Source organism: Phacochoerus africanus, chromosome 1, assembly GCF_016906955.1.
Source record: "Phacochoerus africanus isolate WHEZ1 chromosome 1, ROS_Pafr_v1, whole genome shotgun sequence".
NCBI classification, from domain to species: domain Eukaryota; kingdom Metazoa; phylum Chordata; class Mammalia; order Artiodactyla; family Suidae; genus Phacochoerus; species Phacochoerus africanus.
Window position 1 is genome coordinate 150,633,689 of NC_062544.1, and position 143,029 is coordinate 150,776,717.

Here is a 143,029-nt window from a genome sequence, read left to right on the forward strand (position 1 = left end):
GGCAGCTCTTCTTATGGTGGTTGGTATTTACTCTAAAGTAAGTACCTGATTAGAAGCTGATTCTATCCCTAATTTCCCCATCATGCTCACCCTCTCTGGGTCTCTGAGGTTGGGTTCCTCCAACTGCTAATCAGTGATGGGACTTCTATGGCGAAAGCTACCTCCTGAGGGAACTCAGTGGCCATCCCAACTTCCTCTTAGGCAGCAGAGTCTGTGGTCCATGCAACACTTCCTGTTGAAAAGTGTGTCCTCAGTACATGTGATGAGTCCTCAGATACACAGTACCCTACTCACCTTCTTCTCATGGGATCCTAACTGGTCCATGCTTTGGAGTAGATATAAAGCCATTCTTTCTTTGTGTGATATAAATCTTGAAATTCCCCCTGACCTCACTTGTCGCTGTCCTTTGTCCCCACTGTCTGTTCAGAAGAACATGTGACACCCAAAGGGACTAGAAGCCCTGAATCTCAGGGTTAGAGGCGGATAAATGATACTTAGGTGAAACCCTCTTTTGGTGCTTGAACTTCCTCTACTCCACCCTATTCTTACTTACCTCCTATAATGGGAAACTCACTAGACAAAAAGGGGTCATTTTATCACCTACTTGGTCACCAGTTAGCTGCCTGAGTTGCTAGAAAAACCATTGCTCAACTCTGGCAAAAAAAAAGCTTCTATCATGGGTTAAGTCATCTGTGAATCTCAGTTCCAAAGAACAATCCTGTTTTCTTATCCATCCCCCTCCACAACTCTGAACCTCATGGCCACAAAAAAATGGAGATGTGACATTTTTCTCTAGACTAACAAAACTCTGTTAATGTGTCTCTTTATTTACCCACTCACTAGACATTCCTGTAAGGAATCTACTTCAGATGCCCACAGAGCATGCCTTTCAATTGTAAGCACAATTAGCTAGTTTCCAGAAGGAGGAGGAGGGGCATTTATGGGCAGAGATAAATCATATCCTTGGCCAAAACCCCTCTTCTATTTTCCAACAGGGAACCCAAAGCAATTTCAGAACAACTCCGGGGGTAACATTGTTTTCCTTGTGCAGCTTCAGAAACAGAGGCACAGGAAGCGAAGTTCACCCAACAAATCAAGGGCAAAGGCGTGCACTAAATCCCAGGAATCTAAGACCTCCCGGCGCAGTAATTGATCCTCTAAGATAAATGTTTGTCTTGCTAACCAGGGAAATTTATTGTGGTCTTTACAGCAGGATTCTTGAGGCTTAAAATTATAAACAGGGAAACAGGGCCTGGTCATAAGTTGAGTGATTAATTGGCAGAGAAAATGTTCAAGGAGGGAAAGGGTCAATGGGGTGAAGAAAAATCAAACCTCTTTTAGGAAGTTTCCCTGCTCTCTTACATAGTTTTAATTCTTCATGCTCGGTCTCTTCATTAAACACTTTTGAAGTGGGTTTTTATTTTGTTTCTTGGTTTTTGCTTTTTGGTTATTTTTCTGGCAAGGTTATTTGAGTATGTCTGCCACTTAGATTATTTCTGAGGTTGAATTGAACTTAACCTTTGCCCAGTGAAGCAGAACAGATTCCTGCTTATCTGAAGTAAGTGGGACTGAGAGACCAAGGGACAATCAAGACCGTAATCAGAAAAGGCTGAGATAGAGCACGCTCTGTTTCTTTGCTGAGGAAGGGTCACAGTGAGGACCAGTGTCCAGGTCATGGGACACAGGTGCTGTGACGGCTTGGGGGGAGCCACCCGAGGATGGGGCCGACTCACACAGCAGCTCCTCAGAGGCAGCAGGTCCCCAATGCAAGAAGAGCCTGGCCTTTGTATTGAGACCTTGTTTACCCTTCCAGCTCCACCCTGTGCTTGCTGTGCAGCTTCAGCAAGTTGGGGAACCTCTCTGAGTCTCAGTTTCCTCAGTCAGCTCTGGCTAAGTGGTAAGGGCTGTGTCTGTTGCGTTGATGAGTATGTTCTTAGTGCCTAGTACATAATAGGTGCTTGGTATGTGTCTGCTAAAGCAATGAGTGGAAAAGGGTCACTGTGAAGATGAAATGAAAGATCGTAAAGAAAAGCCTGGGACATTAAAGATGCTCTTTCAACAGTGGCTCTTATGGTCTAGACTCCGGTCAGTGTTAGGGCAGGGAAGGAGTCTGGTGCTACATCGTAGAGCCCAGCATCTTGAGCGTAAGGAAGCCAAGGTCTGTCTTTTCCTTTACTTAATGTACACTGGTGGGGGCCCTCCGAGCAGTGAGGCACTGTACTGGGGCCATTTCCAGCCAGATGAAATCTCTATGCTATGAAGCTTACATTCTACTGGGAAGAGACAGTAAACCTGTAGACAGGTATAAATATGAATAATTTCACATGCCAACAAAGAGCTATGAGAGTAAGAGAGCAGGTAACCTGACAGAGAGGGTCTGACAGTGGTGGTAGGGGATGACCACCTAGGTAGGGCCTCTTGGAGGAGGTGAGAGAGGAGCAGAGACCTACATGACCAGAAGGAGAGAGTCAGACTAGACTTAGAAGCAAGACTGCTCTGGATCATGGCTTCTTCCTTGGTTTATTTTGGTGTTTGTTTTCAAAGGTCTTTTTTCGAAGGGAGGGAACAAGGCTTCTATTTTGACAAATTTTAAACTTATAGAAAAGTTCAAAGATAGTCAAGGAACTCTCATCTTCTAGATTCACCAATTGTTAAAGTTTTGCCTTCTTGTCTCTATTAACATGGAACATACATGTTGCACACATAGCCCTATACTTTCCCACACACATGTTTTTGGAACCATTTGAGAATTCATGATGCAAATATACTGCTGCATCGCCCTATATTTCAGCGTGCATTTTGTAAAATATTTCCTAAACCAGAGTCTGTATTTAAATTCTGTCAATCGTTCCCGGAATAACCTTTTAAAGTGATACACACTTCCAGGTCCAGGATCTCCCACTGCATTAGTCCTTACATCTCTTTAGTCTCCTTTAGTCCGGAACATTTCCTTAGCCATTCTTTGTCTTTCTTGACCTTGACATTTTCTGAGCATGCAGGCCGGATACTCCTTGTACTGTTCCTCTATTTGGATTCCTAATGCTTCCTGAGGAGCAAGTTCAGGGGGGCTTCTGTGGCCGGAATGCCCTGGGAGGGATACTGTGCCCTCCTCAGCATGTCACAGCAGGAGGCATGGGGTACTGGGCTGTCCCAGGGTGGGTGATGCCAACTCTGGCTACTGGGTGAAGGTGATCTCTGCCACTTTCTCCACTATCAAGGTACTACTGCCCCTTTGTAATGAATAAATCATTTGTGGGGAGGTACTTTTAGAGTGTAAGTTGTTCTGTTCCTCAAACTTTCACCCATGGGTTTTAGCCTTCATGGGTGATTTTCTTACTCCATCTTTCCTTCTATGTTTATTAGCTGGCATCCTGCTGCAAGGAAGAGTTTTCCCTTCTCTCTCATTTATTTATACAAAACTTATACAGCACTACAAACTCATTGCTTTTATTTCATTCAGCAGGTTATAATCCATGACTGCAAGGTTCCTCCAACATGGCCAGTGAGAAATCCTTTAGCTCAGCCCCCATCTTTTTGATGTGTCCCCATCTTTCTTCAAGCCCACTTCCTTGCTTTCTGGCACAAAAAGTCTGAGGCTCACCTTGCACTTTGCTTGCATCAGCCCTGGAATCAGCCTTTGCTTCAACAAACCTGGCTCCTTTTGGTGTTAAGACATTTAGAGCCCAAGCTCTGGGTGCTGGGTGGGCTCAGCGTGTAGCTGTTTTTAGGCTCTCAGGGGAGGGAGCCAGAGAGCTTCTCAGACATGACTGGCAGGAGGCACGGTGATACTGTTAAAGTGTGGATTCTGATCCTGTTGATTGGATTTACCAGCTGGTGTCAGAGATTTTGCTTTTCTAACAAGCTTCCAAGTAATGCTGATGCTGCTGAGCCACGAGCCACACCTTGGGCACCAAGGATGTAGGACGACGGTTGTCAAGCTTAGGCTTTTCAGAATCTGGAGTTTGTTACAATACATACTCTTGGGCTCTGCTCTTAAAGCTTCTGACTCAGGAAGTTTAGGTGGGGACTGAGAACATCCATTTCTAACAGGTTCCCAGGGATGCTATTATTTCTGAGCTGGAACCACATTTGTGAGAACTGCTGATTCAGGACGCTTGTTCTCAAATGTGGCTATATAGGAATTCCTGGGGAATTTTTTGTTTGTTTTAAAAATACTGATTCTTGGAGTTCCCGTCGTGGTGCAGTGGAAATGAATCCGACTAGGAACCATGAGGTTGCGTGTTTGATCACTGGCCTTGCTCAGTGGGTTAAGGATCTGGTGTTGCCGTGAGCTGTGGTGTAGGTTGCAGACGCGGCTCAGATCCCGTGTTGCTGTGGCTCTGGCGTAGGCTGGTGGCTACAGCTCTGATTCGACCCCTAGCCTGGGAATCTCCATATGCCATGGGCATAGCCCTAAAAAGACAACAAATAAAAAAAAATAAAAAAATAAAAATACTGATCCTTAAGGTCCCAGAGATGATGACTTAATTGGTATATGATGTGGCCCCAGCATTGAGAAGGCTATGAGTTATATAAGTGTTTCTACTGCTCAGCACAAGTTGAGAAGATGATTCTAAGTTGAGGAGGTAGGAGTGAAAACAAGGGTCTTTAAGAAGGAATGAGCTTGACGTTTTCTTTCTTTTTTTTTTTTTTTTGCTTTTTTGCTTCTTAGGGCCATACCTGCAGCATATGGAGGTTCCATGGCTAGGGGTTAAATCAGAGCTACAGCTGCTGGCCTATGCCACAGCCACAGCAACGTCAGATCCAAGCTGTGTCTGCCACCTACACCACAGCTCACGGCGATGCTGGATCCTTAACCCACTGAGCGAGGCCAGGGATCAAACCCACAACCTCATGGTTCCTAGTTGGATTCGTTTCTGCTGAGCCACGATGGGAACTCCAAGCTTAACATTTTTAAGGGTCAGTGTGAAGGCCAGCAGGAAGTGGGGTCAGAGAAGTGGGCAGGAATGGGACCGGGAGGGGATGAGCTGGGTGAGGCGTATGCCAGTCACTCTAGTGAGTTGGGAAGCCAACGGAGGCTTCAGGCGAGGATGCCTTAACCTTTATCCTCACCTGATAGTCCCAAGGCCAGCTCTCCATTGCAGGTCCAGGGGCTCTCTACCCAAATGAGTTTGGGTAGAGACATAAAGGATGAATGAGCTTCACAGCCTTCTCTTAGTGCATCTACATTTTAACGATTGCCCATGGATTTTGTTTGGATTTACTTTCCAAAGCTTTGAAATCTCTGAGAAGTAAGTTTAAGAATAGTAATAAAGTATTATTATATCATGGGAGAAAAACTTGGCAGGAAGGGGATATCTCTAATTGCTGATAAAGACATCCTGGAGAGAGCTGCTTCAAGAAAACACAATGTATGTTGCATAATGTGAATGCACTTAGCATCACTGAACTGTACACTTAAAAGCGGTTAAGATGGTACATTTTATATTATGCTTTTTATAAATAAAAAAGATAATATTCATCATATAATGAAAGGTAATCTACAAAGGCCTGAATTCTTCAATTTAATTGTTTGCTGTTCAGGAACGTGACCATGAATAATTCACTATCACATGGAAAATTCTATCATATTGCTACGAATAGTAAAGAATTTAAGCCAAGATTAAAAAAGAACAGAAAATGTGTAAAACCATGAACTTGGGATATGGATAAAGTTGGGGACCACCACTCACTTTAACAAAAGGACTTTTTTTTATGTGAAGGATTCTGCATCAGGCTCACCTAAGTAACTGTGTCCCTATAAGGCACTGAAAACATGATTCACTTGGTGTGCAGCATGACAGAAAATAACTAGTCTGGAGAGAGAGGCAGACTAGGGGCCTTTCATGATGTCACTTCCCACAATGTGATAATAACCCTGCATTTCTGCTTATCTGCTCTCTCCCCTAGGCCATAGCACAATATGAGTGTGCCTGGATCAGACAGGATTCCTGTGACACAATCCACATTCTATTTTGATTCTGGCAGTTGGTAACCTTTCTTCTAGGAAATGGAACAACGGAAAAACAACAACAACAACAACCAAACAAACCTGTTGGTGATATTCTGTTGTCCTGAGCATGTGAGGGCAGCAAGGCTCAGGGCAAATTGAGCAGAGCCAGGTGTAGCCCCTGGGTCATTTTTAGCAACACTCCCAGGCCTGATATTTGATGGCAGCCTGCAACCAGCTCTGTCAACCTGCCATGAAGATGACCTGTCCTTTCCCTCGGTTATTTGAGCCCTGGGTTTTTCCTGGGAAAGAGCTGTCAGTGATGTCATTATCTCATGATGCTGTTGGCTGACCTTGCTCACAGAGCTGGTTCCACTCATTTCTCTCATACCCTAGTGTTGAACTGAAGAACACACGGCTGAGAACCAAGGGGGGAGAGGGTCAGGACTCTGCAAAGGGGAGGCTTCCTTGCCCCTCATCTGATTTCCAAATCCTTATCATGATTAGCTTTTATCTGACCCCGTTTCTAGCAGTCCTCAGCCTGAAAAAGCCTTAAAGGAAAAACAATGCAAGAAGAGATCAATGAGATTATTATTTTTTTAATGTTGTAGTAGACTCAGCCAGGCAGAAACTACGAACTCATATAGAACAGCTTTGATCCTTCTTATAAGACAGAGAGATATTTATAAGTGGTCTTTTGTACTGTGGACCAACCACAGAGGCCTGAAAGGCGGACCGGAGACAGGAAACACATTACGTAGTCTAATTCCGCTGGTCTAATTAAGGAAAATAGGCCCTGAGCTAGCTCCTGCATGGACGTCACTGGACGCTCAGCCCTCCTCATAAGATGGGTCCTGCTACCATCCTTATTGCAGGGAGGAGGGAACTGAGTCAGAGGCCAGATCTGCTGATCACCCAGTAAGTAGTGTTTGTGGGAAATGAGCATGTTTCTGTACTCTTCACCCAGGACACCCAATGGCTGCCTTTCTGATACTACAACCAAGAGTGTTTCAGGAACTCCACACTTAGGCTTTTTCAATCAGTAACAGAATGATCCTAGACCTTCCCTAACACACATTGTTGAAGCTGAAAGGACACCGCACAGATGAATGCTCTGAGGCTGCCAGCAGGTAAGAGAATCTGCTCATCAGAGTGGTGGCGTCTGTCCTCAAACTCTGAGGGTTGACTACACGCACACACAGGACCACTTAGTGCGGACAAAATCATCTTGTCTGGGATATGGCCTTGTCGACAACCTCATTTTAATTCAACAAGATGTGGGCACAAAGGGCAATTTACCCTTCAATCGGCTCCCTGGGGCCTAAACAGCACGCTGTTTTCTTTCCTTCTTTGCTCCTGGCAGCAACAGATACTATTGGGTTGGAGCTCCACAAATTGTTTGGATATAAGGAAAAAGACAATACAGACTTTGCTGGTCAACATGAATAGATGCCGACTGCAAACCAAGGAAGGACAAACTGGGAAAGCAAGGAGCACAGCGCCACCTGCTGCTGAGAGGGGGGATGGCGGTAGAGATGCACCCAGTGGGAAGCTGGGCTGGAAGCACCAACCCCTCGGGTCAAATCCTCCCTGCATTTCCCTTCAGGGAAGGAACTGAAGCCAGAAAGGGTGAGATGCTGATTTCCAACTCTCTTCCCTCCACCTGAGGGGAGGACACAGGAACTGGCAGCCACCTGGCCCTCAGGAGGAAGAGGAGAGGAAACACAAGGAAAAGCAGGTGCAGAACTGGTTCCTGCTTAGAGGGTGAGACGCCCATCATGCCAGGAGATCACTCATAGGAACTGTACAGGCTGGCTATTTGTGCAATGGCTGCTCCACCATCCCAGCCAGACTGCAGGGCTTTCAGGCCGAGGTGGCACTGAATGAAGATGCAAGGGGCATCAAGATGAGGGGGAACCACCCCATAAACTCAGTTTGAATACAAAAAAAAAAAAAAGGCAAAGAAAAGTGAAGCGAAACGTCAGTGTGGGATCAGAAGGAAGGGACCGTGCAGACTGCATGTCATGGGACAGGGACTGTGTGGCCCCTGAACCAGGAGAACCGCTCCTGCCTCAGAACCTCTGCAAGGCTTCCGGGGGCCTGGACTAACGCTCCCTCCTGCTGCTCAGATGTTGCCCAAACATCACCTACTGGGACAAGGCTGAGCCTTGCTGCATGCTCCCTATCCCCTCACCTTCCATGTCCCTCCTGGCACCCACACTGTGTATTTGGTCCTCCGCTAACGGATCCTGGCACTGACAAAGACATTTGAAAATAAATTTTAATTGATTGAGTTAAATTATTTCACATTCATGGCCCTCCTGAACTCCCTGAGGAGAAAAAAGCGTGGGGACAAACTGAACTGGCCTCCCAACAGAGCCTCCACTTCTGTGCCTTCTGAACCTGGGGTCCTCAATGTGTCAGGCTCTGTCCTAGGCTTCTTTTGCTTTTTTCTTTTTAGGGCCACAGGTGTGGCTTATGGAAGTTTCCAGGCTAGGGGTCAAATTGGAGCTGTACCTCCTGGCCTACCCCATAGCAACACCAGCCACATCTGTGACCTATACCACAACTCGCAGCAATACCAGAACCTTAACCCACAGAACAAAGCCAGGGATTCAAACCAGCATCCTCATGGATACTAGCTGGGTTCATTTTCACTGGACCACAATGGGAACTCCTGTCCTATCATCCTCACAGGCTGATGGTAGGGGGTAAGTGATTTGCCCAAATGGTACGGGGCGCAGCTGGGATTTGAAGCCAGGTTAATCAGACTTGACCATGTTTCCAGACTCTATGGTCACTTTTTTCCAACCCACCAAGGGCAACTCTGAGAGTCCTGTCAACACCCAGAGCCCACATCCCCAGAGCACTGTAGGTGGGTGGTTGGTCACCAAGAAAAAATATTCCTCTGTAGTAATCAGAATTGGAATCGGTGGTGGGCATGCTACTTCCACATCCAGGAAAGAAGAAAGAAACCAAGAAAATCAGAGTCTACATGCTTTTAGTAGTGAAATTGTGCAATGGATCTAAAAGGAATTTAAAACACTTGGCCTTGGTTTCCTCATTTCTTGGTGTTAGTGTTCCATGTAAATTGATAACTAGTTAGGCATCTACTATTGGCATATACTGCTACTCTCAGGTGTGGTAATGGACAAAAACGTGTCCAGGTGTAGGCAGGACATCACAAGTATCTGGAAAACAATGTTCAAAGTCCACCTTTTTGCCCTGAATGGAGAAAGAAGTTGATATATATATATACATATCTCAACAACAATGGAGATAGACCTTAAGGGTAGTAGCTAAGTGAAATAAGCAGGACCAAGACACGAACTGCATGTATCACTTATATGTGGAATCTTAAAAAAAAAAAAAATTAAAGGAAAAAAAGGAGAAAGTCACACCCGTAGAAAAAAGTGGTTTCTGGGGGCTGGAGGGTGGGAGGAAGAGGTTGGTAAAAGGGTATAGGCTTCCAGGTATGAGATGAATAGCTCGGAGGATTTAATGTAAGACATGGTGACTAAGTTGACAACATTGTATTACATAATTGAAACCTGCTAATAGAGTGGAACTTAAAGCTCTGTAGCCCACCCCACCTGACACGATTACGAGATGGATCCTGACCAGGTGGCAAGAATCCTTTCACAATCTATACTTATATCAAATCAACACAATACCCGCTTTAAATATCTTAGTTTTGTTAATTATGCCTCAGTAAAGCTGAAAAATAAAAGTACCATTTACCCCTTCTACCCAGAGTGCTGTCGCTGGCTTTCTTATTGTTTTAACTAGTTATTCAGCATTTACTGAGGACACCCTCTGCCGGACCCTGTGACTGGGTCCCTGCTCAGAAGCAGCCACCTGTCGGGTGGCATGTCTCCCCCTCACAGCACATAGGTATCCTGCCCTCCTCAGAGCTTCAAGGACCCCAATACCTACTCTCAGCCAGGTACCCTCTGGCGTTGCAGGTCTCCCGACTCAGCCCCCCAGAGGATCCAGCTCCCATCAGGCACCACCACAGAACAAATCTTAGCTCCCTCCAGGCTGACCCCCCTTGTACTCAAGGGTCCCCTATTAGACTACAGAGTGATGGCTTTAGATCCTATCTCTGCTATGAGGTGTGTTCCAAAAATCTATTGGTCATCATCAAGTACCAAAGGGGTTTATTTTTCTATAAGTCAGAGATGGCAGGCTAGCTGTGCACGATCAAATCCTTAGTCTCCAGTTCCCTTTAGAGAAACACTCCTCTCCACACTCAGACCTTAGTTCCACGATAGGCATGTGGCTGGGGCCCAGCCAGTCAGAGCCCTGCATTCTCCGGGCCGTGCATCAGCATGTGAACCAGTAGAGATCACTGAAGCTGGCAGGAAAGGTAGGCTATAAGCTGGGATCCGCGTCTGTGTAGGGCTTGCCTGAGAATGAAATCCACATAGTTCAGCAGAGCCAAGGGACACAAACATCAAACCTGCCAGGATGACCTCTAAAATTCCAGTGACTTTCCCTGTCCAGGGCAGGTGAGCACGGCTCACAGTGGGCAATGGCTCATACAAGGAATCTTCCTCCCCTCTGTGAGTAGTCTAAAATTAACACAGGTTAGGTATTACAGTATCTCTTGCTTATTTCAATTCACTTTATTCACCTTTTTTTTTTTTTTTTTTTTACAAAAAGTGAAGATTTGTGGCAACCTTGTATTAAGTTTATTGGTGTCATTTTTTTTCCAACAGCATGTGGTCACTTTACGTCTCTATGTCATATTTTGGTAATTCCTGCAATATTTCAAACTTTTTCACTGTTACAACAAATATAACAGTGGTGATCTTTGATCAGTGATCTGATGCTACTGCTGCAAAAAAAATTTAGACTTGCCGAAGGCTCAGAGAATGGTTAGCATCTTTTAGCAAATTTTTAAAAATTAAAGCATATATTTTTGTTTTTTAGACATAATGCTATTGCACACCTAATAGACTACAGTATAGTGCAAACATAACTTTTATATGCCCTGGGAAAACAAAAGCTTAGTGACTGGCCTTACTGTGACACTTGCTTTAATGCCATGGTTTGGACCCAAACCAGCAGTTTCTCTGTGGTCTGCCTGTATATGTAGGAAAAGGTGTGAAAACAGCCTAGTTTGGGCAGATCTTCAAAAATCACTAAAATGTGTGAGAATTGTCCATTTGAAGCTAACGCTTTTAGTCTAACTTGGGACACTCAAGTTACGTGGATTTCTATTTGGGCACATTTCATCTCAGGCTACTCTCAGATGGTACCACATTTTCTGTCCATCTTTCTTTGTGGGGGAAGCAATGAAAATTTGTAACAATCTCTCAGGAAACTGCCAACACAGGAATCCAGGTACGGCACCTGCTTGAGAGACTTCCAAAAGAAATCTGGGCAGAAGGCTCCCCTTGAGTTATGTGACACCATGTCACAGAAGCCACCAGTCACCATATCCAGTGACAACAGGCCATCCAGCTGGCTGGAGTTCAGTATGCTATGCAGCCTGGGAAGTCCAGGGCCTGGCTCCTGGGGGCCCTCTGACTGCATAACCCCTCAGAGGGTAGCACCTTGCAGACCTAGAAAGGAAGCCTTGATGGGGGGCTATGGCAGGACACTGTCTGAGCAGCCCCTGGGGTGGACCAAGTCCCAGCTCCAACCCTCCAGGAAGGGAGCATGAGCTACCCAAAGCCCTCCATCTGGTAACAGGCAAGTGGTCATTCTGCGGTGAAAGCTCTTACAGCCTGTTCCATATATCTTAGCAGCCAGGAGTAAGTGGATGTTTGTATGGGGTGGCTTTATAAGCACACAGTGGCAATGGTGTCAGACTGGAAGGTTCATAGCTTTTAGGAATGTATATAAACAGCTAAACAAAAAGTTTTGGTATAATCTATCGATTCAAGGAGAAAAAAGAGAAAGATGACCAAGAATGAAGTAGAAAAAGTATCCTGGAATTAAGCACAGTATCAGATGCCTTAAAAATAAACCTAATATGGAGCGAACAGGAGTGTGGCAGTGGTGCCATGGCTATGGTGACATCAGGAGCCAGGGCTGCACTGCATGCCCACCCACATGCTCACAGAGGGGCTACCTCAGACCCGCAGGTTAGCAGTGAAAGCTCATGGAGTTTCAGCTTCTTGAAACATCCTGCAGGAGAGCTGCTGCAGGGACTAAATAGGAATAGGCTTGGCCTGGTGCATTCTGCTCAACAATGTATATCAGCAGCAGCATCACTTAGACAAGTGTTCTACTCAGAAGGGTGATTAAAGGATCAGCCACTTGCTACCATCAGAACCATGGTCCCATTCTTTCAATGGCAACCCAGTTACATCCTGGGGCTACTAAAGTGTAAAGACAAAGTATGGGTGTGGTGGAGGTGCCACTCAGGCAAAATAAAGCCTCTATCACCTTGCTCACACCTGTTCTTCCCTTCTCCATTAACTTGAAGGAACAAGCACAATAAATAATGAAAATGAAACCTTTTTACATGACGTCCACAGAAAGCATTCTTCTTGCACATGGCTTAGAATACTGTGCTTGCATTAACATGGTGCTACGTGATGGATTAAGAAACACATGGTCAGAATGTTTACAGATAAGACATCCACGTATCAAATTTTCTTTTTCAAAATGGCACAGCCTACTTAGTGGAAGATGTCTGGTTCTAAGCCTCGTCTTAAAGTTTTAGACTGCAACACATACATATACTTTCCCCTTTGCCTTCCAAGCATTAAGTGCAGACTGGAGCTAGAAATAAACAGCTATGCTTTTAGCCATTTTTGTTTTCTTATGCTACTATGATATGTTGTTTGAGACCTCTTGCCATTAAAGGCCTGTGATCTAAGAGTGAAAAACCATTTCTTGCAGTTATAAAATATGTGCAACACTGGTAGATAAGACCAAGGCCGAACCACCCAGGTAAATAACCACTGAAGGCGAGGCAGAAGGAACAGAAACCAGGCTTCTTCATCTTCCACAAAGCTAGCATTTCCAATGAGATGTCATTACCAGCAGAGCTGCCCACCCAGTTCGTTCTGATCTGGGTGCTCTTCTCTGTGCTCCACCGGCACCCCATACACACACAATACCATCACCACTGACCTCACCGTTCTGCAATTACTGATCTAAACAACCCCTCTCTAGACTTGAGGGAGGGAAGAATGTAGACTAAACCATAGTTCCCAGGACCCAATTCGGGGCCGCAAACAGCAGATGCCTCATAGGAGTGTACAAATAAAGTGAGTGGAAGACATGTGCTTACTTGAAAGAATTCACAAGACAGGACATTGCATTAAAAATCAAAAAAGGAAATGTCAAATTTAATTTAAAGGAAAAAAAAAAAAACCTCCCAAAAATCGTCTGAAAAACAATGGAGCAAATCAACTCCTGAAAAAATTCTGCATCTTGGTGATCACATTTATTGGATGAGTTAGAGAAAAATAAAAATGCTGTTTAGCTCAAGAATTTCTGAGTTATCTGCAAATCAATTTATTTCAGGAGTGGAAGAATTCTTGGTTATTTCTTAATATCAAAATGTACGCAGGTTTCTCTTTTGGGTGTCTTCTACATTTAAAGAGGCAACACACAACATCTCCCATTTCCACACAGGATAAATTCTTTGTTTCAGCCAACTCTCAACGGTGGGGCAACTAGCACAACGCCATCTCCCCGGACAAAGAGCATTGGAATATTCCGTTTTGTTGACTGAAAGAGGAAAAAAAACAACAACACATTTATACAAATTTGTAGTAGTATTATTTAGTTTTTCAGAGAGAAATTTGAAAACAATGAACACAGATTGATAACACAAGTTGATTAAAAAACCTGATCACTCACCTCGGCAGCACAAAGAACCATCCATTAACTTCATTTTCCTGGAACATGACTGGGGCAGAGACTATAGCTGGCCCTCTTCCTGGCACAAAGCTAGACTACGTTTCTCATGCTCCCGGCCAACCAGATGGTACCATGCACTCGGTTTTAAGCAGTGGGAAGTGATGACCGACCCAGAAACTTCCTTCGAATGCTCTCTTAGGTCTCCCCCTACTATGGACCAGCTTAGAACCCTGGGAATGGCAGAGCACCTGGAACAAAGCTTCTGCAACAACCTAAAACCTCACTGAGGACTGTCAAGTTGGGCAGAGATAAAACCCTGCTGTACTGAGCCTTCCCATGTTGCTTCTATGTGCTACTGTGCTCACGTGTGCAATGGACACCTTTCATGTTAGCCTAGGAGACAAGCCTTAGACAGTAAGGAAACAGATATGGAAGGTCTAAATCTTCTTATGCCCTGGTCAAACCGTTGCCTATAATGACTTGGAAAGTAGCCCAAAGACATCCCAAACCTACAGATTCTGGTGGAAGAGGTTGGGAAAAGCCAAATGTTAGTTTTGCTGCTGTGAACCAGATGCACTTGACATGGAATTGTAAGGAAGACAGGGGCTCAGGCGAGAACTAGCTGGTTTTCGAGCAGAGACGAGAAGAAGAATTCACAGGGTCAGAAAAGCCAACTGCTTTTAGACCTCAAACTGTGGATGATAAGGAAGAAAAAAAGCTTTGAGGAACAAAGCAGTTCTGCAAAACTTCTCAGGTTAAACAAGCTCAGCGCTGAAGGGAAGATCAGATTAAGGGTGTTGCCTTTCCACCCAAATTTACTTTAGCAAATGACCCAAGGCAGTCAACAGTAATTTGGGGGAGAGGAATAGAGGTGAGGAACTAAAGAAATAAAGGCGCCTAATGTTCTGTCTAGAAAAGGACTTTGAGGTTATTGGCCCAAAAAGAAGTGACTGGAAGGTCAGAAACATATAATGTCCTAAGCTTTCCTTTTTTTGTCTTTTGTTTAGGGCCACACCTGAGGCATATGGAGGTTCCCAGCCTAGGGGTCTAATTGGACCTGTAGCTGCTGGCCTACTCCACAGCCACTGCCACGCCAGATCTGAGCTGCGACTGCTACCTACACCACAGCTCAGGGTAACGCCAGATCCTTAACCCACTGAGTGAGGCCAGGGATCAAACCAGCAACCTCATGGTTCCTAGTCGGATTCATTTCCACTGCGCCATGACGGGAACTCCCATATGATGGATTTTAAAGAAATTGTACTGCCAAAAAAACCACAGCCCGGCTAAAAAAGCCTTTGACAATGTGAGTCTTCCAGCACAATCGAGATGTTTCTGTGAACATTCTATAGCCCCCAGATTTAATGAATAAAATACAGGTCACCGAATTAAATTTGAATTCTAGATACACGGAAAAGAATTTTTGTTTTTTAGTATAAGTGTGTCCCAATATCACCCAGGACAAGGGATTTTTCTCTACCAGGACAGGGACCACTCACACCTACCCAGGGAATTCATCACTGCAAAGGACCAGTAACTACTCCATGTTCCCATCTTTCCTTTTCTGAAAGGGGGTTTTCATAGTGGATATCATGTCTCTGCTCCTCTACAGTGTTGATGGTGATGGGGGGGTTAATGACAAGTAATTCATCCTTTCCTGCTTACAGAAGCTGTACAAGTGACCACATGTAGACCTGATAGAGAACTGTCTCTGTGCCAGGCAGAAGATATGAGTAATAGCTGTTTTCATAACTTCTTTAAAATGTAGAAACCATGTTCTATGAGCTTATTGGGTACTGGAACTAACAAAAAAAGACAACCCCTCACACAAGTTTAAGTAATACATACAAATTCAGGATGTCAGCCAGGAATGTATCCAATTCCTCACAGATAATACTATCCCAGGACAGCAATTCTCAAACTTTAACCTGCAAAGATCACCTGTTTAACAGCTTGAAGGCTGTCCCCGGCTCCATGCTCACAGATCCTCACTCAATAGGTCAGGGTGTGGCCCATGAACCTGCATTTCTAACACACTCCAGGGTGCTGCCCAAAGTCCTGGTTCAAGGAACACACTTGAGCATCACTCTCAGAGAAATAAATACCATGTCTGCCTTCGGGTTCCCTTCAAGCTGCAAAAGGCAATCTGAGCCTTAGCACAGCAAGTTCAGCGAAAGAGACAGTGTTAATCAAACCAACTGATATATTTTACTCAAATCCCTCACTCAGTGGTCACATTTCTGAACTAAAATGTTCCAACCTTACCTCCATATGGAAACCACTACATCCAAAATGGTTCTCTGTTAATTCAACTGTAGTTTCAATTCAACAACCCCAATGACCCCTGCTTCCTGATATCACCCCCTGGCATGATCCCCACCCTGTGAGTGTAGGTGAAGGCGGTGCCTGGCTTCTAGCAAAGAGACCACCACAAAGTTCTTGGGACATCACTCTCACAATTAGGTTATGTAAGGCAGTTACTTTCACTGTGCTAGGTCTGACGATGCAAGCCACCTGGCAGATGAGGCCCATGCAGCAAGAACTAGGCTCTCAGTCCAAATAACCTGGAGGACATGAATCCTGCCAAAAACCATGTAAGTCAACTGGGAGGTAGATCTTCCCCTAGCTGAGCCTTCAGGTGAGACCTCAACCCTTGTGCAGTCTTGTTAGAGACCTTGAAGCGGAGCACCCAGCTGAGCCTGGACACCTGACCACAGAAACTGTGAGCTAATAAATGTGTGTGCTTGTAAGCTACTAGGTTTTCAGCTGACTTGTTTTTATATAAAATTGAGATACATGTTCTAAATAACTGAGAATCATAACAAAAACATGGAATTGACCTCATTTTGAAGATGAAGAACCAGGAGTTTAGTTTTGGAGGTACTGAGTTTGACAAAACAATCAATGTGGATATATTTTCAATAAGAATACTGGAAATGGCAGAGTGAAGCTCAGAAAAGAAATTGGACACATAGAGGAGTTCCCGCTGTGGCGCAACGGAATCGGTGGCGTCTTGGGAGCACTGAGATGCAGGTTCAATTCCAGGCCCGACATAGCAGGTTAAGGATCTGGTGTTGCTGCAGCTGCAACATAAGTCACGACTATGGCTCAGATCTGATCCCTGGCCTGGGAGCTCCATATGCTGAGGGGCAGCCAAAAAATGGGAAGAAAAAAAAAAGAAACTGAAGACATAGATTTATCCTTAATCATAACAGCCATCAATCATCACTTAGCATCAGCTTAACAAACACCAAATTCAGTGCATCCTATTATAATTCAGGAGGAAAGCACAATTATTTAATTGCATTTTATAGAGGAGGTCCCTGAGGAACTTGTCCAAGGTCACTAACTAATCAGCTGCCAGGATTTGAACTGTTAACCCAGACCTCAAGCTTTTAGCTGTACTGATTATTATTACAGATTGATGGCTCATAACAAACAGTAGTTACTAAGTCACATCTGAGAAGAAAAAAAAAACATAAAAAAAGAAAAAAAAAATCTCATGTTCAGAATGAGGAAAAAAAAAATAGCCAAGTAGTCAAGAGTGGCTGAAAAGAGGAGAAAAGCCAGGACAAAGCAGAGCTACAAAAGTGAACAAAGGCTACATCTGAACACTTAATATGTGTCTGTTGCCATCTGAAGGCTTTTCAAGCAACTTTTCAATGAATCCTCAAGCACTGTATAAAGACGGTCTTATTACCAGCCCCATCTCACAGACATGGAAACTTAGTCACAGACAAGGTGGGTAACTGGTATAACTATACAGCTGGTAGACAATGGGGTCAAGCTGTGAATCCAGGCAGTCCTGCCACCTGAATTTACATTTTAGACCACAATGCCCTAGGAGGGTCAGACTAACTTCCCAATACAGCAAAGAATGAACAAATGTGGTTTTCTTTTTTTATACTGAATAATAACATGTTCCAGTATTTGAAAGATCTGCATAATTCAGTGAACTAGTATTTTCTAAATGACCAGTGCTTGATCTTATAAAATCATGCATGTGTAAAAGACCCATTCCAAGTGCAAGGTGGACCAATTATATGTAAAAAGAGTATGAAAACTTCACTTATACAGTCTCAGATTCCACACTACACCTTACCTTTAAGAAACTACCACTCACTTAGTTTGGCTGTAGCATCAAAGGCAGGTATCTACACAAAATACTCCTCCCTTTTCCAACTATCTATCTGTGTGGGGTTAGCATTTCTTCAGTCATAACATATCACAACAGATTAAATGCAGAAAAAAAGATCTGAGTTCCCAGATGTCAACTATTTCTTTTCTTTTTTGGTCTTTCTGCCTTTTCTAGGGCCGCTCCTGCAGCATATGGAGGTTCCCAGGCTAGAGGTCTAATCGGAGCTATAGCTGCTGGCCTATGCCACAGCCATAGCAACACGGGATCTGAGCCACATCTGTGACCTACACCACAGCTCATGGCAATGCCAGATCCTTAACCCACTGAGCAAGGGCAGGGATCGGACCCACAAACTCACGGTTCCTAGTCAGATTCATTAACCACTGCGTCATGACGGGAACTTCCCAGATGTCAACTATTAAGCCAAGCATTAAAGAGATTTGCAAATGTAAAACAAAAACACTTCTCCCTAAATATCTTGTTTTAAAAAAGTTATCACTCATAAAAATGTTACTTATGTCAACAATATTTTTAAGGAGTTCATTAATATTTTTTAAATTTCTCAGTTTTAGTTTTTAGTAAGTATTGATAGGTCAAATCCACATCAAACAAAACCACACTGTCCAGTACTACCATTATGTACCAGGAAAGGTGTCTTACACAGCACATCTCACCAAATCCTGGCAACCCCATGAGAGAAACCATAGTACTCCTGCTTACCAATGAGCAAGTGAAGTCTGCAAAGGTACCCTCCCACCGCCCAATGTACCCCAAATAGAAAGTGACTGAGCCAGCACAGGAAACCAGATCTGTTGGACCCCAAAACCTTTGCTCTTAATGACTATACTCTACTGAGTCCATGAATAGGCATCAAAACACAACAGCTTAACGGGTGTTAAGCTTTTGGCTTCTGAGAACAATTGACATTTAAAAAGCCATGAATAGAAGTGCATGACTTACTTTATATATCTCTTCATATGTTTCTTCATCAATTTCTATAGTTGTCACAGTTTCTTCCACATCTCCCAATATCATATTTAAGTGCTGATCATAAGCCTGAAGTGGGACAGCAAGGGACGAAAAATTTAATAAGCAAATTAGGAGATAATGAACAGGGCCTACAATATACAAATGGCTCAATTACGAGTAACACATAGTACTTAAAGCACAAACTTAAAATGCATATAATCCTGCTGTGCTATAATACAATGTTTCTTTGAAGATCATTTCCAATGATAACTGATTTGATGCAAATATAAAACTATTTATGGTCAAAAATGAATTCACTCAAAATATCTTGAAGTTACTTTTAAAGTGTCCACCCTATTTGTTATCTAAGGCAGTCACATAAATATGTCATGGAATTTCATTTTGAAAAAAGCTAGTTCATCACTTTTCAGTACATTTCTTCCAATTCCACCTATAACAGAGTGACAAGAAATATACCACAAAGGAAATAAAATTCTCTGTTTAACTGCTGAGATGATGGCACTGAAATCTCCGAAAGGCACAAGACACTGTCATTCAACCCTCCCTGCCCTAAACACTGCAAAGGAAAGTAAGCAATACTGCAGCCTCGCCAGAACTAGCTGTTTGGCGCATGTGGGCTTGATCAACAAGTACTGCAACTCAGACATTCAGAACTCAAAAGTATAGCATGATCCCATTCATTTTTTAGAGAGGGTGTATACAGTGTAAATATATACATATAGACACATATTCATGTATCTGTTCTGTGTAAATATACAGAAAAGATCTGAAAGACTATAGACCCAAGAGAAGAAATAGGATTTCACCTTTTACTCTACGTATTCCTGTGTAAAATTTTTCACAAGAAAACGCAAATTTATATACATGTCAGTAATTTAAAGAACATTTAAATAAGAATGGAGGACAAATAAATCTTATTTACAAATAAACAGAAAGGAAAAAATGAAAGAAATGAAAATGTTCTCTAGTAGACGTATTTCCATTAAGAGAAAAATATGTTAAACATATGAATAAAGTACAGTTCTATTTGGTGTTTAGAAATACAGGTGACTTTCCACCTCCTTCTCATCTATTCAAAACACTCTTTCACAGTGGACAGTTTTTACATTTCCAAGGGGTGGGGTTAGGGAGCAACATTGAGGAAATAATCTAATTTCAAGGTGATTTAATAAATTTACTCACATGTAACCTGCCTCGAAGCTCTCTGTCATTTCTCATTTTCACATAGATTCGCTCATCCAGGCTGAGCCTGATGAGATCCAGGGGCTCTTCTACAGTGTTGGTAGTTTGTTGCTGATAAAAGAAACAGGCTTAGTAATACAGTTCTAGAGAGTGAAGTGTCTGAACCATCAGTGCCCTGTGTGACTGTGAGCAAGTTAGTTAACCCCTCTATGCCTCAGTCTCCTAATTTTCAAAATGTGTGTAACAGGAATGCCTACCTAATACTACTGTTGTGAGGCTTAAAATACATATATGAAGGCTTAGAACAGTGCCTAGCGTATATTAAGTGCTGGATAAATGAGGGCTGAAACATACCTACACAGAAAGGAGCTGTACAACAAAATAATCATGACTGCACTCTGTTCTCTCAAAATCCAAACTGTCTGACCCCATTTCAGGGTATAGGGAGTTACTGTCTCAGGACCTTCATCTTTCTTTCATGTTATCATTTAGCAATTGGAAGAACATACACTTAATGACTACCACATACTAAGTGGAGATGAATGTTTGAGGAAAGATTATGAGTGCAGTGCAGGAGAGGCTGAGTTTAGGGCGCCATCTGGCCAGTAAGATGAATATATTTAGCAGGCAGTATAGAAAAATACTGGTTGAAAGCACTGGCTTTGGAGTCAGGCAGTGTGGGTTCAACCCCTGACTCTGACATTCATGAACTGGGTTTAAAAACCATGCCATCTCTAATTCTGTTTCCTTGTTTACAAAATGAGGAAGCCACAATCTTCCCTTCATGATTTTCATGAGGACTAGGATGACTGGGGTCCATGTGGAAGGGATGGTTGAAGCCAGGTGAGTTGATAAGATTATTTAAGGAGAGCTGCTTCGGGGATTACATAGGGTCATTGGAGGAAGGTGACTGAATGTTACAGTCTCTATAGCCTTAAAGGGCTAGATGCAAAAAAGAGAAAGGAAATCCTGACCTCAACTGCTTCCATCTCCAGATCAACAGATGTTTGTTAAAGACCAGCTAGCCAGTTACTAGATCAGTGATACAGGAGTCAGTCCCTGCCCTCAAGGAGTTCATTCTAGTGGAGAAAGGCATATAAGTAAGTAATCATAATACTGTAAGAATATATACATGACAGAGACCTACCTCCCACTGTCCATCCTTTTTATCCTGTAGCTTTAAGTACTGCCTTTTCAAAAGGCCTCCCAGACCATCCAATTCATTCACTCAATGAATATTTGTTGAGTGTTTCCAGCACTGCTCTAAACCCAGAATAGTGAACAAAACAAGACTCTTGCTCTCAAGGGACTCACATTCTAGCTGGGGAAGACAGACATTAAACAAGGAACCATATGCTCAATATGAACAAATAACATGCTATGAGGAAAAATAAGGCAGACTGGGAGAGTGCTATTTTATGCAGGTGGCCAGAGACCTATTCTTTGATATGAGGTGAGATTTCAGTAAATAGCTGAAGCTGCGGCCTAATCCACAAAAATATCTGAGGAAGAGCATTTGGAGAAGACGGGAGAGCAGGTAAGAAAGCCTGAAGGACCATCAGTTATTCTAAATACCAGCTCCCTGTCTCCTGCCTACCACATCACAGTTTCCATATGTTTCGCATATTTATGTTTACTTGTTATCTGTGCTCCCCCGAATATAAGCCCCAAGTTGGGCAGGTATCTCCCAAGTCAATGCCGATGTCCCTGGTATTTAGAAAGGTTTCTAACTATACAAAGGTGATGCTCACTAGGTGTTTGTAGACCGTGTAATCATTGTTGCGCTCAGTAATGACAATAACCCACTAAATGTATTATTAGCCTTTCTATCAGAATCCCGAGAGCTCCGTGAGGCAGGCAAGGATAATAGTTCTCATTCTACAAATCAAAGTGAGACTCAAGAGAAAGGAAGTGAGAAGAGTGAGGAATAACTAATTTTCAGGAGGGTTTTGAACAACAAGGTCTCAGGGCCTGAGGCAAAATTCGGAGGGGGCGCGGTTAACCAAGAGGCAGGTTAAGGCCGTGATGACCCAGAAAGAGGAGGCGTAACAGGCCACTTTCTCGTGAGTATGGGAAAAGCAACCCTGAGCTTGGGGAAAACAACCTTGGTAAACAAGGCTGGGCACACCCTGGCCCGGACAGGGAGAAGCCGCCCCAGAGCGAACTCTTCAGAAGATACTCACCTGGTCCACGTCGTCCGCCATGTTTCAAACCCTGCGCCCTTTCCGTCCTCTCGCGAGGGCACGAGAGCTGCTCCCTACGCCCACCCCAGTCTCCGGAAACGTGAGGACTCAATGCACCGGAAGTAGAAGGAGGTTGGTTTTACAGCTTCTTGCTTCCTGCAGCTTGCATTGGTCCTTTGAGGCTGGGGCGGAGCTTCATCCTGGGCGCAGGCGGGAATCTACCGGAGGGGGCGTGACCAGGCCCTGCACCGCCTGGGGGCGGGGCCAGCGCGCGAGCTGCGTCCCGCGGAGACGCGGTGCGTCACGCTCTAGGCGAGTCTTGCCCGGGCAGAGATGGCTCCAAAGCGCACGGCGGGCAGGGCGCTGCGGGGGCGCAAACCGCGCGGCCAGAAGGCCAAGGGCAAGGGCAAAGCCCGGCGCGAGGAGAAGGAGGCGGGTATGAGCCAGGCTGAGTTGGGGTTGGTAGGGAGGGTGGAAGAGGTTTGGGTGTGGGTAGCGGGAGGCCGGCTTCCTGGAGGTGTGAGCGAGGCGTCCTCCCTCCCACCTGCGCTGGGGGGCGGTGTTCCGGAGGCCTAGGGAGGCTGGGGGTGTGCACTTGCCCAGGTGCTCCCTGGCGGCCCTGCGCCTTTGCTCTCCTGGCCGGAGGTGATGCGCCCTGAGAAGTTCCGCTAGAGCCCAGCTGACCGCGAGCTCCTCTGCGTAGCCTCTTTCTGCTCCTTTTCGCCCGCAGGATGCAGGCGGAAGCAGGGGGCTGAATATGTGAAAGGTACTGCTATTATGTTGTGTCACCACGAGACGAAGGGACCAAGACTTAGAGTGCTGTGGTGTGTGGAGAGTCCCAGATTTGGATCCCACCTGACAACGTGCATATCGAGTAGGCTGCTTATATTTGTCATGCGCAAAGCAAAACACTTGATTTCCCCTTTAAACCTATTCCTTTCTTACTTTTCCCCATCTCAGTCTTTGACCCCTTCATCACTTGTTAAAGCAAACTCCTTTTCCCTCCAACACACATCCAGTCCTTCAGAAAGCAAATCCTATCAGTTTAACCTCAAAACTATATCTCAAATCTCTCCACTTCTCTGTTTCCATGGCCACATACCCCTTCGAAACCACCATCACTTTTCAGTTGAACGACTGCAGTTGCCTCTCTACGGGTCTCCCTACTTCTTTTTATTCCCCTGCAGGAGTTTTCTGTGCTGCAGCGCAAAGTACCTTAAAAAAAAAAAAAAATCTGATTTTGCCATGCTCCCACTTCAGACCCTCTGTGTCTTCCCATTGCCATTGGCATAACAGCCTCCAGATTCCTCACCTTGGCCTACAAGACCCTGTATGATCTGGCTGCTGCTGCCTCTCCTGTTGTCTCTTCCTAGTCTTCTTTGCCAGATCCCTTCCTTCTTGGCCTCCTCACACACACCATGTGATTCCTCACCTGAGCCTCTGCCTAGAATGTTTTTCCATGGCTTTGCTGTAGCTGACTTCTCTTCCTCCTGGTCTCAATCCAGGTATTCCTTGAATGTCCTAAGTTGGTCTTTTCAGGTGCACCTTATCACAGCTTCTGTCACATCTGTAATGACCTTGTTAATTTATTTGCTTCCTTTTTGCTCTCTCTTACCAGAATTGAAAGTTATAAAAACGCATCTTAATTTTCTTATCTTGTTCTTTTCCCCTTCCCTGCATATACCAAATGCTTGATAAATAGTTTGTCATTGCATAATACATGTATGCTGTAGAAGGGATTTCTGGGGTTCCTGATATAACTGGGTAGACAGTTAAACTAAGTCACCAGCAAGGTCTCCTGTGACACTAGATTCAATAATTCTGTGATTCTGTACGTATTATAAGGCCATCGTCCATTAGGAAATAGTAAAACAGTAACCATTTATAAACTTAAAAAGTGATTCACCTCACAATACTGTGAGTTCCGTTTTATTCACATAGTCATAAAATAAACGTTCCTAATGTGTCAGTACCTAACGTGTGCTGCACACAAACTGCGTGACATGGGACTTAGAGCTTTCTTGGAGGAGCTTAGGGTATGGTAGTGTTGACATTTACAAAAAAATTTATCCAGGACAGTGTGGTATCATGGAAGATGGTAGGAGGCTTTGTGGCTGGTGAAGGAGTAATTAGGAGAGCTGGGAAATGAATGTTTAACCTGCAGCTTTAGGGATAGGTACTATTTTAGTAAACAGCTGTTAAAGGAGGTTGTCATTCTAGCCAGGGAATGTATTTGGAATACATGGCAATTTCAAAAATTTTTTCTAATTGAAGAGGTTTTGGAAATGCCACCTGCCTGAGTAGCATTCCCCCATCTAAACACTTCACCTTGTCACCAGCTTGGCATAGTGCCAATGCTTAATAGTTATATGGGTTTGCATAAATTAGCTTGGGCAAATTAATTTCATCTCTCTGAACCTCATGTTTGACTTGTGGGGTGGTGGTGAGTTTTCCCTGAGAGCATGTGAATCTCCTGGCATGGTCTGTGTGAGGTAATCAGATGGGCCAGCTCCTATCAACTCAGCCTGAGCATAGGTAGGGGATTACTTAAGCCTGACGAAAATTATGAGCCAGTGCAGCTAGCATAAGTTTCTGAGGTAGCTTCTGGGAAGAGTTAGCATCTTTGCTGTGTTTGGGTAGAGGAGCAGTTTGGTTGTGGTTTTGGATGCAGGTGACACTGATTTGGTGACTCCTCAGTGTAGTTTCTGACAGCACCATAGTGTGGGTTTTTTTTTATTTTGTTTTGGTTTTGTTTTTGTCTTTTTGCCTTTTCTGGGGCCACTCCCACGGCATATGGAGGTTCCCAGGCTAGGGGTCTAATCAGAGCTGTAGCTGCCGGCCCACACCAGAGCCACAGCAACACGGGATCCGAGCCACATCTGCGACCTACACCACAGTTCATGGCAACACCGGATCCTTAACCCACTGAGCAAGGCCAGGGATTGAACCCGCAACCTCATGGTTCCTAGTCGGATTCGTTAACCACTGAGCCACGACGGGAACACCACCTCAGTGCCTGCAAATGAAGGTGACACTTGGACGCTTCCCACAGCTGGGGACAAAGAAAATACTCTTCAACATTATGTTTTTTTTTGGGGGGGGGGTAACTGTAGTTCCTTCATATTTAATTTCAGTGTCAGTGCCTTCATCGGTGTAGTTCATCAACTCCTTCAGCAGATACTGAGCACCTGTGATTTTGGGGCACCATTCTACGCCTTGGAGTTACAGTATTGAACAGGACAGGCAAGGTTCCTGCTCCCATGATGCTTTTACTCTATGGGGAAGGGTAGGTAGGACAAATAAGTTTACAAGTAGATTTGTATGGTGATGAGAGGGTGAAGAAGGCAGAACAGGTTGTTGTAATAAAGCTGACAAAGGGACGGGAAAGAAGCAGCTGAGTCGGCATCAGTGGTTGAAAAAGGCTGGTGTGAGGATGTGGCCCTTTGAGCCAATTACTGACCATCCTGAAGGAGTCTTTCCTAGGAAGTTCTCGGGGAAGATGAATCACAAAGTTAAAAGGCTCTTAGGAAAGGAGCTTGGCTGGCTGGCAGCATATGGTGCACTAGGAGGCAAGCGGTAGGAATTAAAATGGGAGAGGGGCAGGACCCTTACTTTGGAGACCAAACTAAAGAGTTTATTTTACTCTTAGTGTTTTGATGTGCTTCCAGCAGTTCTAAGCAGGTGTTTGTTTGTTTGTTTGTTTGTTTTTTAATTTAATCAGCAGGCTAAGCAAGCCTCAGTGGTTAATCCATGCCCTGCTGAGATAACCAGAAGGAGGTCAAGGAGGTTGGTGAGACATACAGTTGTCCCTCGCAGGGAGTTGGTTCTAGGACCCTTGCATATACTAAGATCCGCAGATGCTTGGGTCCTTAATGTAACAGTGTAGTACAGTCAGCCCTCCATGTCTGGGGGTTCTACTTCTGCAGATTAAACCAAAGTTCGACCAGAGATTGGTTGAATCTACAGATTCACAACTGGGGGATACAGCGGGCTCTAGATCTTGGAGAGTCCTGGACAATGGCCTTTAAAAAAAATTATGGTTGATTTGTAGTATTGGTTCAGGTGTGGTTCATGGTGGTTTGATGTTTGATATTGGACTATACTCCATGTAACATTATTATGAAGTATTGGCTATAGTCCCTATGCTGTCCATTACATCCTTATAACTAACTGGTTTTATACCTAGTACTTTGTACCTCCTTATCCCCTTCCCCTATCTTGCCTCTCCCTCCCCCAAATCCCTTTCCCCACTGGTAGCCACTAATTTGTTCTCTGTATCTGTGAGTCTATTTCTGTTTTGTTGTATTTGTTCATTTTTATTTTTCAGATTCCACATATAAGTGGGAACATGGTATTTGTTTTTCTCTTATTTTACAAAGTGTAATAATTGCCACGTTGTTGGAAATGGCAAAATTTCATTCTTTTTTATGCCTGAATTATATTTTGTTATATATACATGCCATATCTGTTTTTTGTTGTTGTTGTTGTCTTTTTAGGCCACACTTGTGGCATGTGGAAGTCCCCAGGCTAGGGGTCTAAATGGAACTGTAGCTGCCAGCCTACATCATAGTCACAGCAACGCAGGATCCAAGCTGTGTCTGTGGCCTATACCACAGCTCACCAGATCCTTAACCCAACTGAGCAAGGCCAGGGATTGAACCCGCATCCTCATGGATACTAGTCGGGTTTGTTAACCGCTGTACTGTGATGGGAACTCTGCCACATCTTCTTTATCCACTCATCTCTAGTTGGACACTTAGATTGCTTCCATACCTTGGCCCTTGTAAATAATGCTGCAGTGAATCCCGGGGTATTTTATGGTTTTTTCAGATATATACCCAGCAGTGGAATTTCTGGATCTATGGTAGTTCTATTTTTAATTTTTTGAGGATACTCCATGGTGTTTTTCACGGTTGTTATACCAATTGACATCCCTACCAACAGGGTTCCAGAGTTCCCTTCTCCTTGCCAGCACTTGTTACTTGTTTTCTTCTTGATGATAGTCATTCTGACAGGTGTGAGGTGATAGCTTACTGTAGTTTGATTTGCATTTCCCTGATGATGTGATGTGTCTTCATATGGTCTGGTGGCCATCTGCATGTGTTCTTTAGAAAAATGCCTATTTAGGTTCCCTACTAACTTTTTGATTGGGTTGTTTGTTTTTTTTGATACTGAATTGTATGAGCTCTTTACATATCCTGGATATTAACCTCTTATTAGATATGTCATTTGGAAATATTTTCTCCCATTCAGTAAGTTGCCTTTTGTCTCATCAACAGTTTCCTTTGCTGTGCAAAAGCTTTTAGTTTTAATTAGATCCTGTTTATTTTTACTTGTTTCCCTTGTCTGAGGAGACCAATCCAAAAAATATTGCCAAGACCTTTGTCAGAGCATACTGTCTATATTCTTCTGTAGTGGTTTTATGGTTTCTAGTCTTAAATTTAGGTCTTTAGTCCATTTTGAGTTTATTTTTTATATGGTGTGAGAAAATGGTCTAATTTCATTATTTTACATATATCTTCCAAACTTCCCAGCCCTCCTAATGTATTTAAGAGACAGTCTTTTCTCCATTGTATGTTCTTGCCTCCTCTGTCGTAGATTAATTGACCATAGCTGTGTGGGTTTATTTCTGGGTTCTCTCTTCTCTTCCATTGATCTACATGTATGTTTTTGTGCCAGTACCATACTATTTTGATTATTATAGCTTTGTAGTATATAGTCAAGTCAGGGAGTGTGATCCCTCCAGCTTTGATTTTTTTTTTCTCAAGATTGCTAGGGTTATTTGTTCTAGATCTTTGAAAAATGTCATGGTCATTTTGATAGAGATTGCATTAAGTCTGTAGATTGTTTTTGGTAGTATGGACATTTTAACAATATTAATTTTTCTAATCCATGAACAGAGGATATCTCCTCATTTATTTGTAGTCTTCATTTTCCTTCATTAGTGTCTTAGAGTTTTCAGAGTATAAGTCTTTCAGCTCATTGGTTAAATTTATTCCTAAATATTTCTTTTTTTTTTTTTTGGTGTAATTCCAGATAGGATTTTTTTTCTTTGTTTTTTCTTTCTGATAGTCTCTTTTATTTATCTCTGCTCTGGTAATTATTATTTCCTACCTTCTGTTGACTTTGGGCTTTGTTCTTTTTCCAACTCCTTTAGATGGTAGGTTACAGGGTTTTGGGTTTGTTTGTTTTTGTTTTTGTTTTTTTTTTTGAGACTTCTTCCCGTTTCTTTTTTCTATTTTTTATTTCCCACACCCACGGCATGTGGAAGTTCACGGGCCAGGGATCAAACCCCAGCCACTGCAGTGACAATGCCTGATCCTTAACCCACTGCACCACAAGGAAGCTCCCCCCTGTTTCTTGATGTAGGCCTTTATTGCTGAAAAATAGCTTCCCTCTTCAGACTGCTTTTGCTGAGTCCATGTAAAATTGTGTTTTTATTTTCACTGTCTTACAGTATTTTCTGATTTCCTCTCTTTCGTTCAATGCGTTTTGTTTGGGATTTTTTAGTAGCATCTTGTTTAGTCTCCATGTATTTGTATTTTTTTCCACTTTTCTTCCTATGATTGATTTCAAGTTTCATACCATTGTTGAAAAAGATGCTTGTTTTCAGTCTTCTTAAACTTATGAGATTTGTTTTATGGCTAATGTGACTTATCCTGGAGAATGTTCCATATGAACTTTATTTTTTAATTTTTTAATTTTTTATTAATGAATTTTATTACATTTATAGGTGTACAACAATCATCACAACCAAATTTTATAGCATTTCCATCCCAAACCCTCAGTGCATCCCCCGACCTCCCCACCCTGTCTCATCGGGAAATCATATGTTTTTGAAAATCTGTGAGTCAGTATCTGTTGTGCAAAGAACTTCATTGTGTCCTTTTTTTAGATTCCACATATAAGTGATAGCATTTGATGTTGGTGTCTCATTGTCTGCCTGACTTTACTTAGTATGATGATTTTTAGGTCCATCCATGTTGCTGCAAATGCCATTATTTCTTTCCTTTTAATGGCTGAGTAATATTCCATTATGTATAGGTACCATACTTCTTCATCCACTCCTCTGTCGGTGGACATTTAGGTTGTTTCCATGTCTTGGCTATTGCATAGTGCTGTAATGAACATTGGAATACATGTGTCTTTTCAAGTCATGGTTTTCTCTGTATGGATTACCAGGAGTGGGATTGCTGGATAAAATGGTAGTTCTATTTTTAGTTTTCTGAGGAATCTCTATACTGCTTTCCACAGTGGTTGCACCAATTTACATTCGCACCAACAGTGTAGTAGGGTTCCTTTTTCCTACACCCTCTCCAGCACTTACTGTTTGTAGACTTTTTGATGATGGCCATTCTGACTGGTGTAAGGTGGTACCTCATAGTGGTTTTGATTTGCATTTCTCTAATAGTTAGTGATGTTGAACATCTTTTCATGTGTTTTTTGGCCATCTGTATGTCTTCTTTGGAGAATTGTCTGTTTAGATTTTCTGCCCGTTTTTTGATGGAGTTGTTTGGTTTTTTTTGGTATGGAGCTGCAGAAGGCATTTATAAATTTTGGAGATTAATCCTTTGTCAGTTGATTCATTCCCAAAGAGTACAGGTCTTTTGTCTCTTTAGGTAGGTTTTTTCCTAAGAGTTTTATTCTTTTGGATGCAATGGTAAACAGAATTTTTCTTCCCTGATTTATCTTTCTGATCTTTCATTGTTATTATATAGAAATGCCATCTATTTCTGTGTATTAATTTTGTATCCTGCAACTTTGCCAAATTCATGGATGAACTCTAACAGTTTTCTGGTAGAGTCTCTAGGATTCTCTAGGTATAGTATCATGTCATCTGCAAACAGTGATAGTTTTACTTCTTCCTTTCCAATTTGGATTCCTTTTGTTCTTTTACTTCTCTGATTGCTGTGGCTAGGACTTCCAAAACTATGTTGAAGAGTAGTGGTGAGAGGGGACATCCTTGTCTTGTTCTTGATCTCAGTGGGAATTCTTTCAGCTTTTCACCATTGAGAATGATGTGACCTGTGGGTTTGTCATATATGGCCTTTATTATGTTGAGGTAGGTTCCCTCTATACCCACTTTCTGAAGGGGTTTTATCAGAAATGGGTGTTGGATTTTGTCAAAGGCTATTTCTGCATCTATTGACAGGATCACATGGTTTATTTATTCTTCAGTTTGTTAATGTGGTGTATCACACTGATTGATTTGCGGATATTGAAGAACGCTTGCATCTCTGGGATAAATCCCACTTGATCATGATGTACAATCCTTTTAATGTATTGTTGGATTTGGGTTTTCTAGTATTTTGTTGAGGATTTTTGCATCTATGTTCATCAGTGAAATTGGCCTGTAATTTTTACTTGTCATATCTTTGTCTGGTTTTGGTATCAGCATGGTGGTGGCCTCATAGAATGAGTTTGGGAGTGTTCCTTCCTCTGCAGTTTTTTGAAATAGTTTCAGAAGGATAGGTGTTAGCTCTTCTCTAAATGTTTGATGGAATTCTCCTGTGACACCATCTGGTCATGGACTTTGTTGGTAGTTTTTTAATCACAGTTTCAATGTCAGTGCTTGTGATTGGTTCATTCATCTTTTCTATTTCATCTTGGTTTAGTCTTGCAAGATTGCAATTTTCTAAGAATTTGCCCATTTCTTCTAGGTTTTCTGTTTTATTGGCATATAGTTGCATATCATAGTCTCTTATGATCCTTTGTATTTCTGTGATGTCTGTTGTTACTTTTCCTTGTTCATTTCTAATTTTGTTGATTTGAGTCCTCTTTTTTTCTTGATAAGTCTGGCTAAGGGTTTATCAGTTTTGTTGATCTTTTCAAAGAACCAGCTTTTCATGTCATTGATCTTTTCTATGGTTTTCTTCATTTCTCTTTCATTTATTTCTGCTCTGATCTTTATGATTTCTTTCCTTCTGCTAACTTTAGGTCTTGTCTGTTCTCTCTCTAGCTGCTTTAGATGTAAAGTAAGGTTATTTATGTGAGCTTTTCTTTTTGTTTGTTTCCTCAGGTAGGCTTGTATTGCTGTGAACTTTTCCCTTAGAACTGCTTTTGCTGCATCCCATAGGTTTTGGAGTGTTGTATCATTGTTGTCATTTGCTTCTAGGCATTTTTAAACTTCCTCTTTGATTTCTTCAGTGATCCATTGGTTGTTTAGTAGCATGTTGTTTAGTCTCTACCTGTTTGTGTTTTTTGCAGTTTGTTTCTTGCTGTTGATTTCCAGTCGTATAGTGTTGTGGTTGGAAAAGATGCTTGATATGATTTCAGTTTTCTTCAAGTTACTGAGGCTTGATTTGTAGCCCAGAATGTGATCAATCTTAGAGAATGTTCCATGTGGACTTGAGAAGAATGTGTATTCTGTTGCTTTTGGATGGAATGTCCTATAAATATCTGTTAAGTCCATCTGGTCTAATGCTTCATTCAGGGCCTGTATTTCCTTACTGATTTTCTGCCTGGATGATCTGTCCATTGCTGTAAGTGGAGTGTTAAAAGTCCCACACTATGATTGTGTTATTGTCGATTTGTCCTTTTAAGGTTGTTAGCAGTTGCCTTCTATATTGAGGTGATCCTATGTTGGGTGTATAGATATTTAAAATTGTTATACTTCTTTTTGGATTGATCCTTTGATCTTTATGTAGTGACCTTCCTTGTCTCTTAAAATATTCTTCATTTTAAAGTCTATTTTGTCTGATGTGAGTATTGCTACTCCAGCTTTCTTTTGATTCCCATTTGCATGGAATATTTTCTTCCATCCTCTCACTTTCAATTTGTATGTGTCCTTAGAATTGAAGTGGGTCTCTTGAAGACAGCATATATATGGGCCTTGTTTTTGTATCCATTCATCCAGTCTGTCTTTTGGTTGGGGCATTTAGTCCATTAACATTGAAGGTAATTATTGATATGTATGTTCTTATTGCCATTTTATTAGTTGCTTTGGATTTGTTTTTGTTGCTCTTTTTTCTTTCCTTCTCTTGTTCTCTCTTCTTGTGCTTTGATGACTATCTTTAGTGTTGTGTTTGAGTTGATTTTTCTTACTTGTTTGTGCATCAATTGCAGATTTTTGGTTTACAGTTGCTCTGAAGTTTTGATATAGGAGTCTGTGTATATATAAGATTGTTTTAAGTTGTTTTCTTAATTGCAAGAGCACCTCCGGTTTCCTACATCTGTACCCTCCTCACGATTTCTGATTTTGGTAGCATAATTGTGCATGGATGATTTCATATCTTTATTGTATGTATGCCTTAGCTGGTGAGCCTCGTCATTTGTGGTATTTTTGTTTCCTGTTGCGGCTTTTTCTTTTCTGCCTAGAGAAGTTCATTTAGTATTTGTCATAAAGCTTTTGATTTCTCCTTCAAATCTGAATGAGAGCCTTGCTGGGTAAAGTAATCTCAGCTTGAGGTTTTTTCCTTTCATCACGGTAAGTATATCATGCCTCTCTGGCCTGTAGAGTGTCTGCTGAAAAATCTGCCAATAACTTTTATCAGGGTTCCCTTGTACGTTATTTGTTTCCTTTGTCCAGCTGCTTTCAATATTTTCTCTGTCTTTACTTTTGGTCAGTTTTATTAATATGTGTCTCAGGGTGTTCCTCCTTGGGTTTATTTTATATGGTACTGTTGCACTTCCTGGCTTGAGTGAGTGGTTCCTTTCCCATGTTAGGGAAGTTTTTGGCTATTATCTCTTGGAATATTTTTTCTGTCCCTTTCTCTCCCTCTTCTCCTTCTGGCACCCCTATAATACGGATGTTGGAGCGTTTAACGTTGTCCCAGAGTTCTCTGAGACTCTCTACATTTCTTTTCAATCTTTTTTCTCTTTTCTGTTCTGTATCCGTGATTTTCACTAGTCTGTCCTCCACCTCACTTACGCATTTTTCTGCCTCCTATATTCTGTTGACTGCTTCTAATGAATTTTTTATTTCAGTTATTGTATTTTGCGTCTCTTCTTGCCTAAGTTTTATATCTTGTATTTCTTTGCTCAGTGTTTCCTGTAAGTTATCCATCTTTGCCTCCAATTTATTTCCAATGTCTTGCATCATCTTCAGCATCAACAGTCTAAAGTCTTTTTCCTGGAGGCTTATTATCTGCTGATCACTTAGCTGTTTTTCTGAGGTTTTTTTCTTTCTCCCTTATCTGAGTTATAGTTCTCTGTCTTTTCATTTTTATAGGTTTTTGGTGTGGTGACCTTTTTGCAGACAATAGAGTTGTAGCCTCTCTTATTTCTGGTGTCTGCCTGCCTATGGCTGAAGTTGGTACAGGGGCTTACTGTAGGCGTCCTGATTGGAGGGACTGGTGCCTGCCCAGTCATAGGTGGGTCTGATTCCTATCCCTCTGGTGAGTGGGGCTTTGTTTCTGGGTGAGATTAGAGGTGGCTGTGTGCCTGGGGGAATCTTTAGGCAGACTGTTTAGAATGGGTGGGGCTGTGATTCCGACTGGATAGTTGTTTGGCCTGGGGCTTCTCAGTGCTGATGGGTGGGGCCAGTTTTTCTCAAAATGGCCACCTCCAGAGAAAAGCATGCTGATTAATATTCCCAAGAGCTTTGCCTCCAATGCCCTTCCCCTACAACAAGCCATATTCACACCCTGTTTTCCCAGGAGATCCACCAAAAACTGCAGTCAGGTCCGATCCAGATTCCTATGGAGCCTTTGGTTTGCCCTGGGACCCAGTGCACATGAAAGTCTGTGTGTACCTTTCAAGAATGGGGTCTTCATTTACCCTAGTCCTGTGGAGCTCCTGCTCACAAGCCCCAACTAGCCCCCACTGCTAGATGCTCTGAGGGCTCTTTCTCTCAATGCCAGATCCCCAGGCTTGGGGATTTGACATGGGGCCCAGAACTCTCACTGCTGTAGGTGACTATCTGTTGATACAGTTACTTTCCAGTCTCTGGTGTTTCCCACCCGGTAGGTATGGGGTTGCTTATATCATGTAATCGCCCCTCCTGGCTCTTGATGTGGCCTCCTCTTTGTCTTTTGTAGTAGGATATCTTTTTTAAAGTTTCCAGTCCATTTGGTTGAAGGTTGCTCAGCATTTGGTTGCAATTTTATTGTTTTTATGAGAATTTGAGCTGCAGTCCTTCCATATGAACTTTAAAAGAATGTGTACTCTGCCATTTTTGGATGGAATGTCCTGCAAATATCTATTAAGTCCATCTGGTTTCCTGTGTCATTTTAGGTCACTGTTTCCTTATTGATTTTCTGCCTGAATGATCTGTCCACTGGTGTATGTGGGGTGTTAAAGTCCCCTACTATTATATTATTGTGTTGCTGTCAATTTCTCCCTATATTTCTGTTAATATTTGCTATATATACTGAGATGCTCTTACATTAAGTGCATATGTTTATGAATGTTATGTCATTTTCTTGTATTGACTCCTTTATAGTTATATGAAGCCCTCTTTGTCTTTTCTTATAGACTTTGTTTTATAGTCTATTATGTCTGATAGGAGTATTGCTACCCTAGCTGTCTTTTTGTTCCTGTTTGCATGGATAATAGCCTTTTGATTCTCTGGCACCGAAAGAAACTAAAGAATTAAAGAGTTTTTTAAAAAGTCATTCATATTGCTACCATCAAGAAATAACAACCACTGAATAGTGGTATATTTCCTTCTAGTCTGTTTTTTTTTTTTTTGTATAATAGAAACTATGCTAGAAAAACAACTCTGCATTCTTAGCATTTATCATATATCATTTCCCTTTGTCTTAAAAGATGACTGAATTATATAAGTTATATATTATTGTGTGACTGTACCATAATTAGTGATTGTCTAGTGGACAGACATTCAGATTTTTAAATTTTTTGAATATTATGAATAATGATACTATGAACAGTTTTTTTTGATTGACAATTCTGCTTGTTCCTGCTTTTAACCCCTCTTCCTCTCTTCAAAGCACAAAAAATCCACAGCTGTGCCTCTTAACCAACCAAGTAAATTTGGTGAGGACGAAACAGTGCTTCTGAAGCAATCCCCCCATCTGCATCTTCAGATTCATAAAGTGAAGTATGGAGCATCTTTGCCTATTAGCAGAGAGCTAAAAACCATTGTAAGATCTAGAAATCTTGATTTTAAGGGAGCCCTATTCTGTCAAGTCATAAATAAACCTTTAAGCAACTTCTGGCCTTGAAATGAAAACTTGGTTTCCAGATTTTAAATAAAAAATTTTGAAATATTTTATGTTTCCATTAAAATGTTTGAAACATGGAAATGCATAATTTTTTTTCTTTTATAAAGCATTTTAAAGAAACAACTGAAGCAGTGATTTTAACTGGTGTTAAAATAAATGCCCCTATAATGGGAAATTTATTAAAATTAGATTATGACTTTAAGTCAAAACAGTCTTTTTTGCCCCCATGCAAAATATGCTTGGGGAATATAAATGCCTGTCCAGAAAGTCAGCAGAACAAAGCATAAATGAAAGGAATAAAGACAATAAAAAGAGGAAAGAATGAATTAATTAACTATTTTGAGTTAATATTGCAGCTTCTTTTGGAGCCTCAGTATGCTAGAATATTGTTTTCCAAAATTAATTGAAGCAGAGTCATGGAGAGTCAAAAAAGGATGATTTAAGATTCAAGATAATATATATGAATATCCTTATAAAATAGAAAAATATGTTCCCCTGCCATATTAGTATATTATTATACCTATATTAAATAGTAATAGTTATCTGTTAATAAAGAAATCGTATTTTTAGATCCCTAATATAACTACAACCAAAGGCTTATGCATTTTTTATTTCCCTTTAACAAAAAAAGAAACAATAATTAAGATAAATTTCTGAATTACTGCTAACTTACTCTAACCCTGAGCTTGTTGAGATGGTTGGTGTATGAGTGCCATTTGGGTTAAGTTAAAAAGATTTCATAAAGTATGTGTTATGAGCAGAGTTTGGTTTTGAAAGTTGGCAAAAACATAGATTGGTAGAAATAAGGTTGTGGTAAAACTCAAACATGTTTTTGAACTTGAAACATTTCACTTAATAGGAATGGATTATCCCCAAAGTAAACAGTCTAAACAAGGTGTTAATTAATGGATAGATGTATTTTCCTTGCTGGACATAGCTGAGGTTTAAGGTTTGCACGTTAAGTCTTACGGTCTGGTGGTGTCTCTGTAGTGGTAGGGGAGTAGGATACTGGGCTGACAGAGGAGGGGTGTATGGTGCACAGCTTGGAAACGGGAGGAAGCCCAACAGCTGGATGTTGACCAAACCTGAGATGGTAAACGGGCGATGGAGATGTATGGAGGGAGGAGGATACTTCTCGTGACCCTGCCCAGGAACCCACAGTGTCTCCACCTTCCCTCTTGTCCCTTCTCTCATTTTCCATGTCATCTTCTAGATGTCTCTGAAGATGAGAAACCTCTGAAGAAGAGCCTTCTCTCAAAAGTTTCACGAGGAAAGAGGAAGAGCAGCTGTGGTGCTTCTGGGGGCCCAGCAGCAGGTCCAGCGAGAAAGAAGGTGGCCAGAGCGACTGTGAAATTGGAAACCCCCCAGGTTGTAAAGGATGAAGCCCTCAGTGATGAGGATGACTTCAGGTGAGATGGTAGAGAAGCTTCTGAGCAGGTGTTGGTTTTTCCCATCAGTGAGGCATGGCTCAGAACATCTGGTCCTTTTGCTGGTCACTGAGATCCATGGAAGAGATGGGGTATTTGAACTCATCTAGGTAGAGCCCAGACTGCTGGTAAGAGCTGGGAAGCATCTTGGCGATTATATAGTTTACTGCCAGAACTTTTCAGAGGGCAACTTATAGAATGTGGTTTATCCGTGGCTGCACAGCTAGATGGTGGCAGAGACCAGGGTGAGACCTAGGTCTTCTGGCTTTTGGTCCAGTGCTCTTTCTCCTGCTTGACGACATCATATGCACACCTCCCCGTCTGTCTAGTGTTTCCTGCCCAGACTTCCCGGCCTTGGCCCATGCCCACGCTTGCTGCCTCTGCTTGTGCTCATCTACTTTCTTCCAGCTGGAGTGCTTTCCTCCACCTTCAAGATTCAGAGCAGAAACCATCTGTTCTCAGTCTTCACTGATTAGGATTAATGGATAAAAATCTCCCCCTTTTGCTCCTCTGATTTCTTGCTGCATCTCTTAGGAGTGTAACCTATTTGCCTTCTGCTACACTTGCTTGTGTCCATGCCATGTACCCTGAAAGGTCTCAGATGGTTGGGACCATGTGCTGTTTATTTTTGTATGTGCTTTGTGGCATCTAGGGCAGGGCCTTTTACCGAGAATGGACTTATTAATACAGGGTGAGCAGTGGCTCTGAGTCTGGTGAACACTTGATCATCTGCTTCCTGGGGAAGTTGGAAGGGTGAGGGCAGAAGGAGGACTAACAGAGAGGTAGTAGTTTTTTCTTTGGTTCAAAAATAAACCCTCACTCTTTGGTTCAGCTTCTCCCGCAAACTCTAGTCCTGGCTTGGAAAGTAGTCCAGGACAGGGCAGCAGTAGGAAGGAGCATGAACAAGCATGTTCATTTCCCACCGTCTTTCATCTCTTGTTTTCCCTGAGACTTTCCCTGTGAATGCCTCTGAGCTCTGCTTCCTGGTGGCCTCTTCCCACTAGCTGAATTATTTCTGCAGAGAAATCCACATACAGGTAGATCAGGGTGCTGCCAAGGCAAGCTCTGGTCCCCTTTCCCTTTAGACATTTCTGCCACATTTATTCTAAAGGGAAATTTCTGGTTCTCTGGTGTTGAAAGTGGCAGGCTAAAGTGGGAGTGTGTGTTTTTATTTATTTACTTTTGTCTTAGGACCACAGTCTCGGCGTATGGAAGTTCCCAGGCTAGGGGTCATGTTGGAGCTGCAGCTGTCAGCCTAGCCACAGCAACGCCAGATCTGAGCCACATCTGTCACCTACACCACAGCTCACAGAAATGCCAGATCCTTAACCCACTGCATGGGGCCAGGGATCAAACCCACCTCCTCATGGATCCTAGTCAGATTCATTATCGCTCAGGCACAGTGGGAACTCACCTGAGGCTTATTATTTTAAATGTCTGTGCTAAAATCTTGGTAATGTTTTCACTTGATACCATGTGTCAAGTCTTACAAAAGCTAAAAGAAACTCAATGCTTTAAACACATAGTGTGTTTAGAATTTGCATTAATATATTACATATTAGCAACCATTTAGTCTTGAGCCAGCATTTAGCCAGCTACTTATCTACATAGTTATCTACTTAACTACCTAGCTGTCCATGGGCCTGTTTTTATATATGACATTCCTGCATATAGTCATGTCCCTACTTACCTAGAAGTTAGAATTCTGGCAACTTCAGTGTCCTTTTGTCCTGTTTCTCAAAGGTAGGGAAAGAATCTTCTGAGTTGGCTCATGGTGGGGTCAGCAAATGTGAATTCCCTCTTCTTTCTGACATCTGGCTCACATGTGTTCATACAGACAGTAAGCTTTTACTCCTAGAACTCACGCTATCTGATTTCTTCCCACAGTTCCCCTCCGCTCAGCTCTAGGTTGTAGGTTCCTCCTATTTTGAGGGTCCATCTGGTGCTGGGGCCATAATTAGGACTCATCTTGTTGGGAACTCGAGGTCCGTGCTGATAAAGGATGAAGGAGAGGGCTCAGAGCTCACAGGTCATGGGCAACTAATCGCAACAGAATCTCAATAGAAGGGGCCCTCAAAGCTCTGCTTAGCGTAAATGTGGTGCCAGGATGTCTGAGGTGCCTTTATCATCCTTTCTGTTATCTCTACACAGGGACTTTACAAGCGCCCGGAAGAAGGCGCACCTTCCAAAGAAAGAGGCTGCTGTGGACACAGGGGCCTGTGAAGGGGATGCCGAGGAGGAGAGTGAGGATGACTGGGAAGAGGTGGAAGGTAAGGCTCTTCCCCTCTCTCTGGGCTCTTTGATCTTGTTTTTCTGTTTGATTCTGTTTGGAGTTGTGTCACGTACTGCAATCCTGTTCTTTTCTTTTGAAACTAATAAGACAAAAGTAAGGTTGCACTAGGAACTTGATTTTTTTTTTTTTTTAATATGTTCACACCCAGGATATATGGAAGTTCCCAGGCCAGGGATTAAATACGAGCCACAGCTGGGAAGTATGCTTCAGCCATGCCGGATCCTTTAACCCACTGCAGCGGGCCAGGGCTCAAAGCTGAGCCTCAGCAGTCGGATTCTTAACCCATTGTGCCACAGCAGAAACTCCATCCAGGGCCTTGCTTTTGATGTATGGAAAAATTCATGACCAGGTTACCAAAGCATATTGTGTATTCCTTTCCTCTGGTTGTGGTCAGTGGAGGAGGTTATGAAAGAGAGAGCCTAGGCTTTGGGAGGACTTAGACCTGGTTCAGAGTCCAGTTCTGCCTCCTGTCCAGCTGTGTGAATGAGTAACTCCACCTGTTCAAGCTGAGTTTTTCACTGGTAACATTCAGTAAATATCGAATGCTCACTCGGAGCCGGATGGTCTAGGCTCCAGGATTGTTGTGAGCAAAAAGGTGGACCTAGTGCCCCATATACTTAAATGGCAGCTAATGTCACCATCTCATGACTTTTCTCCAGCTTCTTATTTTTAAAATGTTCAAACCTACAAAGAAATCGAAAATGTCGTCCTTGCGCTCTTCACCTAGACTCACTAAGCTTTTGGTTGTGCCATATTAAATGTATCTTTCTCTCTATAAATATTCATTGTGGAGTCACGTGAAAGTAAATCTCAATTATCCTGATTTTTCACTTGTAGAGACTTCAGCAGGGATCTCATAAGAATTAGACATTCTCCTACATAATGAAATATCCTTACCACACCTAGATTAACTCCCTCTTGTTATAAAACTATTCTTTAAAGCTGTTCCCCTGTCCCCCATGCAGGATCAAATAAGAGTTTTTGGTTCTTTTCGTTTGGTCTCAATCTAGAGCGGGGACCCCGCCCACTACCTTTTAAGCTTGTTATAGCCATGCTTTTTTGCGGAGTCCTGGCCTCTTGTGTTGTGGAATGTCTCATATTCTGGTTTTGCCTGGTAAACACTCAGACATCTCAGGGTGGTGGTAAGTTTGTTTCAGCGCCCCCTGAATTTCTTATAAACTGTAAGGTAAGTCCAGAGACTTGGTTGCATTTAGATTGAAAGTTTTTTTGGCAAGAATACCTCAGAGCTTTGTGCTTCATAGTGTGTGCATCAAGAGGCAGAGGCACTTGACTTCAGGCGGTCTGCTAGGGATGCTGAGATTGACCTTGTCTGTGTTACTGATGGTGCCATTGTTGAGGTACCTTTTCCTTTTGTAGTTGATCATCTCTAGTGGAACTCTGAGTCCATGAGAATGTCGTGTTCCACAATCACTTTTTACTTAACGGTCTTAGAATGTGCATCGATGACCTCAACTGAATCAAAGATTATTACATTGAGTGTTGCAAAGTGGCAATATTCTGATTCTGTCATTTCATGTGTATTTACTAGCCAGCTTTGATCTATAATGAAAAGCTCTCCCTTTTAAGAATTGTATTTATTTTGGGGAGTTCCCGACGTGGCACAGTGGTTAACGAACCCGACTAGGAACCATGAGGTTGCGGGTTTGATCCCCGCCCTTGCTTAGTGGGTAATGATCCGGCGTTGCTGTGAGCTGTGGTGTAGGTTGCAGACGCGGCTCGGATCCAGCGTTGCTGTGGCCCTGGTGTAGGCCAGCGGCTTCAGCTCCAATTCAACCCCTAGCCTGGGAACCTCCATATGCCGCGGGAGCGGCCCGAGAAATGGCAAAAAGACAAAAAAAAAATTGTATTTATTTTAAATATCACTATGGATAATATTGTTGTCAGTTATCCTCATTATACTTTCTGATCTTCAGACTGTGCCACAGGAGCCCCTGGAAGCTAGCGACACTGTGTCCTTTTGACATGGCCTTGTGAGTTTTTGAGAATGTTTTGGTTTTTTTGGCCAATAAGATATTCCAGGATCTCCCTTTACTTTGCTTGCTGCAGACCTGGAATTAGCCTTTTTTCTCCAAGAAGCCCTCGTTCATTTTTGTAGGAACTGGTACATAGGGATCAAGATCTTGGCACTAGATGTTTTCATGCCAACGGGGTGTCATTACTTCTAGGCCCAGAGCTTCTTTTAAAGAACCATTGCTAATGAAAGTCACAGTTAAATCCAGTTCAGCAAATTTAATTTATTCCACGTGGTGTTTACCCGCATTGTAGAGGATAAAGAGATGGAAAGGATACCTTCCTTGTCATGTACAAGTTTACAGTTGAGACCAGAAGTCATGCTTCTCTACAGAGCAAATTATCGTGAGCATTACTGTCATAAAGCAGAATAGGAAATTGTTCTCGTTTGGCCTTCTTTTTCCCCTTTGGGTAAAGAATACGTCTCTACTAAAACACAAACATGAGCATCCACTTGCTGATACTGGGGTTCTGTATCTGATTCAGCTCACTGTAAGCCTTAGGTTCTTCCTCTGAGGGCTATTTGCGTTCTTGCGCAGGTATTGAGACAGTTAAATGTGAAAGCAGAGTGCCTGCTGTTTTCCAGGAACTCAGAGCATGGTAGGAACAGTGGTCTCCACAGTTTCCTACCTCACACCCATTCCTCATTTCTCCCATCCCAGCAGAAGCTTGGTTTTGTTCAGTGCAGTACCTATTACTATACTAATTATTACTACTGATTTACAAAATTCTCATTGGTAGAACTCACTGAGCCTGTGCCTGGTGGCTTGGGAGAGAACACAGACTTCTCTAAATCTGCTGTGCCTGTGAAGCCAGTGGAGATAGAAATTGAAACCCCAGAGCAGGTGAAAGCACGAGAAAGAAGGTAAGATTCATTAAGCACTTGCTTCTAGATGGCAGCTGCAGCTGCTCTTTTAGGAAAACTATTGAAAGTCACATAGGCAACCTGGGCTGAGGGTCCAGTTTCAGGAGCCATAGGTGAGAGCCCTGGACTCACCTTTAGGACTTGAGGGAAAAACCTTTGTGTTCTGGCAGGGCAGGAGATGGGGAAGGAGACTCCCGTGCTGAACACCTGTGTGTGCCAAGGGCGCTGCAGGTCGCCTGTTCTGTCATTTAATCTTTGGGGTGGTGCAGGAACCGGGAGCCAGAGCCTCAGAGGTTAAGTGACATTTCAGAAGTCACTCAGCTGTAAGTGGAGGAGCTGAGATCTGTGTCTCTGTCAGGCTGACCTTCCTGCTCCATGTCACCCTGCAGGACTGCAGCAGTGCCCACCGTGGTCGGGTGCCCCCACCCTCCCCGGGATCCCCAGTACCTCTGCAGCCCCCGGGGGCTTGGCCCTATGGAGCGCATCTCCTTATAGTTAATCGTTTCCTGAGATCCCTTGTGTGAGAGGCATGTTACTAGGCCCGAAGGAGGGAGAGAAGAGCTGTCATTCGGGAAGCACCACATTTTCTTCAGGATGCTTGGGACACATGAGAAATTTTAGACCAGAGCCCTGTTGCACAGGGTGAACGTGCACTAACTTGGGTGGTGGGTGCTGAGGCGTGAGTCAGTTCTGGGAGGCCGTACAGCTGTAGGTCAAGGGGAAGGCGGTCAGGGTGGGAGTGTCCCCAGCCAGGTCCACAGGTGAGAAGCTGCAGGGAATCGCCAGCCTGTGGCCCACTGAGTAGCGCAGCATCTAATCATTGCAGCTGAAAGGCATTGCCAGGGATGAACGGTCAGGCTTCAGGTTCCCATTTCATTCTCGGATTTTTCAATGTGCATTGCAGTGAAAAGATAAAAATGGAGTTTGAGACACAGCTGCGGAGGATGATGAAGCGTTTCAATAAGGAAGTCCATGAGGACACACACAAGGTAGGTTGCGGGGGGAGACCCGTGACCTCAGTGTATTTCTTGCTCTGTCCTCAGGTGGGGGTGAGTACAGGGTCTGCCCAGGAGGGTGGTCATGAGGCTTAAGTGGATACTACATGCAAAGTAGGCAGCCCAGCGCTGGGTGTATAGCAGGGCTTGGTCCCAGCCGCTTCTATCCCTTCTCTCAGCTGTTTGTTAACATGGGATCTGCTCTTAGCCGTAGCCACAGTGGCTCCTGACTTGAGCTGGTACTGGCTGAACAGGCCCTGCGTACCTGGCAGCGCTTGGTGCTATGGGGATAGACGTGCATGAAGCGTCTTCCCACCATTCAGGAGTTGTTCCTCTCCCAGATGGGACAATACCTCAGAACAGGGAAACTTGAGATGAGATGTAGGACAAGGAGAGAGATGAGTGTCCTCGATAGGCCAGGAAGGCCTTGTTTAGGAGAGAGGACTGGGGCCTGATTGGAAGGAAGGGCGGCATGTGGAGAGGTCGCGGCCTAGAAGGCTGCTGGTGGTGGCATTGGCGGGACAGTCAGCGGGCCTGTGACCAGAGGCAGGTGTGCCGTGGGGACAGTGGAGAGCAAGGGAGGGGAGCACTTTGACTTTCCTCTGATGGGCAGCGGGCAGCCAGAGGAGTGCGGTGATGGGGTGAGGGAGGGGCACACCTGTGAAGGTGGCAGGGCCAGCGTGAGGGGAAGGGAAGGATGACTGTGACTCAGGGTGTGAAGTTTAAGTGAAGGGAGAAGGGCCAATGGGACAGAGCGAGCCACTGTAGTTGGGAAGGAGGGGGAACAGTGCCAGGCCGTGTGCCAGGAAGGGCATAGCTGTGTGGTTGTAGGAGGCCGGGTCGCACGTGGGGAGAGGTGTGTCTCTGCAGCGGAGGAGGCTGGGTTCATGCACATGGGGGCACATAGCCGTGGCCTGGCCTGCCCCAACTCTGTTCCTCCTGATCCTTTTGGAGCAAAACCCAGACTTTGTGACAGTTCATCCATAAATCCTTGAGTATGTGTCTCTAAGGGCAAGGCCTCTAAGAAGAGGGAAGTTTGTGTTGTATGGCATTGAGACTGGAGGCAAGGAGCATCTGGAGAGGAGGAGTTGAAGGCCAAGCCAGGGGCTGCTGGGAAAAGGAAGCATTAGTGTTGATGTGGAAGTGATGGCACATATTTCCTGTCCACAAAATGGCTTTGAATTTGGCAGGAAAAAACCCTCTGGTTTTCAGCCTTCCGTTCTTCCTCTTGCCAGGTCCACCTTCTGTGTCTGCTGGCAAATGGCTTCTATCGAAATAGCATCTGCAGCCAGCCAGACCTGCGTGCCATTGGCCTCTCCATCATCCCAACTCGCTTTACCAAAGTGCCACCCCGAGACGTGGATGTCTACTACCTGTCGAACCTGGTGAAATGGTAGGGCCCTCTGGCCTGTCCTGCAGAAAATAGTGTAGGATTTGTGTCTCAGAGGCTGGGTGCAGGTCAGTGCCACAGACCCTCCCTGGGGGACTGGGAATGCCCCCAGGGGTTGTGGTCTGAGTAGGGTCTTCGGTGATAAGTAGGAGTTAGCCAGATAGGCTGGGAGGAGGAGCCCAGGCCCTTCCCGAGACTCCCCCCTCTGAATTTTGGCTGCAAGAGAACAGTTCCTCTGTGCCCTGATCTCTGACATAGTGGTGCCTGGTTTCTCTCCAGGTTCATTGGAACATTTACAGTTAATGCAGACCTTTCAACCAATGAGCAGGATGGCCTGCAGACGACGTTGGAGAGGAGGTTTGCTATTTACTCTGCAAGAGATGATGAAGAGTTGGTCCATGTGAGTGACACCCCAGGGGCACTATTTTCATTAGGTCTGTTAAGCCAATGATCATGGCAGTCATGTGCCAGATACTGGTCCAGCTCTTTTTGTATTTCCTTGCTCACTTCTCTCATAGAAAAATAAAAATAGGTACTGAAGCTCAGAGCTGCTAGGTCACTTTCTTCAGGTCATTCAGTTGGTAGCAAAGGAGTCAGATTGGGACCAGCATGAGCATCGAAGTCCTGCTCTGTCTCCTATTTGTTACTTGGTGTCCCGGTGTATTAAAGAAGCTAATTTTTGGTCAGGTGCCCTAGATTGTTTATGGTAGTCAAAAAATACTGTTTAAAAGTCCCCAAGAGGAGTTGTTGGCATGGTGCAGTGGGTTAAGAGTTTGACTGCAGCTGCTCAGCTCTCTGCGGAGGTGTGGGTTTGATCCACAGCCCAGCACAGTGGGTTAAAGGATTTGGTGCTGCCACAGCTGCAGTATAGGTTGCAGGTATGGCTCGGAAGTTCCTGGCCTGGGAACCTCCATATGCCCTTGGTGTGGCCATTAAAAAAAAAGTTCCAAGGAAATATTTTCCAGATTAGCTGCTGAAATCCTTGAGCAAGCGTTCCTACCCTCCGAGCTGGGTGATGGCTGTGCAGTGAGGAGGGTTCTGTGCAGGAGTCATGGTTAGGAATTTGTGTGCAGACTGGGTTCGTAAAATGCTTGAAAAGCCCTCAGGTTCCTCTCTCAGTAAAACAGAAATAGGTGGAAATACAGTTTGGTCCCTGGAAGATTCCTGTTGGTACATATAATTGTGTCTAAACCTCAGATTCTATTTAGGGGAAGAGACAGGCTTTTTGTGTCTTTAAAGGCCAGATGACTGGCATCTTTTCTTCCTTCCACTTGGGCTTGAAAAAGTCTGAGATAGCCGGCCAGTAATTCTGCTGTAATGCCACCACCCAGAGAAAAAAAAGTATTTCAGCATTGTCCTCCCAGACTTTGTTCCTGCGTTCCTGTGTTCATATATGTTTGTTTTGCTTGTGCAGTTTTGGTAAGCAAGAAATACTTTTTTAAAGATGTAAACAGTTGAGTGACACTTGGTGCATTTGCCAGGTTGTGCAGCCACCACCTCCATCTATTTGCAAAACATCCTCACTGCCTTAGAAGGAGACCCATATGCATCACACAGTTACTCCCCATTCTTCCTCCTCCTCCCATCTCCTCAAGTATCTGACACCCAACAGTCTTTGTTCCCTCACTATGGATTGACATATTCTGGATATTCCGTATAAAAGAAGTCACAGTATAATCGGACCTCCTTATCTTCAGTTTCTGTATTCACAGAGTCAACCACCTGCCCATCTAATTTCTGTCTGCAGTTGGTTGAATCTGAGGATGCAGACCCTTGAATATGGAGGGCAGATTTTCTGTGAGGGACTTCAGCATCTGTGGATTTTGGTCCCGAGGGAGTCCCTAAATCAGTCTCCAGCAGGTAACTGAGGGACAACTTATGTGACCATTTCAAGGTTCATTCACATTTATAACACTCAGCAGTGCTTCATTCCTTTTTATGGTGAAGAGTATTTCATTGTCTGATTAGATCACATTTTGCTTATCCATTCATCAGTTGATGGGCATTTTCCTTGTTCTCCACCTTGCGGCTGTTGCGAAGAGCACTGCTATAAATATGTGGACAAGTATTTATATGGCTGCTTGTTTTCAGTTCTTTTGGGTGTATATACCTAGGAGTGGGGTTGCTGAGTCATATGGTAATTCTATGTTTAACTTTTGGAGGAACTGCCAAACTGGTTTACTTAGCAGCTGCACCATCTTACTTTCCCACCAGCAACATACAAGGATTCCAGTTTCTCCAAATCCTCACCAGTACTTGTTATTTTTCCATTTTTTGGTTTATAGTCATCCTAACAAGTGTGAAGTGGTATCTCATTGTGGGTTTGATCTGCATTCCCCTAGTGGTAAGAGTGGTTACCATCTATGTGCTTATTGGCCATTCGCTTGTCTTCTTTGGAGAAATGTGTAAGTCCTCTGTCCATTTTTAAATTGTGTTCTTTGTCTTTTTGTTGTTGAGTAGTGAAAGTTCTTTATAATTTTGGATACTAGATGCCTGTCAGATACATGCTTTACAAATATTTTCTCCCATTCTGTAGGTTGTCTTTTCAGTTTTTCATTAAGTCCTTTGATGCACAAAATTTTAATTTTCACAAAGTCCAGTTTTCTGTTTTTCTCTTGTTCCTTGTACTTTTGGTGTCATGTTAAGAATTGACTGCCAAATCCAAGATCATGATTTCCCCCTGTACTTTTGTATAAGAGTTTAACAGTTTTAGCTCCTACATTTAGGTCTTTCATCCATTTAGAGTTAATGTTTATATATGATGTGAGGTAGGTGTTCCGTATCCACTTGTTCCACCACATTCATTGAAAAGAATGGTCTTTCAGTTATTTGTTGTATGTTTGTTGTATTATTGTTCACTGTTTGTTGAAAAGATTAGTTTCCCAGTGGGAATGAATAGTCTTGGCACACTTAGCAAAAATCAGTTGACCATAGACACTGGACTGTTCTGTTCCATTCTTCTTCATGTCAGGCCTTACACCAGTGCCATGCTTTTGTGGTATAAGCTCCACAGCCCACAGCAACGCCTGATCTTTAACCCACTCAGCAAGGCCAGGGATCGAACCTGCGTCCTCATGGATACTAATTGGGTTTGTTGACCACTGAGCCACAACAGGAACTCCTGAATCTGTAGTAAGTTTTGAAATCAAAAGAGTACAATCCTGTAATGCTCTTTTGACTCATGGGGCGCTGTGCAATTTTAGGTTAATTTGATAGTCAGCTTTTCCATTTCTGCAAAAAAAAAAAAAAGGCCATTTTGACTGAGATTGCCTTGAATCTGTACATTGATTTGGGTAGTGTTGCCACATAGTACATACTAAGTTTTCCAGTCCATAAGTAGGGCAGTTTTTTTTGTTTTTTTAAATTTCTTTAGTTGGGTTTTGTAGTTTTCAGTGTCCATGTCTTTCAGCTCTTTGTTTAAACTTTTTTCTAGATATTTTATTTTTTTTAATGCTATTGTAATTTCCTTTTTAGATTGTTCATTGTTTTGTTCAGCAAAACAGCTGGTTGTGTTAACTTTATATCTTGCAGCTTTGCTGAATTCATTTAGCAGTTTCATATGCATTCTTTGGGATTTTCTATATACACAGTCTTGGCATCTGTGAATAGAGGTAGTTTTACTTTTCTAGCTTGGATGTCTTTTGTTTCTTGTTCTTGTCCAGTTGCTCTGGCTAGAACTTCCAGTGCAGTATAGAGAAGCAGTGGCAAAAGCAGGCATCCCTGGAAATCTCTGGTGGGCTCAGCAGGTTGAGGTTCCAGTGTTGTCACTGATGTGGTTCGGATTCAGTCCCCGGCCCAGGAACTTCCATATGCCACAGGCATAGCCAAAAAAAAAAAAAAAAAAAAAAAAAAAAAAAAAAAAAACAGACCTCCTTGTCTGGCTCTTGATATTGGGAGGGAAAGCTTTTCACTATTTCACTGCCGAGTATCTTGGTTGTTCTTTATTTATTTTAATTGAAGTATAGTTGATTTACAATGTTATGTTAGTTTCAAATGTACAGCAGAGTGATTCAGTATTTTTGCAGATTATACTCCATTATAGGTTATTGTAAGATAATGGATGTAGGTGTTCCCGTCATGCTCAGTGGAAATGAATGTGACTAGCATCCATGAAGATGCAGGTTCGACCCCTGACCTTGCTCAGTGGGTTAAGAATCTGGTGTTGGTGTGAGCTGTGGTGTAGGTCGCAGACGCAGCTCGGATCCTGTGTTGCAGTGGCTGTGGCCTAGGCCGGCAACTTTAGCTCTGATTAGACCTCTCATCTGGGAACCTCTGTACGCTGTGGGTGTGGTACTAAAAAGACAAAAACAAACAAAAAAACCCCAATATAATGGTAAATCCTTGTTGCTTATCTATTTTACATGTAGTAGTTTGTATCTGTTAATCTCATACACTAATTTGGCTTCCCCTTCTCACTCCCCTTTGTAACAAGTTTGTTTCTCTGTCTGTGAGTCTCTTTCTGTTTTGTGTATACATTCATTGTGGGTTTTTTTAGATGCCACATGTAAGTGATAACAAAGTATTTGTCTTTCTCTGCCTTATGTCATTTAACATAATATTCTCTAAGTCCATCCATGTTGCTGCAAGTTGCAATATTTCATTCTTTTGGATGGTTGGGTAATATTCCATTGTGTGTGTGCGTGTGCCTGTCCCCAAGAGCACAAGCTGCAATTTTATCCATTCCTCTGTCAGTGGACATTTAGGTTGCTTCCATGTCTTGGATATTGTGAATAGTGTTGCATTGAACATTAGGGTGTGTGTATCTCCTTGGATTAGAGTTTTTGTTTTCCCTAGATATACCCAGGAGTGGAATTGCTGGATCATTTGGTAGTTCTATTTTTACTTTATTAAGAAACTCCGTACTGTTCTCCATAGTGGATGCACCAATTTACATTCCTGCGAGCAGTGTACATAGGATTCCCTTTTCTTCACATCCTCTCCAACGTTTGTTATTTGTAGACTTTTTGATGATGGCCATTCTGACAGATGTGAGGTGATGCCTCATTGTGGTTTTGGTTCGCATTTTTCTAATAATTAATGATGTCAAGTATCTTTTTGTGTGCCTGATAACCATATTATGTCTTCTTTGAAAAAATGTCTGTTCAGATCTTCTGCCCTTTTTTTTTCCTTTGGCTGCACCTGTGGCATGTGGAAGTTCCTGGGCCAGGGATCAAACCCACACTGAAATTGCAGCTGCAGAAATGCTGGATCCTTAACCTGCTGTGCTATAAGGGAATTTCTGGGTTTGGTTTTTTTGTTTGTTTGTTTTTCTGATGTTGAGTTGTTTGTTGAGCTGTTTGTATATTTTGGAGATTAACCCTTTGTCAGCTTCATCATTTGCAAATATTTCCTCCCATTCAGTAGGTTGTCTTTTCATTTTGTTAATGGTTTCCTTTGCTATATGCAAAGACCTTTAAGTTTAATTCGGTTCCATTTGTTTATTTCCTTTGCCTTAGTAAACAGATTCAAGAAAATGTTGCTATGATTTATGTCAATCTTCTGCCTGTGTTCTTTTCTAGGAATTTTTGTGGTTTCTGGTCTTACATTTAGGTCTTTTAGTCATTTTGAGTTTAATCTTGCATATGGTGTGAGGGAATATTTTAATCTCATTGTTTTGAATGTAGCTCTCCAGTTTTCCCAGCACCACTTGTTCAAGGCACTGTCTTTTTTCCACTGTATATTCTTGCTTCCCTTGTCCTAGATTAGTTGATGGTAGGTGCATGGGTTAATTTTTGGGAGCTCTATTCTGTTCTCTTGATCCATATGTTTGTTTTTTGTGCCTATACCATGTTGTTTTGGTTAGTCTAGCTTTGTAGTATTGTCTAAAGTCTCAGAAGGATTATGCCTCTAGCTTTTTTCTTTTTATTTAGGATTGCTTTGTCAATTTGGGGTCTTTTATGGTTCCACACACATTTTAGGATTATTTGTTCAAATTCTGTGAAAAATGTCTGGTATTTTGATAAGGATAGCATTACTCCTGTAGATTGCTTTGGGTAGCATGGCCATGCTAATAATATTCTTCCGGGAGCTCCCACTATGGCACAACAGGATTGGCAACGTCTTGGGAACACTGGAACACAGGTTTGATCCCCAGCCTGGTGTTGGCAGCTGTGGCTTAGTTCGTAGCCATGGCTTGGATCTGATCCCTGGCCTAGGAGCTCCACGTGCTGCAGGGTGGCCAAATAATAATAATAATAGTAATAATAACAATAATAGTCTTCCAATCCAAGAGCTTGGGATAGCTTTCCATTTCTTTGAACCATCTTCAGTTTTATCAGTGTTTTATGGTTTTCAGCATATAAGTCTTTTATTTCTTTAGTTAGGTTTATTCCTAGGTGGGTTTTTTTTTTTTTCCCTGTATATGCAGCATACAGAAGTTCCCTGGCAATGCCAGATCCTTAACCACTGCACCACAGTGGAAACTTCCTTAGGTATTTTTTAATGCAATTCTATTTGTTTATTTTTATCAATTATATATTTTTTTGGCTGTGCCTGTGTCATATGGAAGTTCCTGGGGCAGGGTCTGAACTCATGTTACAGCAACTACCTGAGCCACAGCAGTGAGCACACCAGATCTCTTAACCACTAGGCCACCAAGGATCTCTCCTTGATGTGCATTTAAATGGAATTTTTAACTTTCTCTTTCTGATATTAATGTAAAGAAGTGCAACAGATATCTCTATATTAATCTTGTATTATGCCACCTTGCTGAAATCATTAATTCTAACAGTTTTTGTGTGAATTCTTTTTTTTTAATTACTCAAATGAATTTTATTACATTTATACCACAATCATTACAACCCAATTTTATAGCATTTCCATCCCAAACCCTCAGCCTATCCCCCCACCTCCAACCTGTCTCCTTTGGAAACCATAAGTTTTTTTAAAAGTCTGTGAGTCAGTATCTGTTCTGCAAAGAAGTTTATTGTGTCCTCTTTTTAGATTCCACATGTAAGTGACAGCATATGATGTTGGTGTCTCACTGTCTAATTTCACTTAGCATGATAATTTCTAGGTCCATCCATGTTGCTGCAAATGCTGTTATTTCTTTCCTTTTAATGGCTGAGTAATATTCCATTGTGTGTATGTACCACATCTTCATTATCTACTCCTGTCATGGATTGTGTGGATTCTTTAGCGTTCTCTATATAGACTCGTTCTCTATATAGACTATCATGTAATCTGCAAATACTATCAGTTTTACTTTTTCTTTTCTAATTTGGATGCCTTTTTCTTCTTCTTTTTTTTTGGGGGGGGGGGTCCAATTGCTGTAGCTAGGGCTTCCAATACTGTGTTAAATAGAAGCAGCAAGGGTGGGCATTCCTGTCTTATTTCTGAATTTATCAGGAGGGCTTTCAGTTTTCCACTGTTGAGTATTATGTTGGCTGCGGGTTTGATGTAGTTGCCTTTTGTCATGTTATGTTCCCTTTGTATCTACTTTGATGAGAGTTTTTAGCATGAATGGATATTGAATTTTGTCAAATGCTTTTTTTTTTGTCTTTTTGTCTTTTTGCCTTTTCTAGGACCGCACCCACAGCATATGGAGGTTCCCAGGTTTGGGGTCAAATTGGAGCTGTAGCCACCAGCCTACGCCAGGGCCACAGCAACGCAGGATCCGAGCCACGTCTGCAACCTACACCACAGCTCACGGCAATACCAGATCCCCAACCCACTGAGCGAGGCCAGGGATCGAACCTGCAACCTCATGGTTCCTTGTCAGATTCGTTAACCACTGAGCCATGACGGGAACTTCATGTCAAATGCTTTTTCTGCATCAATTGAGATGATTATATGATATTTGTCTCCTCTTTTGTTAATGTGGTGTATCACATTGGTTTGTGTATTTGAAACCCTGGAGTGACTCTAATTCAATTATGGAGTATGGTCCATTGTATGTATTGTTGGATTCGATTTGCTAATATTTTGTTGAGGATTTTTCCATCTATATTCATCAAAGATTTGGGGCTGAATTATGTTTTCTTGTAGTGTCTTTGGTTTTCATATCAGGGTGATTGTGGCTTCATAGAATGACTTTGGATTTTTTTATTTTTTTGTGTGTGGTTTTTTTTTGGCCATGCCCATGGCATGTGGAAGTTCCTGGCCTAGGGATCAAATCTGTACCACAGCAGTGGCCTAAGCTAATACACAGTGACAACACTGGATCCTTAACCCACTGTGCTGTAAGAGAACTCCCATAGAATGACTTTAAGAGTGTTCCTGTCTCTTCATTTTTGGGATAAACAGGTAGAAGTTCTGTTTTCTGTGTTTGGCAGAATTCCTCAGTGAAGCCAGCTGGTCCTGGACATCCGTTTGCAGGGAATTTTTTAAATCGTAGATTCAGTTTTACTTCTAATGGACAGTCTGTTCAAATTATCTGTTTCTTCTTGACTCAGTTTTGGCAGACTGTATGTTACTAGAAACTTGTCCATTTCTTCCAGGTTGTCCAATTTGTTTGCCTACAAGTATTTGTAGTATTTTTTTTGTGGGTTTTTGTTTTTGTATTTCTGTGGTATCAGTTATTTGTCCTCTTTCATTTCTTATTTTATTTGGGTCCTCTCTCTTTCTTTTTGGTAAGCCTGGCTAGAGGTTTGTCAGTTTTGTTCATCATTCAAAAAAAAAAGAAATAGCTCTTGGTCTTATTGCTATTTTTTATTTACTTATTTTTTTTTATCTCTGTTTTATTTATTTGCTCTTTGATTTTTTTTTTTCCCCTTTTTTCTTTTTTTAGGACTGCACCCATAGCATATGGAGAGTCCCAGGCTAGGGGTTACATCGGAGCTGCACCTGCTGGCCTATACCACAGGTACAGCAACACCAGATCCAAGCTGCGTCTGTGACCTACACCACAGCTCATGGCAATGCCAGATCTTTAACCCACTGAGCGAGGCCAGAGACCAAACCCGCATCCTCATGGATACTAGTTGGCTTCGATACTACTGAGCCACAATGGGAACCCCCTCCCTGATCTTTATTATTGCCTTCCTTTTGCTGAGTTTGGGTCTTGTTAGTTCTTTTTCTAAATCTTTTAGGTGGTAGGTTATCTTGTTTATTTGAGATTTTTTAGTTTTTGTGGAAGGCCTATATTACTGTCAACTTTCCTTTAAGAACTGTTTTGCTGCATCCCATAGATGTTGTAAGACTATGTTTTCATTTTCATTCGTTTTGAAATAATTCTGATTTCCTCTTGGATTTCATCGACTCTTACTTAGTAGCATATTGTTTAGACCTCATGTGTTTGTTCTTTTCCCATTTTTCTTTCTGTGGTTGCTTTCTAGTTTCATGCCGTCGTGGTCAGAAAAAATGCTTGAAAATATCTATCCTCTTAAATTTGTAGAGGCTTTTTGCTTTTGGTTTTTGTGATTTAGTATGTGGTCTATCCTTGAGAATGTTCCTTGCTTACTTGAAAAGAAAGTGTGTTCATTGTTGTTGTTGTTTAATATAGTGTTCTATATATATATCTAAGCCCAACTGGTCTGTTGTGTCATTTTGTACCTCTGTTGCCTTACCAATTTTTCTGTCTGGATGATCTGTCCATTGATGTAGGCGGGTGTTACAGTTTTTTACTATTATTGTACTCCTGTCAGTTTTTCCTTTTCTGCAAGAAAAGCAAGTCTCAAACTAAGGTACATGAATTTTCTTTTTTTTTTTTTAAGGGCCACACCTGTGGTATGTGGAAGTTCCCAGGCTAGGGGTTGAATTGGAGCTGCAGCTGCCAGCCTATACCACAGCCACAGTAATGCCAGATCTGAGCCACGTTTGCAACCTATGCCACAACTTGCGGCAGTGCTGGATTCCTAACCCAGTGAGTGAGGCCAGGAATCGAATTCACATTCTCATGGATACTAGTCAGGTTCGTTTCCTCTGAGCCACAGTGGGAACTCTTGATTTATATATTTAAATGCTCCTGTATTGGGGGTATATGTGTTAACAAGTGTAATACGCACTTCTTCTGTTGATGCCTTTATTGTTATGTAATATCCTTGTTTTTCTTTTCTTTTGTTCTTCTTTGGCTGCCCTGTGGCAAGGTTCCCAGGCCGGGGATCAGATCTGAGCTGCAGTTGCGACCTATGCCACAGCTGCAGCAATGGTGGATCCTTAGCCCACTCTGCCAGGGCCAGGGATTGAATCTGCATCCCAGCACTCCAGAGATGCTGCTGATCCTTTGCGCCACAGCAGGAACTCCCTTCTTTGTCTTTATGGTCTTTGTTTAAAGTCTACTTTGTTTTTTATGAGTATTGCTATCCCTGCTTTCTTGTTGTTTCCATTTCATGAAATATGTTTTTCCATTTCTCACTTTCAGTCTGTGTGTCTTTCTTCCTAAAGTGCATCTCATGTAGCAGCATGTCTTTTGATCTGAGCATTTATTAGTTCATTGACATTTAAAGTAATTACTGACAGGAATGTATTTATTGCCATTTTAGGTCTTGTTTTCCAGCTGTCTTTTATTTCTTTTTGTCTTTCCTTTTGTAGTTTGATGATCTCCTTTGGTAGTATGCTCGAATTCCTTCTTGTTTTTTGTGAATTTATTATAGGTTTGATTTTTGGTTACTACGGAGTTTCAAGTATATTGATCCATATCTATATCTACTTGGTTTAAACTGATAGTCATACAAGTTCAAACACTCCCCTCCACATTTTCTGGTTCTAATGTTCTGCTTTCTATCTTCTTGCTTATTCTTTTGCTATTAGTTGTAGTTATACTCATTTCACAAAGCTTTTTGATTATTTTTTAACTTGTATACTGATGTATTTCAGTGACCTTCAGTCCTTTTATATATTTTCCTTTCTTGTGATTTTGCCTTTACAGTAGTTTCTTTTAGTGTAACTGAATTACTTTAGTTTTTGCATCTTTTACTCTCCTTTAATTCTAAATATGATCTTGCTGGGTACAGTATCCTATGGTTTTCAGCCATAACTTCTTCCAGTACATTTTTTTTTTTTCTGTATTTTGCTATTTCTTTGGGCTGCTCCCACAGCATATGGAGGTTCCCAGGCTAGGGGTCCAATCGGAGCTGAAGCCACCAGCCTACGCCAGAGCCACAGCAGCGCAGGATCCGAGCCGCGTCTGCAACCTACACCACAGCTCACGGCAACGCCGGATCGTTAACCCACTGAGCAAGGGCAGGGACCGAACCCGCAACCTCATGGTTCCTAGTCGGATTCGTTAACCACTGCGCCACGATGGGAACTCCTCTTCCAGTACATTTTTGATCCTCTTTTCTCTTTCTTCTTCTTGGAACCCATGTGCCAACCTGTGCAAAGGTTGGCATGCTTTGTATTACCCTTTAGATCTCATATATTGCTTTATTTTTGCTTTCCATTTATTTTTCTGTTTGTTCTTCTGATTGGGTGATTTCTATCATTCTGTCTTTCAAATCATCTATTCATTCTTCTGTGTCATTCTCCTATTCATTGCTTCTAGATTGCTTTCTATCTCAGCAATTGAATTGTGTAATTTTGATAGGTTCATCTTTATAGTTTCTTGTTCCTTGGTACAGAAACCTGCATTTCTATCAATAATCTTTCTTAATTCTTTAGCATTTTTATTACCTCCTTTTTGAACTCGGTGTCTAGTAGACTAGTGAGGTCTGTTTCATTATTTGTTCTTTCAGAGGATTTCTTTTGTTCTTTAATTGGCTGTAGTTCCTTTGCTTTTTGTTGTACTTTGTTCGTCTCTATGAATTTAGGAGAAACTGTTATCTACTGTGGTCTTGACAGGGTATTGTTATGTGGGAGCATCTCTGTGTAGATTGTGAGTGTTCAGTAGTTTTGTGTTAAAGCTTGTTTTGGTGTGGATGCCAGCCATTTCATTCCTCCGAGTATGCTGGCCGTTATCCCCTTGATGACGGTGTGACTGTTGTGATGATGAGGGTGTGGCCCCTGGTGTGTGGTGGGGCCTTCTCTTTGCCTTGTGACTGTCACTTCCCTGTAGTGGCTGGCGACTGCTCCCCAGGCTTTGGAGTAGATCAGATTCCATTGCCCTTGAGTGTGTGCCTTTCCCTGAAGGAGGTGACCGCTGAAGGAAATGAGGCCTGTGCTTTTATGGTGAGTCCTTGTGCCGTCTCTGTAGGCATCTACAATTGCATTTGGCAGCAGCCCAGGACTGCCTCTTTCTCTCTTGTTTTTGTCCTATATCTGCTGTAAGGCTGTGGTGTGGATGAAACTGCAGGAATCCAGGTGTGGAAATCAGGGCCTTGTGGCTGCAGGAATCTGGGTGCCTGTACTGCCATGCGGGACCTGGGCTGCCCCTGACAGGCCTCTCCCAGGACCAGAACTAGCGCTAAGCTGCAGGGTGGGGTGGGCACAGCCAGGTACTCCTGCCAGGGCCTGTCAGCCCAAAATTCAGAACCTGGCAGAATGTTTTTGTGCCACTGCCTGGTGCACTCACCCATGGTGTCTGCTGCGCCCAGACTGCGTTTGTCACGTGTGCAGGGCTCTCGGCCACTCCTGCCTGTGTCACGTGTGCACTTAAAACACCCCAGGCCCTCTGGAGTATCTGTGCAGCTGGGTTGAGTCCTCTCACGGGCTTGTCTGCTCAGGATTCATTGCTTAGCTGCTGTGCATTCTTGAGGAATTGCGTGGTGTGTGTGCTGACACTGTCTGCCCAGCGCTCCCCATCCCCTGTGTGCACTGACAGTGGTCTCAGCAGTACCCCCAGGTAACGCCATCTGACTCTGTGCAGCTCGACTGAATCTGCACCTATCTAGCAACAGGCTGTGGTGTGGAGTGAGCGGGGCCAGGGCCTTTACCCCTTTGGGAGGGGTAAAGGGGTTTCTCCCTGCTGTGGATGCTGGCACACCACCCTCCGCACTCCTCGCCAGTCATTCTGGGCTTCTCCGGCCTCCCATCTCTCTTGGGCTTCCCAGCAGGCAGCAATGCTCCCAGGGCAACCTTCTCTTCCTGGCAGATCGTCCCAGGGCTCTGGTCCCAACCTGGCGCCATCGCCATCCCTTTTTCTGTCCTCCCTGATGATGTGGAGACGTGTCTTGCAGCTTTGGTCATGGGCGTCTTCAGTCAGTTTCCAGTTCATTTTCTGTGGCACTTGTGCCACATGGACGTGTGGTTGGATGTTGTTGGGGGGGGGGGGTGTGAGCTTCGTCCTTCTCCCATCTTGACCCCTCTGTTGGGATTGTTTTGATTTTTGATTCAGTCTCCTGTTGTAGGTCTCTTCAGATTTTCTGTTTTTTCTTGAGTCAATTTTGGTAATTCGTGTGTTTCTAGGATTTGTCCTTTTTACTTTGTCACAGAGTATTTGGTACAGGAATAGCAGAGTTTTTGAATTTGAATACTTTCCTCACTGACTCCTATTGACAGATCATTTGTTAGCGGTGGTGATCATACGTATTTGTGCAGCACGAGGCCATTGCGTACATGACCTTATCCAGTCTTCCTGTGGTCCTGTGAGGAGGACAAGGTGGGTGGTTACGAAGCTTCTGGGTTTAGAGCATCGCTTGGTGGCTTTGTCATGCTCAGTTATCCTGCCTTCGAGATCTATGCTACTACTCCGTCCACACTCCAAGGACCTGGGGCACTGATGGACACTTGTGTGGTATTATTTGTGTCAGTTACCAGTCAACTAAACTGTAGGTTTCTTTGTGTTTTCCAGGTTTTCCCACTGATGCCCTTTCTCTGTCCCAGGACCCAGCCCAGGCTCTGGTGGTCTTGGCCCCACCCCCACCCCAGGCTATGGCAGGGAACCGGGCCTCCCTTGATTTCATACCCGGATGCTGTTGAAGAGCACTGTTTAGGAATTTTGTGGAGTTTCCCAATTTAGGTTTCTTTGATATTTTCTTATCTTCCTCATTTTTAACTCCAGAAGAAACAAGGCAAAAGTAGTTGTTGTTTTTTTTTTTTTTTTCCATATAACCTGAATTTTCACAGGAAACCTGCATTCCAGTTTCTGACTCTTCCCCAGCTTTCCCAGGAGGGAAATGAAGGTGGTCCATGTGGAAGGTCATGTGGGGAGGTCGTGCTCAGGTGCTGCCTCATGCTTGCTGTCCTGAAGGTTAATTCCCACAAGGAGGCCCCTCCTTCCAAGTTAACAGGGTTTTTGGACTGCAGCCTCCGGTGAAGGGGGGCTGTGGAGAGTGGGGTAGAGGGGAGGGGCTGCGGGATCTGATGATGGGATGTCTTTTCTCTCAAAGTGACAGTTTTATTATTTTATCACAAACACAACACATGTTGAGTGCCAAACAATCAGAAGTAGGTAAGCTGGGGGAAAAAAAACCACCAGTGAACACCTGTAACCCAACATATGGATCCTTTTCCAAACATACATACATGTTTATGTCCATATAAGATTTTTTTTTCACAAAAACTAACATTACTCATTAAAAAACAAACTTCTAATTGGTGCACCTTGTAAATCAACTATACTTTAAAAAATTTTTAAATAAAAAACAAAATTCTCTTTTCCTTTAATAAATGGTTACTTTTCCCCACTTTTCTACAAAGATAAATCTCTGCAGTATCATTTTAATCGGGTTGAGGATTCCAGGCTCCTACTGTTAGACAGTTTGGTTGTTTGTAGTGTTTCCCCCTCATAAACAAGCACCACACCAACAGCATGGGATTATTCAAATCCTTTATTCCTTTCTGAGGATAAGCATGTTATTCTTTTTCGTTACAGATATTTCTGCTGATCATCCGGGCCCTGCATCTCTCTGCCCGACTTGTGCTGTCCCTACAGCCAATTCCGCTGAAGTCATCAGCAGCAAAGGTGAGATTCTTGGGGCCTACAGAGAAAAGGAGAAGCAAGGAGTTATCAGACTTAAACAGACATGGCCATGAGGCGAATTCTGAAGGTTGGTCTTGGTGGAGCAGCTCCCTCTGCGCCTGTGGCACGGGTTCTGCGCCAAGAGGACTGTGCTCCTTCAATGCTCTGCTTTCCGCCCTGGAAAGCGTTAGAACGGAGAGGTTTTTGACCTCCTCGGCACTGGAGTGAGGATGGTGAGGGCTCTGACCTCTGCCTTCACTGTGTTGGGAGCTGACCACGTGCTCCTTGGGGTGCTTGGTAGTCAGGTTAATATTCTGAATTCCTAGTACTGCAGCTTTATGAAGTCCATCAGCATTGGTTTGCAGAATGCCATATGTACAAAGGTGGCCACTGTTGCTGAGGAAACAGACTCAGGTTACATACTTCACCCAAATCACATGACAAGTAGGAAGCAGAACTGGAATGGGAACCTGGGTTTGTCCATTTCCAGATTCTGTGCTCTTTTTCCTGTGCTGCACTTTACAGTGAAAAGGGTTAGATTTTGGCCTCATCTAAGGCGCAGTGGGATTTAGTGGGTGCTTTCTAACAGCCCTAGCTCATAGCCAGCCTGTCACTGAGTTGGGACGTCCTGTGTACGCTGGTACTCCAGCTGTGACTCTGTCCTGGTAGATGACAGCATCTCTGTTGTGTCATTAGCACAAAAGAAAAAGCAAAAATTATCTATTTTGTTTAAGGGAAAGAAAGCTTCCAAGGAGAGATCCACAGAGGGACCTGGGTGTTCCTCAGAAACTTCCAGCCCAGGTCCCGCAAAGCAAACCAAACTGAAGAGCAGCAGCGGAAACAGACAGGAGGACCCCTCTTCTGAGGGTACCAGTGGTCCCCGGGCCAAAGGGAAGGGGAGAAAGGCGGCTGCAGCCACGAAGAAACGGAGAGAGCCGTCCTCCAGTGGGGAAGAGGAGGGCGAGGCGGCAGGGCAGCAGGGTGAGGCCCGGAGATCTGCACGTGGACGGCGGCGGCAGGCAGCCACCAGGGTGTCTTACAAGGAAGAGAGTGGCAGTGACAAGGCCAGCAGTAGCTCTGACTTTGAGCTCTCCAGTGGGGACAGCCATTGCCCATCTGACGAAGATTCTGAGCCTGGCCTCCGGAGGCAGAGGAGGGCCCCAGGCCTGCCGAGGACAAAGGCGGGGGCCAAGAGTGACTCCAGGTCCCAGCGTGGCAGCCACCCCAAGCCCCCGGGCTTTCCGGCAGCATCTGCAGGCCCGCCAGGCAGTAAGCGTAAAGGAGGCAGGAAGACATCCGTGCGTGGGGAGGAGGCAGACAGAGGGAAAGTGGCTGGTGTGGACCACTGGCTGGAGGTGTTCTGTGAGCGGGAGGACAAGTGGGTGTGTGTGGACTGTGTGCACGGGATGGTGGGCCAGCCCCTGACCTGTTACCAGTACGCCACCAAGCCTATGACCTACGTTGTGGGCTTCGACGGTGATGGCTGGGTCCGTGACGTCACCCAGAGGTATGACCCTGCCTGGATGACAGCTACCCGCAAGTGCCGGGTGGACGCCGTGTGGTGGGCTGAGACCCTGCGACCCTACCGGAGCCCGCTGCTAGAGAGGGAGCAGAGGGAGGACCAGGAGGTGAGACCTTGGTACAGGGGCTACGGCCCATTGGGTGTGAAGGTCCTTCCATGCTTGAGCACCTGCTGGATGCCCAACCCCATGTCACGTGTTTCTAGTGCATTATCCCGGTTAATTATCACAGCGACAGTACGGAGCTGGGGTTAGGGCAGCCTTAGCTTTGCCAGTTAAACATTTAGGTGAGCTGACTTAGTATTTGAACCCAGTTGGTCTGGCTTTGAAGCTTACGTACTTTGGGTTATTGCTGGGTTATGAGTTTGGAGCGTTATGTAAGTCAGGTGAGTGGTTCTGAGTGAAAGAGGAAAACACTCAGCAGAGTCACTCCCCACATCTCAGTGAGCACACTCTCACCAGCCAGCATCCCTACCTGGACCCAGAGCACTTGCCCCACAGGAGGGGGTCTTGGGCCAGGTAGTACCTCCCAGGTTGGGGCTCTGGGGAGCAGGCTCTGAGGTGGCATCAGGGCCCTGAGACTGCCAGGTAGAGTGGCTTGGGCTTGCTCAGGGATGTGACAGGGTCCTGGGAGTCGGGCAGACCGTGTTGTAACTAACATAGCTTGAGGGCTTGTCATGGAAGCTGGCAGGGCAGGGTCCTTCCTGCTTCCCACTTGCTGCTCCCCCTCGTGCGCTGCGGGAATGGAGGATCCTGGTGAGTGGGAGGTGGCTGAGAGCAGTGGGGCGGCCGCAGGAGGCCAGCTCCTTGAAAGTGTTGATCACAGTGGATGGACAAGGTGTGAACACTCTGGTGTCCTGTGGGGTCAGGGCCCCTGGACCCATGACCCAGAGTCATGGTTTCACATCAGGGGAGGCCCTCTGGGGAGGGCTCTGCTTAGGCTGGCTGAGGTGTCTGAAGGCAGGGTGACTTGCCCAGGTCACCTTTGGACTTAGCAGAGTTCAGGGCAGCACCAGGAGCCCGAAGCCTGCTCTGCTGTTTGTCACCCCAAGTGGGCCAAGGGTCGCCCCCAAACCTCCCTTCGTGACATCGTCTCTCTGGCCTTTGCAGTTTCAGGCAAAGCACCTGGACCAGCCTATGCCCACTGTCATCGGCACATACAAGAACCACCCGCTGTATGCCCTGAAGAGGCACCTCCTAAAGTATGAGGCCATCTACCCCGAGACGGCTGCCATCCTCGGCTACTGCCGTGGGGAAGCCGTGTACTCCAGGTACAGCGGGTGTGTGGGCTTTGTGGATGCAGGGGCGAGGGAGCTGGACAGTTACCCGAGCAAGACAAAAGATCAGGAGGGGAGAAAAAGTACAGAGGAAAAAAGTAGACAAGTAAGGTTTATATAGAGAAATAACATACCCCTATAGTACAAGTCAAAAAATGCCAAAGGCAGGAATGAAGGATTTGATAATGAAAATCAAAGTGAGTGGTATTTTAACGGGGACAGCGTTTCAGTTTGCAGATATGAAGAAGTTCTGCAGGTGATGGAGGGGTGGATGCACAAGAGTGTGAACATATCTGATGCCATTGAACTGGGCACTTGAACATGGTCAAGGCATGAATGTTGTGATGTGTGTGTTTTATCCATAGTAAAAAGAAATTGCTAAAGGAAGGGCGAAGGGAGTAAGGTGTAGAAAATAAATGTAAAGTATACACAAAATTAAAACTGAAAAAATTTTAATAATACAAACTTTAGGTGAGTAAAAATTCACACTAGAAGCAGAAATTTAAGAAATAGCAATAAAGTGATTTTTAAAAACATTGGACATGCAAGACCAAAAAATAGAGGACGTTGTTAATAAATGGGAAAAGAAGGAGACAGAAACTTGGGAAAACATACAGGAGTAGGCGGCTGGAGTCCTGCCTGCAGCTCAGCCCCAAGGGGTGCCCTCCTGAGCCTCCCTGGGCTTGTGGGAACGTTCTCTCCCCTATCTAGTCAGGCCCTCAGCTCCCCACCTCCGTGTCCAGGGCCCAGCCACCAACAGAGGATATGGCACAGGCATCTTCACGTGGAGGGGATATCTGGTGGGAAGGGGGTGCCTATGTGGAGAAAGTCTTATAGGCAGACTTTTTTTTTTTTTTTTTGGCTTCATGTGGAAGTTCCCAGGTCCCAAATCAGAGCCATAGCAGCCAGCCTACACCACAGTCACAGCAACACAGGATCCGAGCTGCGTCTGTGACCTACGTCACATCTCATGGCAACGCCAGATCCTGGACCCATTGAGCAAGGCCAGTCAAACCAGCAATGTCATGGTTCCTAGTCGGATTTGTTTCCAGTGCGCCACGATGGGAACTCCTGGACTTCTTTTTTTAATGTACTAAGAAATACAGAACAAATTTACCTCTGAACCATTTTTATTTTTTCCTTTTTAGGCCCACACCTGCAGCATATGGGAGGAAGTGCCCAGGCTAGGGGTTGAATTAGAGCTGTAGCCGCTGGGCTCCACCACAGCCACAGTAACACCGGATCTGAGCTGTGTCTGCGACCTACACAGCAGTTCAAAGCAGCGCCAGATCCTTAACCCACTCGGTGAAGTTACAGATTGAACCTGGATACTGGTCGGTTTTGTAACCCACTGAGCCACAGCAGAAACTCCAGAACCATTTTTAAGTGTCCAGTTCAGTAGTGTTAAGTACGTCCATGTTACTGTGAACTGTCCCTACCATCTCCAGAACTTCTCCATCCTTGCGCCAGGCCATGGCCACCCCCTTCTTCTTCCCGCCTCTGTGAATTTGACTCCCCCAGGCACCTCGCCTAAGTGGGGCAAGTCCTGCAGCATGTGTCTCTATGTGACTGGCATCCGTTGATGGACACATAAGTTGCTTCACCTCTTGGCTGTTGTGTTTAGTGCTGCCGTGAACACAGGTGCGCAGATATCTTTGAGACCCTGCTGTCAGTTCTTTGGGGGTTATATGCCCAGAAGTAGGGTTTCTGAGTCACAAGGTAATTCTGTTTAACTCTTCAAAGAACCTCTGTACTGTTTTCCACAGTGGCTGCACCCTTTTACTTCCCCCAGCAGGGGATCAGGGTGCCGGCGTCTTCACACCCTTGCTAGCACTTGTTTTCTGGTTTTCGACGATAACATCCTAATGGGTGTGAAGTGGTTAGGAGCTGAGGTTTTATTCAGAAAGGATTGTCTACATCCTCATCCCTCTGTCTCCTTGACAACGTCCAGATGCTGCCTGCCCACGTGCCCTGCTGCCTTCCTGCTCCTGCCTGCAAACCATGACCTTGACCTAGCCCTCCTTGGGGGCAGCACTTACGGTCCTTGATCGAGGGGGGCACTGAGTCTCAGGAAGGGGCGCAGAGGAGGTGTGGCCCTGTCCACAGTGCTGTGCAAACATCGGCCACAGCCTGGGGGCAGGAGGGGTGCCTGATTCCTGCACTGTAGACTTCCTTGCCCAGTGCAGCCCCACTCCTAGGGCGCTGAAGAGAGGGGTGGGCCTTACTGAAGGCTTGGCAGGAGAAAGCAGGGGGCGTGTGGGAAAGTAGGCTGGGCTGTGGCTGAGCTTGGAAGGAGTGAGGCCAGAGGGGTTCTCCCACCAGCACATGGTTGAGAATCCTAATCCCTTTACTTGAGTTTCCACATCCTCTTCTGGGGCCCGTGTCTCTTTTCTGGACACTTGTTCCTCTAAGTTGAGATTTGTGAGTGGAGGCACCCCCCATGAGACAGCAGGTCCCTGTTCCTGACGCGGGTCTCTGGTGCTCTGGGCGAGGCTCTGAGGTGACTACGCTTCTCCTGGGGGTGGGGGGAGGCAGCTGGGCCTGCGGGCTCCTGGGCACATGGTGCTCCAGCGGAGTGTGTGAACTGTCTTGTGTCTCCTGTTGGTTCCTGCAGGGATTGTGTGCACACCCTGCACTCCAGGGACACGTGGCTGAAACAAGGGAGAGTGGTGAGGCTGGGAGAAGTGCCCTACAAGGTAACAGTGGGACCCGGGGCACTGCGTGGGGACAGGGACTTCTGGTCGAGGAGGGGAGAGCATGTCACTTCTGGGGACTTTGTGGGAGATGGGCTTCCTGAGCACATGGGAAACCTAGGTTGGAAAGCAGCCCTTGGACCCCTGCTGTGTACCTAAGGTGCTGCAGGTCAGAACCGTGTCCCCCTCTCGTTCTGAGGCCGGACCCTGCTCTGCATGAGCACATGCACCTGCCCTCGCTGCCCCTCCTGTTTTGCATGTACGTGATCTCTGCTGAGCACCAGGGCAGTTACTACCACGATGTCTATTTCATAGAAAACATAAACTCAGGAAGTGTAACGGTCCACATGTGATGGTGGGGATGATGAAGCACCATTCTAGAGTAGTCCCAACCCTCAGGACTTCCCTGTTCTCATCCCGCCATCTGCCTCTTCATCTCTTCCTGGGTCAGAGCCCCTTTCCCAGCCGTGGCCCAGCCCCAGTCCATTATCTTTCTGAAACATAGACCCTGTGTGACATTTTCTCATGTAGCTGCCCTCTGTCTAAAGCCCCTTCTTCCACAGTGTTGGTGTTGGCCACGAGGGGGTGGATCAGGGGTCCCAAACTGTTGGTGCCTCCTATCCTGGCCTGGCATGCACCATCTCTTGAGTCTCACCTTCCCCTTCAGTGATGGACACAGTGCATAGCACAGCGTTCAAGGCATGTACTGGTCCCCACGAACCGTGACTGTGGGTGAACTGTTTGCACCTCCTGGTTGCTCACCTGCAGACTGGAGGTGATCACAGGCTACCTTCTGGGTGTGTTGAAAAGACTAAGTTCACACACAGTACTGAGATCAGTGCACAGTGTACAGTGAGTGCTCAGGAAGTAGCGGCCTCTCTTGTGAATGGTGGCTTTCCCTCCGGCGCAGATGGTAAAAGGCTATTCTAACCGGGCCCGGAAGGCCCGCCTGGCCGAGCCGCAGCTGCGGGACCACAACGACCTGCCCCTGTTTGGCCAGTGGCAGACCGAGGAGTACCAGCCACCCGTGGCTGTGGACGGGAAGGTAAGGGCCAAGTTCAGTGGAGTTGGGACCAAAAAACTTCTCTGCAGCTGGCCAGACCCATGTGCCACCCCACAGGTCCCCCGGAATGAGTTTGGGAACGTGTACCTCTTCCTGCCCAGCATGATGCCTGTGGGCTGCGTTCAGCTGAATCTGCCCAACCTGCAGCGTGTGGCCCGGAAGCTGAACATCGACTGTGTCCAGGCCATCACTGGCTTTGACTTCCACAAAGGCTACTCTCATCCCATGTGCGTGAGGGGCCTTCCGTGGAGGCTGGAGGGAGGGCCGGGAGGTTGTGGAGAAGGGGTAGGTTGGTGTGGGGCTGGCTGGCTTTCAAGGTTTTACTCTGGCTTCTATCCCAAGGCTGCAGGACCAGTGAAACCAGTGTCCTAGTGATGCTGAATTAAAACACTGTTCCAGGGATGGTTGGAGTCAGCATCGTTCCTGCCTTGTGATCTCTGTCCTGCCCTGCAGTGGTGGCTGGGAGGGGCTGTGGCAGAGGACATGGTCCAGTGTCCACAGGCCCACCTTTTGCATGGGTGGTCTCTGCCAGCAGTTGGGGCCAGGACTGTGGTCCGGCTGACCCAGGAAATCCTTCGGAGCCCTGAATGCTTAGGAGCGGCCCACTGTTCCGAGGGGGGAGGCAGAGAGGCCACAACAGGTGCAGAGCAGACTGGAAAAAGACCATCTGTGTTGCTCCCTGCAGAACCGATGGCTACATAGTGTGTGAGGAGTACAGAGACATTCTCCTGGCCGCCTGGGAGAATGAGCAGGCGCTCATCGAGAAGAAGGAGAAGGAGGTGAGCAGGGGTTGGGAGTGGGGGCTGGTCCCCCTCTAGCCTCAGAGCCATGTGTAAGGCCCACACCGTGTTCTCAGGGTGACTTCCTGGGAGGCATCTGGAAGCCAGCCAGCACTGGGCCAACACTTCCTGTCTGTTTCTCAGTACCCATCACTGTCCACTGTCAGCCTGGATCCTGGCTCCAGGGCCCACTACCCTTGCTGGGGACACCTGCCTCTGTTGAGCAGAACCCCCTCCTCTCAACCTTTTGGAGTTTGTAGAATTAAAAAGATTTTTGTTTTGGGTGTTTTTCATGTGTATCACTTGTGAAATCATACCAGTGAAAAAACAAACATGGTATGGTTGAGAATCTCAAAAGTGTTAACTATAGGAGTTCCCATTGTGGCTCTGGGATCCGTGAGGATGCAGGTTCAATCCTTAGGCTTGCTCAGTGGGTAAGGATCTGGCATTGTGGTGAGCTATAAGTGTAGGTTGCAATCATGGCTCGGATCCCACATTACTGTGGCTGTAGTATAGGCCTGCAGCTGTAGCTCCGATTTGACCTCCAGCCTGGGAACTTCCATATGCCTCAGGTGCAGCCCTGAAGAAAAGAAAAGTGTGTTAACTATATGTTCTTGAAATGGCAGCGCTTAAGCATCTGTTGTCTGTTTGCTTTTGCAGAAGAAGGAGAAGCGGGCTCTGGGGAACTGGAAGCTGCTGGTCAAAGGGCTCCTCATCAGGGAGCGGCTGAGGCTTCGCTACGGGACACAGGTCAGTGTGGTCCTGGTGGGGAGCCTTTCTGCCCTGTCCGAGTGCCCCAGACCTGTGTCTCCCACACTGTGCGTCCTGTCCTTGTTGGGAAAGTTTCCTAGAATCGGGCCCCATCTGCTCAAGAGTATGCCCACTGGGGTCAGATTCGGTATCCTGCAATCTCCACGCCTCTTGGTGCCCCCGGAAGCTTGTTCAACACCCCTTCACAGCACCTGCAGCCCCCATGGCTCCCACCAGGGAACAGAGGCCTCTGGACGAGGTTACATGGAGAGTCCAATGCTGAGTCAGGGATGTGGAGATGTGCTCTTGGGGCAGCTGTCACCCCACTGTTCTGTTCCTCCCTTGCCATCCCCACGCACTGCCCCTCCTGCTAGCTCCTCTGCCCTCTGCTGTCACCCCCCCGCTTCCAGGGTGCCTCCAACTGAGCTGGTTCTGAGACTTCGTGCATCTTTTTCAGAAGTGAGGTAGTAAGTGTGCAGCCCCAGCAGCAGTTCCTCCTGGAGTAGGTATAGCTCTTCGAGGGCCGTTCCCTCCTCAACACCTCTGTGTACGCAGCACTGAGCACCCAGCACGTGCTCTAGGGCCTGCTCAGCTGAGCACCAGCCATGCCATCCCCCCCCAACTCCCCTTCACAGCTCAGTGCCGCTTCCTGACGCTGCTTTCTCTGTCTCCGCCCAGAGCAAGACAGCTGCTCCCCACACAGACACAGGAGGACTGTCTTCAGATGAGGAAGAGGGCACCAGCTCGCAAGGGGAAGCGGCCAGGATCCTGGCTGCCTCCTGGCCCCAAAACCGAGAGGCTGAGGAGGAACGGGAGCGGAAATGCCCCAGGAGGACCAGGAGGGAGAAGAAGGAGGCATCTTCCCACCTGTTCCCTTTTGAGAAGATGTGATGTTGAATGGTTACCTGCTCAGTGGCTTGGCCCTGGGGGTACCTGGGCCCTGAGGGCTGAGAAGGCACAGAGGTAGCATGTGCTACAGACGAGGGCCGGGGCAAGCATCCCGTGGGTTTGCTTGGCTGCAGTCGGGGTGGAGTCACCCAGGGTCGGACTTTACCGCCACAACCTAGGCTTTGAGCTGACACTTCCTCAGGAGCCCTCCTGCCCCCGAGACTTCCCCTCCTGGAACCATGGGGAGCGTCTGGTGATGGTGAGGTTAGGGATGCGCCAGGCCTTGTTTCCCAGTAGAGTCCCGCTGCATCTGGTGCTGCTTAACACCGTACAGGGAGAACAAGTCAATGTAGGCCACCTCGGGGGGATAAGCTCTGGGACCTACTTTTCCAGGTAACGTTTGGTGGTGGCAGCAACCTCGAACAAAAAGCTATAATCAGGAAAGAAAAGGAAAAACAATGGGAATTAAAGAAATGTTAGGAAGGGTGGATCACTGTTCAACTAGATTTTATTCACTACTGGAAACATTTATAAAGCTCTATGCAAAGTAGTTATTTAGGAGAAATAACTTTTACAATATTTTGAGAAAAAAAATAAAGCACTTACATAAGAAGACCTGGCTCTACGTTTTCTTAGATTTTACATAAACTAAGAACACCTGGATGACAGTGATTTGTATGTAGGTTAGGCTGGGAACTGGCTGGGAACTTAACATTACACACATGGAAATTTTTTTCTTTCTAAAAATTTGAGTCAGTTTTATATCCAAGGGCAACAAAACACTTGGGGTGTGACTCATGTAGTAAGAACTGGCAGGAAAGTTCTTGTTGAGAAACAAACTGAGGTTGCCATGGAAACCACTGGGTCTGGCATTGAGCAACTTGTTTTCTGGGAATTGAGTCAAGAGCACAGCCCTGTCTCTGCAGAAGTAACCTGTTATTCAGGCAGATGTCAGCTCCTAGGAAGCATTATGGAAATGGAATGAAATCTCAAGTTTTAGAAGTTATCACTCACCAGCTTCTAATCCTGCAACAAGTGAGCAGAGGCACTTGGGCTGTTGGTGCAGAGTGGACACTCTTGCCGTCCACTGCTTCAGAACAGGAGGCAAAGTTGAAACCTATTTTAACCACTAAAAACAATTTAGAACTGGCTTCTTAAATTCTATGGTTGAGTTCTTTTACAATAAAAATTTAAGAGAATGAAAAAAGATAATGGTGAATTCCTATATCAAAAGGTATTTAGAAATTTATTTTGAATTTTTATCAAAAATACAAAGACAATGCACATTTCATGATTTTCCAAAGGCTTGAAATATTTAACCTTATTTTGCTCTTTAAGAACACTTGAAATTGGCCATAATTTAAAATCTGTACTAGAAAAAACACAAACCAAATGTCAAAGACTTTGTATTTAGTCATCATCTGTCACTGCTTTTCCAGAAGCATCTTGGAATTGAGAGACTGGGTGAAACTCCTCATTTAACAAGCACAGTGAACACTATTTCAGGTAACTCATCCCTAGTGCTGGCTGTTCTGAACATGAAAACTCTCAATTTATGCCACCAACATGCCAGGATCATGGGTGATGATCGATCACACGTTTCAGAAGTCCTGAGCCCTATTCACCTACCAAATACTACTCGTAAAGCAGCCACTCTCAGCAGGGCACAGGAGCTTCCAAACAGTCCAAAGATAAGGGACATTATTAATAAGCTTTTGAGACATCAATGTTACAATAAACTTTATCTTTCAAAAGGTGTGCGAGTAGTTGGGAAACTTAGAAACTATGTGAATTAAGCGTGGGTGGGTTTAGTTTAAGAATAAAGCTGTGGACAATGAACACATAAATCACCCAGAAGCAGCCACTTTGAGGCCCAGATGCTCATGTTAAAAGCACATCCATGATGAACAGCCAGGCCAGAGAAACTGCAAATCTGCAGCCTCTGATGCCTGATTTTACATGATGGGGTTACCATGAAGGAGCCTGCTATGGTAGCTGACTAGAAACTTAGAATCATCTTTAAGAAAATCAGTGGGTTTTGATGCCAGAGGATGAGAGGAAATGGCTTTTCTTCCCCAGGTAGAGACCCCCATCTCCTCCCAGAGGAAAACAAGCCTTTTATTAATACTGGTCCTGGGGACCCAGAATACCAACAGATAACTTTCCTCAACCAGGCAGTCACAGCCCACTGAACTCTGTGCCCAGAACTAACTTCAACAGGCAGATCAAAGGGTGTTTTCTATAACAGTCTGAGATATGAATCATTCAGGAGATGTTTAGTTTTTTATATCTTACCTGAAACCACCCCTTAGGGTAGGTCGGTGAGATTCACACTAAGAAATCAAGCGACAAGAAACGTAACCAGACCTTTGGGGGTCCTACACCAGGAAGATTCTGCCAAACTGCACCATTCGTGCAAAGCCAAACAAAAAACACCCACCTTCCATGTCACAACCTGCCCCCCGATGGTTTCTGTGTTAGGTACCGCGTCAAGTTCATGCACAGAGTGGGTTTGTGGTGTCCCTGCCACTGTCCTGGCACTCAGGCGTGGTGGTGGCACGCCAGCAATATCTCCAGGATGAGAGGCAGAGATGAGGCGGCGGCTGAGTGTCACCATCTCTGCAGATAGCAGCTGAGTGAGACACACAAGCGCCACAGAGTCCAGGGAGAAGGAAAGGGGTGCAGGAGGACGCTTGCCATGCTCTCCACTGGGGAGAAGGGGTGGGAGTGCTAATGGATGTCAACCCAACACCCTGCGTGCTGCAAGGCTGCCACCTGAGCAGGGCGCGCATGGAATCCAAGATGTGTGCTGGCTGGGGGAGTGACCTGGATCCCGAGGCTCAGGCGGTGTCCAGCAGGAGCGGGCTTATCTCACTCCAGCTTTTTGGCTGGCACCCGTGTCCGAGCAATGATAATGGGCACCAGGGCCAGGCAGCCAATGACGAGCGCCCACAGAGGCCGATAGAAGAGCCAGCCGGCAGCCACGGTCAGCAAGGTCAGCGAGGTGGCCATGCAGAAGGCAAAGGCCTTCAGGCCGATGTTGACCAGGTCTCGGAAGACGGGGAACCAGTCCACTGTCAAGGAGAGAGGAGCAGTGAGACGGCTGGTGGAGCTGCGAGGGCTACACAAGGGCCACTGCCCCAGGGGGGAGAACAGATGTGCTCTGTGGACCTTGGGTGCCCGAGACCAGCCTGAAGCCAAAACAGGGGCTCATCTGGGGGCCCGGTGAACACCCTGGAGGTCCATTCTGCCCCTCAGCCCTCCCAGAAGGGCCTGTTCACTCATCCAAGCTGTTACTCGTTCCCTGTGTGTCCAGCTTCGGGTCGGGGCTCATGGGACTTTGGTCCTATAGGCTACTGCCCAACGTGACAGTCTCAGAGCCATCAATCCCTCTGGAATCACCCAGTCTCTCCAAGCAGGCATTCCAGAGCTGACACACACAGGGGACGTGGGGGGATGTCTGCACTCAGTGCCCAGGAGGCCAGGGGTCTGCAGAGCAGGCACTGGCCCCCACCTCAGCAGGTCTTGGTCTAGTCCCACAGAGGGTTCATGTCTGGGTACTGACTGTGGGTCCACGGGTCCCATCAAACCCTACCTTACCCAGCCCGTAAGGCACAGTGACTGCTCTAGATGAAGCTGCCTTTCTGAGCACAGTCCAGCTGTCCGAAGGAAGCAGCCTTCCCTTCCCTGCACCTCAGTAAAATGAGCTGACAAGTCTAAGCTACACTGCAGCCAGACCCACCAGTGCTGGAAAGGCTAAGTAGGGCAAGGGTTTCTGAACCACGACAGCTGGACAGAAGTGTCTGACTGGAGGGGGGCGTGCTGGGGTGAGGCCAGGAAGGAGGGTCCCAAAGTCCCATCCTCCCAAACAGCAGCCGAGGTCAGGCACTCAGTACCCTGGGCACTCGGCCCCCTAAGCCGGGCTGGACCCCTTGGGCAACTCCTGGGCTTCAAGAGTGCTACTTCAGGTGGGTGAGCAGCCTGGCACCCCCTCCCCTGCGCCCCAGACCTGTGGGCGCTGCTCCCAAGCCTTGCCCAGGGTTTGGGCCAGGGAGTGAAGCATAAATAGTGTTTCCTATTTGGCAAACAATTCACAAAACTCAGCAAATGAGTTGTGAGGTAACAGGCTGGGCCAGGAGAGGAACCCAGAGCCCTGCTCAGGCCTCCTCCCAGCATGGCCTCCTCAGTGTGGAATGAAGGGGTGAGGGGTGGCGGGGGAATGGAGTGCAGAGACCCGCAGCCTTGCGGGCCGCGTCCGCCCACCCACACCCTGGAAGTATCCTGCTTCCCAGGTCACTCGTCCCAAAGCCCAGGGACACAAGATCTCCGCCCCAAGAGCACCCTACCAGGCCAGAGAGGCAGCCGGGCAGTGGAAGAAGCAGGGACGCCCATGTTTCCCCTCACCTACCCAGGGTATAGAGGATCCGCGTCATGAGGTTGAGGCCTGTGAACATGGCCACCCAGCCAGCTGCCCGCAGCCCCCACGTTTTCAGTGAGTTGCTTTTTTGCTCTCGATGAAACACCTCCTGCAGGACAAGCAGGGAGGGACCATCATGCCATCATGTCTGAGGGGGTCACCAGCCGACCCAGTCGCCTGCACACTTCTGAACAGCAGAAGGAGGGAAGGACACACCTGCTGCCAGGCTTCACCCACCTGGTACCGCAGAGCACGTGAGCCACCTCTGTGACAGGTGGGGGCCCTCAGATCACAGCCCACTGTCTCACTGAATGAACCTCAAGCTTCTGGCTAAAGGGGCGCCTTCCTGGGGTCATCTGCCCCCACAGCGGTGGTGATATCCAAGCCAACGTCTTGGTACTGCCTTCACCTTGGGGGCTCTTCTCGGGGGCCTGGAACCCAGCTCTCCTAGTTTCCCTCCTCTTTCTCAGGCTCTACTGCTGTTCCTTCCCACTGGCTGTCCTGTCAGAGCTGAACCTCTAGCTGCTTCGATCGACACCCCCGGGAAACCCATCGTCATGCTGGTCCCCTCCCCACCCCAAGTCATGCTGCAGCCCTGGCATGCCTCCTTGGCAGACACCCCGACCCCGTGCTGGGCCAGGGTGGGCAGGAAGCACCTGCCTGTCAGTCAGGGTCTTCCCTCCTGGGGCCTGTCAAGCCTCGAGCCCCACCACTCCTCTCTGACAGCAGCTCTGAAACCAGGCTACACCTGGACTGCACCTCCTTGTTCTAGATATTCCCGCGGGGCCCTGAAAGCCACCTGAGGAAAGGAAGACCTAGAGTCCACCAGGCTCTGGGGGCCAGCCCCACCCTGAGCCCCAGCCTGACTGCCCCTTGCCCCCAGCACAGGAAAGGAGAAGGTACAGCCCAGCACTGCCTGGACTGGGGGTCAAAGGGAGGGAACGACAGCTGAGGGCTCAATAATTGGGTCAAACGGTCACAGCAAAGCCATGCTGCCCCCCCTTAGGGGTTGGCAAGTCCCACAAACGTGTGCAGAGTAAACTACATGTTCCTGTTACAGAACATGCTGACTGGAGGAGAGAAGCTAACTTCTAAGGCAGGTGCTGACCTAACAGCACCCCATGGCACCCTTTTCTCCTCAGGGTGTGGATGAGGCAGGACACCATCCTACAGGGGCCGCCACCCACCCCCACTCACCTGGACCTGGGGCTGCACAGCTCAACCCTTCCTGCCCGACTCGCTCAGGCCTCACTGGCCTCCGCCACTCAGTAGCCTGGCCCCCTGCCACCCTCACAAGGCCACACGGTGTCCTGGCTCCCCACCAGGTGAGCCCTGTCCTATCAGAATGACTGACCCTTCTCTTCACTTGGGACTCGGCTGACCGCTGCCACAGGAGGCCTCCTGTCACCATGCGTGGTCAAGTCGGCGCACACCTGCCCCAGGGGGCTCTGCTTTGCTCATTGCTCTCCTGCAGGAGTCACAGTCACCCACTCAGGAGATCTCGCTCCTTTCATCACTTCCTCTTGCCTCACTGCCCTGGTCCTGCCTCCCGAGTGTCAGCCTGTGTCAGAGCACTGGAGGGCAGAGCGAGGGAGGTCTCAAGGTGCACAGCGGCACTCACCTCTGCTGAGAAGTCCCCATGGTGCAGGAGAAGCAGGCTGTCCCCAGACTTGGTGGAGTAGGGGACCAGCTGGTCACCGCGCTGCCGGGCAATCACAGTGACCTGGTGGGAGAAGGCAGGCTCAGAGCCGCGAGGGCCATGAGCCTGCTGGGCCCAGCTCCCCTCTGCACTGTGCGCCACTGAGGCGGCAAGCGGGGAGGCCCAAGACCCCCCAACCTCAGGCCTCTGCCTCCACATCCCAAAGCTCTGGGGGCACTGTGTTAGGGCTGAGCAGGGGGTGGGGGTGACAGGGTTAGGAATGCACAACTGAGTATTTACACAGCAGAGGTTGGGAGTAGGGGAAAAGGGGCTGTAGGTGACTAGAAGAATCTCATCAGGCACACCCCCCCACCACCCAGAACCACGCCCTCAGCCTGGGCCCATTGATGTGCACAGGGCGCGTGTGCACACTTCCCAGAGGGGTCCAAAGCTTTCCCGTTTGCACCCTGGAGGCCCTCAGTCTGCCTGGGAAGCCCATTACCACGTGAGCTGGGCCCAAGTCAGGGTCATCACCGCTCAGCCCAGCGTACGAGAACGAGATGCGAAGGTCTCCAACCTGGGGTGGAAGAGAAGCAAGTGAGGGAGGCAAGGGCCCTCAGCCTGGGCTCAGGGCACCCTCGACCCCCCCACAATCATGCCCTTCTCCCACCTCCACCTTGGCCCAGGAAGCCCCGTCACCTCTCCCCTCCAGTTTCACTGGCCAAGGGAAGTCATGATTCATCGGAAGCCAATCAGAGTCTGAAGCAGGGCCCTGACCCCTGTGGTCTGAGTGCAAAGCCCTGCTGGGTACCTCAGGATACTTGGGGTTTTCGCTGTGATAGAAATAGTCGCCCCGGCGAACGATGTCCACGTGTGGGTCCTCCAGCTTGGACAGGCTCAGAGGCTTGAAGTTGTCAATTTTGTCGATGAGGCCTGAGGGGGGGTGGTTAGAAACAGAGCTGTGTCCACTGCAGCTCCTGTCTGCAAACCCAAGGCCCAACAGCCTCCCCACTGGCTCACTCAGCCACCCCTGTGGCCACCTTCTGGCTCGCCCCCCTTGGCCTCCACACATATGGTCTCCCACAAGGCGTCCCTCCTCCAGCACCATCCTATCGCACTGCCAGCCCTGTGTCAGTCTCCATCTCCTGCAGGAAGCCTCCCTGCCCCCTCTCCCCATCAGTGAGAGTGACCGCAGTTCTGGAAGGGCTAGCCCGGCAGCCACTCCACCTGGCGACCCACCACCCATGTCCAGGCCTGGCTCACCCACCCTTTCCTCCCTCGGCCTAGCTTTCTGCGCCCTCAGTTTCCTCTCCCCCTCCTTCCTGGGTCAGGCCCAGGGACAGAGCCCCAGGAGTTTCTATGGCCAGTGGTGCAACCCTGTCCCTTGCAGGCCTCTCTCTGGAGTCAATTCCAGGGCTGGATGCAGGCAGGGCTCAGAGATGAAACCCCGGCCTTGTCCCCACTGACAGCTCCAGGGAAGCCTGAGGAAGAGCCCTCAGCTCTGTCTGATCAGCCCCACGAGCACACGGTGCATGGCAGCTGCTCCCCTGGAGCAGGTTTCAGGGAAACCTGGCCCAAGTGGCGGTATTCTCATGGGTCCCCACCTCCAGGGGACACACTTTCCCTCTGGCCTCTGCCAGAAGCACAATGCTGGGTAAGTGCTGGCTGACCCCATGCCCAGGGCAAGGGGACCCCTTTAGCCTCTGAGGGCTGAGTGCTGGGGCCCCGGCTCCTCGGAAGTGGCCGAGTGGAAGTGTGGGGCTCTGGGGCAGTGCTAGCTCGTCTGAAGGGGCCCAAGATTCACCTGCTGAGAGGAAAAACCTGCCGATCTGGACGAAGGGGGCAGTTGCAGTGAATGACTCCACGGCCATTGCACTGTGGGAGAGAGGGGGAGTTGTGGGTGAAGCCCCCCCCCCCCACGGTACTCCCCCGAGTCCAGCCCAGCCCAGCACCATACGTCTTACCTTTCCCTCCTGCACTCTCTGCCCCGGCAGACCCCTCTCCTGCCTCCTGGCCCCCAGGGCTTCATACCCTCCTGCCTGGACCCCTAGGAGCCTGTTCTACTGCCATCAAATGGCCCGTCTATGGACTTCACACCCTCACTGACCCTTCTCAGCCCTGCCAGCATTCAAACCCCACAGCGCACATTCAAAGCAGAGCCCAGCTCATGGCAGCACTGCCAGTCTGAGTTAGCTAGCCCACCCCCCACCGCCAGCTAATCTTCCTATGTGGGGCTCCCCAAAGGGCCAGATCAAATGCTGCTGCCCCCTGAAAGTCCAGGCTGACTGTCCTCCCACCTCACTGACCACTGACCCCCGCCCCAGGCACTGAGGTCAGCCTTATGCCCGTGACCTATTTGAGGAGTGGTTGCTGGGTTAGGGTTAGGGTTAGGGTTAGGGTTAGGCTCACGAGACAGAAGTAATCCAGTCCCATTACTCAGTGGCCAATGAGGCTACGCTAAGGCTTAGGACTCATCCCTCACCTGGGGTTTTTGTGGCCAATCTCTCGGTCAAAGTTTCTGCTGTTGATGATTTCTGACCTCCATTCGGTGTCTGTTGTGGAGAGAGGGGACGCAGAAACCATGGAAAAGTGCACAAAGGAGTGAGGCCCACTGGCCCCGCAGCCTCTTAGCCAAGTCTGTGACCACCTGAGGTCCAAAGGGGCAGCGCCCAGGGCCTCGCTGGACAGATGGGAGAGCAGGGCTCTGGAGGCCAGCTACCAGGGGGACAGAGCACAGGGGTGCAGGGTGGCCTGGGGCCCCGTACTCACTGTAGGAGTACCTCGTCTCTGTCTTCACCTGCCCATCCTCAGTGTGCTCCCTGCAGAGGAAGACGGCAGCCCTGAGTCAGCCCAGCTTTCCGGAGCAGCTCCCATCTCTAAGCACCTCAGAAGCAACCTCGGAGCTCCCTGGCTAGATTCCCCATGTGGAGCAGCCACCAGCTCCAGCCCTTGAAGGCCTCCCTGCGCTGAAACCAGCCTCCCTAGTTCACACTGGGGTCCTAGCCCTGCCCATGGGAACAGTGACCTGCCCTCATCTTCTGCTCTGGGACAGCCCTATAGGGGCCCCAGAGGCTGTCCTTCCCCAGGCTGAGCCACTCAGGCTCCCCCAGCCACCTTCACTCAGAGTGTGACCAATGAGAGCCTGCCTGAGAGTCCTATTAGAACTGACAGGATGTAACTCAGGAGGTCACCCCCAGCCATATCCCCATGGGAGAGAAGATGGGCCAGCATTCAAGAGAGCCCTGTCCTCAGCCAGAGCAGCAACGGCCCTAGGAGTAATAGCCTTCTCCTCCAAATCACTCTGCAGGAGATTCCTGTGCCTCCAAACAAGGCCATCAACTTAGAATTGGGGACAACTTAACATTTCTCCCAGAGGAAGAGTTTATTTATTTATTTATTTTTATTTAATTAATTAATTAATTTATTTATTTGGTCTTTTAGGGCCGCAACTGCGGCATATGGAAGTTCCCAGGCTAGGGATCAAATCGGAGCTACAGCTGCCGGCTTACACCACAGCCACAGCAACACAGGATCCGAGCCACATCTGCAACCTACACCACAGCTTACAGCAATGCCAGATCCTTAACCCACTGAGCAAAGCCAGGGATCGAACCTGACTCCTCAGGTATGCTAGTTGGGTTCGTTAATCACTGATCCACAATGGGAACTCCCAGAGGAAGAGTTTATAACCTAAATTTCTGAAGTGTCAAGATGAAAGCCATCTGCATGTCACCTGGACCCCCGTGCCTCCCCCACCCCAGCTGACTCTCCACCCTAGCTCTCACCTGGACTCCTCAGTTTCCACCCACTGGTACATTTCCACGTGGCGCCGCAGCTTCACAGCCGGAAGGTGGACCCCATAGTTTGGATCAGACAGGAGCTTCAAAAAGAAACAAACCAAGAAAAATATAGGGCAAGACTCATACCAGGCCAGAATAGCTGGCTCAGGGAGAGCTGGGCTGGGGGAGAAACATCAGGGGGCAGGGGAGCACGGAGAACCCACAGCTGAGCACTGAGGGGAGCCGCAGGGAGCTGTCCACCCCAGTGCCGAACACGCAAGCCTGTGACGAGCCTCATGCACAGCTCAGGCAACAGGTGCGAGGGTGCAGTGCCCAGATAGGGTGTCAGGGTTCGGACAGCAGACCCTGTACCAGACACAAACCCATCACCATTGTTAAAGCACCTCTTGTGACAGTCATGGCACAGCCAGAGACTGTGTCAGGGGGTTAGCTACCGAATCCTGCCCAGCTTTAGAACCAGCCCCCAGCTTGTTACAATTATTTCCTCATCTTACCAGGAGGACAATGAGATGCAGGAAAGATGGGTCTAGAAGGCTGCCAAGTGGTGCACTGAGTCACACTAAGTGTGTCCGTCTCCAAGGCCCATGATTTCAAATCCTCAACCAGACCCTCTCCACAGTCAGCAGCCACCGCCAAGCTTACCTTGGATGTCCGCAAGGCCCCAATGATGTGCACCAGCTTCCCCTCATTCTCCGGAGCCACACTGTGAATGCTCTCAGGGGACACCACCAGTGACAGCCCCTCGGCCAGCAAGGTCGCCGTCTTCAATGCACGGCCCTGGGCACAGCAGGAGCCAAGACATCAACCACTGGACACAGCTGCTCCCTCTGCCCTCGCAGGTGGAACCCAGGCCACCCACTTGTCAGGCACGCCTCCTACCACCCATCTCAGCATCACCCATGTGGGAACAGCTGCTGCTTCTGTCTGCCCTGTACTCTTCCCCTACTTTTCTCTGCCGTGTTGCCTTCTCCACTCCCCACGTGCTTCCCCTGAGCCAATCGCACAGCTGTTCAAGTCATGTGACCCTGGCCTCACCAATCAGATCCTGTGTCCACTGGCCATGGGGAGAGGAATGAGACACAAGCCAGGACACTGAGATCTCCCTGCAACTTTGGCTAAACCGATTTGGAAAAGGATGGTTCCCTTTGTCTCTGGGGTTGCTAAGCTGCTTGGATGTGACCCTGGAGTTGCTGGGCCACTATATCACCACAAAGGAGGGGCCTTCCAAAGAAGCATCCGCAACAGAGAAAAATGGATAAAAGACAGGGAAATGGAGATTTCTGGTACCCAGAATGAACACCTGGACTCAACCAAGCCCAAAGTTGATGCTACCCACCAGGGTTTCTGGTGTGTGTACCGATCCAGGCCCCTTCCTGCCTATGTCAGCCCTGAGGTGCATCACAACAGAAAGAACTCTGACTAATGCAACCCCGCCCCCACAAAACCTAGGCCCTTATCTCCATATCCAGCATCTGGATTCACAGCCCTCACTCTCTGATAGGGCAGGCACTCTCACTCTGCACAGAGGGACCCCAAACATTGTACCTCATTCATGAAAATTAAGTAGAAGGACAGCAGGAAGGTCATGAGCCCCACAAACATCCCACCCGAAGTCTCACTCAGCCGCTCCAGGAAGCCCGGCTGGGGCTTGGTTGTAATTCTGACATGTTCTTTCCTGTTACTTGAACTGGAATACTGGAAGAAAAAAAAAAAAAAGTGAAAACTGTTTTTCAAAAATTAAACTGCCTTTCTGGAGTTCCTGTTGTGTTGCAACGGAAACAAATCCGACTAGGAACCATGAGGTTGTGGGTTTGATCTTTATCCTTGCTCAGCGGATTAAGGATCCAGTGTTGCAGTGAGCTGTGGTGTAGGTCGCAGAGGCGGCCCAGATCTGGCACTGCTGTGGCTGTGGTGTAGGCCAGTAGCTACAGCTTTGATTAGACCCCTAGCCTGGGAACCTCCATATGCCGCAAATGTGGCCCTAAAAAAAAGCAAAAAGAAAAAAAATTAAACTGCATCTCACTATTATCTATGCTCAGTTTTTACTGGGTTTTAATTACAGATGTTAAAAATGCATTATCAGTGTTGGGTTTAATAAGAGCATATCCCACTTGCCAAGGCACAGACATGCCTAACACCCAGAAATTTCTTTCTGTCCTTTCTTGCCAGTGCTCCCCCTCCCCACCGCCAGAAGTAACAACTAGTTGAATCTGTACCACTATGGATTAGTTCTGCCTCTTCTAGAACTTGATATGAATGGAATCATCACAGCATGAACTCCTTCTGTCCACATTCTGACTCAGCGTAAGGCTTTGGAGGGTCATCTGTGCCATGGTATGAGTAGTGTCCCTTCTTATGGCCGAGCAGTATTCCACCCATGAGTGGTTCACAAACACCTGCTGACTCACTCACCAGTGGATGGACACTTAACTGTTTCCAATTTCAAGCTATTATGAACAATGCTTCTATGAACACTCGTGTACCAGGTGGTGAAATAAAAATTTATATTTTTCAGGCAGAACAAGAAAATTTAAACATAAAATTCTGTGTCTGCCTGGGCCTCCTCCCTCCTTCCCTCATGTGCAGGGTGCACCTGCATCACGCTGAGCACACCTCCTCAAAGATGGTAGTGCCTGCTCGACTGTAAAGATCATTTTTCTTCCAGGAGTTCCTACTGTGGCACAGTGTGTTAAGGATCTGGAGTTGCCGTGGCTGTGGCATAGGTCACAGCTGCAGCTCAGATTCTGTCCCTGGCCCAGGAATTTCCATATGCCCAGATATGGCCCCCCCAAAAAAAAGTCCTTTCTTCTCCTTACTCCTGATGCTTGCAGTGTAACCTGGTAAAAGCGTATTTTTCCCAGCTCTGCATGGGGTCATGGTGACTCACTGCTTCCTCAGTACATCCGACTATCTGACTTTGGTGAACTTCGTATAAAATATCAGTATGTCATTTTGATGTATGAGGCTTTGTCTCAAAAATGTACATGACTTGTGCCTTCGATTTCTAGAAGGCAGAACAGTTCTCAGAGCTTCTAAGAGTCTGTGTCCAGGGTTATAATCCTTAGTTTGGCTCAGCTAAACTCCCCTTTTTCTTCTTACTTTGTTACTTGAATTTTCAACATTTGCTTGGTATAGCTGGCAGAATATCAGGAACACCCACCAGAGGACCCCTGGGGTCCAACCGGAATTGGTGCCTGGTACCAGCACGGGTCCTGGGAGTGCCACTCGCTTCTGTGTCCTCAGGAGCTTTGGAGACATCACTGCTTTAAGTGATACCCCAAATCTTACTCAAGCTATTTTTTGGGGGGATGTGGAGTTCTAAGGGGGTACCAGAACACTTCCTGGGCAGGGACCTGAGAGAAATCTGAGAGTGAACTGGGTTCACTGGACTTTTAAAAAACCTGGCTTAAATTGGTAAGATTTTATATATATATGTGTGTATACATATATGTATGTATATTTTAGTATATATGTATGTATATGATCTGAACAATTTGCTGATCAGAGACTGAGCCTACTCAGCTCTGAAGAAAAGAGACACTTGCTCCTTCCAACTACCAGCCATTCATGATGGGGGAAGGTGAGAGACACAATAGGGATAACCCCCCAGTGCTCCGAGCACCCACAATGGTTTCAGGCTTCGGAAGGAGAAACCAAGACTTGCAAGAATTGAACCAACACAAGGATAACTCCTTAGGGGCCAGACATACATTCGATCCACCCCTCTGCCCTCATGTAAAAAGGAAGGAAGCCAATGCTTGCAAATGCTTATCTTAACTCTTAAACGACCAGGATGGAGCTCTCTTAACATTCCAAAACTGTGGAGAAAGCTGGCTTGATAAAATATCTTTTTAAAATTCTGACCCCAAGATAACAAAAGTATTCCTAGGAGAAAGCCTGAAGTTATATCTCCTATCATGTCCTTGAAAAGGAAACATAGCCCACACTGTCTGAGTCTACAGCCTTGGCTTAATTAGAAGACCCTAAAACTAGGGGATAAAAGGGGAAAAGAGGCCTTTTTAAAACTCAAGGAGGGGAGTTCCCATTGTGGCACAGCAGGATCAGTGACCTCTTAGGAGCCCTGGGATGCAGGTTCGATCCCTGGCCCAGCACAGTGGGTTAAGGATCCAAGTTGCCGCAGGTGCAGCTTAGTTCGCACCTGTGGCTTGGATTTGATCCCTGGCTCTGGAACTCCATATGCTGTGGGACGGCAAAAAAAAAAAAAAGCCAAAAACCTCAAGTGGGGAATTCCCTCAAGACTGCCAGTTGAGGAAAGAGCATTGTCACTGCTGTGGCTCTGGTTACAGCCGTGTGTGGTGCAGGTCCAATCCCTGGTCTAGGGAATTTCTGTATGCCACGGACACAGCCAAAAAAATAAAATAAAATAAAAATGAAACTCAAGTAGGAAAACTGAGACCTCTGTCTGTGTCTATGTCAATGTCTGTCTGTACGTTATCACTATGAAATGCCTCTACACTAGATAGTACTATCAAAAAATTAATTTGGGGAGTTCCTGCCATGGCTCAGTTGTTAACGAATCTGACTAGGAACCATGAGGTTGCAGGTTCAATCCCTGGCCTTGTTCAGTGGGTTAAGGATCCGGTGTTGCGGTGAGCTGTGGTGTAGGTCACAGACGTGGCTTGGATCCCACGTTGCCGTGGCTCTGGTGTGGGCCGGCGGCTACAGCTCCAATGAGACTGCTAGCCTGGGAATCTCCATATGCCGCAGGTGTGGCCCTAGAAAAACACAAAAAAAATTAATTTGTAAAACAGCTCTACTTAATTGACTTAAAAGTAAATGCTTACAAATCAAATATTTCTAAATGTAACTTAAACTAGCCCGAGTTTTAAAGGATCACATAATCTACGATTAATCTTTAGTGAATGAAATTCAGTTTAAATTGATAGTTAATACAGACAAGTCTTTAGAGTCATCAATATTAAGCATAATACTTTCATTATATCTAGGTTTACTGAAAGTCGGTAAGCTCATATTTTTATCTCTATAAAATGTATCAACAAGAAAATTAACAGTATGATATTTTCATAAGTAATAAAACAGAGATAAATGGAATAAGTTTTGGGGTGAATTTTAAGAATAATTTTGTTTCATGGTATGTCTACCTAAAAACAGCTTCTCCTGATTTTTGGTGACTTGAAACTTTAGAGTTCTGCTAAATTAAGTTAAATGATGGAATTAGTTGAGTATATAGATCATTTTTAATAAGAAAATACTGAAATATTAACCACTAAAGAAGTCAATATTTACCTACATTTGATCTCTTATTACAGAAAGACTAAATATGTTTGAAACTATTAATAAATATATCCTGTGCTTTATTGGAAGACTGAACTATAAACTAGCATGTATTTCTAAAAATTAAGAAGAGAACCCTGAGAAATGAGTTTTATGCGTGGCCAGAACTTACTAACATCAGACTGAATTTAATCGAATGCACCCCCCAGCTCCACCCTTACTTAATTTACCAACATCTTGAAGAGAAAAACACAAGTAACCTGTGGCAAATACCACACAGATGGCTTTTGGAAAGCCTGAAAGAGTAATGACCTGTGGTTTAATACTGCGTTAACAAAACTTCCCATCGGTAAGAGGTCTCTGGAAGGATCACCTGTACTCTCCCAGGTTTCACCTTCACCTGTGGAACTGGAGTTGACACTCCTACCCGAGGATGGGCACAAAAATGTCTTAACACCTGGCAGGTAAAAGGCTTGTGTTGGCCGTGGTACTATGTTACCCCACGGACTACACAATGAGGCACATGACCCTCCTTTCCCCCCTGCAGACTCAAGAGAGCCATGTTAGCAGGATTCCAAGGCAGCTGGTGGCAAAGCCTTTTGGGAATCTTGAGTCCTACAGCAGGAATATACATAAACAGAGATACGCTCAGAAATCTATCAGCCACCACTGATCAAACAGCCAAGGAGACAGCAAACAGCATTGCAGCACAACAGACACCCTAAATTCCTTAGCCCAAGTAGTATTAGATAACAAGGCTGCCTTAGAAAATGTCTAATCTATAAAATTTCCCCATCAGCATACACCTGTTTGTTTACTATATATGATTCATTTACTCAATTCTGAAGTTTCCATGATGAGAAAGTCATGTTGCGAAATGAATGGCTCTTGATTTTTAAAACCACTGCACAAGAAGAAATTTGTATTATAATGCAGACCGAATGGTGCATTTTCATACAGGATGAGTCTTGAACATAACTCATCTAATGGTGCACATATAAAATAAAGTTTCTGCCTTGAATAACCCCCTTCCTAATCCAGGTAAAATCTCAGGTAAATGGTTCAGCTAGGAATTCATGACTTAAATCTCTGCTTATGTTGTTGGCTATGTTGACTGTGTTCTGCATCACCGATAAAGTAATAATCTCTTGTGCCTCGTGATGTATGCTCAAAACTCCACCTAAAAGAATGAAACTACTGATCATATCTATAGTTTACACAAGATAATGGGCACATCCAATGCATGTCCAGGGTAACACTGGCATACATCCTACTGGACAAATTAACTACCAGTCCTTGCCAAGCATTCTACTAGCCTAACCCCCTAAAAGGAAAGAAGGAACAGGGCTAGCAAGACCTGGCATCAGGGGACACAACAGATCCGGGGAAGGTCAGCAATCACAAACCCCAAGAGGGGACCAAATATTTGATCACCTAGTATTTTCTATCGAAAGATTAATGACCCAAAGGGGGGAAAGAGTGAAATAAAATTTGTATTTTAAGGCAAGACAAGAAAATGTAAACATAAAATTCTGTGTCTTCATCACGCTAAGCAGACCTTCTCAAGATGGCAGTGCCTGCTCAACTGTAAAGATCGTCTTTTTTCCCCTTTCTTCTGATACTCAAAGTATAAAAGCAGCACATGCTCTCCCAGCTCTGGTGACTTGCTGCTCTCCGTACATGCTCACCTGGACTATGTGTCTTTGCTGAAGTGCAGGTAAAATATCAGTATTTTATATTATATGTAGTATTAAATAGATATAAAATATGTATTACTTAATATAAGTCATTTTGATGTATAGACCTTTGTCTCAAAAATGTACACGACTTGCGCTTTCAACTTCAAATAGGCAGAACAGTTCTCAGAGCTTCTAAGAGTCTGTATCCTGAATTATACTCAGTTTGACTCAAGTAAAATTCTTTTTCTTTTTGATTGTTAATTGAATTTTCATTGACAAAGTCTTCACGGAGACATGCGCTTTCATTTCCACTGGGCATTGGGTAGGTATAAACTCAGGACTGGTACTAGGTTTTTACACACCCACACATAGGGAAGATGTATGTCTTTGAAGAAACCGGCAAACTGTTTTACAAACAGATGATCAGAGATACATTTTAAATTCAATTCAACAAAGAGAGGCTGAGCTTCCTGAGGGCAGCACCAAGTTGTAGGGGAAAGAGGAGTGAGTGGCTTTAGGGCCATCAAGTCAGCCAGAAACAGTGCTAGGCCTTGCTGAGTTTTTAGTGAGAGGGGCAGATCCTGTGCAAAAGGAACGATCCCTTCCAGCTAACGGGTCAAGGCAGGCTTCCTGGAGGTGGGGGCATTTGAGCAGGATCTCTGAGTATATTTGGGGGTAAGCTGCCCATCTGCTCTGGCTGGGTGGTAGCGGGTGTGGGGAGGAGGGTATGTATGGGGTTGGGGGTCATAGGTAAGCCACAGAGTCAGTGGGTGGAGCTTTGTCCAGTTGGTAAAAGAAGCATGGTTTAGAGCCTGTCCACCACTGATCAAGAGTGTCAGTGTCAAAGACAGGACTCTGGAGCCAGAAGGCTGGGTTTGGATAAAGGCTCTGCTACACACCAGCTATGAGACTATGGGCAAGCAATTTAATCCCTCTGTGCCCCCACTTCCTAATCGGTAAAGAGGGGAGAATAATCCAGCATATAGGGTCATGGTGAGAACCAGAAGGTGCTCAGTGCTTAGGGCACAGTGAGTCACGTGCGGCACGGGCTGATGGAATGTCATCAGCTTTCTCCATCACTGGTACCAAGGCTGGGCTGAGCTGACAAAAACGACAAAGATGTAAGTGGTTCCCAGATGAGCAATGAGAACGAGCTAGCCCATCCTGGCACTGGGGGTGGGGCAGGATAAGATTCAAGCTAGTCTCCATTTGAACAAAGCTGATGCCATCTTCTTTGACTGTCTCTGAATGCCACCAGCCCAGGCCTGCTAGGCACCACTTGTCCTGTGTTCAGAAATGGTCTTGACCTTCCAGGCCATTTGGAAACATTAGTGGAGCAATTTGCTGCAGGCAGGAGGGGACCATCAACCATCATAACGATGACAATGGCAAACACTCCAGTCTATCACATGGACAAGCCCAAGGAGGGGGTGCTATCACAACCCCATTTCACAGATGAGAAAACAAACTGAGGCTCAGCAGTTAACATCACCAGGCGAGATCACACAGCCTCTAAGAAGTGGACTTAGGATTCACACCTGGGCAGGCTGGAGGCCACTTTCCTGTCACCCTGCTCTGGACTGCATTCCTAACTTCTCGGGTCATAACGGGAGTTGAACACTAGGAGCCGGCTGCAGGCAGCACAGGATAGCAAAAGAAATCAGCACCATTACCACCTGTGCAACCCCACCTTGGGGGTGGGAAGACCTAGCTTCTTCCTGGGCCTCCCCTCAGCACATATCTAGGAGCTGACTTCAAGATAAGGGGCTCGAAGATGGCCGTAAAGGAAAGGAAGAAAGCGCCCCTCAGGCTGGGAGCAGCATGGCATGCCCAGCTCACACTCTGAACCAAATTCCCAGCAAATGTGGATGGTAATGGAGATTTCCTCCTTGCCTGCTCCCCACTCACTACTCCAGGATCAGAAGCAATGAGCAGTGAGCTGTGGGAACAGCTCTGCATTTGGGCCCTGAAAATCACCCGCTGTGTACCCCTGGGTAAGCTACTCCACCTCTCTGCTCTGGTTTGCTCATTTGGAATGGAGATGGTAACAGTATCAGCCAACAGCTGTTTCAGTGATGAAGAATTCTGCTGCCTCCCTGCTCCACCCCACCATCTTCCTTCTTCCTCACGTGGCTTGATGCCCCCAAATGTGGACCGCATTGCTGGGTGAATCAACAAAGACTTGGCAGCAGAGGATACCCACATTCATTTACATTCCTTGACAAAGGTCAGGATACCAACATACCCAAGATGGTCTCTGTCCACTAGGACTGTGCGGATAAACTCTACTTCTTTTTTTTTTTTTTAATGTATTAAGTACGAACCTATAGTGCATTAAGTGTGTTAAGCACGGTCTTCCTTTAAATTTCAGGTTAACTGATCCTATGAGGAAACATAAACCTCAAGAGATTAAGACCACTTGTCAGCCCGACTCCAAAGCCTGCTACGCTCACCCAAGATGTAGCCTGCCAGGCTGGCTCTGCAACCCTGGGCAGGGCCTTTCTCTGCTGGGAAAGTTCCCTATCTGTAAAGTGGTCATTATGGAGGGGGGGCTGGCGGTCTCCTGACGGCGCTGTGCCGAGGGAAGACCCTGGGTCTCCAGGACCACCTCTGAGGCTTTTCTAGGTGCTTTTTCAAAGGCTTCTTGGCCTCCCAGACAATGCAAACTCAGGCAAAGTGTGCTGGGGCTGTGGGTGAGGCAAACCCTGGCTTCTCAGGGGGTGTGGAAGGCAGAGAGGATCTTGGGGACAGAGGAAGGGCCTGTTAAGAGGGTGTGAAAGGCCAAGAGAGAGAGTGGTTAGGACATGCCAGCAAAGCAGGAGGGAGGGAATGCCTCAGCTGGCCGGGCTCCGAGCTGGCACCAGAGGCACTTTTGCAGAAGACAGGAACATGAGTCACCAGCTTCTCCCACACCCAGCACCCTGTTGGCAGGTGCCCCTCGGTTTGTTGAATGAATGTGGGGCTTAAATAGAAAGGTTCCTCAGAAAAGCAGGGAGAAAAGTAGCTGCCTTTCCAAGGGCACCGCCCTCAGCCAGGGCCTTTCCAACCAAGCCAAAGCCAGGAAGACGAGGGGCCAGCAGTAGGGAAATGCTCCCTCTCCCAGTCATCCTAACTCCTCTGCTCCAAACTAGTCTGCCCCTCTGCGCAACATCAGAGCCTTGGTTTACATACTCCCTGGAGCGGGGACCTCAGTGCCTGCTCGGACAGTGCGTTTCTGGACAGCTTCACCAGGGCGATATCTGCCTCCCCACCCACCCCATGGGGGGCTCCTGTCTGAAGTCCCGTCCAACTCTCTCAAGTCCGCAAATGTGAGAATCCCAAAGGCGCAGGCGGGAACCGAGAAAGAAAGGAGGAGCTGCGCGGAGGCGCCGCACATAAGCGGACCCGGAGACAGAGCCACACCTCCAGAGATTGCGTCTCTACCACCGCGCGGCCCCGAGGAGGACGTGGACCACCGGGCGCTGACAGCACGTACGGACGACCTGGCTGCCCTGCCGCAAGGAGCGGACCCGGGAGCGAGAGGGAGGAAGGGCCGGCTGCACGGAGGCGGTTAGCCGCACAAGGGGCTACGGCGGGCGGCCGGGAGAGTGGACGAGGCAGCCTGGGTGTGGCCGGCGAAGTCGGGGACACTTACGTTCGCAGCCATGGCAGGATCCGGTCACCGCCCGCCTCACTCGGCTCAGCAAGAAAACGGACTTACGGCTGCAGCACGGAATCCCGCCACCTCTCGACAGCCAGAAGGCGGCCAAAAGGCGCGGGAAGCCCGGAGCCCTAGGATGCGCTACAGAGCAACGCCCCGCAAGCCGCGGCTTTTCTGCTCTCGCCCGCCGCGCCGCCTCCTGGGAAATGTAGTCTGGTGCCCTCTCCGGAAGTTGCAACCTACCCGGTACCTCACTGGTGTACCTGCGCATTGCAGGTCATTCTGGGAATTGCAGTTCCTTCTGTCTGGGGAGTGGCTCCGCGGCGCGCGGCCTGCTGGGAAATGTAGTTCCCGGTTGAGAAGGCCAGGCTAGGAGCTCCGAGGCAGGCGCGCGGAGGGCAGGCCTGGAGGGGGCGGGTCCGCACGGGCCTCCCAGCCGCCCGCCCCGCCGGGGAGAGGTCACGGCGTGAGGCAACCACCGCGATCACCGCGAGGTTGGAGCGCCGGGCTGCACCATGGCCTACTGCCGGCAGGAAGGTAGGAGGGCGGGGTACCTAGAGACGGCCTACGAGGGCCTGCAGGGAACAGGCTGATTGTGCGGCCCCCGCTCCCCCACCACTGGTGCGGAAGATAGTCCTCGGACCCTTGCGTCGGGTCTCCATCCCCGCTTTACAGATGGGCAGCGGGGAGAAGCGAGGCGGTCCAAGGTCACCGTGAGGCTCGAACCCGGACGTCGGAGGGACCACCACGTGAGAGAGCTCTTAAACTAGGCCTGGGGGTCGGAGGAGTGCGAGCGCGCTGCCGCTGGCTCCTAACGGAGAGTTTATAGGTATCAATTGTTACTATGGCGCTTACCCACACCACGTGTTCCGGTTTGCGCCGCCCGTCAACAGTCCTGGAAAGTCGCCCTCGGCGTGCTCTGTGCTGCGGCGTGGAGTACCGCCCGAGGGGACCGGTCAGGCGCTGGTGTGCCCTAAGCCAGGCCCTGTTCATTTCCCGAGAGTAAACAGCGACCCAGAGGTGACTAGGCTAATGCCATGATGCCGGCAAGTCCGGAAGCTGGGGTTGGACCCCCGCGGTCTGATTCCAGAGCTGCACAGCCTGGTGACCAGTGGATTCCAGGGAGCCTTCCGTTGGGAAGATAACCCCCGAAAAAAACAAAACTAAATTGGTTTCTGTCTATGGTGTCTCTCCTTGTTACCTCTCCTGGGACCCCAGAAGTCTCCGGGCCAGGAGTTCGAGGGCCTCCGCGCACAACCGCTAACTGGCTCTTTGTCCCTGAGCTGTCACCCAGCCCCTCCAAGGCCCAATGTTCAGTCTTGTAAAACGAGAAGTGGGCCTTCCTTCCTTCTCCAGATATTCATGAAGCACCTTTTTAGTGCCAGGTGAGGGGGATGGTGGACACCTGAGACTTTAAAGCTCCAGAGAGAGCTGGAACTCTCCCTGGAATTCTTTAATGAATAGTCTAGCTCCCTCAGGTCATTGAGGGACCCTTAAGCCCAGAGATGGAGGTGATCTATCCAAGGTCATGCTTAGGTAGGAAAACAGCTCAATCTAAAATGCTAGGCCTTTCCCCCAGTACCCCATTCTGCTTCCAGAACCCTCCTTCCCTGGGTCATAAAGTCATAATACTCACGATGTCTCTAATGAGTGCTATTTCAATTGATTGATATTTAACTCTGCCTTGAGCAAAAGTCCTCTGCCCTCACCGCTTTGTTAGAGAGTAGGTCTCTTGTTTTTTTTATTGCCTTCTGAGTCTACTTTACTTCATCATTTAGCAAATTTTCTTTTTTGAGCCTTGTGGGCTTAATGAGGCCATGCAGATAAACAGACCCTCCTTGTCCCTGAGGATTTCTGGAAGTCCAAGGCAGGTGTTTATCTACCACCAAATGGTAGATCATATCTTTTCCTGGGTCAAAGATTTCTCTTAGTTTTGGGGGTGAGAACTGAAAGCATTCATTTTTAGGCCTTCCCTAGTTTTTAATATTATCCATGCCATGGTCCCCTAAATCCTAAAAAACTTCTTTTCTACCTAGCAATTCTTTCTGTTTCCCATGGGACTTAGAGAAGTGATCCCAAACGCCTGATTGAGGGCTTGTGTGATGGAGCCCCCGCCTGATCCGTCCCCAGCTGGTCTCTAATCACCCACTGCTGACCAGCCACACTGGCCTCAGCTGTTCCCTTTGCCTGGGTGCATCCTTCCTCCAGGTCTTCCCACGGCTGCCTCCTCATCCTTTAAGATTCAGCTTCTCAGTAAGGTCTTTCTTGACCCTTTGTGTCTTTCACTTCCTAAACTATGAAATTACCTGGTTTGTTTTGGTCATCTTATTTCCTGTCTTCTAGCAGCATTTCCTGTCTTCTGAGAGCATTAGATGGGCCATACCCCTGACACCTGGCACCTTTACCCAGTGAACCCATGCATACGCCTTCCCTCTGTCCTAAGTGAATCACATTGACTTCAGGGGTGCCCTGCCCCTCCCCCAGTCTTTGGAGTAAAGGCCTCAGCTGGGTGTTCAAGGTGTTGGGCAGTGTGGACCCAGACTCTCTCCCTGGCCACGGGTAGCACTGTTCTTTCTCTTCTAATGTTGACCCCGCTTCTGTTCAGCTAAACTTTATTGAGCACCTGTGAAGTACCAGCCACTGAGGCATGGCTGTGGTCATAGGTGGGCCATCTGCCCTCATGGCATGGTGGGGGCTGGGGGGGGGGGAACTTTCCTGAGTTGGATGTGCTGAGAGATTCTGATGTGTAAAGACCCACACGTGTCCTGGGGAAAATGAGACCACCCATCCAAGGGTTTTTTTCTCTAACCTGCTTCATGGTGATAACCTTTCTCTGCTGGGGCGGAGGTCTTCATGTTCGAACCCAGAGTTCAATTTCTCCATTCACGTCTTCAGCAAATACCGATTACCCACTATGTCTTGGGCACTGTTCTAGGCTCTGGAGGTGCTGCAATGAATGGAGCAGACATTTCAATTTCAGTGGGGGTGACAGGTGGTAAACAAATATGTAATTGTAAGGTGAGAAAAAGCAGGTAAATGGCGATGGGAAAGGATGAAGGAGGATGGCATCTGAGCAGGAGGTATGAAGGCAGGGAGAAGGTGGCTGAGAGGGGATCTCAGTATGTTCCTAGGGGGCAGAACAGCCTGTGCAAAGGCCCTGAGGTAGGCGTGTGCTCAGCACATTCAAGTAGAAGCAAGGAGATGCTGAATGGAGGGAGAAGTGGGGAGAGGGGGTCATGAAGGTCATGAAGGTGAGGGATGCTTGGAGGCAGAGCCAGCAGGATTGGATGAGGGAGGCATGAGAGGAAGACGGGAGTCGGGGACAGAGGCACAGAGTAAAACTGCAGAACTGGGGTGTCTTGGTGTTTGAATGCTCTGTCAATCCTTCTGTCACCAGCCCCACCCTGAAGTCCTGCTTGCAGAGTGACCTGGGCCTCCAATTCCCAGTCCTCCCAGGTGTGTGGATGGGGACTGCTCTTCTAGACCGCCCCTCCAGGGGCACTTTGGGGTCAGCTGTCTCCCATCTTTGAGGCAAGAGCAGTCCTCTGTTTTCCCCCTTTTGACATTGACATCTCAGCCTCCCATCTCTTCCAGATGAATGATTTTATGTCATTTGATGCCATTTAAAGTTACTGTGTTTTGGAGTTCCCGCTGTGGCCCAGTACGTTATGATTCTGACTACAGGGGCTCAGGATGCTGTGGCAGTGGCACTGGTTCAGTCCCCACACCGGGAACTTCCATATGCTGTGAGTGCAGCCATTAAAAAAAAAGTTACTATGTTTTGAGAGGAATTTCAGATGAGAGCAGAAACTCACCTCACCTCCTTTGTGTAACCAAACTCTCTTGACTCTTGCCCCAACCATGGAGGTAGGTGGGCTGAGCTGGTAGGTGCTTAACCCTAGCTCTGAACAGTCCTGTTAGTGCTACCCTGAGCCAGGCCTCTCAAAGCTGGGCTTAACTCTTAGGCTTAGGGCTGCGTTTGTGTTCTTCTCACAGATGGTTTTGAGCCCTTACTGCAACTGGTCCATTAACAAACATGAGCACTGTCTGGGTACCAGGGTCAGGGATACAAAGATAGGTCCCTGCCCAGAAACCACAGTCACATCACCAACAGAACCATACTCTCCCATTGCTATGATATGAATTCGACCCCCAAAGTCCTGTGCTAAAATCCTAACTCCAGGGGTGATTGGTATTAGTAGGTGGGGCCTTTGAGAGGTGCTTAGGTTATGAGCCTTCATAGATGGAATTTGTTTCAGGTTTTTAAAGGTTGGTTCTCCTATAGAGAGCCCAGCATCAGGGAATTGCTGCTTCCTGAATTGGAGAAATACAGTTTGACATTGATTTAAAATTTTTTCTTTTACTACCTCATGTAAACATCTAAGAAACGAGCTCTTAGGTGGCCTGTGGCCTCCATTAACTCTAAAACCAGACAGATGATGGACTCAATTCTAACAGCATTCGGCTTTTAACATTATTTCAACCTGGTAGATGGTATTTGACCTGACACTTGAATTGCCCCCACACTGGGAACAACCTGCTTCTGTGCCAGCAGAGAGTTCCTTGCAGGTTACCATCCCCGTGCCACTGTCTGATGGCGCGGTCATCCAGGGCCAGGCTCTGACCAAGGAGCCTTTGTTGTGTGGCTGGGAAGTCACTGGCCCTCCCCAGTTGGGAGTTAATTTCACCCCAGTCCTTCTCTCCCTGGGCTGTAATCATGACAATTTTGACTCGGAACGCTTAAGAGGGCATAAGGTGGTGTATCCACATCCTCCCCGATATGCTTTTATCAACTTTTTTAGGTTATCTTGGAAGTGGAAAACAAGCATTTTTATATCTTACTTCACTAGAGAAGTTCCTGAGAAATGTAATGAGACACCCAGGCTAGCCGATTACCTAGTCCCCTAGGCGGCATCGTCATGAAACTTTGTTTTATCACAGTTGGGACTTGAGGGGCGATGAGCACTGTCCTTTTGTCGGTCCTGTGTCTACTCTCAGGCCTTCCTGCTGGGACAGGTGTGCAGTGAACAGCGTATAAGTTGCTCTGTACAAAGGAAATAAAGTAGTACCCACTTCACGGTGCTGGTGTGAGGGGTAAATGAGTGAATAGGTGGGAAGTGCATTGCTTTGGGGCCCAAGTGTATAAAAGATGCAGTTAGGTTCTGCCATTAATGATTCTGATTCCAATCCCAGTATGTGCGTTTTTTCCCCACACCAAGCAATTCTCTGACACCAGCTGGGTGTCCTACAGTTCAACTCAGTCAGACGCTGTCTACCTGGAGAAAGTGACAGATAGGTTAAGGGCTCAGTCCTGCAACAACACCCCCTCCCTGCCTCCACAAACTGCAGCTGCCAGTCACGAGTCCAGGTTGTCTCTGCACTTTTGAACCACTGGCCGTAGATCACAGGTGCCCGCGACCCCCTCCTAGGGTTACTTTGCTATAGTGGCTCACAGAACTCACAGTTTACACACTAGCTTCCTGGTTTGTTATAAAAGGATATGACCCAGGAGCAGCTGCATGGAAGAGATGCACAGGGCAGGGCGTAGGGAAGGAGCATGGAGTTTCCTGCCCTATCCCCCAACCTCACGTGCTCCCCAACCCGAGCCTCCCCCAGGCCTGTCTGCTTGCGATTTTGATTTTGCCGAGGCCTCATTACAGAGGTATCCTAGATGAAATCCTTGACTGTTGGCTGAGGGGCGGGTGAGACTGAACGCTCCTGCCCTCCAATTACAGGGCTGTGTCTCCTGCCAGCCAGTCACCTTATTAACACAACAGAAGACGTTCATGCTTGTCACCTGGGAAATTTCAGTGGCTTTAGGAACTCTGCTAAGCTTATAGAATCTATGTTTCTTACTCTAAATGACAGTACCACATCCCTCGATCCAGTGTGACCCATCCCTGGGGGGCTGTCCAGGAAGGTGCCTGAGAGGACTGGGCCCTGTGGGAGGGACCGAGAACGTTCTGGGCAGGGTTGTGCTGGCCCGTGGTTCCCAGACCTGGTTGTGTCAGTCACTTGGGAACCGTTAGCAGTGTGGACACACAGAGAGCTTGATTCAGCTTCTGATGGCTGAGGACTGGCCTCTGGACCTCCTGTACTGGGCCAGGCTTGCACCTCTTGCCCCTGGGCCTAAGACCAGGCCTCCCCACGGAGCTGGGCCTGGCTGAGATCTTGGCAAACAAAACTGTCAGCACCAAGTCGAAAAACTGTGTCAGCTTATTCTGCTTAGCACGCAGCACTTTTGCAGACTGCTTTCGAGTGCTTTGAGTACTGCCCAGAATTACCGAGGTCCTTGGGTTCTTGAATGTGAGCTGGCCATCTGGCCCCAGTCCTTTCCCAGGCCTCCTTCTTGGAGATGGAATGGGAGGTCTTCAGGAACAGGCCCTGGCCCTGTGCGTGCTGCGAGTCACACCCATGGCAGGCCCTGTGCAGGTGTGGGGAGGGCATAAAGCACCAAGTGCCTTCCCCTGTCCCCTCAGTTGTCCTTATGGCAGCATGTCCCTGATGTATACTGTCACCCCCACGCTTTCCCCAGGCCTCATCTGGAAATACTTCAACCCAGCACGGGCCTAAAGCTTTCCTCCATTTTCCTCGGCGTCCCTGTGACTGAACTTTCCTAAATATAAAGGGCAAACAAAAAAGTAGGAAATAATCAGAGAAAATGCAGCAGATCTGGGAGAGATAACGTGTCTGCAGGCCCCTCTGCCCCCAGTGGCTGCTGACGAGGGCTCTGTCCAAGGGCACACTGGATGGTCTGCGTACATGCTGCCTTGTATCCCGGGTCTCCTGGGCCAGGGTGGGCGGTCACTGGGGCTGTTGAACTTGTTCTTGCCCCTCACTAGGTGGGCACCAGGAGCTTAGAAGAAAGCTTGATTCTAGGCTTCTTGGGGCAGGACTTTACTCATCCCTGGAGCATGTAGGCTCTCAGGACAGAACTGTTCTTGTTTTTGTGGGGTGGGGATTGGCAGTAGGGTGCGGTATAGCCTGGGGAGACAGAGCTGGGTTCAGATCACCCCCAAACCTTCATGCTCACTGCAGGAAATGGAGCTCCCGCTGCTTCCTGGAGGGGACTGGCTGATAGCAGGAGCTGGCCAGCCCCATCCACCCGGGGTTGCAGACACCAGGCGGGGCCCTCAGACCAGGTGCCCCCACCCGCACAGTAATAACAAGCACTTGCTGTGTGGTTAGCTGATAGCCACAGGTTTTAGGAGGTGAGGTCAAGTGCTGGCTGCTACGAGGTATAAGGGGTGAGCCGGAGGAGCCGATAGCTGAAGTGCTACCTGGCCATTTCCAGCTGGTTGGTTCTTAGTAGCCACTCTGGGCTTGGTTCTCTGTAGAAGATGGGCCAAGGGTCAGAAAGGTTAGCTGATGCAGGACACTCGTGCCCCTTCCTGTATGCACCCAGCCTCCCCAAGGAGACCTCCTCCTGTAATATTGTGGGGGGTGCTCTCTGATGGTAGACTAGTTGGTTAAACAGTCAGAAAACTTGGGGGCTGAAAGCAGCTGCACTGACAGTATGGGGCGTCTTGTCTCCCACCCGAGGACACACACAGCACTGGGGACACCATCCTCTTCCTCCCTGTTCCAGCCACAGGCAGGCAGGGTGGGAGTGCTGTGTGAGCGTCACCTCACTTCAGGGTTTCAAGTGGCACAGTCCTCAAATGGCTTTCCATGGCTGCTTGGGTTTAGGGCTGATTTGCAGATCCTGGCTGAAACATTTCTCCCCGTTCTCCAAACACTAGGGAAGGATCGAATCATATTTGTGACCAAAGAAGACCATGAAACTCCAAGCAACGCGGAGCTGGTGGCCGATGACCCCAATGATCCATACGAGGAGCACGGTGAGTGGCTCCAGGGAGAGTGCCATGTTCCTGGCCACCGCCCGATTTCCAGGTGTCCTCTGGGCCACAGCCACCTCCGAGGACAATGAGAGTGACTCCCTTAGGTGCAGGGGCCCTGCATTTTCCAGCCCTCATCCCCTGCACTGCCCTGGTCATCAGGCCCAAACCTAGGACCTTCTCCTTTCTTTTGCCTCTTTTCCTTCTGAGTTTTTGCAGTGACTTAAGCTGGTTTGATGCTTCCCAGTGCTTGAGTTGGGGGCAAGTGTCAGGGGATTCCAGCTGGTACAGGTGACAGGGGCCTTCTGCTGAGCCCAGTCACCAGACTGAACTCAGGGACTTCACAGACCCTTGCCAAGCAGGCCGTGAGAGGTACACCCTCACTCTGAAGGGTGGGCCACAGCTCCCTCCTCCCAGGTGCTCCAGCAAGCACCTACTGTGGGAAGCTCAGTCGAGAGAGGGACCATTTTCCAGCAGCAGGACTCAGCTCTCCTGGTCTGGACTGCTGGACCCACTAGAACTTCCCCAGCCTGTGTGAGGCAGGTGTGTGTGGTGTTCATAGACAGTACTCAATTCACCAGTCAGAAACCATCTCCAACACCAGTGACAATGGCTAACAAACCTCCCAGTGCCAACTGGGGGTAAGTGGGTGGAATAGCCAGCTGGCTGCAGAGTGTGGGCTCCTGGTTGGCGCGTGTTCTCAGGACCCTTCGCTTGCTCCCATTACCACTCCTGGAGGGGGATGAGGTAGAGCTAAGGGGGCCTGGGCTGCACCCTGATGGGAGCTCTCGAGTCCTCATCCTTAGAGAAACGTCAGTCCGTGTGAAGTCCAGGATCCGCCTGTCTTAGGTCCATATTAGTCAAGCACGTTTCTTTAATTGATGGAGGCTGTGGGTCCTGCAGAACTGGGTCTTGTTCTGTTTGTAAAGGAGGACTGTCTGCCTGGAGACCCGGCACCTGCTCTGGTCCCACCAGCTTCACTGTCCCGCTTGTTCTCCCTCCTTCCCACCTCTTCACTGACAGAGGAATTAGCCATTGCAGTTCCTTCTAGTGAATAAGGAGTAAGGTATGTGTGGTATTCATAGACAGCATGTAAAGCAAATAAGACAATTCTGGGGCCTAGGTCTGAACCCTCAATTGCCAAATTACTAAGCAGACCAAGCAGGCCACCAAGTTGTGCCCACTGCCTGCCTACAGCACCTAGCTCTGGCCGAGAGCATGGGGAACGGCCAGGAGTCCGAGAGAAATGTGGGATTAATTTCCATCAGACAGTCAGGGGGCTCTGAAGACCAGCTGATTCCAAGGGAGGGTCGGAGCAGGCCCTAGAGGTGAGCTTGGGTGGTTGTGCAGATGGCCTGCAAGGAGCCACCTCACTTGAGTCCCTTTTCCCTGAGACATGAGGAACAGGCACTCCTGTGGCCTGGGCTAGTGCTTAATGTTGCTATTATAATCCATTATGTCCTTAGGAAACTGGTTGTGCAGGTTTGTTAGCCAATTTGAGCCTCCAGGGGGTGGCAGTGGCATTTGTTATGTTTCCAGCCCTGAGATCGCCTTAAAGGCAAGGAGAGGTGGGTCGGGGGTTGGAGCTGGGCCTGGCTGTGGTCCCCACTGGGAGCGTACTGCCCCCAGAAACCTCCTGGGTAGGTGGGACCCACCACAGCAGGCCGCCCAAAGCACGGTGTGATTCAGCAGGGACAGCTTTGCATTATGTGCTCTGCAGCTGGGAGGGTGAGGGTGAGCTGCCTGCTGAGGGCCGGGCCCCCTGACCTCTCCACCACTGGCCCATTTTACAAGTGAGAAACTGCCACAGTGGCTTTGTGGATCAGTGAAGATTCTGGAGCTGGGTTCGACTGAGGCTTAAGATGGGGAGAATGAGTTCAGTGTCAGGCCTGTGTGCTTCTCTGGGGTGAAAAGTCATGTGTAATCTCACTGGGCATTACAGAATCTTTCTTACGAGGGCTCCAGTTTCCATAGACTACTTGTAAGAAACTTTTACGTGAATCATGTCACAAAGCTGAAAAAGAGCCATCATCTTGAAAACATTTTAGAAAACTAGGAAATACTATTTAGTTGTAAACAGGGTTTAAAGATAAGGAGATATACCCATCAAAAGGGGCCTCTGTAATACTGAAAATGAAAATCCACCTGTAACCCCACCTCCCCCAACACAGATGAACAATTTCACAGTTTGGTTAACATGGTTAATAGCCCTACAGCCTTACTGTTTTTACAAGAATGGAGCCACACTGCTCTGACCACTAGCCTTTTCCTTTCCACCGCGTCTTGAGCGCTCATCTCCAGCCTCATTTTTACCAGTCTTCACCCTGCTGGGCTGAGAGCAGCTGCAGAGCCAGAGGGGCTTAAAAGGAGGGCACATGGGGCCGAGGTCCTGACCACCTGTGGAAGGAGGGCCAGTACCTCACTCCTTTAGTGTTTGGGTTTTTTGTGTGTTTTTTGTCTTTTTAGGGCTGCACCTGAGGCATATGGAGGTTCCCAGGCTAGGAACTGTAGTTGCCACTCTACACCACAGCCACAGCCACACCAGATCCGAGCTGAGTCTGTGGTCTACATCACAGCTCATGGCAACGCCAGATCCTTAACCCACTAATTGAGGCCAGGGATAGAACCTGCATCCTCATGGATACTAGTCGGATTCGTTACCTCTGAGCCACAACGGGAACTCTGTTTTGGGGCTTTAAAAGGCTTCCCTTTAACCATCCTCATGGTGGCCTCCATTGTGGATGAACCCATTTCCCACGTGCGGTTCTTGGGGCCCGGGTACTGGGAATGTCGCACATGGAGGGAGAAAGGCACCGGTGGTGACAGCTCTGCAGCTGAGCCAGGAATGCTGGGCTGTGCCAGGCATTGGAACCAGGTCCGGGGTCGTGTTACTGCCATATCTGTGAGGACTGGACTTGGTTTTGCTTTTTCTGAAAACTTGCACAGCATCATCTCATTTTCTTGCCCATCTTCCTGTTGCAGGACTGATCCTGCCCAATGGAGACATCAACTGGAACTGCCCGTGCCTTGGGGGAATGGCCAGCGGCCCGTGTGGGGAACAGTTCAAGTCAGCCTTCTCGTGCTTCCACTACAGCACGGAGGAGGTCAAGGGGTCGGACTGTGTAGACCAGTTCCGGGCCATGCAGGAGTGCATGCAGAAGTACCCAGACCTCTACCCCCAGGAGGAGGAGGAGGAGGAGGAGAGGCCGTCGGACCAGTCTGAGGAAACAGCTGCCGCTGAGGCCTCCGCAACCAAAGAGGAGGAGGGGTCGAGCTAATGAAGGCTGGGCTCGGGCTCGGGGCCCCAGCCTCCTTCAGAGTGACCTGAACCTCTTGGAAATGCCTTTCAGTCGCTCTCCAGGAAAGTGTCTTTCCCTCTGTTGTTCTGTGCACTGTAATGTACAAAGTAATTTATTGTGCTAATGGGGTCTTGGCCCCTTACCTGTACACTGAAGAAATGGGGTTGTGTGTATGCAGGTGTCACATGAACCCCTGTGAACCTGTCAGCCAGTTTACCCCCATTCTTGAATTCTTTTCTCACAATGTCCTGGATTTTGCCATTTTGAAATAATGTATGCTGAATAATCTCAGCAACCAGAAATCATTCTGAGAGTGTCTCTTGTGAGTGAGCTGATTTATTCTGATTCATTGTTTCCCTTTTAGTAGATGTTATACCCCATTGGAAAATGAAACAGAAACAAAACATCTTCCTTTAAGAATGCTGGAGTGGGGCCATGCCTCACACAAGAGGCGGGATGGCAGACCTTGAGTGTTTGAGGAAGCAGTGCTTCGTTCCTAATACATTTGGTTTCTAGTTTTGCATTGAGCTCTAGGTTTTCTGTTTTTGGAAAGCAGAGCTTTGGACCCTCTAAATGAATCCCTTTGTGAGTGAAGAGGAAGACTGGGTTTTGCTGTTCTTGTTATTCCGAAAGCCCTGGCTTGGGGCCTTGTGTTCACACTGGCTGTGCCTCAGTCTGTTCAGAGGCAGTGTTCTTGAGAGGTGGGGACCTAATTATTACCAAAGTAGCAGCCAAGAGAGGAAATGGTGTCAATTAAAAAAAAAAAACATGATTTTTACCTGATTTTAAATGTGTCCTTTGTTTTTACTAATTAAAAACGTTTTTGAGATAAGGAAATATAAATTAGGAAAAAATCAGTTTCCATTCTTCTTTGAAGACACTGGTAGAGCAGTTTGAGTCTTCAAATTTGCCTCGTTGCATCCTTAAGAAGCCTCCACACAGACACCGCTGCCAACCTCGCCATGTTGTACTTGTGAGAAAGGAGTCACAGCCCACACTCAAGAGGGGACGGAGGCAGGAGCACCAGAGGAGGTGTCAGTGCCCTGGAGCCTGGAGGTACAGCCTGCATGAAGAGTGGGGTCAGGAAGCTGTGACGCCCATAGGAACCCAGGACTTCTTTGAGCTGCATGCAGTCTTGCATGTTTAACATACTTTTTCAGAAATGTTTTGGTCAGGATGTCACTGATCTGTGACTGTCCTGGAGCCCATTCATTAAATGCATTCAGGGAGCCTCTATGGTCCATGTCCAAAGGACATGGGAAGGGGCCCCAGCTGACCCCTGCCTGCATGAAGCTATGGTCCAGCCAGGGGTCAGCATCTCCTGAAAAGCAGGAGGAGTGGTGGGTGTTTGCGTGATGGCTCTGGGTCTCAAGGCAGACCATCTTCTGGCCACAGTCACTCTTACAGCACATTCTCAGACAGTTCTGCCACAATCTGCTTGGTCAGACAAGATTCCGTCATCCCACTTGTGGGTGGGGGGCATTGTGGTGATGAGAAAGCCCACTGCACAAGTGGCAGAGGGGATGGAGGTGGTGCTTCGGCAACTGGGGCTGCATGGTTCCTTTCTCAACTGCCACGGGTCCATATAAGCAAAAAACCTTCCCAGGCTCCAGAGTAAAGAGAAATTCTAGGTGACTATTTATATATAGAAGACAGCAGCTCATGACCACACTGATCTGGAAGTGCCCGCTCCCCAGAGTCTTGTGACTGTTTTGTGATGCAGGCAAGTGCAGTACATTGAATTTTAAGTCTTTAGTAAGTGCTGTGACTGCACAGATTTTAACTTAATGATGACATTTTAGCAACTCATGTCTCCAATGACTAGAAACTATACCTTACATAAAAATAAAAGATTCTTCACTCACCTGGAAGAATCAAAGAAGTCACACATGTCCAGGTAGTTTCACACATAACATTCTGGATTCCCTGGGCCTGGAGAGCTTCAGAAACACCCATCAGTGTGATGAGCAGACAGACTTCCTCCTTTGTTCACCTGAGGAGCAGGGAAAGGGGGCACTTAGTTCATCAAAATAAGGCACAAAGAAAGCAGAGTAGGGGCAGCTATGAGCCAGCACTTGAATCATTCTACATTCCTACATGTGTGAAACTTTCTGTAATAAAAAGTTAAAAAGCATATGCTAAGCAAAGGTGTTTAATACTTTGCCCCACACACCCACACCTACTCTGGGGAACAGACCTAGGAATAGAATCACTCTCTTGTAGAATATGCACATTTCTATGCTCTTTGATTTTCTTTTTTTTTTTTTTTTGCTATTTCTTGGGCCGCTCACGCAGCATATGGAGGTTCCCAGGCTAGGGGTCCAATCGGAGCTGTAGCCACCGGCCTACGCAAGAGCCACAGCAACGCGGGATCCGAGCCTCGTCTGCGACCTACACCACAGCTCAAGGCAACGCCGGATCCTTAACCCACTGAGCAAGGGCAGGGACCGAACCCGCAACCTCATGGTTCCCAGTCGGATTCGTTAACCACTGCGCCATGACGGGAACTCCTGATTTTCTGAATTTCCCTCAAAAGTTGCTCTGCCAGGTTATACTTCTCCACCAACAGTAAATGAGAATTTTTGTTTACCCATGTCTTTGCCAACCCTCAATATAGTCAGAGCTTAATATTTTTGGCAAATGGTACAAAACCAGAACAAAACTGCTCCTCTCTAACTCCTAGACCAGGCACACACTATTCCTGATTTTCTTGCTATATAAGATCCAGTGCTATATTCGAGGCCCATGTTCTAAGTGGATGGAGAAAGAAAACTGGTGGAGAGGTACAGGGAAACACTGCAAAAAACTACCATTCAAGATGATTTTTCCAACATCAAAACCAGGCAATCATGAGTAGAGTAGCCTCAGATTGATCAATGTAAATATGCCAAGTCGACAAAAGAAGCACTAACATACATAAAAGCAAGAAATTTGCTAACAGATTCATGCCAAAGCACAAGCAACAGAAGAATAAAATAAATTACATTGGACTTCATCAAAATTGAAGACTTGGGCATCAATGGACATCAAGTAAGTGAAAGATGATCTACAGAATGGGAGAATATCTTTGCAAATTATATACCTGATAAAGATTTAGTACCCAGAATATATGAAGAACTCCTACAACACCTCAAAAAAGATAATCCAATTTAAGAACAGACAAAGGCCTCGAATAGATAATTCTACAAAGAATGGCCAATTCTCCAAATGGCCAATGTGATAAGGTGGTATCACTGGTGATTAAGGAAATGCAAATCAAAAGGACAGTGAGATAATACTTCACACCCATCAAGATGGCCATGATTAAAAATCTTAAAATAAGTGTTGGTGATAAGGATATGAAAAGATAGGAACTTTAGAGCTTCCTCAAATAGTTAAGCAGAAAAACAGCACATTACCTCACAATTGCACTCTTTGGTGATAAGTTACTTGTTAGGCAGTCCGCAGTGCTTATCACAGTTAACCAAGAGGTGGGAACAACCTCAAGGGCCATCAGTGGATAAGTTCTGATATATCCATACAATGGAATAGATCAGCCATAAAAAGGAATGAACTTCTGATGCGTGCTTTAAAACGGGACAGACTTTCAAAAACATCTGAAGTGAAAGAAACCAGACACAGAAGTCCACATGTTGTGTGACTCCTCTGGTACGAAATGCCTAGAATGGGCAAATCCAAAGAGGCTGGTTGCCAGGGAGGTGGGGGAAAGGAACTGGGGGTGAATAGTTAATGGGCATGGGATATTTGGGGCAATGAGAAAAGTTTTGAGACTAGAGGGGTGGTGGCTGCCCAAATTGAGAATGCCTTCAATACCACTATGTTGTGCAGTTTAGAACAATTTATTGTATGTGGATTTCACCTTAATTCTTTTAAAAAAAAGCAATTACAAGGAGAAAGGAATCAAGTATAAATGGCACAAGTACAAAATGACACAAACATTTTGGAAAACCGTTTGGCAAGTTTTTAGGAAGTTAAACACATATGCACCATATGACCCAGGCATTTCATGGCTACCTATTTTATTTCTACCAAGAGAAATAAAAGTAAAAACTTGTACATGAATGTTCACGGTAGCTTTATGTGGAAGAATCAAAACCTGGAAAGAACTAAAAAGTCCATTAACAGGTGCATAGATAAATTATGGTTTATCCATACAATGGAATATTACTCAGCAATAAAAAGGAAGGAAACATTAAGACACATGATGACAAGGGTGAATCAATTGAGTTTAGGAAGCCAGGTTTTAAAAAGTACATTCTATAGAACTTCCTTCTAGAAAAGGTTTATGAAATGTAAACAATGATCTTATGAACCAGGTATAATGGACCCAGTGAAATACAAAAATGCCTGTAAAAGAAATACAAGTTGATTTGGCACATATGCGTTGGGGCCAAGCCATTTTTTTGTTTGTTTTTGTCTTTTGTCTTTTTATGGCCGCACCTGAGGCATATGGAGGTTCCCAGGCTAGGGGGTCTAATCAGAACTGTTGCTGCTGTCCTATACCACAGCCACAGCAACGCCAGATCCGAGCCCTGTCTGTAACCTACACTACAGCTCATGGCAATGCCGGATCTTTAACCCACTGAGCGAGGTCAGAGATCGAACCTGCAACCTCATGACTCCTAGTTACATTTGTTTCCACTGTGCCACAATAGAAACTCCCAAGCCGTTTTGAAAGGCACAAATAAACCTGACAGGCTGGCAGCTCAGACCATCCTGGTTCCTCCCTGCTGCTTCACCTGCTCTCCCTCAGTTCACACCTGTAATCAGGAGCTCCAGGTGACCAGCTGAGAGTAAAGAAAAAAAATCCAGGGCACAATTTATTTTTTATTTATTTATTTAAATTTTTTTGGTCTTTTTAGGGCCACACCCATGGCGTATGGAGGTTCCCAGGTTAGGGGTCGAACTGCAGCTACAGCTGCTGGCCTACACCACAGCCACAGCAACACAGGATCTGAGCCACATCGGTCACCTATACCACAGCTCAGGGCAACGCCGTATCCTTAACCCACTGAGCGAGGCCAGGGACTGAACCTACAACCTCATGGATATTAGTCGGGTTCATGACCACTGTGCCATGACGGGAACTCCTCCAGGGGATAATTTATAGATACAATTCACAGTTTGCCACCACCAGCTGGAGGTGGTCAAGTGTAGAACTTGACACAGGAGAGGCCTCTGTGGTGAAGAGACTCCTGGCCAACAGCACATGTGCAGTACCTTTTGCTGAACCCTGAGTGGCCTGAGGAGTGGATCTGCCATGGTTCATGGCCAGTGCTAATGGTTTGCCTTTGCTGCCTAAGACCTTGGAACAGACTGGAGAATTGGTGACTAGGCAGTATCAGAGGAGGCATGAGGCTCAACCTGGCAGAAGAGGTGGGATGTGAAGATGGTCATCACCACACAGAGGCCCCACAGAGGCACCTGCATCACAGGGAACTCTCTAGAACTGGGAGAAGGATGACCTGCCCAGTGCACGCCCTCCAGCTGCGTTCCCAGCTCACTGTGACCTCAAACACAGTGGACATGGTGGCAGGGTGGGCATCAGGATCTTAGGCTCAGTGGGCTCCCACCTCTGCTGTGTGCCCAACCTTCCAACCACAGGGCTGAGCCAGAGTTTATGATGTCATGGGGGGAGGGGTGGGTTTCTTTACTGGAGTAGATGCCTTCTGAGTTTGGACTTGACTTCCCTGCCCATAGCTCTTTTGCCAGCACAACCATTCACAGACTTCAAAAACCCTGTGGGCCTGGGATGCTGCCGTACACAGTCTTATATCATAGTCACATATGGAGCTGATTTTTCCAAAGCAGAATGCACAGATCTGGGATTCAGCGGTAGATCTGGCTCTACAGAATTGCATGGAGTGGGGGTGGGGAGGATTGTTTCTTTTCTTTCTTTCTTTCTTTTTTTTTTTTTTTTTGTCGTTTTGTATTTTTAGGGCCGAAACTGCAACATATGGATGTTCCCAGGCTAGTGGTCGAATCAGAGCTGCAGTCGCTGACCTATACCACAACCACAGCAATGCAGGATCCGAGCCTCATCTGCAACCTGTGGCACAGTTCACAGCAATGCTGGATCCTTAGCCCACTGAGCAAGGCCAGGGATCAAACCCGAAACCTCATGGCTCCTAGTCAGATTCATTTCTGCTGCACCATGATGGGAACTCCTGTTTCTTATTTTTCCTTCTTTTTTTGGGGGGGGGGGGCTGTGCCCATGACATGTGGAAGTTCCCGGGACAGGGACCAAATGGGCACCATAGCAGTAACAATGTGGGATCCCTAAGTGCTGAGCCACTAGGGAACTCAGGGACTATTTTTCAGCGAGGAACTGATACCTTTCACCTGTAGGTACCTACTATACTCTGACTCACTTTTAATTTCTGTGAGATGACACAGTCTATAGTTCCCTCTTCAAATTAACTATTTTTATATTTTTTAATTAATTAATTTTTTTATGGCCATACCTGCAGCATATGGAAGTTCCCAGGCTAGGGGTCAAATTGGAGCTGCAGCTGCTAGCCTAGATCACAGTTTGTGGCAGGATCCAAGCAGTGTCTGAGACCCATACCACAGCTTATGGCAATGCCTGATACTTAACCCACTGAGCGAGGCCAGGGATTGAACCTTCATTTTCATGGATACTAGTCTGGCTCATAACCCACTGAGCCATAACAGGAACTCCAAATCATCTATTTTTAGGCCCTGTGTCTATCTACATGGGTACACACTTCCTGAGATTTCCAAATCCACTTTCTGCACTTCTACACAAGTCTCCAATCCTCATCAATCAAGATTTCCATAATACTCTTGACATACCCTGCCTGTTAAATATTGCATCTTGGAGTTCCTGTCGTGGCTCAGCAGTTAGCGAAGCCAACTAGCATCCATGAGGACATGGGTTCGATCCCTGGCCTCGATCAGTGGGTTAAATTGCTGTGATCTGTGGTGTAGGTCAAAGATGCAGCTTGGATCCTGCATTGCTGTGGCTGTGGTATAGGCCAGCACCTACAGCTCCAATTGGACCCCTAGCCTGGGAACCTCCATATGCTTTGGGTGCAGCCCTAAAAACACAAAAAGACCAATATATATATATATATTGCATCTTTACTTCATGACATTCAACAAGCTTATCTTATATGTTTATTTGTGTGAATATTTTATTAATGTCTGGCTCCCACATTAGGCTGTGACCTTTATGAGGGCAGTGACATGTTTTTGCTCATAAATTGATCCTGGTTCTATGGATATGTGCGTATTCTAGCCCAGTGGACTGAATACATTTAATATGTACACTTTTGTGTATTATCAACTACACCTCAATAAAGCTGTTAAAAAAAAAAAACCAAATCCTTTTTCTTCAGTAGCTGGCATGGATCAAGGGATTAAGAATACTTTTGGATAAATACATATATAAATGAAAAAAATATGAAAAGCTGAAAATGACATATATTTCGAATGAGTAGGGAAGTAGGGAAGAAATACAGAAGAATAGGTGAGTTTTCAGGTTCTGCAAACTACAGAAGCACAGATCAAAGCATGTAGTCCAGAAAAATAATCCAAAGCAGAGTGATGAGGCATAGGGCTTCTCAGATACAAACAGGCTGGCTAAGCCGAGAGTACAGATGACCCTTAAGCAATGCTGGGGTTCAACACTTCGAGCTTCAAATCCACCTATAATTCATAGTCTTCCCTCCCCCCATCCTACAGAATTGGATCTTATCTACTGGTGATCAGGATGGGTGGATTCAACCAACCACGAGTCCAACCTTATAATACAACAGTAGACACTTTTGAAAAAAATCCATGTACATGGGGACCCACGTGCCATTCAAAGCCTTGTTGATCAAAGGTCAGTTGTACGTCTTTGGATCCTCATAGCAGAATGAGGAAAGTAGAAAGTTTCCTTCTTGCCTTTCTGACCTCATGAAGTAACTGGTTCAAGGTCATAGTGTTAATGGATAAGATTTCGCTGTGGGAAAATGAGAAATGATCTCAGTCTCCTTAAGAACTGTAAATTTTTGGAAATATTAATTCTTTGCCAGCTATATGTTCTGTAAATATCTCCTATTTGCAACTTGTTTCTTTATCCTGTTTATGATGTCTTTTTCTAACTTTAAACATTTTATTATAAAAAAATTGAAATATAAACAAATCCAGGATAGTATAATATCAAAAAGAAATGCATATAAAATTGATGAAGTGTAGTAAAACCCTTTGTTCTCAATTTGAATTTGAATTATCAGTGTAAACTCATATGTATCTTTTTTTATTTTTTTTCCTTTCTTTTCTTTTTCAGCCACCCCCACAGCATATGGAAGTTCCTGGCCCAGCGATCAAATCCGAGCCACAGCTGTGACCTACGCCACAGCTGCAGTAACACCAGATCCTTAACCCACTGTGCCACAGTGAGAACTTCCTCATATGTATTTTTCTTTAATAAGATAATTTAAAGTTTTTCTATAGAAAATATGTAGAAATAACTACAAACATAATACTAATAAATTTTCTAGGATGCAGAATGTGGTCTGTAAAAAACAGTTTTTACTAAATGGTCCCAGGGATTTTTGGAGAAATGGCTGGCTTCAAGGGGGTGGCAGGAAAAGTACAAAATGGGCCTGGAACCACTTATATCAGGAAGTGTGGATGCTGTGCTATCAAACACCATCATGGTCAACACTCAAGGCTCAGGAACCAGAATGAATAGATACATATCTGCCAAAGAAAGGACAGTTTGATCGTCAGAAGGATAATGATGATAATGATTGCAAAGGATTTTTGTACACATTAAATACAAAAATCTATGAATTCTTTCTTTTTGGTTTTTTTTTTTTTTTTTTTTCGTTTTAGGGCTGCTCCCAAGGCACATGGAAGTTCCCAGGCTAGGGGTCAAATCGGAAATGTAGCTGCAGGCCTAAACCACAACAACAGCAATGTGGGATCCGAGCCACATCTGCAACCTACACTACATACAGTTCATGGCAACATCGAATCCTTAACCCACTAAGTGAGGCCAGGGATTGAACCTGCATCCTCATGGATACTAGTTGGATTTGTTTCCGCTGCGCCACAACAGGAACTTCCAAATCAACAACCTAAACTATCACCTCGAAGAAGTAGAAAAAGAAGAACAAACAAAATCTGAAGTCAGCAGAAGGAAGGAAATCATAAAGATCAGAGAAGAAATCAATAAAATAGAGATTTAAAAACAATAGAAAAAATCAATAAAACCAAGAGCTGGTTCCTTGAAAGGGAAAACAAAATTGACAAGCCTCTGGCCAGACACACCAAGAATAAGAGAGAGAGAGAAACCAAATAAGCAAAATGAGAAATGAAAAAGGAGAATTCTCAACTGATACCTCAGAAATATAAAACCATAAAGGGATACTATGAACAATTATATGTCAACGAATTTGACAATCTAGAAGAAATGGACAACTTTCTAGTCATACAACCCACCAAACTGAATCAAGAAGAAATAGGTAATTTGAACTGATTACCTCTTCTAGACTGATTACTAGAAATGAAATTGAATATGTAATTTAAAAAAAACCTCCCTACAAACAAAATCCAGGACCAGATGGCTTCAGGGGCAAATTCTACCACACATACAAAGAAGAACTTTTACCTATCCTTCTTAAAATTTTCCAAAAGACTGAAGAAGAAATACTCCCAAAGATAATCTATGAAGTCACCATCACTCTAATACCAAAAATAGACAAGGATACCACCAAAAAAGAAAATAAGCTAATATCTTGGATGAATATAGATGCAAAAATTCTCAACAAAAATTTAGCAAACCAAATCCAACAACATAAAAAAGATCACATACCATGACCAAGTGGGATTCATTCCAAGTTCATAGGGATGGTTCAACATAAGCAAATCAATCAACGTCATACACCACATTAACAACAAAAAAAGGCAAAAACCACATAATAATCTCTTAGATGCAGAAAAAGTATTTGACAAAATCCAACATCCATCCATGATAAAAACTCTTACCAAAGTCGGTATAGATTGAACATATCTCAACATCATAAAAGCCATTTATGACAAACACACAGCCAATATAATACTCAACAGAGAAAACCTGAAATCCTTCTTGCTAAAATTGGGAACAAGCCAAGGACGCCCACTCTCACCACTTTTATTCAACTTATTACTGGAAGTCCTAGCCTCAGAAATCAGACCAAAAAAACAAAAAAGTATCCAAATTGGAAGGGAAGAGGTAAAACTGTCACTATATGCAGATGACATGATACTATATTTAGAAAACCCTAAGGACTCCACACAAAAACTACCTGAATTGATCAGTGAATTCAGCAAAGAAGCAGGACACAAGATTAACATTCAGCAATTGGCTGCATTTCTGTTTACTAACAATGAAATATTAAAAAAAGATATAAAAACAACACCTTTTAAAATTGCACTAAAAAAAAAAATACCTAGGAATAAACCTGACCACGGAGATGAAAAACTTATGTGCTGAGAATTATAAAACATTAATCAAGGAAATTAAAGAGGATTCAAAGAATGGAAAGGTATCCCATTTTCCTGGATTGGAAGAATTAATACTGTTAAACTGGACATATTACCCAAAGCAATCTACAGATTTAATGCTATCCCTATCCAATTAACCATTTTTCACAGAACAAGAACAAATAATCTAAAAATTTATATGGAACCTGAAAGACCCAGAATTGCCAAAGAAATCCTGAGGGGTGGAAAAAAAAGCAGAGAAGCATAACTCTCCCAGACTTCAGACAATATTACAAAGTACAAACTCAGCACAGTGTGGTATTTGTATAAAAACAGACATACAGATCAGTAGAACAGAACAGAAAGCCCAGAAATAAACAGACACCTATGGTCATTAATCTTCGACAAAGTAGGCAAAAATATAAAATGGGGAAAAAAAAAAAAAGACAGTCTTGGAGTTCCCGTCATGGCTCAGTGGTTAAAGAATCCGACTAGGAACCATGAGGTTGCGGGTTCGGTCCCTGCCCTTGCTTGGTGGGTCAACGATCTGGCGTTGTGTTGCTGTGAGCTGTGGTGTAGGTTGCAGATGCGGCTCAGATCCCAAGTTGCTGTGGCTCTGGCGGAGGCTGGCGGCTGCAGCTCCAATTTGACCCCTAGCCTGGGAACCTCCATATGCCGCGGGAGCGGCCCAAAGAAATAGCAAAAAGACAAAAAAAAAAAAAAAAAAAGACAGTCTCTTCAGCAGGTGGTGCTGGGAAAACTGGAGAGCTGCATGTAAATTGATGAAACTAGAACACATCCTCACACCATGCACAAAAATAAACTTAAAATGGCTTAAACACTTAAACAAGACATAACACCATAAAACTCCTAGAAGAGAACATAGGCAAAACATTCTCTGACATAAACCAATCAAATGTTTTCTTAGGTGAGTCTCCCAAGGCAAGAGAAATTAAAACAAAAATAAACAAATGGAACCTATGCAAACACAAACTTTTGCACAGCAAAGGAAACCATAAAAAGACTAAAAAGACAACTTACTGAACAGGAGGAAACAGTTTCACACAATGCAATTGACAAGGGTTTAATCTCCAAAATATACAAACAACTCACACAACTCAACAACAAAAAAACAAACAACCCAGTCAAAAAATGGACAGAAGACCTAAATAGACATTTCTCCAAAGAAGACATATGGATGGCCAGTAGGCATGTGAAAAGATGTTCAATACCATCAATTATTAGAGAAATTCAAATCAAAACTACAATGAGGTACCACCTTACACTGGTCAGAATGGCCATCATTAATAAGTCTACAAATAACAAATACTGTAGAGGGTGTGGAGAAAAGGAGACCCTCCTACACTGTTGGTGGTAACGTAAACTGGTACAGTCACTGTGGAGAACAGTATGGAGGTTCATTAAAAAACTAAATATAGAACTATCATATGATCTAGCAATCCTACTCCTGGGCAAAACCATAATTCAAAAAGATACTTGCATATCTATGTTCACTGCAGCACTATTCACAATAGCCAAAACATGGAAACAACCCAAATGTCCATTGACATGAATGGATTAAAGAGATGTGGCACATATATACAATGGAATACTGCTCAGCCATATAAAATAATGAAATAACACCATTCACAGCAACATGAATGCAATTAGAGATTATCATACTAAGTCAGAAAGAGAAAGACAAAAATCACTTCTATGTGGAATCTAAAATATGGTACAAATGAACACATCTATGAAATGGAAGCAGATTCACAAACATAGAGAACAGACTGTGGCTGCCAAGGGGGAGAGGGTGAACCAGGAGTTTGGGGTTAGTAGACCCAAACTATTCAATTTAGAATAGATAAGCAATGAGGTCCTACGGTACAACACAGGGAACTAGATAGTTTAAGAAAGATAATGTATATATTTGTATGACTGGGTCACTTTGCTATACAGCAGAAATTGGCACAACATTGTAAATCAACATACTTTAACAAAAAAATTGATACTGGAAGACAGTGATTAATTTGGGAGAAGTTTTTTGGTTATTGCTCAATACTTTCAGAGAAATATGCACAGGGGCTTCACATAAATGAATAAACTCCCATTTTTAAAATAAGCTGATGGTATCTTGTCTTATAATTAAGTTTTTAAGCCATTTTGAGTTTATTTTTGTGCATGGTGTGAGGGTGTGTTCTGGTTTCATTGATTTGCATGCAGCTGTCCAGATTTCCCAGCTATACTTGATGAAAATACTGTCTTTTTCCCATTTTATGTTCTTGCCTCCTTTGTCAAAGATTAATTGACCATAGGTGTCTGGGTTTATTTCTGTGTTCTCTATTCTGTTCCATTGGTCTGTATGTCTGTTTTGGTGACCAGTACTACACTGTCTTGATGACTGTGGCTTTGTAATATTGCCTGAAGTCTGGGAGAGTTATGCCTCCTGTTTGGTTTTTGTTCCTCAGAATTACTTTGGCAATTCTGGGTCTTTTGTGGTTCCATATAAATTTTTGGATTGTTTGTTATTGTTCTGTGAAAAATGTCCTGGGTCATTTTGATAGGGATTGCATTGAATCTGTAGATTGCTTTGGTTAGTATGGCCATTTTTACAATATTAATTTTTCCAACCCAGGAGCATGGAATATTTTTCCATTCTTTACATCTTCTTTAATTTCCTTGGTTAATGTTTTATAGTTCTCAGCAAATAAGTCTTTTACCTCCTTGGTCACGTGTATGCCCAGGTATTTTATTTTTTGGGGGTGCAAAAATTAAAAGGTATTGTATTTTTTTATTCCCTTTCTAAAATTTCATTGTTAGTATACAGAAATGCAACTGATTTCTGAATGTTAATCATATATCCTGCTACTTTGCTGAATTTGTTGATCAGTTCAAGCAGTTTCTGGGTTGAGTCCTTAGGGTTTTCTATATATAGTATCATGTGATCTGCATACAGTGACAGTTTTATCTCTTCTCTTCCTATTTGGATGCCTTTTATTTCTTTTGTTTGTCTGATTGCTGTGGCTAGGACTTCCAATACTATGTTGAATAACATTGGTGAGAGTGGGCATCTTTGTCTTGTTCCAGATTTTAGTGGGAGGGCTTTCAGCTTTTCTCCATTGAGTATTGTATTTGCTGTGGGTTAGTCATAAATGGCTTTTATTATGTTAAGGTATGTTCCCTCTATACCCACTTTGGTAAGAGTTTTTATCATGAATGGATGTTGGGCTTTGTCATGGCAAAACATTCTCTGACATCAACCTTAGAAATGTTTTCTCAGATCAGTCTCCCAAAGCAACAGAAATAAAAGCAAAAATAAACTAATGGGACCTAATCAAACTGACAAGTTTTTGCACAGCAAAGGAAACCAAAAAGAAAACAAAAAGACAACTTACAGAATGGGAGAAAATAGTTTCAAATGATGCAACTGACAAGGGCTTAATCTCTAAAATATACAAAAAATTTATACAACTCAATAGCAAAAAAAACCCAACAACCCAATTGAAAAATGGGCAAAAGAGGCTCTATTCACAATAGTCAAGACATGGAAACAACCCAAATGTCCATCAACAGACAATTGGATTAGGAAGATGTGGTATATATACACAATGGAATACTAATCAGCCATAAAAAAGAATGAAATAATGCCATTTGCAGCAACGTGGATGGAACTAGAGACTCTCATACTGAGTGAAGTAAGTCAGAAAGAGAAAGACAAATACCATATGAGATCACTTATATCTGGAATCTAATATAAGGCACAAATGAACCTTACCACAGAAAAGAAAATCATGGACTTGCAGAACAGACTTGTGGTTGCCAAGGGGGAGAGGGAGGGAGTGGGATGGACTGGGAGCTTGGGGTTAATAGATACAAACTATTGCCTTTGGAATGGATTAGCAATGAGATCCTGCTGTGTAGCACTGGGAACTATGTCTGTCACTTATGTTGGAGCATGATAATGTGTGAAAATAGAATGTGTACATGTTTGTGTAACTGGGTCACCATGCTGTACAGCACGAAAAAAAAAAGTACTGGGGAGGGAGTTCCCGTTGTGGCACAGCAGAAACGAATCCAACTAGCAACCATGAGGTTGAGGGTTCGATCCCTGGCCTCACTCAGTGGGTTAAGGATCCGGCGTTGCCATGAGCTGTGGTGTAGTTCACAGACGCAGCTCAGATCTAGCACTGCTGTGGCTATGGTGTAGGCTGGCGGCTACAGCTCCAATTCGACCCCTAGCCTGGGAACCTCCATATGCCACGGGTGTGGCCCTAAAAAGACAGAAGACCAAAAAAATGTATTGGGGAAATTTTTAAAAATTAAAATAAAATAATAAATTAAGCCTAGTGGTAGTTTTTAATAAGGTTAATCCTACTTATAATAGTAATAATGACTATTATTATTATAACATACCCATTTCCCAAATTAAAAGGTAAAAAAGGGGAGTTCTCATTGTCGATCAGTTGGTTGAGGACCTGACATTGTCCCTGTGAGGATGCAAGTTCCATCCCAGGCCACGCTCAGTGGGTTAAGGATCTGGTGCAGGTCACAAGCTGTGGCATAGGTCACCGATGCAGCTCATATAAGGTGTTGCCTTGGCTGTGGTGTAGGCACCAGGTGAGGCTCCCATTTGACCCCTAGCCTGAAAGCTTTCATACGGCTCAAGAGCAGCCATTTTAAAAAAACAAAAAAGGTAAAAAAGGAAACAGGACTCCCTTGGAATTTATTTTGGAGCATTTGAAGAAACATCACAAAATCAGTATTTTATATCAAAATCATGAGACTCTATGGCCTAACATAAAGCATCACATAGTCTAAAAAGTTTTCCCCTCGTGTACATAGCAGTGGTTCTTCTGATTATATAACTATGAGAGACACAGAGAAACTTCCCACTATAAATGTTTTATAAGCCATATATGAAGTAACCTTTTAAAAATGTGTAACTGAATTTACAGAATAGTACAGGAAATCATTAGGGGTAAAATGAAGGGGAAACTTAAATTGGAAGCCAGGGTTAAACCTGGAAACACAGATCTGCACAGCTCTGCAAGCAAAGGACACAGTGCCATGAATCCACACTGGGAGAAAGAGGGCCAAGGATTGCACTCAGAGCCAGTGCTCATGAGGACTCATATCCTGAGCAAAAGTGATGAGCTAGAAAAATCTGGCAAAGGAAGTTAACAATGAAATTACACGGCCACTTCCTTGGCTCTTCCTAGGGAACAAGATCTTGCATTCATGCTGGTTTGGTGTTCAAATTTATCCCATATGAGAGTCCAGAAAAACCTAAACAAAATATTAATCTGAAAATTTCCCAGATTTGTGTCATATAATAGGAGGAAGAAAATCCAAATACCCTTTGGATGAAAACACTTCATCCAGGACCTCCAGTTCTCCTATATATTAAAATTTGCCAAAATGAACCCATAATCTAAAATTAGAAAATGCAGGAGTTTCCACTGTGGCACAGCTGTGGCTTGGATTTGAAGCCCTGGCCCAGAAACTTCCATATGCCATGAGTGCAACCAAAAAATACATATATATATATAAAATAAAATAAAATTAGAAAATGCTAAGAGCAGCCATCAGAAGCTAAAGTGGAACTATACTTACATGGATATCAGCTATTGGTAATTAGGTAGAGAAAATACTTTTGAATGTTTAAAGACATACAAAAGTAAATAAAATATGAACAAAGTATGTAACCATAAAATATTACATGGCAGATTTTTTTTTAAAGCAGCTAAAACTCTTAGCAAGAAAAATATAAAATAAATGTAACACTATGAAATAAATGTGTGAAACAGCAGTTTGCACATAGCTCAAGTGAGAATTAGTAAGCTAGAATATTGGACAAAATTATTCAGGATGCAGTTTAGAGGGTAAAGAGATGGAAAATTTTAAAAAGATTAAGGGGAGTTGCCAATGCGGCTCCACGGTAGTGAACCCAACTTGTATCCATGAAGATGCAGGTTTGATCCTTGGCCTCGCTCAGTGGGTTAAGGATCTGGTGTTGCCGTGAGCTGTGGTGTAGGTCGCAGATGCAGCTCGGATCCTGTGTTGCTGTGGCTGTGACACAGGCCAGCAGATGCAGCTCCAAGCTGCATCTGGGAACTTCCATATGCTGCAGGTTTGGCCCTAACAAAACAAAACAAAACAAAACAAAACAAAACAAAACAAAAAACACAAATAAATAAGATTAAGTAACATAGAGAATACAATAAGAAGGGTTAAGAAATACTGAATTGACAAGTAATGAGTGGCAGATAGGAGGACAAAGAGATAAAGACATAAAACTTTCCCAGAAAGGATAATTACGTGGATTGAGGCTTAATAGGACACATTATATGTCAAAACGGATGCAGAAAACCTAGCCACATGGAGACACGTTTTAATGAAACCACAGAATACTTAACACTAATACAGGAAATTAAAACTAGCCAGGAGTGGAAGGAAATTTCCTAAAAAAGGGCAACATCCAGAATGAGAATGTAAGTCTCATCATTGACAATGTGGGCCAATAGACAGTCCTGATTTCTTCAAAATCCTGAAAGAAAATATCAGTCCACAAAGAATACCCTGCAAGAAAATATCCTTTGAGAAAGAGTACAACGTGAAGAGATTTTTAGTTAAAAAGGGAAAATATACCCCAAACAGAACTTCACTAAAAGACTTTTCAAGGAATGTAATTCAGGAAGAAGGAAGATAATCCCAGAGTATAGGTCTGAGATGCAAAAAGAAATGGAAAGCCAAGAAATCCATAAACATACAAGTGAATCTTACTGATACAGACATAGGGAAAATTATCTGCAATGTACTTGCCAGATTCATCTACCTATCCTCTATCTCAAGACAAATGACTTTGTTATAACAGATTTATAATCCCACATTAATCACTTGTTTTTTTCAGAGAAAAAATTCTATGTAACAGAAAATGGTTCTAATGAGAGAGGAAACTTTTATTTCTATTGTCATTTTGTTGAGCCCTGACCTTCCTTCCCCTGCATGTTTGGCATAATTTTAAGATTTGTTTCCTGGTGCTGATGAGCAAAGGGGTGACATCGTTGTGGTCACTGGCCATAAACATCTGGATACAGACCAGGATTGGGTCATCTGTCCATATCACCTCCATGCAAAACAAAATGATGACATCTGCACGGTGTACAATCGTGAAACAACTCAGCAGCAGAACTGTCTGGGCAGCCCTTTCTTGAGTCCACTTATGTCTGTATAGGAGAATCACAGGTGTCCATCTGACAGGACTATGGGCCCCACGAAGAAGATGTCTCTGGGGAGTTCCGGTCATGGTGCAGTGGAAACGAATCCTCATGGACTAGTATCCATGAGGATGCAGATTCAATCCCTGGCCTCGCCCAGTGGGTTAAGGATACAGTGTTGCTGTGAGCTGCCCTGTAGTTCACAGAGGTGGCTTGGATCCCACATTGCTGTGGCTGTGGTTTAGGCCGGCAGCTGTAGCTCTGACTCGATCCCTAGCCTGGGAACTTCCATAGGCCGCATGGCCCTAAAAAAAAAAAAGTCTCTGAACACTCTCATCCTGCACCTGTGGATGTAGCTCCTGGGCACAAAGAGGTCAGTGCCCAGGGAGGACAGAGCACTGACCTGAGTCACACTGGGCATGGCCACAGTGCAGAGAGGCAGGTTGCCACAGGTGGACATACTCAGGACCCAAAAGAAGAGAAATAAACCCAGGATGGGACTGGGATATTTTAACTTGAATTTCACCACCCAGAGCAGCTGGGGCTGATGGTGGCCTGAAGCCCTCAAGAGGCAGGGGGTGCAAATAGAGAGCCCCCAGCACCTTGTTAAAGAAGATAAGCACCTTATAGCTGTGGTCAGTCTGAATTGCCTGTGCCCCAAATGTCCACGGGCACCAAAGCCCTAGGCGGAGGGCTGTGGCTATATGCATCATGGCCAAGTGGACAGTGGTCAGGTCAGTGGGCCTGGCTTTGGGTCCCACAAGAAAAGTTGAAGTGTGGAGGAAAAGAAGAAAGATGTTTGCTGAGATCCTAATGCCAGCTTGGGGATGAAAAAAAACATTTTTTTCATGGCAGTATAATTAGAATGTTCATCTTCATGGAAATGTTACAGCAAATAATGTATTTCCAGAAAGAAAAACAAGAGATACTTACAACAGCAGCGTTGCCATCGACATGAATCCATCATCACATCTCTTCGATCATTGTTTTAACCCAAACAACTCTTTATAAAGGTAACTTGCTCTTAGCACTGACTTGCCAAGTCATCACTCGCTCCTCCAGGGAAGTCTTGTTGTGTGTCTCCCTTCCGCCTCAAGGTGGCGCTCACACCGCACATCTCGGTGAGCCTGCCTCTAGCGTGCCTGTTACCCTGTTGAGCAGGGAACTTTGGTTTACTTTTCTTCCTGCAAGCTCCTCCAAGATGGAGCTGCTGTCTTCCTTGTCTTTGCGTCCACAGCATGTGGAGCACTGCTGCTTACTTAACAACTAACTGTTCACTAAAGCCTGTTGGTGTATGTTCTACTTTATTTATGGATGTGCAGAACCATGAGGGATTCTGCAGTTTGCACCCTGAATGCACAGAGCCTCTGGTTAACCCTGAGTCCACCCTTCCCTAGTGGGATGAGCACTGTCAGTCAGCTCACTTAGCCACCCTGAGGTCAGTTACCATCCTGAACAGAAGGGGTGACAGGACAGCACACTTCCAGCACAGCCCTGTGGAAAGAAGGACGGAGTAAAGACATAATGAGCACTTAGAAAATGCCCGGGCAGGGGACACACTATAGAAGTGCTCATTCTGGGTTTATCATCTATCTCCTCCCAACAGTGGCATGCATTAGAGGGAGATAGATGATAGAGTAAATGGCGTATACCCAGGATTTCGTAGCTGAGAGGAGAAAGGACAGCACATGTCACCTTGATAAATTTTCACCCTTGGACACTGGCAGGATTCTGGCTTCTCTTACTTTCCAGTGTCCCCAGGAGGCAGCACTAGGGGTTTCCCACATTCACAATCTGCTCCAGGGACACAGGGAGACTTGACAGGGTCTCCCTTTCAATTACCAGTAGTAAGAAATGCCACCTTTCTTGTTACCACTTTTCTCAGAACTGTGGTTTAGAGAAAACGCCTCCAACCGTGTGAATGGTGCCAGGCACTCTGTACCTATGACACCTCATGGGTACTGCTCACGCCCTGAGCTGGTCAGAGGAAACCGTGCCTTCGAGGCTCCTTTTATTCATCTTTAGTATTTATCCTGAGTTCTGTGCTACATGTTACAAATCACACCAAAGTTTCCCTGACTGAATTCAGACATTTTATTCAATCTTTTTAATATAATCTATGCCTTAAAAATTTTTATCTTTATCACTCATGTAAGTGTTTGTATTTCCTTCAGAATCTCCACGTGAAGTGTAAGAATGATGGAATAAATGATTCTCAAGTTCTATGGCAGCTCTAATTTTGTCAGTCCATAGACACTTCTAAGGGACACCAGAGATACCAAGTCTGTGTCCTTGATGTAACGGTTGTGAACCCACTGCCAACATCATCAAGAAATAGAAGTAAAAGTCAAGGGAGGCCAAGTGGCCCTTCTGTGGAATAAATAAATGCCATGGGACCAAGGAGAAGGAAGCCTGGGTTTGCAGGAAGTGTGATGCTTTTGTCTGCCAAATTCTTTTATGGAATATATCTTTATATTTAAAAAAAAAAAACAAACCACAGACATCTTTGGGTTAAACGAATGAAGCTGAATGCAGCGAAAGGTGGAGTGAACAATTGGCCTTAAACTGGAATGTTTATGACGTGAAGGCATCTGTGTGTGTTTGGCGAAGGATTAAGAGGAGGGAAATGGTACGGCAGGGTTTTCCCAAAAAGGGGAGGAGCTGCATATAGCTGGGAACCCAAACACCAAGTCTGCAGATATTTCCGCAGCAAAGAACAAAGTGGGACTTTTGTCAAGCAACTTACCATTCTTCTGCCTTAGCAGACAGCAGAGGGGTCCAGGCTACACACACATTCTCCTAACGAGTAAATGAAGCAGTCACATTCCAGGAAAGCCAAGTGTTTAAGCTCTATCATCCAGACCCTGGTGACAGGACCGAATCCAACCCATCACTGCTGTGCTTTGCAGCACCAGCTCCACACATGTCACCAAGGAGGGGACAGGAGGTTCCACCCAGAACAAGGACAACTAGACATTTTCTCGGTTTTGCAGCCACTATTTGAATGGCTCTAGGCTGGTCCTAGAAGCCTATCCACTCATAACCTGAGAACGGTTAGGTACCCAGGAGCCCATGGCTTTGCATCTCCTTTGATACACCTGTTCACGTGTCCCAAAATTATACCGTCTGATATTTGGGACCAGGAAGGGAAGATTCTCCATTGTGATGATACTGTTACAGTGGTCCCCCCTTTCCCAGGTTTTCAATTTCGGTATTACAGTTACCCCCATCATCCTCGGTCCAAAAATGTTAAGTAAACAATTCCAGAAAGAAACAATTCGCTGATTTTAAATTGTGCACAGTTCTGAATAGTGTGATAAAATCTTGCATCATCCACTCCCCCCTGCCCAGAACATGAATTAATCCTCTGTCCAGCACATCCATGCCAGTCATGTGGTTGTCTCTGTTATCAGAGCCACGGTATCACAGGGCTTGCATTCAAGTAATCCTTGTTTTACTTAACAGTGGCTCCAAAGTGAGAGAGTAGTGATGCTGGCAAATCAGACACTCTTTTTTTTATCTTTTGTCTTTTTAGAGCAGCATCCGTGGCACATGGAGGTTCCCAGGCTAGGGGTCTAATTGGAGCTATAGCTGCTGGCCTACGCCAGAGCGCCACAGCAATGCTAGATCTGAGCTGTTTCTGTGATCTACACCACAGCTCACGGCAACACCGGATCCTTAACCCATTGAGCAAGGCCAGGGATTGAATCCGCAACCTCATGGTTTCTAGTCTGATTCGTTTCTGCTGCGCCACAATGGGAACTCCAAATCACTCTTATTGTGTCTAATTTTTATATTATGGCCACATCCACAGTATACGGAGGTGCCTGGGCCAGGGATTGAATCTGAACTGCACCTGCAATGTGGGATCCTTTATCCTACTATGCCCTGTTGGGGATCATGCTGGTGCCTCTATAGCAACCCAAGCCACTGCAATTGGATTCTTAACCTGCTGAGCCACAGCAGAATTCCAGTGCCTAATTTATAAATCAGACTTTATTATAAGTATGTATGTATAGGATCAAACATAGTGTATGGAGGGTTCAAGACATCCACAGTTTAGGCATCCACTGGGAGTTGGGACGTATCTCCCCCTACCCTGATAAGAGAGGGGCTACCAAATCATTTTCTTCTCCTTCAAAATCACTTAATGGACAATGGACAATGTACTTAATTTACCTTATTTATATACCTCAACTTTGAAATGTGTGATAATTTGATGACTAGATTAAAATTCTACTTGGCAAATATTTTGGGAAGAAAGTTCTCAATGAGAATATCATCATTTGAAATTTGGGAGGAAGGAGCAGTCAAAAGTCCTTTAGGAGATAAAAAGATAAGGTAAAATATGCTTCTCTAAATTATTATGAACTTCTCTTATTTATTACATAAAATTCAGCGACACTACAACAAGTACAACAAGGCAATTTCTCACCTTCCTTCTAGAGCCTTTAATAAATTTAATGTAACATAATTTTTTTTTGTCTTTTTGTTGTTGTTGTTGTTGTTGTTGTTGCTATTTCTTGGGCCGCTCCCCCGGCATATGGAGGTTCCCAGGCTAGGGGTTGAATTGGAGCTGTAGCCACCGGCCTACACCAGAGCCACAGCAACGCGGGATCCGAGCTGCGTCTGCGACCTACACCACAGCTCACGGCAACGCCGGATCGTTAACCCACTGAGCAAGGGCAGGGACCAAACCCGCAACCTCATGGTTCCTAGTCGGGTTCGTTAACCACTGCGCCACGATGGGAACTCCTAATGTAACATAATATTTTAAAATAATATCTGGAATGAAATTCTATATCCTCCCCTCAATGATTATGAGTTAGTGAAGAATAACTCCAAGAAAATGCTGTTTCCAGATATAGGTCAGATATCAGGGAAAAAATTCTCCAGTGTAAGGAGATAAACTATAGTCAGATAAATGGGCCCCTGTGATTATATGTAATAATATTCCTATGCTGAGCCATGACAAATACTACGTTTTATTTTATCACAAATTTAAATTTATTCTACTGTGTTAGTGTCTCCTTACAGCCTAGAATTTTTTTTTAGAAGGGTGAAATGTGCCTAAGTTTAAAAGAATAGCTATGTAGTAGGGAGAAGGAAGACGTGGTCATGCCAACAGAGAGTAGCCAAGAGCATTTTATAGAATTCAGGGTCAGTTTCATGTAGATACACCTTACACATTTTACTTGAAAAACTAAAAATCAGAGTCTATTAATGGTATTTTTAGTATTTCAGGTATATCGTTTAGCTTGAGAATCACTAAAACAGGAAATGAAGAGTTTTAAGTCACAGAAATGAATATAAGCCTGGGATTTGCTGGCTTTTTGAAACAGTTTTCCTTACAGCAGTCTTTATTCAAGAACCACTCATCAGAGAACAAAACTCACAACCAGGTTTTGATTTCTAAATTCCTTGATTCTGAGCAGAAACTAAGCAGAATGCATTGGGACATTGTGTGATAAAAACAGAGAAAGCATTCAAAGACTAATGGGATTGTCTCAAATGGACATGAAGATAGATTAAAGGGGCTCTCAAAGGCCAAATCTGGAGAAATTTGAATATTCTAAGGAAAATGAATCAACATTATATACATATTTTCTGAAGTCCATATTGATTTCCATAAAACACAATATTATACATCAACCATACATCAATAAAAATTTTCATAAAAGACATGAAAGGAAATTAATTGACCATAATTACTTGTGACTATTACACCAATTTTTTTTTTTGTCTTTTTAGGGCCACACCTGCAGCATATGGAAGTTCCCAAGCTAGGGGTTGAATTGGAGCTGTAGCTGCCAGCCTACACCACAGCCAGGATATGAGCTGCATCTTGACCTACATCTGGCAATGCCAGATCTTTAACCCACTGAGCAAGGCCAGGGGTTGAACCTGCATCCTCATGGATACTACTCAGGTTTGTTATTGCTGAGCCACGATGGGAACTCCCTATACCAACTTTTTATATTTAAAATAATAATTAAAGGAAAGTATTAGGTACTTAGCTTTTCAGAGTGAAATGTACTTCAGGTTAACCAAATAGTCATTGCTATCAAGGGAAAGTTCTTAAAAATCAGTGCCATCTATAATCACTTGGCAGTCCCCTAATGAAATCATTACTTCAGTTTAGGGACTAAAATGGAGCCCAAACCACCAGCTGAAATGTGGATGGGAAACTAGAGAAAAATGGCCCTTGGGCATCAAAAGGCACAGGACTAGCTGGCTGCAAAGGGCATGGGTGGCTCTGGCTGCTACCACCCATCAGACCAATCCTAGCAACAGAGTGCAAGGCAGCCAAACACTCTGTGGATTCCTCCTGTGATGTGTAGACAGCCCCCATGAAGTATTCTTGCTAAAGGGTTTAACCTCATCCAATTAAGGCTTTAGAGGAGTTCCCTTGTGGGGCAGTGGGTTAAGGATCTGGCAGGTTGAGGATTCAGCATTATCACTGTAGTGGCCGCTGGTACAGCCAAAGAAAGAAACAGAATGAACACCCATTAAGGCTTTAGATAAGTTTTAATTATTTTATCTTCTTCCAAAAGATAGAGATTGATTATAGTAATTAGCTGATATATTTTCATTATTAAAGAGAAAAACTATTATTTCTGATTTGCATGATAACCCTGAAAATAGCTGTTGTCCAGTTTTACAATTTAGAAAAATGAGTTAAGTCAATAGTTCAAGGCCATAAGGCCAATAGGAACCAGAACTAAAATTTGAACTTGTATCTGTTTCCAAGGCATATGTACTCTCTTCTCCATGCCATATTATACCCTTGTAAGTCTAGTAACACCCTTACTTTCTAATCTATGGGTTTATTATACAGATGAAAATGAAATATTCACATTATTTTAAATTATTAAAATGAAACATTTATGTAATTGAAGAAAAAGAGAGGTAAAATAAATGGAAAAATAAAAGGTGCAATCACTACGATTAGAAAAGCTCCTAGATTTAAGATCAAGGGAATCTTATTCCCATGATCTATCTTTGTTGATTTGATGAAAGAAATAAGTTATAGCAGTAATTATACTAGGGATATTAATAGAATCAATTATACTTATGCAGATTTTTATCTCTGATTAAACAAAATAATTCTTCCAAGATGCACTGAGTTTGGTGTCCTTTTTCCTGCCAAGATTAAGTGTACTTTAGGTACTAGTAGAGATGAAAGTATAACTACTTTTGAGATGTACAGTAACAAAATCATAAATTTCCAACTTAGCATCTTTACAAGGAGCAAATGTAAAAGTTCTAGCTCATTCCCATAATTGCTTTTTTCCACAAGAAAAAAAATTTTTTTTTTTACAGAATTGGAAACAAAAAAAGAGAAAGAAGTTGTCCATCGCTGAATAATTAAACATTTACTCTACTTTCCCACATGAATTTTAAAAGCTTGATTATTTGTTTTTCAGTACTGATTAGCACCAAAGGACTGATTATGGCACAATCATTGGTCACCAGCATCCGGACACCTTGATGAAAGTAGTCATCATTCAATCCACCATGTTTAGGGAGAGAAATGATATAATCCAAAAAGTACATGAATACAAAGAAACTCATGATGAGCAGACTGCTCTATGTGGTTTTTTTCTGGGGATGCTTTTGGAGAAATCTTGGTGCTGGGGTAGCCTCCTATGCTGATACAAGAGAATCACCATGTATCCACTTGCGAGGGCCATGAGCCCTATATGGGGACATTCCAGAATATCCCCAGGGTGGAAAATATGTACCCAAGGAAGTAACTCGTGTGCAAAGTGAACAGGATTTGGTGACAAACAGAAGATGGGCTGAGGTAGCATTCCTCATTGCAATGGTGGAGATTAAGTAGTGAGTACTAACGGACATACTGAAGACCCAGAGGAGGATAAAGCAACACCGATTACGATTTATGTTTAAACTCTACCAAGCAGGAGCTTTGGGGCTGAGGGTGAGGGTCTGGAGGACACTCAGCAGGCAGGTGGTACAAATGGAGAGACCCTTTCCCAAACTGTACAAGCAGAGAACTCATTTTTATTTGATAATACTAAAAAAATTCTGAGAACCAAGAACCCCCTGGTTGGCAGCATCACTATGTGAATTAGGGCCAAGTGACCTGTCGTCAAGTCAATGGGCTCGGGCCTGTGTTTAAGAAGGAAGGTATGGATACGGAAGAGGAGAAGGATGATATTGGCTGATATCTCATGACAACTGGAGAAAAGGGCATTACTACAGTAATAAAAATGTACTGTTTTGTTCTCATTCATCATTCTGGTGAAAAGAAGCATATATAAATATTATGGAGAAAAACAAGGTAAATCATGACAAATACAACCACTTTCATCAGTCTCAATGAACCCTACTGGCTACTATCAAAATACGCAGATTAATCATGATGCATTCTTTTTCCTCCTTCAATCCTGAAGCCCAGCATCCTCTATTTATCTCATTTTTGAGTTTTTCAGGGGCAGGACAATGCTTTATTTGCTTTAGATCTGCGGCAATCTGATAAAATGCTCAGTATGCAGCAAGAGCTCCACAATTCAGGGTGAATATAAGGGAGGAGGATCACAGAAAAGCTGAAAGTAAGATCCTCCCAAGCAAAGAGCATCAGCAGTGCAGCAATGCACACAGTTATATTTTCTTAGTGCTGTCTTCATTCTGGTTTATTTACTGCCTGACCAAAGAATGTTAATATCTTAACAGACGTAATGTTAAGAAGTGTGAGCTATGAAATCAGACTGCTTGTACTTAAATACGTCATCTGACATTTACTAAAGGTATGACCTGTACTTAACAAATCTAAGCCCCAGTTATCTCATCTGTACAATACGGTCTTATTGTCTCCATCAAAGAGATATTTTGAGTGTAAAAAGATTACGTATACATACCAAACATGGAAGTGTTTTTGGCACACAACAATCTATAAAACGTTAGCTATTGCTTTTATTATGTAGTTCCTCATATATATGTGACTTTGGAAAGTTATTGCCTTTCTCTTAACTTCCCAAGATATCCCTAACTTAAACAGAGAGGTGAACAGCTACCAAATTAGTGGTCTCCTTTTAACCATCTCTGTTGACAGGAATATGATGGAATTTTAGGTCTTCTCTCTGAATACGTCAAGATTTATTTTACATACTTTGGATGATCATACCAGAAAAAAAAAACGAGTCTCAGCAGGCAAAAGAGAATTATCAATCATTAGCAGGACTATGTTACAAATTTTCTTTTCTTTCCATTCTTATGAATTTGGGATCAGGCAGAAATTATAACCACAATTTAAATAGTTTTCGACTCATTGTGTTTTACTGTCTTAATCAGAAGACAGGATTTTTATCCCAAACCTTGAAAGCTGACTCTCCATGGAAGTCCAAGCTTCAAGTCTCCTGAAAGAAGGTGTTGATACTTTCCAGAGTCAATATTATACTAGGGCCTAAGTGTAAATATTATACTAGGAAATTTGGTGATGACATACTCATGGACTATTTCCCTGTGGAATGCAGGTATTTACTTTATTTCAGGTTTAATTCAAGTCTTTTAAACATGAGTTACATAATATTGCATATTGGGTCCAGTTATATATTTGCACAGTTTTATCATCTGAAAATCAAATATAAAGCTAAATTATTTTCACAGCTACTAAATATATTGTGGTTCTATAATGTCAGTCACTAAGGGGTTTTAGAAACATCAAGCAGCCATGACCATTTATGCATTTGAAGCTTAATTGGATAAATGGTCAAAAGCCTTTGCAAAAGTTTTATGTCTAAAATAGAAGTTCACTAGTAGCATTAGAAAAGTTAATCTTTTCCGTATTATAGATGAAGGTAGTGAGATACTTCCTCCATTCACACATTCAGAAATTGTTGATTTACTCCCTTTATATGCCCATGAGAAAGAAGAGAAAAATATTAACATAATGGCCCACCTGTCGCTAAGCTTTATGGGCCACACACTATTATTAAGCACATAGCCCTGATGGTCCCTGTCTTCTATGTAGTTATAAATGGCATGTACTTTGTTTATAGGCATCAACTTCATGTAAGTTATAGTATACGGACAATATTTTAAGAATAGCATTAAATAGACATATAGTATAATAACATTTTAAAAGGTAATAATTTAAAAGAATGAGTTAAAACGGAAATTATAAATTTGCCTTCTATCATGTTATTGCTATGAAATATAGGCTTTACTTTAATTCAGTTTAACTCAATAAAAAAATACAAACACATAGAGTTGTAAAACTAGTCATCTGTAAATTAAGGTCATAGGACTACTTTTTTTTCAGTGTCTATGTAGGGAACTGCTGCCTACAAACATAAATGTTTAAGGAAAGGTAGGAGTATGCAGATGCCATGAATTTGAAATAAAATTCAAGAAATCATGATTTAGGTGGTCATTGCTTTAAAACAATTGAAAAATTTTATTTTCTATAGGAGAAATTCCCCAGGAAAATCTGGAAAGCTTTATCTCTTTTTCTTCCAAAATACTGCTCAATAAAAGTGACATCTTTGATGTATTCATGAGGACCCACTTATATGTGTTCATGTGCTGTGACAGGAGAGACAGCAGGAAATACATGTTTAATTATTCATCTATCTCCAAATTCAGTTGTATCTGTCTGGTACAACTGTATCAGAACACCCTCTGAATATCTATCTCTGTATTGGTATTATAAGGAGCTATATAGATAGTTCTATGCTAATATATCATCATATTAGAAAATATTCTGAAGAATATGAAATTTCATTAAAACAAGCTGAAATTAATTATATTAGCATGTTCTCTCACACCATACTTTATTACACTCACCACCTGAATTGTACACCAATGTTTAGGAAAGCAGGGTAACAGAAGACAAACCCTTTGCCATCAGCATGGTGATCTGGAGGACCTGCCTCAAAGAGAGCTCTGAGGAGTGTTGATGCTGAGATGGTACCTGGCCCCTAAATGGACCAGGCACAAAAATAGCACTCTACACACTGGAGGAAAACAGATGCCCTCAAAGTGACTTTGATGTTCTGGTCATAATGATGTAAATCACAGAGAAAATAATACGGCAGAATATTCTAAAATAGGTCATATTTGGAAAGGCCACATTGTAAAAAAAGAAGAAGAAGAAGAAGGAGAAAGGATAAGTAGGTGGCTTAGGGCAAAAAAACCCATACATGGAATAAAAAATGTCAACTAGAAATTGGAGCATTCTCTTTGAAAAGCTACAACCAGGAGATCTTAGGGCTGATAGTGGAGTTAAGACTCCCTTTAATATCCTGGTTAAGCAAGCAATCACATTAGGCATTCTGCATTCTGCAATTACCCAAGTCATAGGTCACAGGGGATACACAATATCATCGAATGGGCCACAATCTTACGGTCCCTGCACTCAATCCAGTGGTCATAAGAGAAGTGGAGAGCATGATGGAAAGAAGAAATCCCCCACCAGACCTCAGTGTGAGTTTGGGTGTTTAAGATCTTGGGAGTAGGACTGATTACAGGGTGAAGGGAAGGAAGCACAGACAGCATTAATTCAAAAATTTTAAATGAAAACAGAGACATTTCTTCATAAGAAAACATGTCATTTTGTAGGAATATGAGGTTAAACTCTCTTTCGAGCCTATGTTTTGAACATAGGAACTCATTTCCTTCCAAAGAACTTGAAATTATTTCCATGTAAATATTTATTTTTTTAAACTGCCCAGGTGGTGGAGGCACTTATTACAAATTAACTTATGAAGATGAGATAAGCAAAACTGTGTACATTTAATGAAAATCTAGAGTTAAAATTATCCCTTCCTTGATGAATGTGAATATGAATTAGTAAGCTTTTAGTATAAAATAATGTTCCTAGCATTCAAGGAAAGCTCTATCAAAATATTAGCTGTACATGTGCTATAGGAACAGATTTCAGGAATAACATGTGACAAGGAATATCCTTTGTAAAAATGGTTTGGAAAAGCCTCCAAACAAAAGGTGTATTACAGTATTCAATGTTAAAAAGAGAAAGAAAACAGCCCAGAGGAAGGGGGAGAATCAGATTTCCAGAGATACCATTGTAAATCAACTATAATAAAAAAAATAAAATACAAAAAATAAAAAATAATAATGAGTTTGGATCTTTACCTCACATCATATATAAATGTTAACTCAAAATGGATAAAAGACCTAAATGTAAAAGCTAAAACTAATAAAATTCATAAAAGAAAAACATAGTAGTAAATTCTCATGACCTTGAACTTGGCATTGGATTCTTAGATATAACACCAAAGCATGGAGAACAAAAGAAACATAGATGCATTGTGGATCAAAGGACACTATTGAGAAAATGAAAAGAAAACCCATGTAATCAGAGAAAATTTCTAAATAATACATATAAATAATTAGTAGTCATAATTCATAAATAACTCTTACAATTCATTTACAAAAGGACAACCTAATTCAAAAATGGGCCAAATTAATCTGAATAGATATTTCTCCAAAGAAGTTATATAATATCTTTCATAGCCAATAATGCATGAATAGATGTTTTTATCATTAGTCATTGAGGAAATGCAAATAAAAACCACAATTTAAATATACACGAGTATTTTTTTTGTCTTTTTGTCTTTTGTTGTTGTTGTTGTTGTTGTTGCTATTTCTTGGGCCGCTCCCCCGGCATATGGAGGTTCCCAGGCTAGGGGTTGAATCAGAGCTGTAGCCACCGGCCTACGCCAGAGCCACAGCAACGCGGGATCCGAGCCGCGTCTGCAACCTACACCACAGCTCATGGCAACGCCGGATTGTTAACCCACTGAGCAAGGGCAGGGACCGAACCCGCAACCTCATGGTTCCTAGTCGGATTCGTTAACCACTGAGCCACGACGGGAACTCCACGAGTATATTTTTAAAAAGAGAAAATAATAAGTGTTAGTGAAGATGTGGAGAAACTGGAAAGATCACACATTACGGAGTGAATGTAACATGTGCAAACATTCTGTAAAAGTTTGTCACTTCCCCAAAACGTTAAACAGACTTACCATATGACCCAGAAATTTCAATCCTAAAATTATGCACCCCAAATTGAAAACAGATGTTCAAACAGCTTTATACATGAATGTTTTTATCAGCATCATTGACAGTAATCAAGAGTACTCAAAGGGTAGTCAAATGTTCACCAACTGATTCATGGATAAATGAAATGCCGAATATATATGTACAATGTAATGTTACTCAACCATAGTAAGGAATGAAGTATTGATACAAGCTACAATGTGTATGAACGTTGCAAACATTACAGTAAATGAAAGAAGCCAGACAAAGGGCCGCATATTGTATGTTTCCATTTGTATTTATAGTTTTGCATTTTACATTTAGCCTCATGATCCATTTTGAGTTAATTGTGAAGAGCATAGGGGTCTATATCTAGTTTCTTTTTTCTTTCTTTCTTTTCTTTTTCTCTTTTTTTTTTTTTTTTGCATGTGATGTCCTGTTTTGCCAGCATCACATGTTGAAAATATTACCTTTTCTCCACTCATTGCCTTTGCTTCGGTCAAACATGAGTTAACTATATTTGTGTGGGTCTACTTTCAGCCTCTCTATTCTGTTCTATTGATCTATTTGCCTATTCTTTTGCCAGAGAATGTTTTGCCTATGTTCTCTTCCAGGAGTTTGATGGTGTCTTGCTTTATGTTTAAGTCTTTAAGCCATTTTGAGTTTATTTTTGTGCATGGTGTGAGGGTGTGTTCTAGTTTCATTGATTTACATGTGGCTGTCCAGCTTTCCCAGCACCACTTGCTAAAGAGACTGTTTTTTCCCATTCCAACTTCGTTATTTTACATGTGGGATCCACTTGTCCCAATTGTTGAAGAAATTATTCTTTCTACTTTGAACACACTTGATACATTTATCAAAATAACTGACTTTACATGGTCATAGGTTTATTTCTGTACTCTCAACTCTATTCCATTGCTTTGTATGTCTATCCTTATGCCAGCACCAGATGTTTTGATTACTGAAGCTTTGTAAGCTACATTAATTTCAGATAAAGCTGACCTCAGAGCAAGAAAAATTATTAGTGATAAAGAGGTTAATTACAAAATGATGACAGGGTCAATTCTCCAGAAGGCATAACATTTCTTACAGTGTATGTACCTAACAACAGAGCATCAAAATACATGAGATGAAAACTGACAGAACAGCAAGGAGAAATCAGAAAGGAAAAGGAAAAATTTGAAAAACTTCTAGATGATAACACAGGAGAAAATCTAGGTGCCTTGGATTTGGTGATGAGTTTTTAGATAAAATACCAAAAACATAATCCATGAAAGAGCAAAGTGATAAGTTGGACTTAATTAAAATAAAAAATGAATGCTCTGCAAAAGACACCAGTATGAGAATGAAAATACAAGCCACAAACCAGAAAAAAAATTTGCAAAACATATATCTGATAAAAAAAACTTGTATCCAAAACATATACACACAAAACCTCTTAAAATTCAGCAATGAGAAGACAAACCAATTAAATAATAGGAGAAAAGAAAAGTGAAAACGTCATCAAAATGATTGAGTAGGTAGCTGTAAGGGCCTTTCCCTTCAGAGAAATGATGAAAAATCAAGCAAAACCCTTCAGAATTAACTTTATCTGAACTCTGTAAAAATAATCAGAGGTGTACAGCAACCGAGTAACGTCTGAATCAAGAGAAAGACAACTTAAAACCATAGAAAAGCTTTGAAGCATTTTTACCTGGCACTGTCCCATTCCCCTCCACAGCTCAGTTTTGGTCTTTTAGATGAAGCCCATGTCTCTAGGGTAGAAGCAGAGCAACTTTCTTCTCAGAAAATAATCGGTGTTGTTTGACCTGCCTGAGTGCTGCCTCAAAGACAGTAAGGTATATACCTTTGTTTCATCTAATTCAGAACTCACTCAGAGAGGGTCCAGATTAACAGAGCCTGTATGTGCGAAAGGACAGATATTGGACGTACAAGACAAAGACTTTAAATAAACTATTTTAAATACTCTCAAAAAGCTAAATAAAGTAGACTGAGACAAAGAAGTAAAAAACAAAAAATAGGAGGATGAAAGAGAATATCAAAAAGGAGATAGATATAAAAAGGAACCAAATATTAGGACAAAAATATAGTAACTGAAATCACAAATTCTCTAGAGCGTTTCTGTAGCAGATTTGAACAGCCAGGAGAATCAGCAAATGTAAAGATAGGTCAACTGAAAATATCCAGTCTGAGGAGCACAAAAGAAAAATAATAAATAAAGTGAACAGAGCCTCCAAAACTTGTGCAATATCACCAAAGTTTTACCAGCATACACATAATGGGAGCCCAAGAAGGAGAAGAGATAAAGAAGCAGAAAAACCATTTTAAAAAATGGTCAAAAAGTCTCGCATTTAATGGAAGACATAAATATCTGTATCTAAAGAGCACAACAAACTCCAAGTAAAATAAATTCAAATACATATATATATATATATATATATATAAAATGAGACACGTTATAATCAAACTGTAACAAAGACAAAAACAAAGAGACTATCTTGCAAAGAGCAAGAGTAAAGCAATTCATCATGTAAAGTGATCTTTAATAAGATTAACAGCCAATTTCTTTCTTTTTTTTTCCCTGGCCACCCCGAAAGGGCATATGGAGTTCCCAGGCCAGGGATCAGACCCAAGTTGTAACTGTAACCTATGCTGCAGCTGTGGCAACTCGGGATCCTTTAACCCACTGTGCCCAGCCAGGGATTGAACCTGCATCCTGGCACTGTAGAGATGCTGTGGATTTTGTTGAGCCATAGGAGGAACTCTTATTAACAGCCAATTTCTCATTTAAAAAAACAACATTTATGCCAGAAGATGCAAGTTCCTCTATTTCCTCTGCTCCCTTAGGCATGTTATGACTACTTAAGTGCTAAAAGAAATGTCAAAATGTCAACCAAGAATTACATATGCTATAAGCCATTCTTCAAATGAAGGAGAGATTAGACATCTACAGCTAAGCAAAGGCCGAGGGAATCCACTGCTAGAAGAGTTGCCCTACAAGAAGTGCTACAGGAAGTCCTTCATGCTGAAACAAAAAGATGCTATATAGTGTCTCAAAGAAATATGAACAAATAAAGACATCCAGTAAAGGTAACACATAGGTAAGGGTAAAAGCAAGTATTTATAATTTTGATTTCCTACATGGCTTAAAAGATAAATGTATAAGTCAGTAATTATAAATCTATGTTAAGGGACACACAGTGTATAAATGTAAAACCTGTAACAATAATAACAGAAAGGGGAAAGGGGAGTCTGTATAGAAGCAAAGTTTTATATAATACTGAAGCTAAACTGGTGCTAATTTACACTTTGTTGTTCTAAATTTAGGATGCTAATTGTAATCCCCACAGCAACTAAAGAAAATTAATTGATTAATTAATTTTTATTTATTTTTTGCTTTTTAGGGCTGCAGCCATGGCATGTAGAAGTTCCCAGGCTAGGGGTCGAATTGGAGCTATAGCTACTGGCCTACACCACAGCCAAACCAACGCCAGATCCAAGCCACATCTGCAACCTATACCACAGCTCACAGCAACACCAGATCCTTAACCCACTGAGCAAGGCCAGGGATCAAACCTTCATCCTCACGGATGCTTAGTCAGATTCATTAACCACTGAGACATGATGGGAACTCCAAGAAAATTATTTTAAAAGGCAGAAAGAAAGTTAGAAAAGAATAAAAAATGAATACTACCAAAAGAATCAAACACAGAAGAGGCCATAATTAAGGAAACAATAAATAAAAACGGTATACATATAGAAAACTACAGAAAAGTGGCAGAAATAAGTCTTCCCTAATCAGTAATTTCTCTAAAAGTGAATGGATTAAACTCTCTAATCGAAAAGCCAAGATGTAGAATAATGGATTTTAAAAATGTGATCCAATCATATGCTATTTACAAGAGACTCACTTATATCCCAAAATACAAGTAGGTTGAAAGTGACATGATGAAAAAAAAATTTGTGCAAATAGTAATCAAAAGGAATTTGAGGTGGCTAAACTAACATCAGACAAAATAAAGTAAAAAATTGTCAATAGAGACAAATAAGGACATTACATATTGATAAAAGGATCCATTCACCAAAAAAGATATAACAATAATATTACCACCTAAAAAACAGAGCCCTAGAATATCTGAAGTAAACACTGACAGAATTGAAGGGACAAATAGACAATTTTACAATAAGAGCTAGAGACTTAAGTACTGCATTTTTAATAATGGATAGAACATCAATGCAGAAAAATTGATAAGGAAATAAAGGGATTGAACACTATGAACCAACTAGACCTAACAAAAGCCATTGATGCAATGCTCCAGGCAATCACAGCACGCTACATGCTCTTCTCAATGAACACTCTCCAGCATGCAGCAGGGCACAAAACAAGACTCAGTACATTTTAAAAGACTGAAATCAGGGAGTTCCTGTTGTGGCGCAGCGGAATGAATCCAACAAGGAACTATGAGGTTGCAGGTTTGATCCCTGGCCTCACTCAGTGGGTTAAGGATCTGGCGCTGCCATGAGCTGTGGTGTATGTCGAAGATGAGGCTCGGATCTGGTGTTGCTGTGGCTGTGGCTGTGGCGTAGACTAGCAGCTACAGCTCCAATTAGACCCCTAGCCTGGGATTCTCCATATGCCTTGGGTGTGGTCCTAGAGAAGACAAGATGAAGACAAAGATGAAGAAGAAGAAAAAGAAGACTGAAATCATGCAGAGTATCACTACCTATCACAAAGGGATAAAGCTAGAAATCAATAATAGAAGGAAAACACAAAAATCAACAAGCATTTAAATTAGCCAATGGGTCAGAAAAGAAATCACAAGGGATGTTGGAAAAATACTTTGACATGAATGAGAATGAAAACACAAGAACTCAAAACTTATTGGATGCACAGAAGGCAATACACAGAGGGAAATGTATAACTTCAAAGTCTACATTAAAGGAAGATAGAACTCAAATTAATAACCTAACTTTATATAGTAAGGACTGTGAAAAAGAAAAGAAAACCAAACCCAAATCTAGCAGGAAAAAATGGAAATAATGAAGATTAGAGTGCAAATAAAATAGAGAAAACCACTTTTGCTCTGTGAAAGATACTGCTCTATAAGAGATGAAAAGACAAGCTGAGTGGGAAAATATTTTCAAAATACACATCCAACAAAGGACTAATGTCTAGAAGATAACAACAAACTCTAAATACTCAACAGTAAAAACAATTTAAAAATCTAAGCTGAAACAAAAGACATGAAAAAATCTATTACTGAAAAGGATATACACATAAGCACATGGAAAGATATTCAACATCACTGGCTATTAGGGAAATGCTAATTAAAAATCATAATATGATATTATTACACATTTCTCACAATGGCTAAACTTGAAAACTAGTGACAATTCCAAATGCTGGTAAGGATGTAGAAAACTGAATCATTTGTACATTAAGTGGAAATATCAAATATTACCTCCACTCTTGAAAACCAGTTTGGCAGTTTTATAAAGAATTAAACACACAACTAAAAGACTACCATAGACATGAAACTGCATGTCTGGTTATCTACCCCAGTGAAATATGAAAATAGCTTCATACAAAAACCTATGGACAAGCATTTATAACACCTTTATTGTAATATTCCAAAACTACAAACAACCAATATGTGATTTAAAAGATGGATGGTGAAACACAACAGTGAAAAAGAATAAACTACTGCCACATGGAATGACCTGTACAAATCTCTAAAAAATTATGCTGAGTGAAGAAAGCCAATCTCAACAGGTGACAACTGTATGATTCTCTTTATATAAGATCCTTGAAATGAGAAAATTAGAGAAATGGAGAACAGATAAGTGGTTCCCAAGAAGTAATAAGATGTGGGAGCACAAGCTAAGTATGGTAATAGAAATATTTTCTATCTTGACTGTGTCAACGGCAACATGCTGGTTCTGACATTGTCCTATAGCTTGATTGATGTTACTATGGGGGAATCCAGATAAAGGGCTCATAGAGTTCATAGTCCTTGTTTATTATTTTTCAGAAATACATATGAATATACAATTAATTCAAAATAAAATGTCTATAAAGAAAATGCATCTATTCAGATAGCACAGCCTCATCACTGAGGTACCAAGGCTATATTTCCCATAAGGTATCAACACCTGTGAATTACTCAAATTGGGTTAGGTTTGACACACACCCTATAGAGTCCTACCTTCCACATAGAAGGTTACTTCCTAGTCCCCTAGAAACATAAAGGTTTATGGTGCTTTTCATGAAGTCAATAGTCTCAGTCGTTGATACGTAGCCTAGCCAGGCATGTAAATTTTTATTTTGCTGATTATTTAAATATCTTTTAAAAAATTGCGGTATAGGAATTTTCGTTGTGGCTCAGTGGGTTAAGGACCTGGCATTGCCTGTGTAGCTGATGTGGCTCTGATCTGGTGTTGCTATGGCCATGGCATAGGCCTCAGATGCAGCTCCGATTTGACCCCTAGCTCAGGAACTTCGATATGCTGCAGGTGCGGCCATAAAAGGAAAAAATAAATACATAAAAATTATGGTATAATTGATATATATATATCTTTAATTCTTGCGGCAGAAACTTTTGTCTCCTTTCTGGTTGCCTTGCTAATGAATTTAATAAAAATGTTGAGAGTTGCTCTACATTAAGGTGTGAGATATTTTTCCTTTCCTAGAATGTTGACATTTGAAGCCTCAGGTTTTCCTCTATTGCCAGAAATCCTTTAGGTCCGCACCACCCTGGTCCAGCATGATGGGTTTCTCATTTGTGTCCCTAGAGGGCTCAGGGTTTGGACCTCTCAGAACCTCAGTCACAGAATGTAAAATGTCCGTAGTTCCTGGCAGAGACCTATCTTATCTCAGAAGGGGTCTGGATCATCAACATGCAGGGGGTGCATGTTTATACCACATTTGAGGCCACTTTAGAGATTCCTGAGCGTGAAAAGAAATTGTAAAGGTTTTGCAGCCTTCACCTGTGGCCATAGAGGGTATTTTTATATCTTATTTAACATGAGTGAGAGCTTGAACCTGTGAGCCTGGGAGTCATGGCCCACAAAACCAGTGTTACCTGGGAACCATGTGTTCTGTCTGAGAACTGACCCAGGGGTGAGGGGCCATCACATCTGATGGAGAGAGGACAGGCAGAGCCACTGTGAGCTCAAAGGAGGTGCCAGGAGGCTCTTGCCTAGACAGTGGCATTGCTGAGTCTGAAACGCAATTGTACTAAGTTGATCCTCAGCTCAAGTGAAATAACAATATTTTCCACCATAACGTGGCCCCTCTGATAACCACAGGGAACTGACAGACACCTTTGGAGCACAGCTCTTCCCAGATCATTGTTTTCCAAGAGAGAATAAAGTTAAGAGACAAGTAAAATGTTCTGCTGGGGATGCTGTCGTTCTGTCTCCCCAGCTGGGATCTTATCACTTTTCTACAGACACTAAAATTGCAGGCCTGCAAAGAGGTGAGCTCATGACCTCCTTGCCCTAAAGCTGTGCAGGTTCCTCTCACAGGCACAGATCACCCGACCTGTCCGTCTGGGTAAGCGCCTCTTTATTCCACTCACTTAGAATGAGAGCGAGGATGGGGCCTCTGCAGGTGGTGGACAGAGGAAAACTGGGCCTAACGGTGAGGTTTTTGGTAGCCTCAGGTTATCCATTCAGTCCACAGCTCAGAGGACTCTTACCTCTAGAATATGCCATGGGGATGTCTTCTTAGCATATTTATCCTTTAATTTGGCAACTCATAAAACTTAGTTGATTTTTTATACGAAATAATTAATTTTAGGTTCCCATTTATTTCTCTGAATAAAATGAATTTCACTTACTTGCAAGTATTAATTTACTTGTACATATATATTATATTATCCAGTCATTTTAGGAAAAATGAAAATTCATATTCATATTCACATTCATCACCCTGGATGATTAGTATTAATTTCAAGTTTTCCTTAATTATACACAGGTCTGTTTGTTTGTTTCTTTTTTTTTTTTGCTTTTTAGGGCTGTACCTACAGCATGCAGAGGGGTCCAATCAGAGCTACAGTCACTGACCTATGCCACAGCAACGCTACATCACAGTTCACCACAACACCAGATCTTTAACCCACTGAGTAAGGCCAGGGATCGAACTCAGAACCTCATGGTTACTAGCCGGATTTGTTTCCATGGCACCATGACGGGAACTCCCTGTTTCATCTTTTTAAAAAGTAATTAGAACTACTAATTTTAAAGTGCCTACTAGAAGTCTGTGTAATTAAAGAACAAATTCATACAAAGTAATAATTTTTAATTATTTACAAGGAAATGAGGGGGTTTTGTTCATAGCATCACCTTAAAAAGGAGTTTAACCTCACCTTCCCAAAAATATCTAACAGTAATGAAGATCTTTCTTATTACAGCTTTAATTTCACAAATTTCACATGAATGACGTCAGCACTTAAGCCTGTACTTTAATAGAAAATTTAAAAAGTAGTGATAATGGCTCTGCATCTACATTAAAAATGACACAAAACAGGGTGTTCCTGTTGTGTCTCAGTGGATTACGAATCTGACTTGTATCCATGAGAATGAGGGTTTGATCCCTGGCCTCGCTCAGGGAATTAAGGATCCAGTGTTGATGAGAGCTGTGGTGTAGGTCAAAGACGCAGCTCAGATCCCAAGTTGCTGTGGCTGTGGTGTAGGCCAGCAGCTACAGCTCCTATTCGACCCCTAACTTGGGAAATTCCATATGCCACAGGCGCAGCCCTAAAAAGCAAAACAAAAAAAGATGAAAAAACAAAAAACAAAGTGAGTAATTTTTCTGCTTGTCACCTAGGACATAAGAACATAATCTCTTGGAATTGGCAAGGAGAGAGAGTATTTGTGTCCATTTATTTATTTATTTTTGTATATTATTCCTTGTAACATACCTTTCCCCTTTTACTGATAATGGATGTGCCGGAACTCATTTGGTAAGGGGGGAAATTTAGGACTGGGTGAATTGCTTCTGGTCTTGAAGTCTGTGTATAGCTTTTACAGTATGTTTCCCAGGCTGTATGTTATAGCTTTGCACTTAGCGTGAAAAGATAAATGTGAACTAATTATATTTTCTTGTTACTAAGAAACAAAGAATAGAACAAAAAATAAAAACTGTTTAGCAAAAAAAACTAGACTTTGTTCTTACTTCATTACTGCACTGACCAGCAAAGAGATTCACAGCCAGGACTGTTGGGCTTCCCTGTACAGACAGCTCACATTTGTGATGAAGACCCTCAAGGCTTCCTGGTTTCTATACTTTGGAAAAATACCTTTTCTCCTCCCAAGTTTTCTCCAAACAGATTTAGAAGTCTTGGCACTATCGATTTCCCATGTGTAAGCAGGTAGTCTGCGTGGTCCTACACCCTCCTTAAAATGTGTGAACAATGGAGAATCCTCACTCGGGGGTTGGGAAACAGCTACGGCCATTACCCAGACGTGCCTTGTGTTTTCTTCATCTCCCAGAGTTTGTTCATTTCCCAACTGTCTGAGCACACAGCACAGGCATCCAGGTGGTGACGACTTGGCCCTCCCTCATGTGTCAGCCCTCTCCCCACAGCTCTCTTCATAGTTTCCCAAACACCCAGACCCAAGCCCACAGTATATGACCAATATCACTTGTTACACTTTCTCTCCACCTCTCTTCTGACTGCTGGCTCGAGGATTGGGACCTCAGCAATCTTCCCTAATGTGTGGTCCATTTAAGGAGAGCATGTATCATGTGATCATCCATGATTTGAGCAGGAGGACATACCTACCCTGATGTTTCCTCCGTCAGGGTATTAAAGGTAATCTTAACTGTGTTGCCTTTAGAGGGTACCCAGGCTTCACTAGTTTTAAAAAACTGTATTGAAGTCTGGTTGATTTACAATGTTATGTTAATTTCCACTGTACAGCAAAGTGACTCCTTTATAAGTATACACATATCCATTCTCACATAGGTTATCGCAAAATACTGAGTAGCTTCCCCCAGTGGGGACCTGCTGTAAAGCATAGGCTTCACCATTACCTGTAAGATTCCTGGAGCTGACTTTCAGAGTGAATGCTCACATTTCTATTTGACACTTCTTAACACTGTGTATGTTTTGCTTCCCTGAACTTCCCACTAGTCTTTCCTTCCTCTTTCACAATGTGGCCTCTCCAAATATGATCTCTTTCAGGATTTTCTTGCAGATTATTTTTTTCTGTGATTTATCTCATTATTTGCAGAACTTAAGTCTCTCTGAGCATAGCTTGTTTTCTCCAGTGTGTAAAATGAGATTTTTGTGCCTGGCACATGAGATGAGCCTTAGCATCTCAGCATCAACCATTCCTCAGAGTCTTATTTGAGGAAGGTCCACTGAGATCAGCCCACTGATGCCAAAGGGTTTCTCTTCTGCACCCAGTGGTGTGCAGTTCAGGTGAGCATGATGACGCATGGCTAAGAGAGGACACACTGAGGGAATATATTCAGCTTGCTTTACAAAAGATTCATATTCTCCAGAGTATGTTTTCTAATAAAAAATAATATATTAGCATAGGAATAGTTACATTTATTTCTTTATGATACTTTCCATTTTACAATATGTACATTATAAAACAGGTGTAACTGAAGTCTGTGTCTTAGTGATACAGTTGTTGTGAGCCACAAAATTTGAAGATGGCTGAATGATAAGAGTTATAATTTCTGTTGTCTCTCCTGGCACTTCATGGGGGGACATGAAGAGGTGCTCATGACTGCACCAAGAAGCAGACCCAGCACCTTCACAGCACCAAGCTTTCTCCAAAAGCACTCCCAAAATAAAGGGCCACCCAGACCATTCTGCTACTCATGGGTATCTTTGTGGTCATGTACTTCATGGATTGCATGCTCTCCTCCTTGATAATGGTGTGGTACAATGACCCAGTTCGTCTTAATGTCCAGATTCTTATGAGTAGTGACTACACCACCATCAGTCCCTTGCTGCTAATTAGCACAGAAAAACAAATAATCATGTTCTTAAAAGCATGTTGGGAGGGACAGTAATTGTTTAATTATTCAATGGTGGATAACTTCTCAATATGAGTGACATCACTGGCTTCCCAGTAAATATTTGTGGCATACATGATACGTACAGCTAATTAAGTTATATGGAGGCTTGCTTTTTCTGTTTAAACCTACTTACTTTGATACATGTTGATAAGTTCATAATAGATAACATAACTGCATCCTTATCTGAGATAATACAAGATTTTCATAGTTTTGATAGAGGGAAGCAAGAGCTGACCTGTGAGGTGGTTCTCACTTGTCATACCCTAGATTAGACCATGCTGTTATAGGCACTTGATGGCTTGTGATGCTCTTTAAGAAGCCAACAGTGACCTGTATTTAGCACAATATAGATATGTAAACATTTATATTCCCAGGTATATTAATTTTCTTGCTTAAAAGCCTCTTTCAAGTGGCTTAAATTTGTTTTCCTTTCTAGTTCTCATGCTAATAAAAATTTTGAAAAAAAAGTTCAGAGCTGTTCAAGATGCAGTTGTTTAAGGTTTCTGTATTCATACAGTGTTTACCTTTGAAGATTTGGGTTCATTCATGTCAGCTGAGTTTGGTAGCACAACACTGATCCATTGTGGTTTATTTCCATGATATTTTCTCTGAAGTGACAGTGTTGAATTTCTTCCTACCCTCAGTTATATACAGAATGCTGTGCCTGCCTCATGCAAAAGCTGTCCTCTATTTTCAGGTCTGTGCACATCAAGTGACTTGATGAAGTGTCTGTACTCATTAAAACCCTTAGTTACCTATTATGCTGTCTAGGGCAGGGAAGTCATCTTTGAAAAACACTTGCATAAACAAGAAGGGCCACTCCAGTGATTCTGCAAATACTGAAGGAAATAGACTCTAAAGTGATTTATCAGCTTTTCCCCACATGCATAAAACCATATGGGATATTTTACAGCTCCCATTTTTGTGTAAGTGAGAACTGTTAGGCTCACCTCACAATGATTTAAGGAGGATTAAGCAGGGCGCTATATCTAATGATCACAAATTTAGGGCTTAAATATGTTGGAATTATTTTTATGAAACATTACATAGTGGCTATAGGTGGTAAAGTTCATATTTAGTTTCTGCCTTCCAGTATGGTGTCTCAGTTTTTCTAGAATAAGCCTTTCTGATGGGTAATTTGTTTCTTTGGTTCTTTGCAGCTGACACTACTCAACCATTAGCAGAGATGATGACATATTACATATGTCTCAAAGATAAAAGTCTCCACTGCCCTGGCCACAGTGAGATTGAATGTACTTGACCTGACATAGGTCAAACAGATCCTACTCCAAAAGTACTCTTCCAGAAATAAGGGCAACATTCTCTTTCTTCTGGTTTTACAGAGCTTTTAAGAGTTCCTAAAAGTCCCAAAGCATCCATAATAGTTGTAATGGATTCTGTTTATAGTAACAACTGCATAACACATATCATAGAATTGATTATTTGGGGAGCATGGTGAGTGGGACACACCAAAAGGGGGAACTATTTGCATGATGATCAAAAGTTACACAATGAGGAGTTCCTGTTGTGGCTCAGCAGTAATGAACCCGTCTAGTATCCATGAGGAAGAGGGTTCGATCCCTGGCCCCACTCAGTGGGTTGAAGATCTGTCACTGACAT

At 44.5% G+C, this 143,029-nt stretch overlaps 4 protein-coding genes across 7 annotated transcripts; 2 read left to right on the plus strand and 2 right to left on the minus strand.

Moving 5' to 3' along the window:
* Positions 1–13,328: 13,328 nt before the first annotated feature.
* On the minus strand, positions 13,329–22,428 carry LSM3 (LSM3 homolog, U6 small nuclear RNA and mRNA degradation associated). 2 transcript variants are annotated; one of them, XM_047781863.1, is made up of 5 exons: positions 22,271–22,324; positions 21,062–21,166; positions 20,088–20,198; positions 18,876–18,971; positions 13,329–13,645 (listed from the first exon to the last, which is right to left on the minus strand). In XM_047781863.1, the coding sequence occupies exons 2-5, from the start codon at positions 21,074–21,076 to the stop codon at positions 13,565–13,567; spliced, it is 303 nt and encodes a 100-aa protein (XP_047637819.1). In that variant the 5' UTR covers positions 21,077–21,166; positions 22,271–22,324; the 3' UTR covers positions 13,329–13,564. The 2 variants fall into 2 exon arrangements, with proteins under 2 accessions (XP_047637819.1, XP_047637814.1); XM_047781858.1 differs by lacking the exon at positions 21,062–21,166 and having other exon boundaries at positions 22,271–22,428.
* Positions 22,429–22,539: 111 nt separating this feature from the next.
* Positions 22,540–68,694, plus strand: XPC (XPC complex subunit, DNA damage recognition and repair factor). 2 transcript variants are annotated; one of them, XM_047781798.1, is made up of 16 exons: positions 22,540–22,706; positions 36,608–36,803; positions 38,973–39,091; positions 41,887–42,010; positions 42,915–42,999; positions 44,241–44,398; positions 44,675–44,795; positions 59,025–59,114; positions 59,846–60,739; positions 61,742–61,902; positions 64,523–64,604; positions 65,512–65,646; positions 65,722–65,891; positions 66,350–66,443; positions 67,104–67,193; positions 67,872–68,694. In XM_047781798.1, the coding sequence occupies exons 1-16, from the start codon at positions 22,604–22,606 to the stop codon at positions 68,082–68,084; spliced, it is 2,835 nt and encodes a 944-aa protein (XP_047637754.1). In that variant the 5' UTR covers positions 22,540–22,603; the 3' UTR covers positions 68,085–68,694. The 2 variants fall into 2 exon arrangements, with proteins under 2 accessions (XP_047637754.1, XP_047637765.1); XM_047781809.1 differs by lacking the exon at positions 22,540–22,706 and adding an exon at positions 23,024–23,144.
* Positions 68,695–69,308: 614 nt separating this feature from the next.
* Positions 69,309–88,722, minus strand: TMEM43 (transmembrane protein 43). Of its 2 annotated transcripts, XM_047781822.1 has the most exons (12): positions 88,507–88,722; positions 79,483–79,632; positions 78,580–78,714; positions 77,923–78,017; positions 76,907–76,956; positions 76,620–76,689; positions 75,942–76,012; positions 74,949–75,070; positions 74,640–74,714; positions 74,120–74,221; positions 72,490–72,607; positions 69,309–71,155 (listed from the first exon to the last, which is right to left on the minus strand). In XM_047781822.1, the coding sequence occupies exons 1-12, from the start codon at positions 88,516–88,518 to the stop codon at positions 70,953–70,955; spliced, it is 1,203 nt and encodes a 400-aa protein (XP_047637778.1). In that variant the 5' UTR covers positions 88,519–88,722; the 3' UTR covers positions 69,309–70,952. The 2 variants fall into 2 exon arrangements, with proteins under 2 accessions (XP_047637778.1, XP_047637788.1); XM_047781832.1 differs by lacking the exon at positions 79,483–79,632.
* Positions 88,723–88,800: 78 nt separating this feature from the next.
* Positions 88,801–100,432, plus strand: CHCHD4 (coiled-coil-helix-coiled-coil-helix domain containing 4). The gene is made up of 3 exons (XM_047781845.1): positions 88,801–89,049; positions 96,255–96,353; positions 99,333–100,432. Exons 1-3 carry the CDS (start codon positions 89,028–89,030, stop codon positions 99,626–99,628), a joined length of 417 nt encoding a protein of 138 aa, XP_047637801.1. The 5' UTR covers positions 88,801–89,027; the 3' UTR covers positions 99,629–100,432.
* Positions 100,433–143,029: the final 42,597 nt, after the last annotated feature.

Coding starts and splice junctions, on each gene's coding strand:
- CHCHD4 (XM_047781845.1), top strand. CDS start 89,028: ATGGCCTACTGCCGGCAGGAAG. Junction 89,050..96,254: donor GGCCTACTGCCGGCAGGAAG/GTAGGAGGGCGG, acceptor TCCAAACACTAG/GGAAGGATCGAATCATATTT. Junction 96,354..99,332: donor TGATCCATACGAGGAGCACG/GTGAGTGGCTCC, acceptor TTCCTGTTGCAG/GACTGATCCTGCCCAATGGA.
- TMEM43 (XM_047781822.1), bottom strand. Junction 75,071..75,941: donor CAGGTTTTTCCTCTCAGCAG/GTGAATCTTGGG, acceptor ACCCCCCCTCAG/GCCTCATCGACAAAATTGAC. Junction 71,156..72,489: donor GCGGATCCTCTATACCCTGG/GTAGGTGAGGGG, acceptor TCTCCTTGACAG/TGGACTGGTTCCCCGTCTTC.
- XPC (XM_047781798.1), top strand. CDS start 22,604: ATGGCTCCAAAGCGCACGGCGGGCAGGGCGCTGCGGGGGCGCAAACCG. Junction 61,903..64,522: donor GGGGAAGCCGTGTACTCCAG/GTACAGCGGGTG, acceptor TGGTTCCTGCAG/GGATTGTGTGCACACCCTGC. Junction 65,892..66,349: donor AAAGGCTACTCTCATCCCAT/GTGCGTGAGGGG, acceptor TGCTCCCTGCAG/AACCGATGGCTACATAGTGT.
- LSM3 (XM_047781858.1), bottom strand. CDS start 22,291: ATGGCGGACGACGTGGACCAG. Junction 20,199..22,270: donor TGGCGGACGACGTGGACCAG/GTGAGTATCTTC, acceptor TTCTTTTATCAG/CAACAAACTACCAACACTGT. Junction 13,646..18,875: donor CATATGAAGAGATATATAAA/GTAAGTCATGCA, acceptor TTCCTCTTTCAG/TCAACAAAACGGAATATTCC.